We start from the raw sequence: 144179 nt of genomic DNA, 5'->3' as shown, positions 1-144179 counted from the left end.
TGGAAAAGCAAGTAGGACGCTTGGCTGCATAGCCAGAGGTATAACAAGCAGGAAGAGGGAGATTGTGATCCCGCTGTATAGAGCGCTGGTGTGAGACCACATTTGGAATACTGTGCTCAGTTCTGGAGACCTCACCTACAAAAAGATATTGACAAAATTGAACGGGTCCAAAGACGGGCTACAAGAATGGTGGAAGATCTTAACCATAAAATATCTCCGGGACCGCCTTCTGCTGCACGAATCCCAGCGACCGGTTAGGTCCCACAGAGTTGGCCTTCTCTGGGTCCCGTCAACTAAACAATGTCGTTTGGCGGGACCCAGGAGAAGAGCCTTCTCTGTGGCGGCCCCGACCCTCTGGAACCAGCTCCCCCAGATATCAGAGTTGCCCCCACCCTCCTTACCTTTCGCAAGCTCCTTAAAACCCACCTCTGTCATCAGGCATGGGGGAATTGAAATTTCCCTTCCCCCTGGGCTTATAGAATTTATACATGGTATGCTTGTATGTATGATTGGTTCTTTAAATTGGGGTTTTTAAGATTATTTTAATATTAGATTTGTTTACATTGTCTTTCTTGTTGTTGTTGACTGCCCTGAGTCTTCGGAGAGGGGCGGCATACAAATCTAATAAATAAATAAAATAAATAAATAAATAAAACGTATCAGGAAAGACTTAATGAACTCAATCTGTATAGTCTGGAGGACAGAAGGAAAAGCGGGGACATGATCGAAACATTTAAATATGTCAAAGGGTTAAATAAGATTCTGGAGGGAAGTGTTTTTAATAGGAAAGTGAACACAAGAATAAGGGGACACAATCTGAAGTTAGTTGGGGGAAAGATCAAAAGCAACATGAGAAAATATTATTTTACTGAAAGAGTAGTAGATGCTTGGAACAAACTTCCAGCAGACGTGGTTGGCAAATCCACAGTAACTGAATTTAAACATGCCTGGGATAAACATATATCCATCCTAAGATAAAATACAAAAAATAGTATAAGGGCAGACTCGATGGATCATGAGGTCTTTTTCTGCCGTCAGTCTTCTATGTTTCTATGTTTGGTGCTCTTCCTGGTATGTTGGACTAAAACTGAGGCTAAAATCTTATTTCTTTACCAACGAAGAATAATGGGGCTCAGAGTCAAACATAGCAGGAGGGGATACTAAATTATAGGAGGTTTTATGCTACGAATAGAATAGAATAGAATGGAATAGAATGGGATGGGATGGGACAGAACAGAACAGAATAGAATAGGACTCAGGAGGAATAGAATAGAATAGGACTCAGGAGGGAGAGAATAGAATAGGACTCAGGAGGGAGAGAATAGAATAGGACTCAGGAGGGAGAGAATAGAATAGGACTCAGGAGGAAGAGAATAGAATAGAATAGGACTCAGGAGGAAAAGAATAGAATAGGACTCAGGAGGATTAGAATAGAATAGAATAGAATAGAATAGGACTCAGGAGGGAGAGAATAGAATAGAATAGGACTCAGGAGGGAGAGAATAGAATAGGACTCAGGAGGAATAGAATGGAATAGAATAGAATAGAATAGGACTCAGGAGGGAGAGAATAGAATAGGACTCAGGAGGATTAGAATAGAATAGGACTCAGGAGGATTAGAATAGAATAGAATAGGACTCAGGAGGGAGAGAATAGAATAGAATAGAATAGAATAGGACTCAGGAGGGAGAGAATAGAATAGAATAGAATAGGACTCAGGAGGGAGAGAATAGAATAGGACTCAGGAGGAAAAGAATAGAATAGGACTCAGGAGGATTAGAATAGAATAGAATAGAATAGGACTCAGGAGGGAGAGAATAGAATAGAATAGAATAGGACTCAGGAGGGAGAGAATAGAATAGGACTCAGGAGGAATAGAATGGAATAGAATAGAATAGAATAGGACTCAGGAGGGAGAGAATAGATGGGGCCAGTCAGAGGTGGTATTGACTGGTTCTCCAAACTGCTCAAAATTTCTGCTACCAGTTCCCCAGAACTGGTCAGAACCTGCTGAATCCCACCTCTGCTGGGATTGTGAGACTATATGAAGGGCACATCAAAAATAGCTTCCATAGAAGCTTGTCTTTTCAAAACATGTCACATTGCTTGCTGTGACAATCACAAAACGCCCATTTAATAAAAGGAAGAGATGGGCTAGTGGCACAGGCTTTCTCTTCTCTCACCCTAGCTTTCTATTTGTGATTTTTTTAAAATTAGTATTAATCATTAGTACCGTTCCTTCCACATATTCTGCCCAAACCCTGGGACATGATTGCTATTCTGAGCTAAAGAGACCAGGTTCATTAATTTTAGATTCTAGGCATAATCGTTCTAAAGAAATAAGAGTTTTGATCACGACTTATTTATTTTTCAAATTTATTAGTTGCTCATCTCAAAAAACAAGTGGGTTTAAAAAAAAACGATAACAGGCAAATAATTATTATTTTGGTTCATCTTACTGTCAGCCAAAGGTTTGTTTTATTTAATTATTTATTTATTTTTATTTATTTATTTTGTCCAATACACATTGAGGGTTTTAGTGGGTATATATCTATATACACATAGTCAAATACATGAAGAAGGTTATAGAGGAGATACTCATAGTAAAATATATCTAAGAAATAATAGAAAAAAAGATATAGTAATAGAACATATCAATGAAAGAATAGAAGAAGAGATATAGGAATAGAAGAAAGGTATAGGAGATATAGGAGAGCAATAGGACAGGGGACGGAAGGCACTCTAGTGCACTTGTACTCACCCCTTACAGACCTCTTAGGAATCTGGAGAGGTCAACCGTAGATAAATTAAGGGTAAAGTGTTGGGGGTTTGGGGATGACACTATGGAGTCCGGTAATGAGTTCCACGCTTTGACAACTCGGTTACTGAAGTCATATTTTTTACAGTCAAGTTTGGAGTGGTTAATATTAAATCTGTTGCATGCTCTTGTGTTGTTGTGGTTGAAACTGAAGTAGCTGCCGACAGGCAGGACGTTGCAGCATATGATCCTGTGGGCAATACTTAGATCATGTTTAAGGCGTCTTATTTCTAAACTTTCTAGGCCCAGGATTGAAAGTCTAGCCTCGTAGGGTATTCTATTTCGAGTGGAGGAGTGAAGGGCTGTGAACATTTTCAAGGGTGTTAATGTTTGAGATGCAATATGGGTTCCAAACAGATGAGCTGTATTCGAGGATGGGTCTGGCAAACGTTTTGTAAGCTCTTGTAAGTAGTGTGAGATTGCCAGAGCAGAAGCTACGTAGGATTAGGTTTACAGCTCTTGAAGCCTTCTTGGCTATATTGTTGCAGTGGGCTTCGGCACTTAAATCTTTTTTGATATTTTATCCACCTACTGTCCTTCCCAAGAACCTGGGATAAACAGAGGGTATTAAAGGTATCATCCCAGGATGTACCGTATTTTTCAGAGTATAAGATGTAATTTTTTTTCTCCCTAAAAGTGGCTTAGAATTCAGGTGCGTCTTATACTCTGAATGCAGCTTTTTTTCCCCACAGCCCTAACTAGGTTTTAATGATCTTTCCAGCTCTTATCTTGCAGCTTCTTTCATTGTTACTCTCTACAAAGAATGTTTTCCAAGCCCTAAATCTCTGCAGGGTTTTTTCATTGCTCTAACTTGCTCCGAATAAGTTTCTTTCCAGCCCTAACCAGGTGCTAACAGTGTTCCTAGCTCTTACCCGTTTGCACGGTCTTTCATTGTTATTCTCTGTGAAGAATGTTTTCCAAATCCTGTCTTTGTAGGGGGGTTTCCCCCCATTACTCTACTTGTTCTGAATGTTTCTTTCCAGGTGCTAACAATGTTCCCAGCTCTTACCCACTTGCAAGCTCTTTCATTGTTACTCTCTTTGAAGAATGTTTTTCAAGAATGTTTCCTAAGTCTTTGCAGGGTTTTTTCCATTGCTCTAGCATGCTTCAAATATTTCTTTCCAGCCCTAACCAGGTGCTAACGATGTTCCCAGCTCTTACAAGCTCTTTCATTGTTACTCTTTGCCAATAATGTTTTTCCAGCCCTAAGTCTTTGCTCTACTTGCTCTGAATGTTTCTTTCCAGCCCTGACCAGGTGCTAATGATTTTCCCAGCTGTTATTGACTTGCAAGCTCACCATTAACAAAAATTCTCTGATGTCAAGCTGGCGGAAGCGTAGACATCAGAGAGTTATTGTTAATGGCGAGTATTCTGAGCAGAGACAGGTTACAAGCGGTGTGCCACAAGGGTCTGTTCTGGGTCCTATTCTTTTTAATATGTTTGTGAGTGACATAGGGGAAGGTTTGGTAGGGAAGGTTTGCCTATTTGCCGATGACTCTAAAGTGTGCAATAGGGTTGATATTCCTGGAGGGGTCTGTAATATGGTAAATGATTTAGCTTTACTAGATAAATGGTCAAAGCAATGGAAACTGCAGTTTAATGTTTCCAAATGTAAAATAATGCACTTGGGGAAAAGGAATCCTCAATCTGAGTATTGCATTGGCAGTTCTGTGTTAGCAAAAACTTCAGAAGAGAAGGATTTAGGGGTGGTGATTTCTGACAGTCTCAAAATGGGTGAGCAGTGTGGCCGGGCAGTAGGAAAAGCAAGTAGGATGCTTGGCTGCATAGCTAGAGGTATAACAAGCAGGAAGAGGGAGATTATGATCCCGCTATATAGAGTGCTGGTGAGACCACATTTGGAATACTGTGTTCAGTTCTGGAGACCTCACCTACAAAAAGATATTGACAAAATTGAACGGGTCCAAAGACGGGCTACAAGAATGGTGGAAGGTCTTAAGCATAAAACGTATCAGGAAAAACTTAATGAACTCAATCTGTATAGTCTGGAGGACAGGAGGAAAAGGGGGGACATGATCGAAACATTTAAATATGTTAAAGGTTTAAATAAGGTTCAGGAGGGAAGTGTTTTTAATAGGAAAGTGAACACAAGAACAAGGGGACACAATCTGAAGTTAGTTGGGGGAAAGATCAAAAGCAACGTGAGAAAATATTATTTCACTGAAAGAGTAGTAGATCCTTGGAACAAACTTCCAGCAGATGTGGTTGGTAAATCCACAGTAACTGAATTTAAACATGCCTGGGATAAACATATATCCATCCTAAGATAAAATACAGGAAATAGTAAAAGGGCAGACTAGATGGACCATGAGGTCTTTTTCTGCCGTCAGTCTTCTATGTATTGTTACTCTCCCCAAATAATTTTTTTTTTAAGCCCGAACCAGGAGATACAATAATGTGCTGAAGCTGACCAGACTAAGGACGCTGGCCTGATGAATATCTGCTAAGCAGATTCGTTTCCCTTTTTTCCTTCCCTAAAACTAAGGTGTGTCTTATACTCCAAAAAATACGGTAAACTGTTCTGAATAAAGCTGCCTTTTTGCAACTGACTGATGGTCATTTTCTTAATGCCAATAGGGTGAAAGTGATGCTAGAGATGTTTTGGCATTTTATTGATATTATCTTTGCTTTCTTTTGCCACAAATATTCTACTTCTGCTTGCAGGTTTTTATAGTTTGTGAATTTCTTGGCTTCCTTTTCTTCTCTTCTTCTGCCTCTAGATACTGCAACATCCATTATCTACTTTCTCATGCCATGGTCTGTCTCTATGATGTTCTTGCTGCAGCTAACTAGATGGCCCATTGTTCCTTCACAATATTTTTATTATATTTATTTATTTTTTTCAAATTTATATAACTGTCCATCTTCCATAATGGGCATGGCTTCATTTATTTTAAAGTGTGCTGAGTATATCCATCTGGTGGGAACTTGATTGTTTGTCCCAAGATTCTTCCCTGATGGCTCTGCTGATTAAGTTTCAAGCATCTGCAGAATGTACAAACACAAACACACACAGAGAGAGAGACAGAGAGACAGAGAGACAGAGACAGAGAGACAGAGAGAGCGAGAGAGAAACAGAGAGATAGAGAGAGAGACAGGGAGAAGAGAGACAGAGAGAGACAAAGAGAGACAGAGGCAAAGACAGAGAGAGACAGAGAGAGATAGAAAGAGAGACAGAGAGAGAGAGAGAGACACAGAGAGACACAGAGACAGAAAGAGACAGAGAGAGACAGAGAGAGAGAGAGACACAGAGAGACACAGAGAGAGACACAGAGAAAGAGAGAAACAGAGACAGAGAGAACAGTCAGAAAGAGAGAGAGAGAAAAAAAAGAGACACAGAAAGACACAGAGAGTCACAGAGACACAGAGACAGAGAGGTAGAGACAGTGAAAGAGAGACAGACAGAAAGAGAGACAGACAGAAAGAGAGACAGACAGAAAGAGAGACAGACAGACAGACAGACAGAGACAGAGACAGTGAGTGAGAGAGAGAAAGAACACAGAGAGAGACACAGAGACAGAGACAGAGATAAGTAGAGACAGAAAAAGAGAGACAGACAGAAAGAGAGACAGAGAGAGAGAGAGAGACAGAGACAGAGAGAGAGAGAGAGAAAAAGAGACACAGAGAGAGACACAGAGACAGAGAAAGAGAGACAGACAGAAAGAGAAAGACACAGAGACATAGAGAGACAAAGAGAGGCAGAGAGACAAAAAGACACAGAGAGAGAGACAGAGAGAGAGAGAGAAAAGAGAGACAGAGAGGGAAAGACAGAGAGAGACAAAGAGAGAGACACACAGAGACAGAGACAGCATGAGATAGAGACAGAGAGAGAGAGAGAGAGAGAGGAAAGAGATACAGAGAGAGAGAGAGAGACAGAGAGCGACACACACACACAGAGACACAGAGAGAAACAAGGAGAGACACAGAGAAAGACACAGAGATAGAGACACAGTGAGAGAGAGACAGAGACAGAGAGACAGAGACAGAGACAAAGCGAGACATAGAGACAGAGACAGAGAGAAACAGAGAGAGAGAGACAGAGAGACAAAAGAGACACAGAGACAGAAACAGAGATAGAGACAGAGAGAAACCGAGCAAGACAGAGAAAGAGAGACAGAAAGAAACAGAGAGAGACAGACAGACAGAGACAGAGAGCAAGAGACAGAGAGACAAAAGAGACAGAGAGACAGAAACAGACAGAGACAGGGAGAAACAGAGAGCAAGAGAGAGAGAGAGACAGAGAGACAGAAAGAAACAGAGAGAGAGAGAGACAGAGACAGAGAGGAAGAGACAGAGAGACAAAAGAGACAGAGAGACAGAAACAGAGACAGGGAGAAACAGAGAGCAAGAGAGAGAGACAGAGAGACAGAAAGAAACAGAGAGAGGGACAGAGACAGAGACAGACATAGATGTTGATTTCATGGGGAAGGACAAGGGTGAAAGGAAAGCTGAAAGGCGCAATTACCTAACAGAGTCAACCAAAATTAGATCATAGTTAAGTATAACCCAGATATTCCTGCACTTAATGAGTAAATACATGGGTGATAAGAAATTGCAGCCTTTGCTTAATCTGTGAGAAACGGTGTTAAACCGTTGGATGAATTCCAGCTCCATTGTTTGCTGATTCATTCCTTTCTTCTTCTTCTTCTTTTCACGGACGGTGACCCTCGAGGTCAGAAACAGCCTGGGGAGTTGAAAATGATTTCTCTCTTTTGGGATTGCTGCTGTTTTTATATCGGATTTTTGCTTACTTAGGCTGACTGATTCTCTTGCAAGGCGATCAGGATCCAGTGTAGTGCACAATATGTTGCCCAGTGCTGATGGGAGGAGGGAACAGGTACAAAAAATGTGTACGTTTTCCCATTGTGGTGCGTGATGTTATTAGCCTTGTCCTGTTGTTTAAATAGCTGGGAAGAGCCGCTGCGGATGCCAGGCCCTGCTGCGGCATGCATAGTGCATGATGGTATTAATTAAAATAATAATTCAAATCCATTAGTAATTCCTTGTGAAAATAATTAAAATTCAATTTATTTATTGAGGCTGCTTATTAATTGTGGTGGGCTCAGCGGTTATCTGCAACAAATCCGGGCCAAGCACCTAGGAGATGCGCGAAAGGAAGCAGCCTTTTCTTTGATGATTAATTATACTGTTGAGCGGCTTTAGATGAGAACGGTAGGTGATGAGTGGCATTTTGATGGGAGGGGGGGGGGTGTTCCTCCACCACCATCTCTTCTGTTCCTCTCTTGTACCCGATTATTCCCCAAAAACTAGCCTATCTGGTATATTTCACTTCATTGGGTGGGTCTTAAGAGTTGTAACTTTGTGCAGGATGGATTTAAACAGATGCTATTAACTTTATGTTTGGGCAATTTCCTTTCACTCTTTTCCATCCCCTTGTGATCCATCTTTTCTGTTCAGGAATTTAAGCCATGGATGGGCTCCTGCCCACCATTAAACCATCTTCCCAAGCAGTCTCCAAGTTTCCAGTGTCTTTTTCCCCACTTGGAACTGAACCCAGAAGGATATATCTTCCCTTATCAATGATTTTCTCTCTCCCTCCCTCATTCCCTCTCTCTCTCTCCCTCCCTCCCTTTCTCTCTCTTTCCCTCTCCCTCTTCCTCCCACTCTCTCTGCCTCTCTCCCTCCCTCCCTTTCTCTCTCCCTTCCTCCCTCCCTCTTTCCCTCCCTCCCTCTCACCCCCTCCCCCTCCCTCCCTCTCTCTCTGCTTCCCTCCCTTTCCCTATCTCCCTCTCTCCCTCCCTCCCTTTCTCTCTCTTTCCCTCTCCCTCTTCCTCCCACTCTCTCTGCCTCTCTCCCTCCCTCCCTTTCTCTCTCCCTTCCTCCCTCCCTCTTTCCCTCCCTCCCTCCCTCTCACCCCCTCCCTCCCTCTCACCCCTCCCCCTCCCTCTCACCCCCTTCCCTCCCCCTCCCTCCCTCTCTCTCTGCTTCCCTCCCTTTCCCTATCTCCCTCTCTCCCTCCCTTTCTCCCTCCTTCCCTCTCTCTCTCTCTCTCCTTCTTTCTCTCTCCCCTCTCCCCCTTTCTTCCTTCCTCTCTCCCATTCTCCATCCCTATCTCTCTCCCTCCCATTCTCCCTCCCTCCCACCCTCCCTTCCTCCCTCCTTCTCTTACTCCCTCTCTCCCCCTTTCCTCTCCCTTTCTCCCTCACTCTCTCCCTCCTCTCACCCCTCTCACCCCTTCCCCTCCCTCTCTCTCTGCCTCCCTCCCTTTCTCTATCTCCCTCTCTCCCTTCCTCTCTCCCTCTCTCTCTCCCTCCCTCCTTCTTTCTCTACCCCTCTCCCCCTTTCTTCCTTTCTCTCTCCCATTCTCCCTCCCTATCTCTCCCCCTCCCATTCTCCCTCCCACCCTCCCTTCCTCTCTCTCTCTCCTTCCCTCCCTTTCTTTCTCCTTCTCTCTCTCCCCCTTCCTCCCTCACTTTCTCCCATTCTCCCTCCCACTCTCCCTTCCTCTCTCCCTCTCCCTCATTCTTTCCCCCTCTCTCTCCCTCCCTTCCTCTTCCTCTTTTTCTCTCTCCCTCCCTTCTCTCTCCTTCTTCTCTCCCTCCCTCCCTTTCTCCCTCCCTCTCTCCTCCCTCCCACTCTCTCTGCCTCCCTCTCTCTCTCTGCCTCCCTCTGTCCTTCTCTCCCTTCCTCTCTCGTTTCCTCCCTGCCTCCCTCTCCCTGCCTCCCTTCCTCTCTCTCTCCCTCTCCCTTCCTCTCTACCTCCCTCCCTATCTCCCTATCTCTCTCCCTCCCTATCTCTCCCTCCCTTCCTTTCTCTTTCTCTCCCTCCCTCTTTCCCTCTCTCCCTCCCTCCCTTCCTCTCTCTCTCCTTCTCTCTTTCTCTCCCTCCCTCCCTTCCTCTCTCTCCCCCCTCTCTCCCCCTTCCTCTTTCTCTCCCTCCCTTCCCCCATGCACACTTTCTCAGCAATCCATATTGTGCAGATCCGATGAAGCAAACTACGAAAGTTGAAGCAATAATGAAGGTGCTAGACTTTAAGTTGCTAGACCCCTTGATTATTTTTTGCTTTAGGTCTAATCCTTTGGCAACCAAAATAAGATTTTCATGATAGGAAGGCCTCGCTCCCACCCACTCCCACCCCCCCACGCACAATCCATCTGCTGGATTCCCATCCCTTCCTACTTCCAACCCTACATAACCCTGCTTGTTGGAGCAGAGTTATAAAATCTTCTTCTTAATGTGATTGGTCGGTTGCTTCAGACAAGAAGGAAAACAGCTCTAGGAAGTTAATGCAAAAAAGGGCACGAGTAGAATTTGCTATTCATAGCATATTTTACAGCTGGGAGAATCCATTCGGATCTGCAGGAATTTTCTTCCCCCACCAGGGAAGAAATCACGACGGACTCAGTGGTGGGTTTCCAAAAAAAAAATATTATTTTTAATTGCCAGTTCTGTGGGTGTGGCTTGATTGATGGGCATGGCTTGGTGGTCATGTGACTGTGGGTGTGGCTCGATGGTCATATCACTGGGTGGGCGTGCCTTGGTGGGCGTGGCAAGGGAAGGATACTGCAAAATTCCCATTTTCTCCCAATCAGCTGGGACTCAGGAGGCAGAGAATAGATGGGGGTGGGGTCAGTTGTCAGCGCCCCAAATAACATCTGAGAAACAAATCAGATTCCAGTCCAATTCCCTCATCCAAGGTTCAATTTATTAGCAGAGCCATGTTGGTCAAGGCATTACGCATAAAACGTATCAGGAAAGACTTAATGAACTCAATCTGTATAGTCTGGAGGACAGAAGGAAAAGGGGGGACATGATCGAAACATTTAAATATATTAAAGGGTTAAATAAGGTCCAGGAGGGAAGTGTTTTTAATAGGAAATTGAACACAAGAACAAGGGGACACAATCTGAAGTTAGTTGGGGGAAAGATCAAAAGCAACATGAGAAAATATTATTTTACTGAAAGAGTAGTAGATCCTTGGAACAAACTTCCAGCAGATGTGGTAGATAAATCCACAGTAACTGAATTTAAACATGCCTGGGATAAACATATATCCATCCTAAGATAAAATACAGAAAATAGTATAAGGGCAGACTAGATGGACCATGAGGTCTTTTTCTGCCGTCAGACTTCTATGTTTCTATGTTTCTATTACCAACCCGATACTAACTTCCTTCCAGTATCCCACCCAGATTAAGGTTCATCCCACATCCTCACACCCACAAGTTCATCATAAGGGCCAGTCCAGGTGCAAGGATTTCACCAACTTCCTATCTATCTATCTATCTATCTATCTATCTATCTATCTATCTATCTATCTATCTATCTATCTATCTATCTATTTATTAGATTTGTATGCCGCCCCTCTCTGAGGACTCGGAGCGGCCTCGGAGAGGGGCTTCAGTTGATGCAGAACAAAAGATGACCTTGGACTCTAAGAAAGGAATTTGCTGTAGCTAGTGACTTCCTCTCTCATTCAACTACCCCTCCCAATTCCCCTTATACTGTGCTACTGTGGCAGGCCAAAGTCCCTAGATTAGACTAGATTAGATTTATTGGATTTATATGCCGCCTCTCTCCGCAGACTCGGGGCGGCTCACAACAATGGAGAAGAACAGTACATAGTAACAAATCTAATATTTAAAAATCTAGATTACAGTTTTAGATTTAAAAGTCCAAAAAGAAACCCTAATATATAAAAACAACACACAATTGAATCATACACAAAAACTACATGGGCAAGGGGGAGATGTTTCAATTCCCGCATGCCTGACGGCAGAGGTGGGTTTTAAGAAGTTTACGAAAGGCAAGGAGGGTGGGGGCAATCCTGATCTCTGGGGGCAGCTGGTTCAAGAGGGTCGGACCCAGACAGAACACACCTCAAAGAGGCTAAGGCTGTAAGCTAATACCTTTTACTCTGTAACTCCTCTCGCCTTCGGAGCCACCTTCTATAGCAAGGGTCAATCCAATGACTTTCTACTCTCATCTCTTATTTATTTATTTATTTATTTATTTATTTATTTATTTATTTATTTATCAGATTTGTATGCCGCCCCTCTCCGCAGATTCGGGGCGGCTCACAGCAATAATAATACAATGTAAACAAATCTAATATTTAAGTTAATTTAAAACCCCAATTTAGAAACCAATCATACATACTAACATACCATGCATAAATTCTATAAGCCTAGGGGGAGGGAAAGTCTCAATTCCCCCATGCCTGACGACAGAGGTGGGTTTTAAGGAGCTTACGAAAGGCAAGGAGGGTGGGGGCAACTCTGATATCTGGGGGGAGTTGGTTCCAAAGGGTCGGGGCCGCCACAGAGAAGGCTCTTCACCTGGGTCCCGCCAAACGACATTGTTTAGTTGACGGGACCTGGAGAAGGCCAACTCTGTGGGACCTAACTGGTCGCTGGGATTCGTGCAGCAGAAGGTGGTCCCGGAGATATTCTGGTCCGGTGCTATGAAGGGCTTTATAGGTCATAACCAACACTTTGAATTGTGACCGGAAACTGATCGGCAACCATTGTCTTCCTCACTTTCTGACTGGGACCACTCCCCCATTGTCACATTAGCTCCACCTAGTGGTTCCTCAGGCTCACTCAAGTCACTTTCTGCCTCGCTCTCGCTCTCTGCTTCATCTGTCAACAACAATAATAATAATTTATAATTAATAATAATAATAATTTATTAGATTTGTATGCCGCCCCTCTGCGAAGACTCTGGGTGGCTCACAACAATGATAAAAACAATATTATAGTGGCACGAATCTAATATTAAAAGAAATAACTAAAACCCTATCATATTAAAACCACCCTGGCCCAGGGTATCCAGAGGGGCCTGGCTCACCCTCCTCAGAATCTGAGATGACCTGAGGTGGACAAGGAGCATTCACAACAGTCAGAACCTGCTGAAACCCACCTCTAAACAGACTTCACCAGAGATTATGTCTCTTCTGCCGCTCCGGTACTCTTCAGACGTAATCCCAAATCATGCTGGCCAGGGATAATAAGAACTGATGTCCAGCACTTTGTATAAAAGGATCTCAATAATGGGCTTCTGCTATTTCAAATTAGCTTTCCCTTTCTTGAACCAATTAGCTTTATTAGATTAGCAGCATGACCGTTGTCCAGTGTTTAATTATAGTTCTGCTTTTCTCCTGCCTGATGATAATGCCCACTTCTTTGACACAACCTTTTGTGTGCTATCCAACTCCTTCGCTCCTCCCTACCCACCTGTGCTATTCATCGCAAGCCTTTGGTACTTCTCTTTCTCGCAATGCTGCCCATCCTTGGAACCAGGGAGAGTGTTGTGGTTAGCTCTGGCCCAGCTCCTGCCCCAAGGACTGTGGATGTGGGGGAGACATCCAAATGCTGCAGGCCTGTTTTGTCCCTGGTGGAATCTGATGGTGAAGGCTCCTCTGACCAAGAAGACATGAGTGACAGGGAGGAGGAGAGTGTGGCAGACAGCTCAGAAGGAGATCAATTATCTCTCTCCTCCTTGGATTCAGAACAAGAGTTAATGATACAGCCACGCATGCGGAGAGCGATGCATAGGCAACAACAACTGAGAGATTATTATCAAAGAAAATGAGGCCACCTGTGGTTGGGTGGGGCTGTGGTAATTAGTGAGGCTGCTATAAATAGCAGCCTGTGGGTTTGGCCATTGTGGAGGATTATCTGATTGTTGTGTTTCGTGACTGCTTTACTGACTTCGACCTTTTGTGTGCTGATTTTCCCCCGCTTTGAAACTAAACCAGGGCAAAGTGTGTTTCACTTTGTGAAAGAAGAAGAACTGTGAATTGCCTCATAGCTGCAAGCTAAGTATCACAGAACTGATAAGGGACTTGTACAAATTACCAGTTTGTTTGGAGATGAGTGCTCTTGGCTATACCAAAAGAGGGCTTGGTTTAAGTGAATTTTCATTATAAAGAACATTGTCTTGAATTTTCAAACGTGTGTGTGTGTCTGAAATTTGTACCTGTGAATTTTTGGGAGATGTCTACCAGAGAGCCCGACAGAACAGGGAAGTAAGGAAAAATGCCTTCCGGACAGACAGGCTACCCAAGGTCTTTCCCCCAACTAACTTCAGATTGTGTCCCCTTCACAACATTGGCCAGAGACAATATTGTCACTCCTGGTCCCCATGCCCACTGGCAGAGGTAGGTCTTCAGAGCTTTATGAAAGGCTAGGAGGGAGGGGGCGATACATATCTCCGGGGGGAGCTGGTTCCAGAGGGCTGGGCCCACCCCAGAGAAGGCTCCTCCTCCTAGGCCCCACCAGATGGTTTTGTCTGGCCAATGGGACCTGGAGAAGGCCAACTCTGTGGGACCTAACCGGCCGCTGGGGTGCATGAGGAGACATGGTAATTATGGTTTATGGCTTACTGCATGAACTAAGTCAGTGATGGCGAAGCTATGTTATGTGTGCCCCAAGTCGCACACAGAGCTATATCCGATGTTTGGCCTTCTTTTCAGCTGTTTTTGTTCTTACCAGGCTTTAGGAAAGTCTCCTGAATCCCGAGGATGGCAAAAAAAAACGGCCAATGTGCCAATCAGTCATTCAGAAACGAACTTCCGGTTGGCCCATTGGCCCATTTTTCACCATCCCCAGGCTTCAGAAAGCATTCAATAAAGCTTGTTATTGTTCATTTGGATTCCTGTGGAATTACTTGGTGGATATTTTTTACCACAAGAGGCTTCAGTGAGGCCTATTCACATGCACGATGGTGGGAGTTTGTCCAAATGCACAAGGGGAGGGCATTACATTATAGGTGTGAGCACATGCATACCGGCTATCGCATGTGGGTGCACCCTTCGAAATAGGTTCGCCATTACTGAACTAGGTTATCTGTTTACAAATCAAAAAAATTTTAAACAGCAAATCACATTTGGATCAGGCTTGAAGCCCAGAACAGTGGATTCCTGCAAGCAGAGAACTACCTTCTGGGAAGGGCAGATGTCTGTGTGACTCAACCACAATCAGATAAAATCACTCCACTTGGAGATGGTCTAGACTAGAGCATGGGCATCAGATTCAATTTCATTGAGGGATGCTTCAAAATAGGGGGGGGGAGGGAAATCTACCTACAGGTACAGTGGTACCTCTACCTAAGAATGCCTCTACTTATGAACTTTTCTAGATAAGAACCAGGTGTTCAAGATTTTTTTGCCTCTTCTCAAGAACCATTTTCCACTTACAAACCCGAGCCTCCGAAACTGTAACTGGAAAAGGTGGGATGAAGCCTCCGTGGAGCCTCTCTAGGAATCTCCTGGGAGGAAACAAGGCCAGAAGAGGCAGGGAGAAGCATCTATGGGGCCTCTCTAGGAATCTCCTCGGAGGAAACAGGGCCAGAAGAGGCAGGGAGAAGCATCTATGGGGCCTCTCTAGGAATCTCCTGGGAGGAAACAAGGCCAGAAGAGGCAGGGAGAAGCATCTATGGGGCCTCTCTAGGAATCTCCTGGGAGGAAACAAGGCCAGAAGAGGCAGGGAGAAGCATCTATGGGGCCTCTCTAGGAATCTCCTCAGAGGAAACAGAGCCAGAAATGCAGGGAGAAGCCTTTGTGGGGCCTCTCTAGGGATCTCCGTGGAGGAAACAGGACCTCCACCCTCCTTGTGGTTTCCCCAATCACATGCATTATTTGCTTTTACATTGATTCCTATGGGAAAAATTGCTTCTTCTTACAAACTTTTCTACTTAAGAACCCGGTCATGGAACTAATTAAGTTCATAAGTAGAGGTACCACTGTATTCATCTGGCTAGCGACCTTAATCTGGTCAGCTTCAGCACCTCATTTTATTCCCTGGTTAGGGCTGCAAAAAAACTTTTTCAGAGGGAATAGCAATGAAAACAAGCCTGCAAAGACTTAGGGCTAGAAAAAAAACTTTGGAGTAGCTATAAAAATAAGTCTGTAAGCAAGGAAGGTCCTTAGATTTCATTGGGGCTGGGAGGGGGCATAAAAAAAGCTACATTTGAAGTATAGGACACACCCAAATTTTCAGCCTGTTAGTGCGGGAAAGATAATACGGTAGTTTCAGTTGCTCTTAGTAGATGATTTGAACTCAGACCTCCTGATACCTATGGCCAAGTGTGCTGTGTATCAGCCACTCACATTCACAGCACAATATAATCTGCAAGCAAGAGCTCTACAGACTTCAATAAGGGGCTTTAATAGAAACATAGAAACATAGAAGATTGATGGCAGAAAAAGACCTCATGGTCCATCTAGTCTGCCCTTATACTACTTCCTGTATTTTATCTTAGGATGTACAGTATATTTATCCCAGGCATGTTTAAATTCAGTTACTGTGGATTTACCAACCATGTCTGCTGGAAGTTAGTTCCAAGGATCTACTACTCTTTCAGTAAAATAATATTTTCTCATGTTGCTTTTGATCTTTCCCCCAACTAACTTCAGATTGTGTCCCCTTGTTCTTGTGTTCACTTTCCTATTAAAAACACTTCCCTCCTGAACCTTATTTAACCCTTTAACATATTTAAATGTTTCGATCATGTCCCCCCTTTCCATTCTGTCCTCCAGATTATACAGATGGAGTTCATTAAATCTTTCCTGATTCATTTTATGCTTCAGACCTTCCACCATTCTTATAGCCCGTCTTTGGACCCGTTCAATTTTGTCAATATTTTTTTGTAGGTGAGGTCTCCAGAACTGAACACAGTACTCCAAATGTGGTCTCACCAGCGCTATATATAGCAGGATCACAATCTCCCTCTTCCTGCTTGTTATACCTCTATCTATGCAGCCAAGCATCCTACTTGCTTTCCCTACCGCCCGACCACACTGCTCTTCCATTTTGAGACTGTCAGAAATCACTACCCCTAAATCCTTCTCTTCTGAAGTTTTTGCTAACACGGAACTGCCAAAACAATATTCATAATGAGGATTCTTTTTCCCCAAGTGCATTATTTTACATTTGGAAACATTAAACTGCAGTTTCCATTGCTTTGACCATTTATCTAGTAAAGCTAAATCATTTACCATATTACAGACACCTCCAGGAATATCAACCCTATTGCACACTTTAGAGTCATCGGCAAATAGGCAAACCTTCCCTACCAAACCTTCCCCTATGTCACTCACAAACATGTTAAAAAGAATAGGACCCAGAACAGACCCTTGTGGCACACCGCTTGTAACCTGTCTCTGCTGAGAATACTCGCCATTAACAACACCTCTCTGATGTCTATACTTCAGCCAGCTGAATGCAAGGATTAGGTGCAGTGTAGAGAAATAAGGAATTGCAGTAGAAAAATTCCCACCCCTTATTTATTATTGAGTTTTGTTTGATGGAATCTTCGAAGACGGTGAATTTTTTCCTCTCGGACTTTCTGCAGCCGATTGAATTCCTATTTATGAGACAAGATGCTAACAAACTGCAGTCTATTCGTTGTTGAGCGTTTCTCCTGGTGCCTTTCTACAGCCTCCCCACAGTCTCTCACATCATGCAAAGTCCCGCCAAGTGTGGCTTGTATTCCAAACAATGGAAAGAAGTCATGCTTTTATCTTTCATTCTTGACAACAATCTGCTCCCTGTATGGCATCTTTAGGCTTCAGCAAATGATCGAGCACCAGGGTTATTAAATTGGCGCCTTGTGGGCTGGATGCATCACGTGCAGGCCATGCCCACCCCGAGTCCGCAAAGGGAAAATGTTGCAATATGTCACATGACGGTGTGCACTGAGCTGATGAAAAAGTTCACAAGACATTTGGACAAGGGAACAGAAATGTTTATTCTCTCTGAGTATACAAAAAACAATTTGCAAAGTGTAGTACTCTTCACAAGAAGAGACACCAGACCATAGCTAAAGAGCGAGTTAATATACTATTACAAGACCTCCAAATCCTATGCTAGCTAATCTAGCAAGATGGGTTACAACTTATCACAGAGGTACTCACAATTCCTGCCTAAATATGGTCTACATCCTGTTTCCTTTCTCCTAAAGTTGAATAGTACATTATATGGTTTATCCTAAGCTCTAAACAGATACAAATTGGGTAAACAGTCCCTTCCACAAGAGCAGCAGACGCTTATCTTCTTATCACAAAACTTACACAGCAAACACTTATCTTGTTAAAACAGAAGCTAAAACATCAAACACAGATCTCGTTATGGATTGTTTGTTTGTTTGTTTATTTGTTTGTTTGTTTATTTATTTATTTATTTGATTTTATTTGATTTTATTTGTATGCCGCCCCTCTCCGGAGACTCGGAGCGGCTTACAACAACAATACATAGTACAAATCTAATGGTTAAAAAAGGACAGTTTAAAACCCTTGTTATAAAAAACAGTCATACATCCCAAACAAACCATACATAAAACGGAAACGGGCCCAGGGGAATCAATTTCCCCATGCCTGACGGCAGAGGTGGAGTTTGCGAAAGGCAAGGACAGTGGGGGCAGTTCTAATCTCCGGAGGGAATTGGTTCCAGAGGGTCGGGGCCACCACAGAGAAGGCTCTTCCCCTCAGCCCTGCCAGATGACATTTTTCCTTCAACGGCATGATGCCGCAAGTTTGATACCGATGGCACGGAGCCATATCTGAGAGGACACAAGGTGTTGCCCTTTGTCAGCTTCATTGTGCGTGTGTGCACTGAACAGCTGATTTTCAGCCTTCTTTTCAGCCATCTTCCCTCTCCCCAGGCTTCAGAAAAGCCTCCTGAAGCTTGGGGACTGTGAAAAACGGCCCAACCGGAAGTTCATTTGTGTGAAGCCTCTTTTTCGCTGTCAGAGCTCTTAAGGGACTTCTTCAGTTTGGGACAATTGCTGCCAGGCCTCTCACACCTCAGCCCATTTCTTCCACAGCCGTCAAGGCTTTTCTGAAGGCCTCTGCAGCCGATAACAGAGCTCCAGGTCAATCCGGAACTCTTTTATCGGCTACACAGGCCTTTAGGAAAACTTTGCAGGCTGTAGGAGAAATAGGCCGAGGTGTGCGAGGCCTGGTTGCGATTATCTGAAGATAAGTAGTAAGGCAGGTCCACTGAAGGTAAGTAGTAGGGCAGCTCCACAGCTTTAGTGAGGCCTGTGTACATGTGTCGGATGCGGGGGAAGACTGGGGGTTGCGCGAATGTATGTGGGGGAAGGCATTGCAGTATGGATGTGGGCACCTCTGTGCATGCTGTTGCGTTCGCACACCCTTTTGGCACCTGAGCCAAAAATGGTTCACGATCACTGATATAGAGCTAAGCAGTGTTGGGTTTGGTTAATCATTGGGTGGGAGCCCATCTTTTTCACCCACATGTCACCATTTTCGTTTTTTAAAAACCCCAACTGATGGGGACCAAGTTTTCTGAGACAACCCAAGAAAGGGATCTTGGGGTTTTGGTGGACCGCTCAATGAAGATGAGCCGGGGTGGCGCAGCGGGTAGAGTGCTGTACTGCAGGCCACTGAAGCTGACTGTAGATCTGTAGGTCAGTGGTTCAAATCTCATCACCGGCTCAAGGTTGACTCAGCCTTCCATCCTTGCGAGGTGGGTAAAATGAGGACCCAGATTGTGGGGGCAATATGCTGGCTCTGTTAAAAAGTGCTATTGCTAACATGTTGTGAGTCGCCCTGAGTCTGAGGAGAAGGGCGGCATAAAAATCGAATAAATAAATTAAATAAATAAATAAATCCAGTGTGCAGCAGCAGTAAAAAAAGCAAATTCCATGCTTGGCATGATTAGGAAGGGGATCGAAAATAAGTCGGTAAGTGTTGTATTGCCTCTGTGCAAATCGATGGCGAGACCACACTTGGAGTACTGTGTACAGTTCTGGTCACTGGACCTCAAGAAGGATATAATGGAACTGGAAAAAGTGTAAAAAAGGGCAACAAGAATGATCAAGGAAATGGAGCCCCTCCCTTAGGAAACCTGGTTGCAACGCCTTGGTCTCTTCAGCCTTGAAAGACGGCGTTTAAGGGGTGACTTGATCGAAGTGTATAAAATCATGCATGGGATAGAAAAGGTGGATAGAGAAAAATTATTTTCTCTATCACACAATACTAGGACGAGGGGGCACTCCCTAAAGCTCATAGGTAAGAAAGCGAGGACAAATAAAAGGAAACGTATCTTCACCCAGAGGGTCCTTGGTTTATGGAATTCACTTCCAGAAGAGGTCGTGACAGCTGTCAGCCTGGAGAGCTTCAAGGCAGGATTAGACAGATTCATGGATGCCAAGTGTATCAGTGGTTATTGAAACGGATGTCCATGTGCTGCCTCTATGTTGGTTGAGGCAGGCAGGATTCCCTTGAGTAACATTTGTTGGGGGGTCATGGGAAAGGGAGGGTCTTGACTTCTCTTTCTGCTCAAGATCCCCATGGACAATTGGTGGGCCACTGTGTGACACAGAATGATGGTTCTGATGGGCTTTGGCCTGATTCAGCAGGGCTCTTCGTATGTTCTTATGTTCTGTGCATCTGCAAAGACTTCTGGGCATGCGCAGAGGGTGAAAAAGCATGAACGACGCTGGCACGCATGCAAAGCACATACTTCTGAACCAGTGGGGAAGGTAAGCAGATTTCACTGCAGCTTCAAACTGTTGGAAAAAAGGCAATAGCAAGTGACATTCATATAGTTGCCAAGAAAAGTATGAGGATGCATCTGTGAAGTCAGCAGGAATTCAGCTGAAGTCAAAGGAGACTTTACTCACGCTGTCTTCAAGACCAATGAAAATATTTTTAGGCATCATCAAGGGCTCTCACACTGTGAGTCAGGATTTCCCTATAGATCCTGGGTGACTAATATGAGATCATGGGTTGTTTTTGTTTTTTAAAAATCTGATCAATCTTACAATGGTAGAGTGGGAACCCTGATAAAATATTGCTGAGGGGTGGGCCTCTTTTGCCTTAGAGGCAGTTCCAGTAGAGCAAAGTTTGAGAATCTTTTAACATCCGGAACCGCCTGCTACCGCACGAATCCCAGCGGCCGATAAGGTCCCACAGAGTTGGCCTTCTCCGGGTCCCGTCGACTAAGCAATGTCGTCTGGCGGGCCCCAGGGGAAGAGCCTTCTCTGTGGCGGTCCCGGCCCTCTGGAATCAACTCCCCCCGGATATTAGATCTGCTCCCACCCTCCTTGTCTTCCGTAAACTACTTAAGACCCACCTATACCGCCAGGCATGGGGGAGTTGAGACATCTTTCCCCCAGGCTTATTATAATTTATGTTTGGTATGTATGTGCTGTTTGGTTTTTAATTATGATAGGGCTTTTAGTTTTTTAATATTAGATTTGTGCCATTATAATATTGTTTTTATCGTTGTTGTGAGCCGCCCCGAGTCTTCGGAGAGGGGCGGCATACAAATCTAATAAATTATTATTATTATTATTATTATTAATAATAATAATAATAATAATAATAATAATAATAATAATAATAATAATATTAATATATAGCAATATTAGAAGTGAAAAGTCCCATCCTTGGAGTCACCTTACAGAACAACAGAACTGGAAGGGACTTTGGAGATCTTGTAGTCCAACCTTCTGCTCAAGCAGAAAGTCCTAAACTATTTCAGACAAATGGTTGTCCAAGCTCTTCTTAAAAACCTCCCATTTTGGTGCAGCCACAACTTAAAGGTAGAAACATAGAAACATAGAAGTCTGACGGCAGAAAAAGACCTCATGGTCCATCTAGTCTGCCCTTATACTATTTTCTGTATTTTATCTTAGGATGGATATATGTTTATCCCAGGCATGTTTAAATTCAGTTACTGTGGATTTATCTACCACGTCTGCTGGAAGTTTGTTCCAAGGATCTACTACTCTTTCAGTAAAATAATATTTTCTCATGTTGCTTTTGATCTTTTCCCCAACTAACTTCAGATTGTGTCCCCTTGTTCTTGTGTTCACTTTCCTATTAAAAACACTTCCCTCCTGAACCTTATTTAACCCTTTAATATATTTAAATGTTTCGATCATGTCCCCCCTTTTCTTTCTGTCCTCCAGACTATACAGATTGAGTTCATTAAGTCTTTCCTGATACGTTTTATGCTTAAGACCTTCCACCATTCTTGTAGCCCGTCTTTGGACCCGTTCAATTTTGTCAATATCTTTTTGTAGGTGAGGTCTCCAGAACTGAACACAGTATTCCAAATGTGGTCTCACCAGCATTCTATATAGCGGGATCATAATCTCCCTCTTCCTGCTTGTTATACCTCTAGCTATGCAGCCAAGCATCCTACTTGCTTTCCCTACCGCCTGACTGCACTGTTCACCCATTTTGAGACTGTCAGAAATCATTACCCCTAAATCCTTTTCTTTTGAAGTATTTGCTAACACAGAACTGCCAATACAATACTCAGATTGAGGATTCCTTTTCCCCAAGTGCATTATTTTACATTTGGAAACATTAAACTGCAGTTTCCATTGCTTTGACCATTTATCTAGTAAAGCTAAATCATTTACCATATTACAGACCTGCTACGGGTTCGGGAAAACCTGTAGTTAACATGGCTGTTTCGGAGAATCTCCAAATCCCACCGCTGTGCAGAGCTGCCAGAAGGCAAGAATAGTTACGGAGGAAAAGGACTACTTGGAAGTAAGACTTGGAGATGATTGGCCCCTCCTATAGGCTATAAAAGTGGAGCAAACGGATGTGCTCGTTGCAGGAAGCAACTTGATTCCCTTGATGTCTCAGCATTTTGATTCTGACTCCATGTTTCTGTTTGGCCTTGCAAAGCTCCTTGCCAATTAGGTCTTTGGCAGTGTGTCAAGAGAGATAAAGGTTGATGCTTATCAGCCTTCTTCCAAAAGACTTGTCAACATTGTTTGATACTTATTATGGCTGGGGATGAACATAATTCACAGCCATTAAAATAAAAGAGGTTTTGGGGACGCCGTTTCTGCTTTATTATTTAGCAGGAAGCCTAGGTCAGAATAGAAAGTGACTGGCAGTCCCTCGGATAACCTGGCGCCAAACCATGAAGAGCTTTAAAAGTGTCAGCCAGCACCTTGAATTCCATGTGGAAGCAAATTGGCAACCAACGCAGCTCCCACAGGTGACACATGTGCACAATGAGCTTTGCACAAAACCATGCAGGCTGCTGCGTTTTGAACCAACTGGAGCTTCCAGAGGCTTTATGTGCGCTCTGAGATCAGCCCATGTGATACCTCGGCTCCATGAGCTGCATTGGTTGTCAGTTTGCTTCCGGATTCAATTCAGGGTGTTGGCGATGACCTACAAAGACATTAGAGCTGCCTTTGGAACCTCATTCATCCTGAGTTTAAATTAGCCCTGCCTCTACTGTTCTTCCAGAAATCTTGGTTTCTGTCACCAGGCCTGGACATCCAGCGGAGGTAGGAAGCCTACAAGATGGCTGCACTGTTTACAATGTGTGGATTGTACTTTCCCGCAGATTAGTTTCATCGTTTTTAATGGTTTTATTTATTTTGGATGTTTATTAGTATTCATTTATTGGAGGGTGGGTGGGTTTGTTGTTATTTTCATTCTGCGCCTCCCCCGAGTCATGTATGTAAGATAGTCAGCTATGTAAATTGAATAAATAAATACACTTTAATTATTAAGGTGAGTGCAGCTTTTTAAAAATTTGTTGAACCGTAACGCCAATGAAATACTTAATTTCTATTAACTATTCCTTCGGGAATAGTTCCCAAAGAGTACCTTAGGAGTTGGGAAGCAAATAAATTTAATTATGGTAACTAATTAATTAATTAAGGGAGTGCAGAAGGTGTCCCACAAATTCATGAATTATTTTTGGGGGTCACAAGCCTAATCCTAACCCCAAAATTTCAGAAAGTATGTGGGGCTGTATGTTACATAGAAACAGAAACATAGAAGACTGACGGCAGAAAAAGACCTCATGATCCATCTAGTCTGCCCTTATACAATTTTCTGTATTTTATCTTAGGATGGATATATGTTTATCCCAGGCATGTTTAAATTCAGTTACTGCTGGAAGTTTGTTCCAAGGATCTACTACTCTTTCAGTAAAATAATATTTTCTCATGTTGCTTTTGATCTTTCCCCCAACTAACTTCAGATTGTGTCCCCTTATTCTTGTGTTCACTTTCCTATTAAAAATACTTCCCTCCTGGACCTTATTTAACCCTTTAACATATTTAAATGTTTCGATCATGTCCCCCCTTTTCCTTCTGTCCTCCAGACTATACAGATTGAGAGAGGACAGAAGGAAAAGGGGGGACATGATCGAAACATTTTAAATATATTAAACGGTTAAATAAGGTCCAGGAGGGAAGTGTTTTTAATAGGAAAATGAACACGAGAACAAGGGGACACAATCTGAAGTTAGTTGGGGGAAAGATCAAAAGCAACATGAGAAAACATTATTTTACTGAAAGAGTAGTAGATCCCTGGAACAAACTTCCAGCAGACGTGGTAGATAAATCCACAGTACCTGAATTTAAACATGCCTGGGATAAGCTGGAAAAGGTGATGTTAACTGGAAAAGGTGATGGGGCAGGGTGGAAGCTGTCTCATAAACTTGAAATCTGCATTTAGATGGGATTAAGGAAGGAGAGATACCTGTGGCCTATTTTGTGGCATTTTCAAACAAACACATATATTACAAGGTAAACATCATGGGTTTTGTGCCTGAAGGTTTATCTTGAGTCACAGATTACTGAGGGGTGGGAGGGTTTGAGATGAAGAAAGAATTGTAAACAGGGAATTAAGAAGGAAATACCTGATAACAGTTGTTATCAGGCAGTAGGTGTTTTATGGCAGAATCGCCACGGGTTAATAAGCTAGTTATCACCGCTGCACTTTCGTTCTTGTTTGATCTGCGTGTTTGTGTTGCTTTTTCCAACTACAGTATATGATTCAGCATATCTCGTCGTGCATCATTTGGCGACAGTACCTCCCAAATCTCTTTTCAAAGATCCGACCGTCTTTTTCAATGACGTGGAAAATTTCAGCTTCCTTCTATTCCGAAGAAGGAAACGCATGAAAATTATAGCATAAAACTACATTAGTACATGGTCTATCTGGATGGCAATTAAATTGGGCTTTGTAAGGGAGTTGTGGTGGCATTGATAAGGTGGTGGACAGGTTGACATAGATGCTCACTAGTCCAGTCATGCTCACTTGATCCCATAAGAACATCAGAAGAGCCCTGCTGAATCAGGCCAAAGCCCATGGAATCCAGCATTCTGTGTCACACCGTGGCCCACCAATTGTCCATGGGGATCTTGAGCAGAAAGAGAAGGCAAGACCCTCCCTTTCCCTTGACCACCAACACATGGTACTCAAGGGAACCCTGCCTGCCTCAACCAACATAGAGGAGGCACTTGGACATCCGTTTCAATAACCACCGATACACTTGGCATCCATGAATCTGTCTAATCCTGCCTTGAAGCTATCAAGGCTGACAGCTGTCACGACCTCTTCTGGAAGTGAATTCCATAAACCAACAACCCTCTGGGTGAAAAAATATTTCCCTTTATTTGTCCTCGCTTTCTTACCTATGAGCTTCAGGGAGTGCCCCCTCGTCCTAGTATTGTGTGATAGAGAAAAGGATTTTTCTCTATCCACCTTTTCTATCCCATGCATGATTTTATACACTTCGATCAAGTCACCCCTTAAACGCCGTCTTCCAAGGCTGAAGAGACCAAGGTGTTGCAACCTGGTTTCATAAGGGAGGGGCTCCATCTGCTTCACTGGGTGCTTGTGGCAGGAGGAGGGTGCATTGTATGTTGAGCTCCTGCATGAAAATTAAGATTAATAAGCAAATGAATAAATAGCAATATTGCTTAAATTTATATACCACTTCACAGTGCTTTTACAGCCCTCTCTAAGCAGTTTACAGAGTGGGCATATTGCCCCCAAAAATCTGAGTCCTCATTTTACCCCCCTTGGAAGGCTGGAAGGCTGAGTCAACCTTGAGCCTGGTGGGACTTGAAGTGCTGGCAATCGGCAGAATTAGCCTGCAATACTGTATTCTAACCACTGTGCTCTTTATAGTGTGTATGGCAGACTGCGACACATAATTCTCCTTGGACAACATGGTTAGGACTTGAATGGAAAACTGTCAGGAATCCCCCTGGAACCTTTTTTTCCTGGGGTGCCAAAAGTTTGTGTGTGTGTCATCGCACATACGCAAGTGCCCACATCCACAATGCAATAACAACAACAACAACAACAACAATAATAATTTATTAGATTTGTATGCCGCCCCTCTCCGAGGTCTTGGAGTGGCTGGGGAGGGTGAAATGGCCTCCCTTGCCCCCCCCCCTGGAGGCCCTTCTAGAGGCCTGAAATAGCCCATTTCCTAAACTCTGATGGTCCTCGTAGGCCCGTTTTTCACCCTCCCCAGTCTCCAGAGGCAAAAATGTCCTCCCCCATTCCCCCGGAGACTCTCCGGAAACTTAAAATACCCTCCCAGAGCCTCCGGGTGAGCCAAAAATCAGGTGACCAGCACGCACATGTACATTGCAGAGGAGCTAGGGCAGGGGTAGGCAAAGTTGGCTCTTCTATGACTTGTGGACTTCAATTCCCAGAATTCCTGAGCCAATCATGTTAGCTCGGGATTTCTGGGAACTGAAGTCCACATATCATAGAAGAGCCATCTTTGCCTACCTCTGAGCTACAGGTCATGTGCCAGTAGATATGGCTCTGCGTGCCATCTGTGGCACCCGTGCCCTAGGTTCGCCATCACTGCCCTAGACTGTCAAGTTGAACAAAACAATGGCATATTGTTTCTGTATGCTATCGAGAAGGCTACACTGATGTGTTTTCCTGTAGTCACCTACATCTGAATTTGATTCAGAAGAATCTTTCTTCTTTTTGTACTGTTATTGTTGCACCTAGGAAAACCTCTGTGATAGTGGGTATAAAAGAAAGACAAAATCCAGCTTTTGAGATGGCTGTTTGGAGCCAAGGGAGGATTAGTCGGTCTGAAGTGCCTCAGTCACTTCCTAAAATTATTTATTTATTTGTTTGTTTGTTTAATTGTTTAATTGTTTATTCATTTGTCCAATACACAACTACATAGAAAGACAATAGACATGAAGTAATATATATATAAGGGTAAAAGTGAACAAAGAGGAGAAGATATATGAAAGGAAGAAAATATACTGTATATGATATATGAGACAAAGGAAAGACAATTGGACAGGGGACGAAAGGCACACTAGAAACATAGAAACATAGAAGACTGACGGCAGAAAAAGACCTCATGGTCCATCTAGTCTGCCCTTATACTATTTCCTGTATTTTATCTTACAATGGATATATGTTTATCCCAGGCATGTTTAAATTCAGTTACTGTGGATTTACCAACCACGTCTGCTGGAAGTTTGTTCCAAGGATCTACTACTCTTTCATTAAAATAATATTTTCTCATGTTTGTTTGTTTGTTTGTTTATTTATTTATCAGATTTGTATGCCACCCCTCTCCGTAGACTCGGGGCAGCTCACAGCAATAACAATACAATGTTGCTTTTGATGTGTTCACTTTCCTATTAAAAACACAAGTGCACTTATGTACGCCCCTTACTGGCCTCTTAGGAACCTGGAGAGGTCAATCGTGGATAGTCTAAGGGAGAAATGTTGGGGGTTAGGGGTTGACACTATTGAGTCCGGTAATGAGTTCCATGCTTCGACAACTCGATTGTTAAAATCATATTTTTTACAGTCAAGTTTGGAGCTGTTCGTATTAACTTTGAATCTGTTGCATGCTCTTGTGTTGTTGCGGTTGAAGCTGAAGTAATCATTGACCGGTAGGACGTTGCAGCATATGATCTTGTGAGCAATACTTAAATCGTGTTTTAGGCGCCGTAGTTCTAGGCTTTCTAGGCCCAGGATTGTTAGTCTATTTTCGTAGGATATTCTGTTTTGAGTGCAGGAGTGAAGGGCTCTTCTGGTGCAATATCAAATTTCACCAGAAATATCAATATTCAAGGATGAACTCATTTCTTGGCCTTCCACCAAAAAAAAAGCTCAGGAAATAATGCACAGGTGAAAACAGGCACACCTTTTTTTTAAGCATCATACTGTCTTCTAAAGTGTAGGTTGAAAGCGAAAGTCAGGATAGTAATTAGCTCCAGGTCTCCCTGTCATAGGCTTTGTAGATGATTGAGAACTCTCAGTCGATGTCCCAGATCCAAACTCCTACACAGCTCTGGTGCTGAGATAAATAATAATATATTTTTTTCCCAGGTGTCGCAATATTGCTTTGTTTCTTTGAACGGCTCCCCTGCTTTGCCTTCCTATCCAGGTTGCAAACTCATCTTCCCTCCTTGGGATGGCGGGATCCGCTACAGAGGCCTGACCCGGGAGCAGGTGAAGACTGCCCACTTCCTCCCTTTCGACTACGAGATTGAATACGTTTGCCGTCCGGAGAGAGAAATTGTGGGGCCCAAAGTACGAAAATGCCTCCCTAACGGCACCTGGACGGACAGCGACGTTGAAAGCCGCTGCTGTGAGTTCTACTGAGTGTCTGAGAGAAGAGCTTTCTGTTGTGGTGTTCAAAGTGGGTGGTGTGGTTGTGTGAAGCTTTCTGGTGGTTATGGAAACTGTCCTTGCCTGGGCTAAAAGCATCAGGCCTTGGGGAACAATGTTTAAGTTTTCAGTGCAGTCCAGAGCTTCTAAAATGAGCTACATCTGCCAGATTTCTATTTATTTCATTTAGAAACATAGAAACATAGGAGATTGACGGCAGAAAAAGACCTCATGGTCCATCTAGTCTGCCCTTATACTATTTCCTGTGTTTTATCTTAGGATGGATATATATGTTTATCCCAGGCATGTTTAAATCCAGTTACTGTGGATTTACCAACCACGTCTGCTGGAAGTTTGTTCCAAGCATTTACTATTCTTTCAGTAAAATAATATTTCCTCACGTTGCTTCTGATCTTTCCCCCCCAACTAACTTCAGATTGTGCCCCCTTGTTCTTGGGTTCACTTTCCTATTAAAAACACTTCCCTCCTGAACCTTATTTAACCCTTTAACATATTTAAATTTTATTTATTTATTTGTTTGTTTGTTTATTCATTTGTCCAATACACAAATACATAGAAAGAAAATAAACATGAAGTAATATATATAAGGATAAAAGAAAATAGAAGAGAAGATATATGAGAGGAAGAAAATATACATGATGAATGAGATAAAGGAAAGACGATTGGACAGGGGACGAAAGGCACACTCGTGCACTTATGTACGCCCCTTACTGGCCTCTTAGGAACCTGGAGAGGTCAATCGTGGATAGTCTAAGGGAGAAATGTTTCGATCATGTCCCCTCTTTCCCTTCCGCCCTATAGACTATACAGATTGAGTTCATAAAGTCATTAAGTCAATGAAACAAAGGCTACTGAAGAGTCAAATTCCTGTCCCAAAAATACATTAACTCTGTGTGCAGGTAGCCACAGATTTATACAGCATGAAGACCCAGCTGGTTCATGTAGCAATGCCAAGCTATGTACAATAATTATTGGGAGATGTTTCTGAAACCAACCTTTCTTTTTCTACAGTACGGACTTGTCCCAAGATGCACCTGAACCTGGAGAATGGGCAAGTCACTGTCCGGGCAATTGAACGGGTGCCTGTCGAAGGCACGTGGGTGGAATACCGCTGCAATCCTGGCTTTTACCTAGCGGGCAGTCCTCGCAGCAATTGCACCAAGGTGGGCCGCTGGAGCTCCGCCAAACCTGTTTGCGAGTGTAAGTCATAAGGCAGGAGAGCAGCAGTGGCGGGATTCAAGTAATTTAACAACCGGTTCCTCCTAGTGCCAGCTCGGGTGGGTGTGGCTGGCAGGGGGTCATGTGACTGAGTGGGTGCGGTTAACTCGGTATCACTCTGAGAAGGGTGGGGCGGTGCATGTGGGCCAATGCTGCAGAGACAGGGTGATTTCCTACCTATTATTCCGAGCCCCTTCCCTCTCCCCTCCCGGTGGGCTGACAAAATAAAAGGCTCAACAGGCAGTCGCAATCTTTGGATGGGCTTTTATTTTGTCAACTCGTGACCGGTAGGACTTTGCAGCATATGATCTTGTGGGCAATACTTAAATCGTGTTTTAGGCGCCGTAATTCTAGGCTTTCTAGGGGGGAGAACGGGGAAGGGGCTTGGAATGGTAAGTAGGAAATTGCCCTGACTTTGCAGCATCCATTATTTGCCAGCAGGCAGGCAATGAGGAAGCCTCCATGGTTGTGGCAGGCAAGCAGGGAAGGCGATGGGGGAGGCAGGCGAGTGGGTGGGACCAGAGGGAAGGCAACAGGGAAGGTAGGCTAGCAGGGAAGGCAGAAAAGTGGGGAAGAAAATGGGGAAGGCGGCAGGGAAGGCAGGAAAGCGGGAAAGGCAAGGGGAGGGCAAGCAGGTGGGCTGGACTACAGGAAAGGCAAGGGGGAAGGCAGGCAAGTGGGCTGGACCACAGGGAAAGCAACGGGGAAGGCAGGCAAGCGAGAAAGGCAAGGGGGAAGATAGGCAAGTGGGCGGGACCACGGGAAAGGCAAGGGGGAGGGCAGGAAAGTGGGCGGGACCACGGGGAAGGCAGGCAAGTGGGAAAGGCAAAGGGAAGACAGGCAAGTGGGCGGGACCACGGGAAAGGCAAGGGGGAGGGCAGGAAAGTGGGCGGGACCACAGGGAAGGCAACGGGGAGGGCAGGAAAGTGGGCGGGACCACGGGGAAGGCAGGCAAGTGGGAAAGGCAAAGGGAAGACAGGCAAGTGGGCGGGACCACGGGAAAGGCAAGGGGGAGGGCAGGAAAGTGGGCGGGACCACAGGGAAGGCAACGGGGAGGGCAGGAAAGTGGGCGGGACCACGGGGAAGGCAGGCAAGTGGGAAAGGCAAAGGGAAGACAGGCAAGTGGGCGGGACCACGGGAAAGGCAAGGGGGAGGGCAGGCAAGTGGGCGGGACCACAGGGAAGGCAACGGGGAGGGCAGGCAAGTGGGCGGGACCACGGGGAAAGCCATAGGGAAGGCAGGCAAGTGGGGAAATCAGACAAGTGGGCTGGGCATGTGTGGGAGGTAGCTGGGCAAGAAGTGAAGGAAGACTTACAAGCGAGGGAACCAGAGAGCAGCAGCAGCAACTATGGCCTGGTGTGACTCTAGGCATTGCCCAAGGCCCATTAGGTTTGATCAGGAGTGAGAGGGGCCCGGAGGGGGGGGGGCAGTGGCGCTATTTGCTGGTTCGCCAAACTATGCTAAAATTTAACAATCGGTTCACTCGAACTGGCCCAAACTGGCTGAATCCCACCCCTGAAGAGCAGACCCGCGAAAGTTTAGACACAGAAAAGGTTGATTTGGACCAGAAGGTTTGGGGGAAACATAGTATTTCAAATTTAATAAATAAATAAACAAACAAACAAACAAATAATAATAATAATAATAATAATAATAATAATAATAATAATAATAATATTCTAGATGGTTAACTTCAGAAATTCTGCAAGAAAATATATATACAGTATTTGCGATAGATGGATTTAGATCAGTGGGGTTTTTTCCCAAACTTGTCAATGTGTGTACTTCAGCTCATCTTTAACACATCTTAACACAGGGCTGTCAAACTCCCAGCCTGGATGCGTTGCGTACTGGACACACCCAGTTTAGTGAAGTGGGAAAAAGTCCAGGTACATCAGGCGACGCTGTTGTGACAATGTGAGTTTGACACCCCTGTCTTAATACATTTCAAGGCTGCCAAGTTGGAAAACACAGGTGTAGAGTTTGCAGTAGTCATATTTGGTGGTGGTTATATACACTAGTTAGAATAGAATTTTTATTGGCCAGGTGTGATTGGACACACAAGGAATTTTCCAGTTTTCTTTGCATTGTAATATTATTTCCAGTATTTGCATTGTATTTCCAGATCTCTTTGCACTGTAATATTATTCTTAGAACTTCGTGTTAGTTCAGGATGGTTAGTAATTTCCTGGCAAACTGAGTGAGAGCACTCCAGCACCCTGGCTAGTGATAGCACGGATGGCAAAAATCAGTCATAATATAATAAGTTCGCAGTGGACCCTAGAATTGCCTTCTTATTTATTTAAACTGTTTTCATACAGCCTTCCTTGGAGCATGAATTCAGAGTGACTTAGAGCACATCATGCCACAAATGAAAAAAATATGCAATTCAAAATTACAGTTGAATCTATTAGCATCAAAGAAAGCATCGGCTGGGGAGGAAAAATAATCTCTAAAATAATACAGCCAAGAAAGCAATCAATTAAAAGCCTTCAGTATCAGTTGGGCCTCTCCTAAAGGTCTAAAAGAAGGAAGATAGAGCGGGGAACCTTATTTTAAGCTTCTGGGCTTCATACATTGCATACCCTTAACAAGTGGGTGGAATCAGGGAGCAGAACCACCCTTCGCTTCTCATTTCTACATGCCTTCAAACTCACTGATTCCTACACATTTTTGTATAGCAAGGGTCCCCAAACTTGGCAAGTTTAACACCCCATTTTTGGCAGGTGGGTGGGGCTACATTTGGTGTGTAAAACACACCCAAATTTTCACCCCCTTTTAGGGTGGGGGAAAGTGCATCTTATACAGTACTCCGAAAAATATGGTATATAGAGTTACTAATACAGGGAAGGCCAAGTTTAGTCATCCCAATCCATCCATGTTCAAATCCAGATTAAAATAGACGTATCCAGGAAAACCAATAGGATTATCAGATCTGGGTTGCATAAATCCACGTGACCACTAGATGTCAGCAAAGGGATCAAGTTTCCTGCGTGTCTTTTTGCTGCAATTAGCTATACAGAAAGTTCTTGATTTATGGCCTTTTTTTTTAAATGATTGTACAAAGTTACACTGATATTGAAAAACAGTGATTCACAAGCAGTCCTCACACTTGTAACCATTGGAGTGTCTCTAAGATCACATGATTAAAATTTGGGCGCTTGGTAACTAGCGTGTACTTATGATTGGTTGCAGCATCCTGGGGTCACATGACTGCCATTTGTTATTTATTTATTCATTCATTCATTCATTCATTCATTTATTTATTTATTTATTAGTGGCTTCTAGTGGCTTCTAAAAAGCAAATTCAATGGAGTAAGTTGGATTCACTTAACTACCATGACCAAACAAAAAAAAAGATGGAAAATTGACTAAGACTCACTCAACAATCACATCGCTTAGTAACAACGCTAGTCCCAACTGTAGTCATAGGTTGAAGTCTACTTGTATTTACAACCAAAATCCCATTTATCAGTTGGAATTGGTGCTTACCTGGCTGTTGAAACACTTAGAATAAATTTTAGGGATCCCTAATGTTATTAAGCAGCTTTATTGGTGGAATTGGTAAAACAATGAGCTTTCCACCAGCAGCAGCCATTTACAAATCATTTGATTTGATTTTGATTTGATTTTATTGGATTTGTATGCTGCCCCTCTCCGTAGACTCGGGGCGGCTAACAACAGTAGTAAACAGCATATGACAATCCAATATAAACAGTTAAAAACCCCTATTGTAAAACCAACATACATACAGACATAACATGCATAAAATTGTAAAGGCCTAGGGGGAAAGAGTATCTCAATTGCCCCATGCCTGGCGGCAGAGGTGGGTTTTAAGTTGTTTACGAAAGGCAAGGAGGGTGGGGGCAGTTCTAATCTCTGGGGGGAGTTGGTTCCAGAGGGTCGGGGCCACCACAGAGAAGGCTCTTCCCCTGGGTCCCGCCAAGCGACATTGTTTAGTTGACGAGACCTGGAGAAGACCCACTCTGTGGGACCTAACTGGTCGCTGGGATTCGTGCAGCAGAAGGCGGTCCCTGAGATAGTCTGGCCCGATGCCATGAAGGGCTTTATAGGTCATAACCAACACTTTGAATTGTGACCGGAAACTGATCGGCAACCAGTGCAGACTGCGGAGTGTTGGTGTAACATGAGCATATTTGGGAAAGCCCATGATTGCTCTCGCAGCTGCATTCTGCACGATCTGAAGTTTCCGAACACTTGTCAAAGGTAGCCCCATGTAGAGAGCGTTACAGTAGTCGAGCCTCGAGGTGATGAGGGCATGAGTGACTGTGAGCAGTGACTCCCGGTCCAAATAGGGCCGCAACCATTTAATCTGGTGTGTGAAAGATTATATCCATATTATATATTGTCCTGGCATGCTCTTTGGGAAAGGAGTGAAAATACTTTCCCAGATCTTTCTTGGGTCTCATCCCTTTCTCTTCGTGTTTCTATACAGTGTGGCGTCCTCCTGGATCTGGACCTGGATCAGGTGAGTTTATTTCTATTTTGCCCTCCATCCTTGTTCTCGCGTGTCTACAAAGCTCACCTTCATTCTTTTGTATTCATGAATATTGCAGTGTGGGGTGGGGATGTCTTGCATATTTCTTGAACGTCTGCAACCCTGGTTGCCTGTTCCAGCTGAGTGACAAGGCTTTGTTCTCTCTGAGATCCTGATCACAATGGTTAAGCTTATTCTTTGACAACTACACCATTAACGTATAAGAGGGGTGTGTCAGTATCGCACAGAGAACATATTCCAAATTTGGTGAGACCACATTTGGAGTACTGTGTTCAGTTCTGGAGACCTCACCTACAAAAAGATATTGACAAAATTGAACGGGTGCAAAGACGGGCTACAAGAATGGTGGAAGGTCTTAAGCATAAAACGTATCAGGAAAGACTTAATGAACTCAATCTGTATAGTCTGGAGGACAGAAGGAAAAGGGGGGACATGATCAAAAGATTTAAATATGTTAAAGGGTTAAATAAGGTTCAGGAGAGAAGTGTTTTTAATAGGAAAGTGAACACAAGAACAAGGGGGCACAATCTGAGGTTAGTTGGGGGAAAGATCAAAAGCAACATGAGAAAATATTATTTTACTGAAAGAGTAGTAGATGCTTGGAACAAACCTCCAGCAGACGTGGTTGGTAAATCCACAGTAACTGAATTTAAACATGCCTGGGATAAACATATATCCATCCTAAGATAAAATACAGAAAATAGTATAAGGGCAGACTAGGTCAGTGATTTTCAACCTTTTTTGAGCCGCGACACATTTTTTACATTTACAAAATCCTGGGGCACACCACCAACCGAAATGACACAAATGACACCCTAACACAGTACATATTATACATATAGTTAATAATATAGTTTCTAAATGTATTTATACTCACTCAATGTGAAACCTGGGCCTGTTTCGATGAACACAAAAGGGATATACTGGCAGGAATGGTAGAAAGACACACACAAAGCTCTTCCTCAATAGTTCTGTTTTTAGTTTTTATTGCAGTCAAGCTTGAGAAGCTCACCTCACATAGATATGTGGTTGAAAACAGGGGCAATGTCAAAATAGCTTTGTTGGCCAGAATAGGGAACTCCTTGGCAAGAGATAACCAAAAACTGTCCAAAGGAAGATCAGCAAAGTTTAGCTTTAAACCACAATTAGAAATTACAATTAGAAATTGGGACCATGGGGAGGAGTAGCAGCCCGAGCAGGGACCTTCCTGGGTGTGAATGAGAGGTGGCCTGCTATTGGTTCATCGCTAGTGATCGGGATGAATCCTAGAAGGTGATTGGTCAGTGAGCGTTCCCTGTGCCTCCACTCTTCCTGTCGCTGATAGCTGGAGGGATTGTGAGGTGGCTGGCGGCGGGCCAGATAAATGGCCTCCGCGGGCCCTATCCGGCATGCGGGCCATAGTTTGGGGACCCATGTTTAATTTCCCCACGGCACACCTGACCATGTCTCGCAGCACACTGTTTGAAAAACACTGGACTAGATGGACCATGAGGTCTTTTTTTGCCCTCAATCTTCTATGTTTCTATACATGTTTAAATTCTTCACTAATCCCAGGCTAGTCTAGATCTCCAAGCAATTATCGCTTAGTTTAGAACTTTTGTGAGACCAAGTTAAAATACAATGTTTGTAAAGTGTCAAGGGATTCTTGGCAAATATGAATGATAATTAGGCAGGTTAACATGGGCTTTGGAAGAAATTGGCAATGCCAGCAATTGATGTTCCTGCCACACTATGCAATTTTTTTTTTTTTAAGAACCCTTCTCTATCAAATTAGCACATTTCTTCACACAATGTACTTCTGTCTTGTACTTCAGTTTGTTCACCCTCATTCGTGCCAAAACCAAAACTCAACAGCCTCCTTTGAATTAGTGGGTAGAAAACAGGTTGAGTTGACAATGTCATTAACACCCTCCAACAACAACATCTGTCTATTGCAGGTCCTTGGAAAGGACTTGATAGATGGATAAAAATGCTGAATCTAAAAAGGTCAGGCCGACTGTGCAATCAACAACAATAAGAATCATTAAACTTGTTTGCGTGATTCTGAAGAGTTCTGGGCAGCTTACAGCAATCAAACAAAGGCGTTACAATCAACTCAATCAAATATAAAGATAAAAGATGGCATGTGGGATGAGGCTAGAGGTCTCAATCCCCCTCATCAAAGGCCTGGGTGAAGAGTCAAAAGATATAACGCTCACACTGTTGGCTCATTTCCCTTAGTGGTTTCTTGTTAATGTACATTTTCTTGTTAATTCCACTTTATTACAGGGAATAAAATGAAACCTTTCGAAACCTATATGGCACAACAAGAATCCCATTGGCCTAACTCAGTGTTTCCCAACCTTGGCCACTGGAAGATATCTGGACTTCAACTCCCAGAATTCCCCAGCCAGCATTCGCTGGCTGGGGAATTCTGGGAGTTGAAGTCCAAATACCTTCCAGTGGCCAAGGTTGGGAAACACTGGCCTAACTAATTAAAGTGAACCAGATTCCCTATGAAGTTAAAGGACTGGAGGCTAAAACATATGAAAAACGGTTGCAAGAACTGGGCATGGCTAGTTTAATGAAAAGAAGGACCAGGGGAGACATGACAGCAGTGATCCAATATCTCAGGGGTTGCCACAAAGAAGAAGGAGTCAAGCTATTCTCCAAACCACCTGAGGGTAGAAGAAGAAGCAATGGGTGGAAACTAAACGAGGAGAGAAGTAACTTAGAACTAAGGAGAAATTTCCTGACAGAACAATTAATCAGTGGAACATCTTGGCTCCAGAAGTTGTGAATGTTCCAACACTGGAAGTTTTTAAGCAGATGTTGGATAACCATCTGTCTGAAATTGTGTAGGGTTTCCTGCCTAAGCAGGGGGTTGGACTAGAAGACCTCCAAGGTCCCTTCCGTTGTTATTGTACTTCCTCTCCGGTGAAGGGCTATCAGAATTTTTGCTACCACACTGTGGGCGTAGGTTATACAGGATGCCCTGCATTTTCTTTCAACATCTTTCAGTGCAAATTGGGTGCTCTGGGGTGGAGCTCTCTATTTTTGCTAGCCCACTGTGTTCCCCCCCATCTGGGCAGTAGCCCACCCCTGTTCCTCCCCCAACTCCCCCAATTACTTCACTCCTCTACCCAAAACAGAATTCCCTACGAAACTAGACTGACAATCCTGGGTCTTGAAAGCTTAGAACTACGACATCTTAAACACGATCTAAGTATTGGCCACAAGATCATATGCTGCAATGTCCTGCCTATCAAAGACTACTTCAGCTTCAACCACAACAACACAAGAGCACACAACAGATTCAAGCTTAATATTAACTGCTCCAAACTTGACTGTAAAGAATACGACTTTAGTAATCGAGTTGTTGAAGTGTGGAACTCATTACCGGATTCCGTAGTATCATCCCCTAACCCCCCAACACTTTACCCTTAGACTATCCATGGTTGACCTCTCCAGATTCCTAAGAGGTCAGTAAGGGGTATATATAAGCCCACTAGAGTATTTTATTTATTTATTTATTTATTTATTAAATTTGTATGCCGCCCCTCTCCGTAGACTCGGGGCAGCTCACAACAGTAATAGAAAAACAATGAACAATACAAATCTAATAATTAAAACTAAAAACCCATAATTTAAGAAAACATACACACAACATACCATACATAAACAGTATAGGCCTGGGGAAGTTATCTCAGTTCCCCCATGCCTGGCGGCGGAGGTGGGTTTTAAGGTGGGTTTTAAGTAAGGAGCTTACGAAAGGCCAGGAGGGTGGGGGCAGTTCTAATCTCAGGGGGGAGCTGGTTCCAGAAGGTACCTTCCGTCCCCTGTCCTATAGTCTCTCCTATATCTCACATATCTTCTCTACTATATCTTTATAAGCTTCATTGTATATTATTGTGTATTGGACAAAAAAAACCCCACTAGACAGTTCAAAAAGACCAGGATTCTCCATTTTATCTACTGTCTCCTTCAGGCAGCCTGGAGTCTTGCAACTACTTTTGCATTCCTACAGCAACTCTGGAAGCGGCAATAGGCTGGAAAGGAATGACCTGTTTTCTTTGGGTTGCTTTTAGCCTTTGGAAGAAGAGATACAGAAACTCTTTCTTGTGTTTTTAATGCATCTCCGCTCTCGCTTTATGAGCTCTGCCCATTTTGTTGAAAGGGGGCCCATCTGCCCAGAATTCTTGATGATGGATTCTTTCTGCTGCAACGTTTGCAGTCAGGCCCCTCTGTAAGGATCTTTCTGCCTGCGCATTTTGTCTTTGAGTCAAGTGTGTTGCTGGGAGCCATTTCCTTCTCTCTCTTTTTCCATCCAGATCTTATTTTTTAAAGCTACCAAAAGAGAGAAACACCCCCACTTCCAACCCAGGTTGAAATTCTTCAGCTTGGCTCTGATGGGTAATGCTTGGAGGCCTCCCCTCCATTGCCAGGAGATGACTACTTGTTCTTCTTCTTAATGTGAGTCATGAGCTGGGAGGCACCAGGGACCCTGGATTATACGGGATGCTGTTTTGGCCAGTTTTGTCTCATTTCCTTGGAAGAGGTTTTTCAAAGTCTCGGGCAGAATTGGGCCTTTTCAGTCTTTCCTGTAGTGGGAGATATCAGAAGCCGAACATAGAGCCTTCTATTTTTAAAACTTGCCTTCTATGCTCTGCCGCTTTGGCAATATTGGTTGGGGATTAGGAGAATTGAGGTTCAACACTGGCGGTGGGCATCAGGGTGGAAAATTAGTATTAGCTCTCTGTGTTGGGGGGGAAAAAGTAATTGCTCGGAGCTCTACAGCATTGAATATGGTTTGAATTAAAAAAAGGTGTGCAGTGCAGAGACGCATTTTTAGCTTGTGTGGACTTTCATACTCATCAACTTCTTCCCAAGAAACTAGGATGTTGTAATGTATGGACATGACATTATGTGCAGATCCAAACAGTGTGCCCTTTTGAAATTGACAGGTGGACATTTTCTCAATGTGCATATTTTGTACGTGTCACCCAAGAACTTTTGGTATGACACCCTGTGTGCAATAACCATTTGGACCACCATGGCTGGTGGTCATATGCTGGAATCTTTCAACTTTGATTTTGAGATCATGATACTTTGGATTAAGAAAGGGGTAGAAGGTAGAAACATAGAAGATTGACGGCAGAAAAAGACCTCATGGTCCATCTAGTCTGCCCTTATACTATTTCCTGTATTTTATCTTACAATGGATATATGTTTATCCCAGGCATGTTTAAATTCAGTTACTGTGGATTTACCAACCATGTCTGCTGGAAGTTTGTTCCAAGGATCTACTACTCTTTCAGTAAAATAATATTTTCTCATGTTGCCTTTGATCATTCCCCCAACTAACTTCAGATTGTGTCCCCTTGTTCTTGTGTTCACTTTCCTATTAAAACAGTTCCCTCCTGGACCTTATTTAACCATTTAACATATTTAAATGTTTCGATCATGTCCCCCCTTTTCCTTCTGTCCTCCAGACTATACAGATTGAGTTCATTAAGTCTTTCCTGATACGTTTTATGCCTAAGACCTTCCACCATTCTTGTAGCCCGTCTTTGGACCCGTTCAATTTTGTCAATATCTTTTTGTAGGTGAGGTCTCCAGAACTGAACACAGTACTTCAAATGTGGTCTCACCAGCACTCTATATAGCGGGATCATAATCTCCCTCTTCCTGCTTGTTATACCTCTAGCTATGCAGCCAAGCATCCTACTTGCTTTTCATACTGCCCGACCACACTGCTCACCCATTTTGAGACTGTCAGAAATCACTACCCCTAAATCCTTCTCTTCTGAAGTTTTTGCTAACACAGAACTGCCAATGCAATACTCAGATTTAGGATTCCTTTTCCCCAAGTGCATTATTTTACATTTGGAAACATTAAACTGCAGTTTCCATTGCTTTGACCATTTATCTAGTAAAGCTAAATCATTTACCATATTACAGACCCCTCCAGGCAGTTGCTTCCCCATTGTTAATCTTCTAAATCAATGGTTTTTAATCCTGGCAATCTAAAAATATGTAGACTTCAACTCCCACAATTCTCCAGCCAAATGCTTGGAGCTGAAATCCACATATCTTGAAGTTGCCAAGGTTGAAAAACACTGCTCTAAATATTAAAAAGTTCTGGGTTGTACGAGTCGGCTTTTCTCCACCCACACTCTATTGGCATCTAAGGGGTCATTCCTATAAACTCTTATTCTGGATCAAAATATTCCTGTGTGTAGGTGAAAACCATCTTCACTAACAAGGCTGCTGTTCTCTCTCATTGCGAATCCTCCTTGCACTGAAGATTTTTTTAAATGGGCAAAACACTGCTCTATCTCCAGGCTACAAGCCTTTCCTTCAGCCAGTTATGCGTTTTGCACAAATCAGGAGCTACGTCTTTATTCATATTTTATAGTATCTTACCTTGATCTTTGGGAACTGGAATTTAAATTGCTGGTCCTGCACGTAAAGTGTTCCTTCCTGCTTCATCTGTCATTTCTTTCGTCTTAAAAACAATTTCCCCCTTTTTTTTTCTTTATTTACCTACCCAATTTAGAAGTCATGAACCCTTGTCTAAAGGACACAGAATGGGGCATGTCATTCAGGTTTGCATTTTGATAGTAGATTTCAGGCATTGGAAGTTGCTTTGCGTAAAGGAAGCCACAGACTTTATCCTCATGTTATTAAAAAAGCTGAGGAGAGGTAGGTTCATCTGAGGCCAACAGAATAAGTGAAGCAAAAATATAATTAGGGACCTCTCTCTGCTGGTAGCTTAAAAACATATGAGGCAAAACCTGGTGCATGCACACTCCTCTAACAGAGCCACATCTCACTAGTTAAGTAATGGTGCAGCAGGCAATAAATACAAACAGGAAAAGAACCTGCATTTATATTGTTGTTGTTGCTGCTGCTGTTATTATCATCAGCCAAAATCAATCTACTGTAAGGTGAAGTCTTCTTCAATGAAGACTGTGGATCATGATCTACAACACTAGTTTAGTGTGAGTTGTAGATAAGATTTAAACTTATCATACCCGCCTGCCCAACTATAGAGGGTCCTACTTACATCTTCTTTTTTTTTTTTTTACAAAACTGCCAGGTTTAGTTTGGGAAATGGTCGATGATGGCTACACTTTCTTAGATCAGTGGTTTTAAAAAAAATCATTAACTGTGGAAGTAAACCAAGAGATGTCAAATATCTTTACTAAATCATGAAGCTCAATGGACATCTTTAGGACAAGTCACTCCCTCTCAACTCAACTGTCAAAATAATATGAAAGAACCCCCTGCCTATTTGTTATCTTGAGTTTTCTAAGATGATAACAAAGGTTTTAAATTTTTTAGTATGCCTTTATACTAAGTACCCGCTTCCTAACTCTACCTCTCTCTCTATCAACTGCTAGATTTCTGAAACCTTTGGTCTGTGCCTTTGTAATACTTGCTATCTAGGCATGCTGCCAAAACCATTCCCCAGAAGTGAATAATCCCTGGCTGGTCCATAAATTATAAGGCTGTACATCCTGTGGAATTTGCAATCACCACCACTGTCCTATTCATGTCCCTTACAGCTGCTAGCAAGTGCATGGAGAAACAGAAGCTATATCTGGTGCCTAGTGGCATGAATATCTTGTAGCCAGGCAAAGGATTAATCTAACTGAGAAAAACTGACTTGAGGCTGGCTTTTGTATGGAATAGTAGTTTCCTGCTTGAGCAGGGGGTTGGACTCGAAGACCTCCAAGATCCCTTCCAACTGTGTTATTCTATGTCCTTGCAGATCCATGTTAAACAAATGTGATGCTTCTCAGGCTTCTAAGAGTACTTCTGTATCACTGCTTGTTCCATTCTCCAATCATTCAGATCCAAAATACCAGCGTAGGCAATATCTTTATGCAGTACACTGCCATCCTATTGTAATTCTCCACTGTACCGCACATGTTCCTCACATCACATACTGGATTTATTTATTTATTTATTTATTTATCTATTTATTTATTTATTTATTGTTAGAGTTGAAAGGGACCATGAAGGCCATCGAGTTCAACCCCCTGCCCAAGCAGGAACCCTATAGTACACCAGTCAAGTAGCAGTTCAATCTTCTCTTAAAAATGTCCAGAGTGTTGGAGTTCACAATGTCCACTGGTAGGTTGTTCCATTGGTGGATCGCTCTGACCATCAGGAAGTTCCTCCTTATCTCCATGTTGAATCTCTCCTTGGTCAGCTTCCAGCCGTTGTTCCTCACCCGGCCCTCTGGTGCCCTGAAGAATAAAGTGATCCCCTCCTCTCTGTGACATCCCCTCGTATACTTGTAGACTGCTATCATGTCCACTCTGGCCCTCCTTTTCTCTAGGCTATCCATGCCCAGTTCCCTCAGTTCAAATTCAGGTTTGCAGGAGTCCATGGTTGGGTGGACTTTGGAAACGTATGAAGGTGGACTTTGGAAACATATGAGCTGATTAGTATCTTACTTGTTTTGCAGCAAAAAATAATAATAATAAAACTATATAGGTGCCTAACTAACTTCTGGAACCCAATATAAGGACATTAAGTATGGAGGAATAATGCAATTTCTTGCCTTAGCCTCGAGGAGGGTGTTACAAAAATTAAGTCCTCTCACTAGGAAACTGGACCAGTATGATATTGGCCCACATCAGTTCTCCACGCAATGAAACTGGCCCATATCCAAATCCCTGAAATACTTCCAGTGTCTCAAATAGTAAAATAGAAATTTGAGATTTTTGAACTACAATAAAATTGACCTGGACGTTTAGCCAATATGGAAGATCAGGGGTTATACTGTAAATCCCCCAGAGCCATTGGATATAAGATGGGCGGCAAATAAATTTCATAAATCAATAAATTTGGGCTCACATATGTGGAAAGATTAGGATGTGGATGCTGTCTTGGCTAGACAGCAGACAAAAACAAGTTGACCTCATCATTTGCAGGGCAGGTTGTTTAAAAGCATTAGACTTTGAAATCATTCAGTGAGGTAATTTCCCCTTGGGATTTTAAAGGACACCGCGGACCACAAGTGCTTTTCACAGAGGAGTAACTTAACACTGCTGTGAGTTTTCTTTTTTCTTTTGGTGTTTTACATGCTGAAAATCAGATGGCTTCCTCTGTTACGCCAGCATGCCCGAGCATTTGGTATAGAAGCCAGGCTTGGTTTTTTTTTTTAAAAAAAGGCAGGTGTCTCTTGTAGATGGCAGGAGTTGGCCAACCTTGAGTAGGTTGAGAGCTAAGCAGGATGGGCCTGATAGTACTTGAATGAAAAATCACCTAGTAAATCTAGTTCTTCCATATGATTGTCAAGAACATGCCAGTATTAAGCACACATCCATTTGAAGGAACTTAATTTTAAATAGATATTAGGGTTGTCACATTGCAACTCAAGTATGAGATACATTAAATCACCCAACCACTGTTGAAGATGAAGCACCTGTTCCTCTAGGGCATGATTCTCAAACTTTCTAATGCTACGACCCCTTAATACAGTTCATCATGTTGTGGTGACCCCCAACCATAAGTCTAGCGCCAATTCTCCCAACAGAGCTTTAAGCTGATTGGCAGAAAGGTCAGAGGGTCACCTCCACTGTAAATGCCTGATTGGTTGGATTGTAAAAATATGTTCCAAGATGTCAGAATAGAAGTTTTGGTTCCTAACACCATGGGGAATTTGTCTTTTCCCATGGTCTTAGGTGACCCCTCTGGAACGGTCATTTGAACCCCAAAGGGGTCTGGACCCCCAAGTTGAGAACCACTGCTCTAGGGCTTAGTTCCCCTTTTTCCTCACAAGACTTTACATTAATTGCCTAATAGAGGCAGAATGGAACTTAAGACAGGGAAGAAACAGGTAAGAAAATGCCACCGTCTCATCTCTCATGCCATTGATAGCTACGGTCCAAATTGGAAGATGACAGCCGAAACATAGGAAAAGAAAATTTCCCTACGACAATTAGTATTTCATTATTAGGGAAGAGAAATGCCAGGCAAAAATTAGAATAAGCTTCAACATCCTTGTACTCTCCAAGGTGGAATTTGCAGAGTTGAAACCTTGTCACATCTGGGGGGCACCAGGTTGCAAGAACCGGCTGTAGATTAGGCTTCTGTTACCAGGCCCAAAATCTACCACTGGCAGTAGAATATGGTTGCCTAGCAACCGTCACATTCTCCCTCCACCAGCCCTGCCCCTCAGAGTAAGCGCCTGCTGCAGGCCAGCTGTTTCAATGGAGGGATGAGGAAACAGCTGGCAAATGTCTTTTGATAAGTCTTCTGCTGATGCAGTTCGGAATACACATCAGGCTTCCTGCATCCTTAACTACACACTTTCCTTCTGTTATCATTTGAGGCAATACCTTTCACAAGATAACAGCCCCCCCAAAAACGGGATCTCCAAATTCTCCATCTATAGCCTTAACACCTTGTTCTGTGAGCTGAAATAGACTGTGTGTGTCTGTATCCTTTATAAAAGGACACATTATGCATGGTTTTTTTTTATTAAAAAAAACAGTTTTAATTGTTAATTGTCAGTTTAAAATTGTTTTGCACTGCTTTTAAGGGGTTTTATATTATCTATCTATCTATCTATCTATCTCTATCTATCTATCTATCTATCTATCTATCTATCTATCTATCTATCTATCTATCTATCTATCTATCTATATCTATATATCTATATATCTATATCTATATCTATATCCATATCCATATCCATATCCATATCCATATCCATATCCATATCCATATCCATATCCATATCCATATATATATATATATATATATATATATATATATATATATATATATATATATGACGGTCTTGGTATATTCGGGTTTCTTCCCGTGTAGGATTTGGAAATTTCTGGCGACTTTTCGACGAGGTCTCACTCATCATCTTCAGGCTGGTGTTTCTGTCCTTGTTCTAAGGCGAAGAACAAGGACAGAAACACCAGCCTGAAGATGATGAGTGAGACCTCGTCGAAACGTCGCCAGAAATTTCCAAATCCTACACGGGAAGAAACCCGAATATACCAAGACCGTCATACCTGTACCCGTGAAAATCTACGAAAATCTACGAAAACAAATATTGACATATATATACAAAAATTTGACATATATATATATATATATATATATATATATATATATATATATATTCGTAGATTTTCACGGGTACAGGTATTACACAATCTCACAAATGTATTAATTTCCAATGGATTCCAAAGAGAGGCAATCAACAACTTAATCCAAAAAGAGACATCCCCCAAGAACCAAGACACAGAACAGGACAATGGCATCGCCCTCCTCCCTTACATCAAAGGCACCACAGATAAAATCAGTAAAATTCTCCGCAAACACAACATCAAGACAGCCTTTGGTACAGATTAAAAAATAGCCAACATCCTAAGAAACCCGAAAGACAATATCCAACTAGAAAACCAGGGAGTTTATCAAATACCGTGTAAAATCTGCCCAGCCACATATATTGGACAAACGAACAGGAGAGTAAATGCACGTGTTGCAGAACATAAGAATGCATTAAAGAAAAAAGAAAAAACCTCCTCCCTTTTCCAACACTTCAAAACTACAGGACATGAAATTGATTTTGACAGTACCAAATTAATTTCCAAAACAGAACACTACAGCAAAAGAATAATCATGGAAGCTATCGAGATAGAAAAACATCCCCAAAATATGAACAAGCGGGATGATACCTCTCGCTTACCAGACATCTGGAAACCAGCCCTCAAACGTATCCCAGCCATAGAAACCAGACTCAGAACACACATTGTAAAACAATCAAGTAGTCTGCAAGTTCCAACTACTCAGGATATCACGCCTAATCTACAACCATTAACTAATCAGCATACCTCAGCTACATCAACGACCCCAATTGTTACCCCACTGACTCACCAGGAAGTTTCTACACAGCAGGCAATTGCTGAGCCATCAAACCACACCCAGCCACCAGTATTTATAGAAGGAATGCAGCTCAGGTCTCGCAGTGTTCGCCTGAGAAAAAGGACAGAAACACCAGCCTGAAGATGACGAGTGAATGGTCCCATTTCGGCCTTGTTCTGGCCTCATCAGCTAGCCACACCCTTCCTTACTGGGATTTGATCCGGTGGACTCTGCCTTGTAAGGCAGAGAATTAGCAGTTGAGCTATCAGATCAGATCCCTTCCAGCTCTGTACCAGGGAGGGGCTATATGGTTTTTTGTTTGTTTGTTTATGTCGGATCATATATACCCTGTTTCCCCGATAGTAAGACACCCCCGATTGTAAGACGTATCGGGGGTTTCAGGGGGGTCGGCTAATATAAGCCGTACCCCGAAAGTAAGACATATGTCTTACTTTCGGAGAAACACGGGGGTATTGCCGGGGGGGAGCCCGATGACGTCGCTTCCAAGCTCCCCGCGCGCCCTTCGCCTCGCCGCGGCGCCACCGCCTCTTCCCTGGCTTGGCAAAGCGAAGGACGGGGCTGGTCCGAAGCGATCCGAGCGGGCGGCGGCTTGCAGCGAAGGCGCTCGTCCCAGCAACCGAGTCCTGCCGAGGCTCGGCTGCAAGCGGCCAGCAAGGCCGACCAGCTCCGAGGCGAGCGGCCGGAGCTGTGCCCTCCTTCGCCCGCCTCCTTTCCGGCAGGCAGGTGGGGCTGCCCAACTGCACAGAGTGGCTCCTCCCCTCCAGACACACGCTTCCCCGACACGCGTCTGTGGCTCCACGCGTGCACGCCGCTTGGAGCCCTGAGGTTGAACTTGGAAAAGGGCTCACGAGACTCCTGTCCCACGGCTGCCCTTCTGGACTCTGAGGAGATGCCTTCGGGAACGCGACCCTTTCAATTTTTTTCCAATGTAAGACATACCCCGAAAGTAAGACGTAGTGGGGCTTTTGGGGGTAAAAAGAAAGTAAGACACTGTCTTACTTTCGGGAAAACACGGTATATTTGGTTGTAAACCACCCAGAGTCCATTGGGAGTGGGGTGGCATAGAATAAATAATAAATAAAATAAAATTTGTCTCCTGGCCATTTTGGAAAGAGGTCCTCCAGGAGATAATATGAATTATAATTTGACCCTCCCTATCAAAAGCCTGGGAGCCCAAATTCCAAATATATTTTCCTCATAAAGACTTCATATTAATTGCCTAACGGAGGCAGAATGGACCTTAAGACAGGGAAGAAAGAAACCATGATGTGAGTCAAAGGAGGGAGGGAGGCCAGACACAGGATGGAACAGGGGCTATGTTTTCAGGTTGCAAACCTTTGCTTTCCCAGTTGTTTTTTCCTCTTCCCTATACCCTTTCTTATGAAGCTTCTGTTTCCCTACAGGGGTGAATGCTAAATTGGGGCTGCAGGGAGGCCCTTTCTTTCTTTTTGTTTCCGTTCCTTTTCAAGCCACCTCCGCATGTGTCTCTTTGCCAGGGAAATGTCAGTAAGCAGCAGGGAGAGGAATTGGTGATATACACTACCTCCTTCCCGTTTCTCAGAGCTGGGAAAAGAGCCAAGGACTTCACAATGCAACACCCCACCCCAAAAAAGCACAAATATCACTATTCTAGCCCCCCCCCCCCTTTTCAGAAAGTCCAGAAATCGTGCCCTCCCAGAATCTCCATGCTAGGCCCGACATCCACCTTCTCTGCCCTGCTAACTGGATATACCAGTGTTTCCCAACCTTGGCAACTTGGAGATATTTGGACTTCAACTCCCAGAATCCCCCAGCCAGCAAATGCTGGCTGGGGAATTCTGGGAGTTGAAGTCCAGATATCTTCAAGTTGCCAAGGCTGGGAAACACTGGGATACACAATACAACTGAGTTTACTTCCTCTGATGCCTTTTATGTTTATGTTTTATTTTTTGTCTACCATACATAAAGTTAATACATCCATATAGATCAAACATATTAATATAAACACCCAAAATATCTTGCTTTGACTAAGTACAACACTTAATGATAGTCTGGGTACAAATAAGCAATCCAATCATATTATTTATTTTATTTATTTATTTCTTTTGCTGAGTACGTATTGGTGGTACACAATATTGGTGGTACACAATACATGGGTGCACCAGAGTGCCTTCTGTCCCTTCCTAACGTGTCAGTTTATATTTATACAATTTGTATTTATACAATTTGTATTGAACCAGTCAATATAAATTGTAAGGATACAAGCAACAGTTACAGTTATGCAGTCACTTTTGGGAGGAAATGAGTGATGGGAGGGATGAGAAGATTATTTATTTATTTATTTATTTGTTTATTTATTTGTTTATTTATTTATTTATTTATGTATTTATTTATTGATTGATTGATTGATTGATTGATTGATTGATTGATTGATTTATTTATTTATTTATTTATTTATTTATTATTTGATTTGATTTGATTTGATTTGATTTATAGGCCACCCCCTCCCCGTGGTAATTAGTTTTGACTACCAAGGTCCCTCCAAGTTCTATTGTATTCCATTCTATGTGGAATGACTTGCCTCCAGAACAGGGTCTCTCCAACCCTGGCCCCCTTAAGACTTGCGAACCCCAACTCCCAGAACTCCCCGGCCAGTTTTGCTTGCGAACGTCAGCTTTTCTGGCTGAGGAATTTTGAGGACACACACTACTGAGGACAAAGATAATCTAAAATATTTTTCTTCTTCTGGGCTACCTGATCTGGGCTGCAAATATCCTGGCACTCACTAGGTGGCAGCGAAGGTCTAGGAAAAGTTGTAACTCCACTGCCATCTATTGGTGGTGTGTACTTGTGCAGCCCACAATTGGTAGCCCCCATAGGCTCCTTCTGCTTGTCAGGCTGGGTCTCCCGTTGCTGCTGCTTTCTCGATGGCTATGACTTGAATTGCTAGTCATTGTTCACCATTTCTACGGCATCCTTGCCTCAGTTTAATCTCCATCACTCAATGGCTTCCCTGCATCCCCTTTGGTGTGTTTTGATAAACCCCACTGCTTTTTTCCCCCTCTCCATGATCCACGATCTGCATCCTTGCCTCCACCCTTTCTTTGTCAGCCTTTTTGTGTTTTGCGGTGCGCCTTTGTTAAAGCCTCTTCCCCTTACCGCCTCCATTCCCCACCTCTTTAATTCCCATCCTGCATTGTCTTTCGTTTTATCTGCTTTTCTATCTGGCTCTTGTGTGCTAACTGCATCTGTCACTTTCCTCTTTCTGTGTTCCCGGCCGTTAACTGCATTTCTGTTTCCTTCTTATCTGTTCTCATTAGTCCACCTTCCTCCTCAGCTGTTACGTTTCTAGCTTTTCCCTCGAACCTTACAACACTTTTCCCATCTTTCTACTAATTGAGCTCTCTCTTTTCTCTGCTCCTTCTCTTCTTCTCTGCCTTTTATCACCGCAATTTCTTCATTCTTCAGCTGCCCCCTTTTCCAGAGTCCATTTGCCAAGACGCCAGCAAATCTAAGTAATAGGGAAGCATATTGCTAAGCATGGTGGTCTCTTGCTTTGTCTTTCATCTCTTTGCCTCCTGATTCCCATCCTTGTCCGTCTGTTGTTCTTTCTCCACATATTTCCAAAACGTCCCAAACGTCTCTTCCTTCATCATTCCCTCTGGCCTCCTATTAGTCCATTCCCCCCTCACTCTTTCTGATTCAGACTTAACCTGTCTGCTGAATTTCTGTTTCTCATACTACTCTGTGAATCATGACCAAAGTGGGTTGCATTTCAGGACACCCCCCACCCCCACCCCTTGCCTCTGTTCCCAATAATAAAGTTTAACCAAACTTAGCCTGCTGGGCAATTGCAGCTATTATATTAGTTCTTGGAGGGATTTGGCTGGGTAAACTTGGCCAATCTGACTAATCCATTCCTTTGGCATCTTCCTTTCTCTGCCTTCCTTCCTTCTTTCTATTTCTCTCCTTCCTCCCTTCTCTCTCTTTCTCTCATTGCTTCCTTCCTTTTTTCTTTCTTTCCTTCCTCCTTTCTTTCTCTCTCTCTTTCCTTTCTTCCATCTTTCTCTTCCTTCCTTCCTTCCTTCCTTCCTTCCTTTCCTACTTATATTCTCTCTCTTTCCTTCCTCCCTTCCTTCTTTCTTTCTTCCTTCATCCTTCCTTCCTTCCCTTCCTACTTAGTTTCTGTCTCTTTCCTTCCTTCCTTCCTTCCTTCCTTCCTTCCTTCCTTCCTTCCTTCCTTCCTTCCTTCCTTCCTTCCTTCCTTCCCTCTCTGTGTCTATATGTGCCTGTTTACTAATCTCTTTTCTGTTCCTCCCAGCTATGGCCTGTCTCACTTGAATGCTTTCACAGCGTCCTTAGCTCCATTCCTACTTTTGCCTCCTCCATCCTTTCTCCGCACTTCTCATCCATCTCCTCTTCTTCTTGTCTTCTCCCGGCGTCCCAGTTGGGTCCCCTAACCTCATTTCCCACCGCAGCCGTCTGCTCTTTTCTTGGCACCTTTTACACCCTGTTGTTGTTGCTTGTCTCCAACAATCCCCTCACCCAGGGTGGTGGTGGAGGGGGGGGGGAGTCTTCTGCATTTTCTTTCCCTCTTCTTCGTCCCCGTCCCCCCATCCCCGGCAACGTCTCCTTTTGCCGCCTCGCCCGCCCCTGCGACGAGGCGGCGCGGTGGGCTTATTGCAATTCCCCCCGCGCGCCCTTGGACGGCGGCGTTCCGCGCCGGCTCCGCGCTGACATCAGCCCCCCCCCCGCCCGCCCCTTCCTCGCCCGCCCCCTCCTCTCCTCTTGGCTGGCTCGCTCGCCAACCCGCCCGCCAGCTCGCTTTACTGCAGCACCGACGCCGGGCAGCGCCATGGAGGAGCCGGCTCGGGCGCCTTCGCCGCCACCGCGCAGTGCAGCCGCCACCCCCGCGCGCCCTCGCCACCGTCGCCCCTGACCTCCGGGCCGGGCACCATGGCCTTACCCGGCCCGCGGCCCGGCGGGGGCCCCCAGGCGGCCTTGCTGGTCCTGACGGGCTGGCTCTTGCTCTCTCCTCCGCTAGGCGCCGGCAAGAAGAGGCTGCACATCGGGGCGCTTTTCCCCATGACCGGCGGCTGGCCCGGGGGACAAGCCTGCCTGCCTTCCGCCCAGATGGCCCTCGAGGACGTCAACAGCCGGAGGGACATCCTGCCCGACTACGAGCTGCGTCTCGACCACCGCGACAGCGAGGTGAGCACAGATCCCCCCCACCTGCCCCACCGCCCAGGTGTGTGTATGGGGGGGGACAGGTGAGATTCCGCAGGGAGGAGGGAAGGGAGAGGGTCCTTGGTTACGGTAAGGAAGGTTCCCCCCCCTCCACACAACTACGATGGGAAGGAAGTGGGAGAAATCCCACTCAAATGGGAGAAGTCCCACTCAGGTTGACTCAGCCTTCCATCCTTCCCAGGTGGGTAAAATGAGGACCCAGATTGTTGGGGGCAATATATTAGATCAAGCCCCCTCCCCTACTAAATGTTATGTGTGGTTGTGACTAAATTGGTTTGCTGATTTTAATATATTGGGATTTTAGGACAGAATTGAATTGAATTGAATTGATTAGATTTGCATGCCGCCCCTCTCCAAGAAGGGAAAGGGGGGACATGATCGAAACATTTAAATATGTTAAAGGGTTAAATAAGCTTCAGCGGAGAAGTGTTTTTAATAGGAAAATGAACACAAGAACAAGGGGGCACAATCTGAGGTTAGTTGGGGGAAAGATCAGAAGCAAGGTAAGGAAATATTATTTTTACTGAAAGAGTGGTAGATGCTTGGAACAAACTTCCAGCAGACGTGGTTGGTAAATACACAGTCACTGAATTTAAACATGCCTGGGATAAAAGTATATCCATCCTAAAATAAAATACAGGAAATAAGATAAGGGCAGACTAGATGGACTATGAGGTCTTTTTCTGCCATCAATCTTCTATGTTTCTAGTTTGTAGTTTTAAAATAATTAGATTTGTGGACGCATTGTTTTATATTTTATCTTGTGAGCCGCCCTGAGTCTTCGGAGAAGGGCAGCATGCAAATCTAATTAATTAATTAATTAATAATAAACACACAAACAAATGAATATGCTGATTCTGTCAACCCCTTAGAGAGGGCTGTGAGGGCACTGTGAAGCGGTATATAAGTCTAAATGCTATTGTTGTTGCTATCGCTAAATCGAATTGGGAGAAGAAGAGAACGTTGTGCCTTATAACCCAACCAAGGTAGTTTGGGGCGTGCAGTGGGATGCCTTGAAGGTATTGGACAATCTTGGCACACAAGTCCTCCTTGCCACCAGATCAGGCAGGGAAGCCTTCTGTAAGTGGATGGGTCCAAAAGGTGTTTTAAAAGGGTCTACACGACAAAGGGTCTACTCTTGGGGGTGGGTGGGTTCATAGAAGGATGGAAAGGCAAAGCAACCTTCCAAGTAGAAATGTGGCATTCTTGGAACTGGTCCGGGTGGAGGAAGCAGGGCTGTGCCATGTGAAGATTTGCAAGAAGGCTAAAAGATGAGGGACTGGGGAAATAGCAGGACTAACTAAGTTAGCATTCAAGGCTTTGTGAGAGGTAGAGACTGTAAACCTAATCCCACAAGAAGTCTTTCTAGAGAAGAGAGGAGGAGATGAGAAGAGAAGAATAGAATTATTTTATTGGCCCAGTGTGATTGGACACACAAGGAATTTGTCTTTGGTGCATACGCTTTCAGTGTACATAAAAGAAAATATACATTTGTCAAGAATCATGAACACTGAATGATTGTCATAGTTTTTTCATCCCAACTTTCAACATGTTCCTTTGGGTCAGAGCCTCGTTTGGTAGGACTCTGCACAACCTTCTCATTTCTTTGGAAGAGTTGGTGAAAGGGTCAAACTTGGGCTCCTCCAAAGAGCTTGAAGCATATGCACCAAAGACAAATTCGTTGTGTGTCCAATCACACTTGGCCAATAAAGATTTATATTCTATATTCCACGTTCCATATTCTATTCTATATTCTATTCTATTCTATTCCATTCTGTATTCTGTATTCTCTTCTATATTCTATATTCTATTCTATATTCTATTCCATTCTGTATTCTATATTGTATTCTATTCCATTTTATATTCTATTCTATTCTATTCCATTCTTTATTCTATATTCTGTATTCTATATTCTATTCTATATTCTATATTCTATTTTATATTCTATTCTATTCTGTATTCTGTATTCTATATTCTATATTTTATTCTATTCCATTCTATATTCTATATTATATTTTATATTCTATATTCTATTCTATTCTATTTCATTTTATATTCTATTCTATTCTATTCTATTCCATTCTGTATTCTATATTCTATATTCAATATTCTATATTCTATTCTTTTCTAAGATGAATGAATTATGGGGCACTTGGGTTACTGCTCCAGATCATGATTAGAGGATCTGGGGGGGTCAATGACCTGGAAGATGGGGAGGCAGAGAGCTCTCATAGGGTTTAATGGTCCTACAGAACAAGAAGGTAAACGGATGAAAAAAAGGGTGGGACTGGACCGGCGACATTGATACACCTATTGGAAGCAAAGTTTGGAGAGCATCTTCAGAAATGGAGGTGGCAGAAAGGGTTGGGGATTCCAAACGTGAGAATGACTCAGTTAACAATTTGCTAAGGTTCCCATGTAGAGAGATGTGCTGGAGGAAAACGCATGCTTTGAATAGGAGAAGGAAAAAGAGTAGAGGCTGCAGCAGCATTGGCAATTATAGATACTCATAAGACCACAATTGAGCACAGAATTTCTGTTAAGTGAGTTTTGCCCCATTTCACGACCTTTCTTGCCACCGTTGTTAAGTGAATCGCTGCAGTGGATCCATTGTTAAGTGAATCGGGCTTCTCCATTGAGTTTTTTGCATGTCAGAAGGTTGCCAAAGGTGATCACATGACCGTGGGTCACAGCAACAGTCGTTAAGTTCGAACCAGTTGCCAAGCCTTTTGAATGTCAATTGGACGATCACAGGGATGTTGCAAAGGTCATACTTGTGTGAATTTTGTATAAACTGTGAAAAACGGTCCTGAGTCACATATTTTTCAGTGCTGTTGTAACTTTGAACGGTCACTAAATGAACTGTTTGTAAGCTGAGGAATACCCGTGGTTGTCTAAAAGGAATGGAAGTGGAGAAGTGCATTTTAGGGAGCCCTGGACCTAAACACCAAGCAGGCTTAAGAGTGGTTTGTACGGATAAGAGACCACCAGGAAATTCTTGGCTTTAGGCTAGACCTGAAAAAGATCCCAGCAGAGACAGTGGAAAACCAGCATGTGAATGCAGGCTTATAGTCTCCACGGCTCATATGAGTTTGAAAAAAGCTATAGTACTAAAGGAGAATATTTGTAGCTCAAGGTTGAAATGAAGGGTCCTTGGTGCTCTCTGAGCTTGGTTGTAGATACTGTATTTCATTATCCAAACTGTCTGTCTGTCTGTCTCTGCCTGTCTCTGTCTCTATCTATCTATCTATCTATCTATCTATCTATCTATCTATCTATCTATCTATCTATGTGTGTATCTATCTGTCTATCATCTATCTATCTGTCTGTCTGTCTGTCTATCATCTATCTGTCTGTCTGTCTGTCTATCTATCTATCTATCTATCTATCTATCTATCTATCATCTTTCTATCTATCTTTCTATCTGTCTGTCTGTCTATCATCTGTCTGTCTATCTATCTATCTATCTATCTATCTATCTATCTATCTATCATCTTTCTATCTGTCTGTCTGTCTGTCTGTCTGTCTCTGCCTGTCTCTGTCTCTCTCTATCTATCTATGTGTGTATCTATCTGTCTATCATCTATCTATCTATCTATCTATCTATCTATCTATCTATCTATCATCTTTCTCTATCTTTCTATCTATCATCTTTCTATCTATCTTTCTATCTATCTATCATTCTGTCTGTCTGTCTGTCTGTCTATCATCTGTCTGTCTGTCTATCTATCTATCTATCTATCTATCTATCTATCTATCTATCTATCTATCATCTTTCTATCTATCTTTCTGTCTGTCTGTCTGTCTATCTATCTATCTATCTATCTATCTGTCTATCATCTTTCTATCTATCTTTCTATCTATCTGTCTGTCTGTCTGTCTATCGTCTGTCTGTCTGTCTGTCTGTCTGTCTATCATCCATCTGTCTGTCTATCTGTCTGTCTGTCTGTCTGTCTATCTATCTATCTATCTATCTGTCTATCATCTTTCTATCTATCTTTCTATCTATCTATCTGTCTGTCTGTCTGTCTATCATCTATCAGTCTGTCTGTCTATCATCTATCTATCTTTCTGTCTGTCTGTCTGTCTGTCTATCATCTGTCTGTCTGTCTGTCTGTCTGTCTGTCTGTCATCCATCTGTCTGTCTATCTATCTATCTATCTATCTATCTATCTATCTATCTTTCTAGGCCGCCCTTCTCCAGCGGACTCAGGGCTGCTTCCAAGATAAAATCAAATACAATACAAAATGTAAGAATCCCCAAACATAAAATCTAAATCTAAAACCCCAGACAATTAAAAAAAAAACCATTCAAACAGGTTCATCCAATCACAGTCATACTCTCAAACTAGGTAACAACATCAGTGCTATTCTGATTAGTTTAACGAGTTCTGATGATGTTATCTAGTTTTGGATAATGAAATGTCTACAAGAAACAGCCGAGCTCAGAGAACACCAAGAACCCTCAGAAAACTGTATCTTTAATGGGGCTTATGGGGCTGGATGCCTTGTTCTTCAGCATAGCAATTTCTTGAAGATAACGCAGTACATTATACAACAGTTAGTAGTTTGTTTGTAGGTTTTTTCTTTTAGGTATAGGTCTTCCATGGGAAGTCACTGTGCCAATCATCCCGAAAGGTTGATTGAGGTAGCATCACCAAAGTTTATGAGACTATCTTCACCAGTACCTGCCATGTGGATAAACCTAGATAAGAACTAAAATCTGATTCAAGGTTACAGGTAGTCATTGACATGTAACTCCCAATTAGGGCTAATTTTACAATTGTTTTTTCATGGGCGTTAAGCATTCACCATGGGTGTTTAGCAGTGAAGGGCTACCAAAATTTTTACTACCACAGTGTGGGCCTGGATTATGCAGGACACCCTGCATCTTCTTTCAACATCTTTCAGTGCAAATTGGGTGCTCTGGGGTCGAGCTCCATTTTCGCTACCCCACTGTGTGTCCGTCCGTCCCCCCCGTTTGGGCAGTAGCCCACCCCTGGTGTTTAGTGAATCTGGCTTCCCCCCATTGACTTTGCTTATCAGAAGCCGTCTGAGAAGGTTGCACACAATGGTCATATGGTCCAGGAGGGAAGTGCTTTTAATAGGAAAGTGAACACAAGAACAAGGGGACACAATCTGAAGTTAGTTGGGGGAAAGATCAAAAGCAACATGAGAAAATATTATTTTACTGAAAGAGTAGTAGATCCTTGGAACAAACTTCCAGCAGACGTGGTAGATAAATCCACAGTAACTGAATTTAAACATGCCTGGGATAAACATATATCCATCCTAAAATAAAATACAGAAAATAGTATAAGGGCAGACTAGATGGACCATGAGGTCTTTTTCTGCCGTCAGACTTCTATGTTTCTATATGATTTCGGGGCATTGTAGTCACTGGTAAATACATGCTAGTTGCCAAGTTTCCAAATTTTGATCACATGTCTGTGGGAATTCTGTGACAGTTTTATGTGTGAGGACCAGCAGTAAATCGCCTGTTTTTCAGAATCACCATAACTTTGAATGGTCATTAACTGAACGGTTGTAAATTGAGGACTACCCATATTCTAGATCAGTGTTTCTCCTCCTTGACAATTTGGAGATGTGTGGACTCCAACTTCTAGATGGGGAATTCTGGGAGCTGATATCCACACAAGGTTGTCAAGGATAAGAAACACTGCTCTAGAGTTACCAGGATAGGTTAACCTAGGGGAAGAGCCTTCTCTGTGGCGGCCCTAGCCCTCTGGAACGAATTCCCTCTGGAGATATCTACCAACCCCTCCCTCCTGGCCTTTCACAAAGACTCATCTCTGCTGGCAGGCATGGGGGCCGTGAGTGCTGAGACCTAACTCCAACCGAAGCTTTGAGTGACTAGACTAGATGAATGTGGACAATTGTGTTAGGATAAATGGGGTTTTAGAAATTTTTAGTTTTCGTAGTATTTTTAATATTAGATTTCTACACATTCGTATTGTATTTATTATGTTGTATGCTGCCCAGAATCAGTTGAGAAGGGTGGGATAGAAGTCAGATAGATACTCTAGGTAGGTAGGTAGGTAGGTAGGTAGGTAGAGAGACAGACAGACAGACAGACAGACAGACAGACAGACAGAGGTGGATTTTGGTGTGAGGAAGATGATAGACAGGAACTTCTTTTGAGCCAATGATCATGTGAAATTTCCCATCCTCGGAGCACCAGTTTCTGTCCAAACCAAAATAGTCCAAAGTCAGTTGCAAACAGAGTTGGATAGCAAATGCTCCTTAAGCTAGATCTGTCTCTTTTAAGTATAAACAACCCTGTCAATCACCCTCATTTCATTTTTTTTAAATTCACATGTCTCCCTCAAGAAAGACTGTGCAGAAAAAGATTATGCAGAGAATTGGCATGGTATTTCCAAAGAACTGGCTTTTTGTCATGTCCAATTGTTTTTTGTGTTCCATTGCATTAGTGTGTTCTTCATCTACTTAGGTCTGCATGCACCATTTCTGACCAGTACAATCTTGAGTTGTTCCATTTTTACTCATTTTTCTCTAATATGGGTTGGACAACTCCCCATGTTTGTTAAGTTCTAATTCATTTCTTTGTCCTTTTGCTTTTATTTCTACATTCTGTTGGTTGATAGATAGATAGATGAGAGAGAGAGAGAGATAGAGAGAGATGATAGATAGATAGATAGATAGATAGATAGATAGATAGATAGATAGAGATAGATAGATAGATAGATAGAGATAAATAGATAGAGATAGATAGATAGATAGATGAGAGAGAGAGAGAGAGATAGAGAGGGAGATGATAGATAGATAGATAGATAGATAGATAGATAGATAGATGATAGATAGATAGATAGATAGATAGATGATAGATAAATAGATAGATAGATAGAGATAGATAGATAGATAGATAGATAGAGATAAATAGATATAGATAGATAGATAGATAGATAGATAGATAGATAGATAGATAGATAGATAGATAGATAGATGGTAGATAGACAGACAGACAGACAGATGATAGATAGATAATAGATGGATGGATGGATGGATGGATGGATGGATAGATAGATAGATGGTAGATAGACAGACAGACAGACAGATGATAGATGATGGATGGATAGATAGATAGACAGACAGACAGATGATAGAGAGAGAGAGACAGACAGACAGATGATAGATAGATAATAGATGGATGGATGGATGGATGGACGGACGGACGGACGGACAGACAGATACTGTAGATAGATGGTAGATAGACAGACAGACAGATGATAGAGAGAGAGAGAGATACTCTGATAATCAACTGTATTAGATGCGTTATTGTGCCCTGAACAGCACAATGTGCCACAAATAATGTATGGAAGAGAACTGGGGATGGATGTTGTAAAATTATGTGTCCTGTGTGGTTTAAGATTTCTGGGTTCTTAGATGCTCTCTGAGCTTGATTGTTTTCTTTCATTACCAAACTCGGTAAGCACATTGATGATGTTGCCCAGTTGGGTAATAAAACGTCTGCAAAAAACCCCAACCAAGTTCAGAGAGCATCAAAGACTCACAGTTCAACTCCCAGCTACAAATACTCTCTTCTTTTGGTGCCTTCTGTAATGTCCTTCAGGCTAGATAACAACTGGAAACAAGCCATGTCTTTCACCCCTAACAGGAGGAGACTTCTGGTTTCCATCATGAGTGCTGCAATTGACCATTATGGTATGAGTCCTTATGCCACCGGTTGTCATAATCAGACCACGTTTTCCTTCCCAAGACTGGGAAGTGAACCAAACTCTTCCTTGCTCTTTCTTTCTTGAGCATATTTGCTGGCACGCGAGCCATTGACCTAGCTCAGCTCCAAAGTGCATGTGTGGGCCAGCCAACTGATTTTTGGCTTGCATAGAGGCTCTGGGAGGGTGTTTTTAGCTTCCAGAGAGCCTCCGGGGGGATGTGGGAGGGCGTTTTTACCCTCCCACGGCTCCAGGGAAGCCTCTGGAGCCTAGGGAGAGCGAAACATGAGCTTACCAGGCGCAGTAGAAGTTGGGAAACAGGCCATTTCCGGCCTCCAGAGAGCTTTCAGGGGGGCAGGAGAAGCTGTTTTCGTTCTCCCCGGGCATTGAATTATGAGCATGCGCCCATGCTCTTTTGGCACCCAAGGCAAAAAAGGTTCCCCATCACTGGTCTAGGTGAACCCATGGATTGGTGGCCCCACCCTGATCCTGTTAATGTGGCCCTGAATTGTAACTGGATGGGTGGGCATTGGATTTGGTATTGTGTACTGTACTGTTTTTTATTATTGTTCTGAGCCGCCCCGAGTTTGCGGAGAGGGGCGGCATATAAATCCAATAAACCTAACCTAAACCCACGTGTGGGCAGGATTTACATTTATATTTTATATTTTATTTGACCTCTATGCCACCCAATCCCGATGGACTCAGGGCGGCTTACAACAATATAAAAAAATTATAGTACATCCTTGGAACAAACTTCCAGCAGACGTGGTTGGTAAATCCACAGTAACTGAATTTACACATGCCTGGGATAAACATATATCCACCCTAAGATAAAATACAGAAAATAGTATAAGGGCAGACTAGATGGACCAGGAGGTCTTTTTCTGCCGTCAGTCTTCTATGTTTCTATGTTTCTATAAATAACAGCAGCATTAAAAAGAAGTCAAGGGAAAAAAACTAATTTCCAAAATCGTAATTAAACTAAGACAATTTAATTGCATTTCCAAAAACATTCACCTTAATTTCCTCATTTGCTGCAACTTCTTACCTTAAAAGATTCTTGGACTGACTTTGGCAACTTGAGGCAGGCCACATATGTCCATTCCGACATATTTTTCCCTCCACATGATGCTCGCGCTGAAATCCCTTGTAGCTCTTTCATCAGCCCTTTTCCTCCTCCCATCTCTTCAGGCCCAAAGCAATGGGGACCAGTTTAGTTTAGTTTAGTTTAGTTTTTAGTTTAGTTTAGTTTAGTGTTTAGTTTTTAGTTTAGTTTAGTTTTTTGTTTGTTCGTTTGTTTACGTTATTTATTTATTTATTTATTTGTGAAAACATGTACAAGATAATAGGTATGGTATAAACATAAACAAAATAGCAATAGCATTTAGATTTATATACCGCTTCACTGTACTTTACAGCCCTCTCTAAGAGATTTATAGAGAGTCAGCCTGTTGCCCCCAACAGTCTGGGTCCTCTTTTTACCGACCTTGGACGGAAGGAAGGCTGAGTCAACCTTGAACCTACTGAGATTCGATCTGCCAAAGTGCTGGCAGCCGGTGATCAGCAGAAGTAGCTTGCAGTGCTGCACTCTAACCACTGCACTACCAAGGCTCTTTTTATCAAGCACTCAAAAGCAAGTAGGTATAGGTAAGTTTGGATAATAGGACAGTAGGACAGGGACGGTAGGCACGGTGGTGCCCTTATGCACGTCCCTTACAGACCTCTTAGGAAAGGGGAGAGGTCAACTGTAGACAGTCTAAGGTTTATTATTATTATTATTATTATTTATTTATTTATTTATTTGATTTCTATGCACCCCTCTCCGAGGACTCAGGGCGGCTTACAACATATTTATTTGTTTATTTGTTTATTTCTTTGTTTATTCATTCATTCATTCATTCATTCATTCATTCATTCATTCATTCAATCGATTTTTATGCCACCCTTCTCCTTAGACTCAGGGCAGCTTACAACATGTTAACAATAGCACTTTTTAACAGAGCCAGCATATTTCCCCCACAATCTGAGTCCTCATTTTACCCACCCACCCATATACAATCCACAATATCTTAATCCAATTGACTAATGAAAAACCTAGAAAATCCCCCAGAAACCATTAAAAAAAACCAATCTTTACATTCACTCCACATTCTCCCAACACATTCATTGGGCGGGGGGCAAAAATTAAAGGTTAAAGTTTTTGTGGTTTGGGGAAGAAACCATAGAGTCAGGTAGTGCATTCCAGGCATTGATCAATTTGCTGCTAAAGTCGTATTTTCTGCAGTCGAGTTTCGAGCGGTTTCCATTGAGTTTAGTTTAGTTATTTCTTTTAATATTAGATTTGTGCCACTATAATATTGTTTTTATCGTTGTTGTGAGCCGCCCCGAGTCTTCAGCGAGGGGCGGCATGCAAATCTAATAAATTATTATTAATTATTATTATTAGTTGCCACCATACTGCCCGGTTCCCTTGCACAGAATTTCTGCAAACTTTTTAAAAAAAATTATTCTCTGCTTTCTTCCAGCCCTACATAGCGAGTCTGCTCATATCCATTCCTCTCTACCCATCAGTCTGACTGGTTGTCTGTCCCTTCTCCCACCCCTCCCTTTTTCCTGTCTCTCTCTCCCTCCTTGTCTTCTGCTCTCCTGTGGTTCCCAGTCAACCGCCCCCCCAACACCCCATGACGTTCCCTTTGTTCCCTCCCTATTGAAGCCCGCTCCCTGGTGCTGACAGGTTGCCGTGGCAGCGCCTGCCTGAGGTTTCCATGGAAACTGATCCTATTTCTTGGGGCAGCAATGCCCTGAATAATTCATCATCCCCTTGCGGTGGAGGCTCAGAGCCAGGAACAGGATGGGGCACATGGGCTATGTGGTGGTGGTAGAGGAGGGGCGTAGGGGGCAGGGAAACAGCAGGAGGGTCTTGGATGGCATATTTATTCAAAGAGAGACCAAGCAAAACTGTGGGGTCAGATAGGATGTGCACAGTTAAGAAATAGTTGTCAGGTGGGCATTAGTTGTTCGAGCCCAATTGAAGGTGTTTGGATGGCCAGGGTGGCAATAACATTTCTCCACAGCCAGAGAGCACAATGGATGAAATGATAGTGCAGGGTGGGCAGGGCCATTGTCTTGCGGTAAGAGTTTATTTTCTTTGTCAAGTTCGCATTGGTAGTATACAAAGATATAACAATGTTTATATACATTCCGGCCCCTGTCCTAATGTCTCTCTCTCACATACTAGTATCATGTATATAAACATTGTTGAATCTTTGTATACCTCCAATATGTGCTAATACGTTTTTTGGTTAGTATAAGGCTGTTTTCCGTCTACACATTTCTTAATTAATTTATTTAATTAGATTTTTATGCCGCCCCTCTCCGAGGACTTTTAGGACGCTCCCACCAATTTTTAGCAGCTTTGATCTTAGGTGGCTGTGGGGAATCACAAAAAAGAGTCTCTCAGATTGCCTACTCTGCCTTAGCAGGAAGTTTCATTAAATTGGTGCAAAATGCAGCCACACGAGCTACTGTGAGCGTACCGACGTACACCCACATCACTCCAACTCTCCACAAGCTAGATTGGCCTTTAGTCAGTGTCCGGACGGAATTCAAGGTGTTGGTTATTACCTTTAAAACCCTACATGGCTTAGGACCAGGCTACCTATAGGACCACCTTCTACCACACACCTCCCAGTGACCAATAAAGACCCACAGAGTCGGCCTTCTACAAGTCCCATCTAGCAAACAATGTTGGTTGGCGTGGCCGCGGGGTAGAGCCTTCTCTGTGGTGGCTCCAATGCTCTGGAACCAACTGTCTCCAGAGAGCCGCCCTGTTCCCACCTTACTGGGAAGACCTGGCTTTTCCGTCAGGCCTGGGGCCATTAGGTTATTATCTTGATTCAGCCAAGAATATTGAAAGATATGTATGGTTTTGTTAAGGGTTGTTAATGTACTTTTGGTGACTGGGGCACGTACTTGTCCACCTGTCTGGGAAGAGTTTGATCTGGTGACACCTGATGAAGTGGACAAGGCCATTGGAGCTGTGAGTTCCGCCACCTGTTTACTGGATCCGTGTCCCTCCTGGCTGGTTTCGGCCAGCAGGGAGGTGACACGGAGCTGGGTCCAGGAGATTGTCAACGCTTCTTTGGGGAGGGGGTCCTTCCCGGATCCCTACAAGGAGGCACTTGTGCGCCCCCTCCTCAAGAAGCCTTCCCTGGACCCAGCCATTCTCAACAACTATCGACCAGTCTCCAACCTTCCCTTTATGGGGAAGGTTGTTGAGAAGGTGGTGGCGCTCCAGCTCCAGCGGTCCTTGGAAGAAGCCGATTATCTAGGTCCTCAGCAGTCAGGATTCAGGCCCGGCTACAGCACGGAAACTGCTTTGGTCGCGCTGATGGATGATCTCTGGCGGGCCCGGGACAGGGGTTTATCCTCTGTCCTGGTGCTTCTTGACCTCTCAGCGGCTTTCGATACCATCGACCATGGTATCCTTCTGCACCGGCTGGAGGGGTTGGGAGTGGGAGGCACTGTCCTTCAGTGGTTCTCTTCCTACCTCTCTGGCCGGTCGCAGTCGGTGTTAGTGGGGGGTCAGAGGTCGACCTCTAGGTTACTCCCTTGTGGGGTGCCTCAGGGGTCGGTCCTCTCCCCCCTACTATTTAATATCTACATGAAACCGCTGGGTGAGATCATCCAAGGGCATGGGGTGAGGTATCATCAGTATGCAGATGATACCCAGCTTTACATCGCCGGGTGTCAACAGACTCAAACTCAACCCGGATAAGACGGAGTGGCTGTGGGTTTTGCCTCCCAAGGACAATTCCATCTGTCCATCCATCACCCTGGGGGGGGAGTCACTAACCCCCTCAGAGAGGGTCCGCAACTTGGGCGTCCTCCTCGATCCACAGCTCACATTAGAGAAACATCTTTCAGCTGTGGCGAGGGGGGCGTTTGCCCAGGTTCGTCTGGTGCACCAGTTGCGGCCCTATTTGGACCGGGAGTCACTGCTCACAGTCACTCATGCCCTCATCACCTCAAGGCTCGACTACTGTAACGCTCTCTACATGGGGCTCCCTTTGAAGAGTGTTCGGAAACTTCAGATCGTGCAGAATGCAGCTGCGAGAGCTATCATGGGCTTTCCTAAATTTGCCCATGTCACACCAACACTCCGCAGTCTGCATTGGTTGCCGATCAGTTTCCGGTCACAATTCAAAGTGTTGGTTATGACCTATAAAGCCCTTCATGGCACCGGACCAGAATATCTCCGGGACCGCCTTCTGCCGCACGAATCCCAGCGACCAATTAGGTCCCACAGAGTTGGCCTTCTCCGGGTCCCGTCAACTAAACAATGTCGTTTGGCGGGACCCAGGGGAAGAGCCTTCTCTGTGGCGGCCCCGACCCTCTGGAATCAACTCCCCCCAGATATCAGAGTTGCCCCCACCCTCCCAGCCTTTCGTAAGCTCCTTAAAACCCACCTCTGTCGTCAGGCATGGGGGAATTGACATGTTCCTTCCCCCTAGGCTTATAAAATTTGTGTATGGTATGCTAGTGTGTATGATTGGTTTTTAACTTGTGGTGTTCTTAAAATTAATTTAATATTGGATTTGTCTTGTATTGCTGTTGCTGTGAGCCGCCCCGAGTCTGCGGAGAGGGGCGGCATACAAATCTGATTAAACTTAAACTTAAACTTAAACTTTTAAATTATTTATAATCGGGGGTTTTGTGAACCACCCAGAGTCCATATAGAGTTGGGAGGCATATAAATTTTACAAATAAATAAACTTGGCTCCATCTCCCAACCTCTTCAGCTGTCCTCCTCGCTCCTATTCAAACCCAGTTCAAACGCCAGGGTTGACATATTTTTTAAACCTGTCAACAAAAATCCAATTATTGATTCCTCTCTACTATGAAGCCTTCTAACTTAGAGTTGTTTCTAAATGAGACGGATGACCCCTGCATCTAATAAGTGGATGCTTTCGTCCTCCTGGGCATCTTCCAAACATTATAGACTTCAATTCCTAGAATTCTCAGCAGTGAACATACTGGCTGGGAATTCTGAGAACCGAAGTCCATGTTTCTAGGACAGACCCAGGTTGGTGAAAAAGACTGACCTAACATCTTTTAGGACAGTGTTTCCCAACCTTGGCAACTTGAAGATATTTGGACTTCAACTCCCAGCGACCAGTTAGGTCCCACAGAGTGGGCCTTCTCCAGGTCCTGTCAACTAAACAATGGCGTTTGGCGGGGCCCAGGGGAAGAGCCTTCTATGTGGTGGCCCCGGCCCTCTGGAACCAACTCCCCTCGGAGATTAGAATTGCCCCCACCCTCCTCGTCTTTCGTAAGCTCCTTAAAACCCACCTCTGCCGTCAGGCTTGGGGGAACTGAGATACTCTTTCCCCCTAGGCCTTTACAATTTATGCATGGTATGTTTGTTTGTTTGTTTGTTTGTTTGTATGTATGTATGAATAGTTTTTAGTTGTTTTAGTATTGGATTTACATGCTGTTTTTTATTATTGTTGTTAGCTGCCCCGATTCTACGGAGAGGGGCGGCATACAAATCCAATAAATAAATAAATAAATAAATAATAAACTCCCAGAATTCCCCAGCCAGCAAATGCTGGCTGAGGAATTCTGGGAGTTGAAGTCCATATATCTTCAAGTTGCCAAGGTTGGGAAACACTGCTTTAGGAAGGCTGCAACAAAATGGACAATACAAAATTGGTACCGGTACATGGTGGAACACATTCGATTTGAAATTATGGATATAAAGAAGAATATGATTAACGAAAATAAAGTGCAGGAATTGTTGGGACAGGGTTAGAGGTTCTATGGTTAGTAGAATTTGAGACCAAGGTATAAAGAATAAACTGGAATCACTCTATAATTTGTAAATAGGGTAATGTTCTTGGTTTAAAATGATATGAAAAAGATACACCCTCATTTTGGTGGAGGGTTCTGAATGAATGATGTTGGATGGTGGGAGCACACATCCCTGTGTTTTATGTAGTGTGTATCTGCTATTATTAAAAAATTAATAAGATTCATTTTTAAAAACCGAAGTCCATGTTTCTAGGACAGACTCAGGTTGGTGAAAAAGACTGTCCTAACTTAATACCTTCGATGTTCAGAAACTAGGGGGGTTAGTAAGCAGAGTTGGGCTGCTAAGGTAGAACAGTGACGTGTGCTCGCCCCCGTGGCTCTGAGTGCTAGCGGAGTCATAGAAACATAGAAACATAGAAGTCTGACGGCAGAAAAAGACCTCATGGTCCATCTAGTCTGCCATTATTATTGTTGTTGTTGTTGTTGTTGTTGTTGTTATTATTATTATTATTATTATTATTATTATTATTATTATTTATTAGATTTGTATGCCGCCCCTCTCCATAGACTCGGGGCGGCTCACAAATCCAATAAATAAAATAAATAATAACAAGAACAATGTAAGAACAAATCTAATAATTTAAAAAACACTAAAAACCCCATTATTAAAAGCAAACATACACACAAACATACCGTGTATAAACTGTATAGGCCCGGGGGAGATGTCTCAGTTCCCCCATGCCTGACGGTAGAGATGGGTCTTAAGAGCTTTATACTATTTTCTCTATTTTATATTAGGATGGATATATGTTTATCCCAGGTATGTTTAAATTCAGTTACTGTGGACTTATCTACCACGTTTGCTGGAAGTTTGTTCCAAGGATCTACTACTCTTTCAGTAAAATAATATTTTCTTTGGAACAGACTTCCAGCAGACGTGGTAGATAAATCCACAGTAACTGAGTCCAGTGCAATTCTGCTACTGCACCAGGGCAGGTAGCAAAGTCATGCGCGGACACGCAGGGGCAGTAGCAGAATTGCGCTGGACTCCACTAGCAATCAGAAACAGAGAGGTGAGCACATGTCACTGTTCCATCTTAGCAGCCCACCTCTGATAGTAAGGGGTATAGCGTGTCTGTGGTAAGCTGACTTTTGGGAGAAGGCATTTCCTTCCTTGTGCAACCCCATTGCAATCCAAGAACTCTGGTCTATCGGTAATGGCATCATTTCTAGGTCTTGGCAGAGTAGTTGGCAAGTATATGATATTAATGTTTTTTTATGGAGCAAGGATCACAGGAGGGCAGTGGTCCATCTGTGAGAGGAAGGTTCATTGGCAAACTAAGTGCTCTATGCTTTTCTCTGCCTACTTAACAAATTATGTTCTCGCTTTACTACAAAAGCTTTTTCCTTTCCATTCTACCCAAATTTACATGGCCATTTAACTCTTTCTATTATTAATTTAGTCCAAGCATTTCTTCTAGTCACTCTAGTTTGCAACTAGGTTCGTGTTCGGGCTCCGTTAAAGTATTTTATATACCGCTTCTTGCCCAGCATTTAATATGAAAATAAATGATTAGGAACAGTTCCTTGAGTTTGACCAGAATTTTGAATGGGGCACGTGCAGGACCACGAGCAGTTTGATATCCTTGGTGATGAGTTTTATTTCTTATCTGTTCCTCACCACCTGCAGTGTGAACCTGGTGTGGCCACTAAATTCCTGTACGAGCTCCTCTACAATGACCCCATCAAGATCATCCTTATGCCTGGCTGCAGCAGTGTTTCCACCTTGGTGGCTGAGGCCGCACGCATGTGGAATCTCATTGTGGTAAGCATCTCGCCTGTTGATCTGTATATACGTAGGGTGATGTTATGGGAGAAGCCAACTGCAACTTTGACCCTTGGCAAGCTGAAATGTTCAACCTGAAACACACAAAGAAAATGCTTCAAAGTGAAAAAGATTCAAAGTACAGTGGTACCTCTACTTACGAACTTCATTCGTTCCGTGACCAGGTTCCTAAGTAGAAAAGTTTATTAAGAAGAAGCAATTTTTCTCATAGGAATCAATGTAAAAGCAAATAATGCGTGCGATTGGGATAACCACACGGAGGGTGGAGGCCATGTTTCCTCCCAGGAGATTCCTAGAGAGGCCCCATGGAGGCTTTTCCCTGCCTTGTCCAGACCTGTTTCTTCCCAGGAGATTCCTAGAGAGGCCCCACGGAGGCTTTTCCCTGCCTTTTCTGGTTACAGTTTTGTAGGCTCGGGTTTGTAAGTGGAAAGAGGCAAAAAAATCTTGAACACCCGGTTCTTATCTAGAAAAGTTCGTAAGTAGAGGCATTTGTAGGAAGAGGTACCCCTGTAATATACCTTTCCCTTAACACCATCTTTCTCCACATGTCTATGATACCATAGACCCTATCATTCCCTATGTATCGTGAATGGAAGAAGGTAAAATATGTTGGAAGACTCCATAACTGAAGCCTTTCTACATCAGGCGGGGGTTCCTACATTTTGCCGCTACCGGAACCCTCCTGGAGACACTTGCGCATCTGGTGGGTGGGCGCGTGTGTGAGATTTGGCTTCTGCGCATTTGCCAGAAGCCAAATCTTGCATGAGGATGCATGTGTGATTGAAATTTTGGTGATTTCCACTGATATTTTTGCTTCCGCACATGCGTGGAAGCAACACCCCCACCCCAAAAAAGGCAAAATCCTATGCGTGAGAGCATCCTCGCACAACATTTCACTTCCGGCACATGTGCAAAACCAAATCAAATACGGGCATGTGTTAGGTGCACGGAGATGCATGCACATCTCCTTTTCCGCTAACGGATCGCTGGTCCCACCCATACCTGGTGCAACCCACCACTGCTCTAGATGCATTGACAAAATTGAACGGGTCCAAAGACGGGCTACAAGAATGGTGGAAGGTCTTAAGCATAAAACGTATCAGGAAAGACTTAATGAACTCAATCTGTATAGTCTGGAGGACAGAAGGAAAAGGGGGGACATGATCGAAACATTTAAATAAGTTAAAGGGTTAAATAAGGTCCAGGAGGGAAGTGTTTTTAATAGGAAAGTGAACACAAGAACAAGGGGACACAATCTGAAGTTAGTTGGGGGAAAGATCAAAAGCAACATGAGAAAATATTATTTTACTGAAAGAGTAGTAGATGCTTGGAACAAACTTCCAGCAGACGTGGTTGTTAAATCCACAGTAACTGAATTTAAACATGCCTGGGATAAACATATATCCTTCCTAAGATAAAACACAGGAAATAGTATAAGGGCAGACTAGATGGATCATGAGGTCTTTTTCTGCCGTCAGACGTCTATGTTTCTATGTTTCTATGCTTAGGGACAGATGTCTTGTGTTAACCGGACGGATCTGCATGCACGTATGAAGGGGTGGAAAGGAAATCTTCAGCTCACAAGTTAGCTAAGGAATGTTGAGTGTCTTAGTCTTCCTGTCTTTAATCATATTTAATAATAATGATAATATTAATTAATAATAATAATAATAATAATATTTCCCTTCCCTTTCATCTTCTTTTCAGTTGTCCTACGGCTCCAGCTCGCCGGCCCTTTCCAACCGCCAGCGTTTCCCCACCTTTTTCCGCACGCACCCCTCCGCTACACTGCACAATCCGACCCGTGTGCAGCTCTTCAAGAAATGGAGCTGGACGAAGATTGCCACAATACAGCAGACCACAGAGGTGTTCACATCGGTACGGAAGCCAAACCTGAGCGTAGAAACACCTCCCCCCCCCCCAGCCTAATCTCTTAATTTGCAGCAGGTCCCAGAACACTCGCCTTTAAATCCTGACTATAATCCCTGGTTCCCATCCTAACCACAACAGGCTCCCAAGATCTAATGCACCGTCCTTGCCGTTTGTATATACAAACCGCATTGTCTCTTCCAGAGGTTCAGTTCTGGGCTGATTTCCAAAGAAACCAAGGACAATTCATTGATTAATCCCTGCAGTTATATTCCATCTTTTCTTATCAGTGCTCAAGATAATATACACGGGGTCTTTCGTTTTATTGCTATAGCAACAGTCCAGTGAGATAGGTTAGCTTAGGAGAGGAGCCTGGCCCCATGATTTAATGAGGACTTGGAAGTATATCTCCTCGGTCCAAGACCAGTAATCACTACACTGCCTGTGTTCATAAATCTCTTCTAAAACTACTTCATTCTAACCACCTCCCAGAATTTCAATTAATCCGTCCATCACCTGCTACCTGATTCTTTTAATCACAGACGCAGGTTTTTAAAGCCAGTGCAGCCTTTATGCAGACTATTTGTTCTGGCAATAGATTTCTCCTATACCAAACCTCCTCCATGCCCTAGTATTGTAATCCACAGTAGAAGGAAAACTGCTGTATTCCTGATAACCATCAAGTCCTTGAACTACATATTTACTTTTTACTCCTCATTAAATGGCGATTCCAATAGAGACAATTAAAATAAATAGTCTAGAGACACAATTGCAGTAAAGACAGAATTTTTGTTGCATCCTTGACATCATGCCAATCCGTGTTGGCCAGGGGATACGCACAACGATATTTCACATTTACTGTATGCAACGATCTTTAAAATATCTTGGCAGCAGCCTTTGCTTCATAAAAGCCCTGATTCTGTAATAATTGCCAGTCGCCAATAAAATTGGCAAATCGTTCCTATTTCAGGATGTGCTTTCATTACCATTTTAATTATGCCGTTGCTTTAAGTTCCTCTTTTGAGCAATAGGTCCCACAGAGTTGGCCTTCTCCGGGTCCCGTCGACTAAACAATGTCAGCTGGCGGGACCCAGGGGAAGAGCCTTCTCTGTGGTGGCTCCGACCCTCTGGAACCGGCTCCCCCCCGAGATTAGGATTGCCCCCACCCTCCTTGCCTTTTGTAAACTCCTTAAAACCCACCTCTGCCATCAGGCATGGGGGAACTGAGACATCTCCGCCTTGCCTATGTAGTTTTTGTGTATGATATGATTGTGTGTATGTTTTTATATATTGGGGGTTTTTTAGACTTTTTAATGTAAAATTGTTATTTTTAGATTTTAAATATTAGATTTGTTACCATGTATTGTTTTTTATCACTGTTGTGAGCCGCCCCAAGACTACGGAGAGGGGCGGCATACAAATCTTAATAATAATAATAATAATAATAATGATGATGATGATGATGATGATGATGATGATGGGAAACTCCCCAGTATATAAACTAACTAACTAACTAAATATAACCGACCCAATCTTCGGCATTTTCAGAATCTCCAAACAGATTATTTCATAAAAGACAAAACAAGTAAACAAAACTAAATTGTTTTTAACTATTGGATTTGTACTATGTTCTGTTGTTGGGAACCGCTCCGAGTCTCCGGAGAGGGGCAGCATACAAATCTAATGAATAAATAAATAAAATAAAATAAACAAAACTCCTTCCCCTAGCCCTAGCTCTTGTGGTTCCAAAATAAGATTTTTAAAACGCGGGCAGTGTTTTTGGTGAGATCTGAAAAGAATGGATCAGGAAGGATACAAAACGATCAGGAAGGATATAAAAAGTACAAAATAGGTGGTGCCTGGCTCAACATTAGTAACCATGAGAGAGATTGAAGCGTCCTCCCCCACTTAAGTATGAGTTAGCAATGGGCTGCAGCTGCTGAAAAAGCCAGTGCAGTCCAGGGCTGCAATCAACAAAGGGATAACATCAAGATCATGAGAAGTGATAATGCTGCTTTATACGGCACTAGTGAGGCCACATTACTGCATCCACTTCTGGTCACCGCAATACAAAAAAACTTGCTGCGACTCTAGAAAGTACGCAGAGAAGAACAACAAAGACAATGAGAGATTTAGAGGCTAACCTTTCTTTCTTTCTTTCTTTCTTTCTTTCTTTACTTACTTACTTACTTACTTACTTACTTACTTACTTACTTACTTACTTACTTACTTACTTACTTACTTATTCCAATACACAATGAGGGTTTACACATAGTAAAATACATGATGAAGGTTATAGAGGAGATACTCATAGTAAAATATATCTAGGAAAGAATAGAAAAGAAGATATAGTAATAGAACATACCAATAAAAGAACAGAAGAAGAGATATAGGAACCGTTGAGGGAACTAAGTATGTGTAGCCCATGAGTTGGCTGCTGGGGGCTCGCAGGGGTTCGGGAGAACCTCTAGCTAAGATTCTGTGCAGTTCGAAGAACCCCCAAATCCCACTCCTGCCTGACCCCGCCCACCCCGCCCCTCCCAGGAGTCCCCATGTGGCCCATTTTGGATACAGGTAAGTGCACAGCGTGTGTGGAGGCTCGGGGAGGGTGACAATTGAGCCTACCGGAAGTTTGGGAAGGCCGGAAACAGGCCAGTTCCAACCTCCAGAGCCTGGAGAGGCCAGAGTAGTGCCGAGGATTTTAACACGTTTTTCGCTGATAAAATCGTCCGGATCCGAGCGGACCTCGACTCCAACTGTGAAACAGAGTCGACTGACAATGAGTCAGTCGAGGTGACTGGGGCTAAACGTCTTTGTCCATCTGTCTGGGAGGAGTTTGACTTGGTGACACCTGATGAAGTGGACAAGGCCATTGGAGCTGTGAGTTCCGCCACCTGTTTACTGGATCCGTGTCCCTCTTGGCTGGTTTTGGCCAGTCGAGGGGTGACACGGAGCTGGGTCCAGGAGATTGTCAACGCCTCCTTGGGGAGGGGGTCCTTTCCGCCCCTTTATAAGGAGGCGGTTGTGCGCCCCCTCCTCAAGAAGCCTTCCCTGGACCCAGCCGTGCTTAATAACTACCGTCCAGTCTCCAACCTTCCCTTCATGGGGAAAGTTGTCGAGAAGGTGGTGGCACTTCAACTCCAGCGGTCCTTGGATGAAGCCGATTATCTAGGTCCTCAGCAGTCTGGATTCAGGCCTGGCTACAGCACGGAAACTGCTTTGGTTGCGTTGATGGATGATGTCTGGCGGGCCCGGGACAGGGGCTTGTCCTCTGTCCTGGTGCTCCTTGACCTCTCAGCGGCTTTCGATACCATCGACCATGGTATCCTTCTGCGCCGGCTGGAGGGGTTGGGAGTGGGAGGCACTGTTCTTCAGTGGTTCTCCTCCTACCTCTCCAATCGGTCGCAGTCGGTGTTAGTGGGGGGTCAGAGGTCGACCCCGAGGTTTCTCCCTTGTGGGGTGCCTCAGGGGTCGGTCCTCTCCCCCCTGCTATTTAAAATCTACATGAAACCGCTGGGTGAGATCATCCAAGGGCATGGGGTGAGGTATCATCAATATGCCGATGATACCCAGTTGTACATCTCCACCCCATGTCCAGTCAACGAAGCAGTGGAAGTGATGTGCCGGTGCCTGGAGGCTGTTGGGGCCTGGATGGGTGTCAACAAACTCAAACTCAACCCAGACAAGACGGAGTGGCTGTGGGTTTTGCATCCCAAGGACAATTCTATCTGTCCGTCCATTACCCTGGGGGGGGGATTATTGACCCCCTCAGAGAGGGTCCGCAACTTGGGCGTCCTCCTCGATCCACAGCTCACATTAGAAAAACACCTTTCAGCTGTGGCAAGGGGGGCGTTTGCCCAGGTTCGCCTGGTGCGCCAGTTGCGGCCCTATTTGGACCGGGAGTCATTGCTCACAGTCACTCCTGACCTCATCACCTCGAGGCTCGACTACTGTAACGCTCTCTACATGGGGCTACCTTTGAAAAGTGTTCGGAAACTTCAGATCGTGCAGAATGCAGCTGCGAGAGCAATTATGGGCTTCTCCAAGTATGCCCATATCACTCCAACACTCCGCAGTCTGCATTGGCTGCCGATCAGTTTCCGGTCACAATTCAAAGTGTTGGTTATGACCTATAAAGCCCTTCATGGCACCGGACCAGAATATCTTCGGGACCGCCTCCTGCCGCACGAATCCCAGCGACCGGTTAGGTCCCACAGAGTTGGCCTTCTCCGGGTCCCGTCGACTAAACAATGTCGTCTGGCGGGACCCAGGGGAAGAGCCTTCTCTGTGGGGGCCCCGACCCTCTGGAACCAGCTCCCCCCTGAGATTAGGATTGCCCCCACCCTCCCTGCCTTTCGTAAACTCCTTAAGACCCACCTTTGCCGTCAGGCATGGGGGAACTAAAACACCTCCCCCTTGCCCATGTTGTTTTGTTGATTGATTGACTGTGTGCCTGCTTTTTATATATACTGTTTTTATGAGATTATTAATTTTAAATTTATTTATTTATTTATTTATTTATTTATTCATTCAATTTTTATGCCGCCCTTCTCCTTAGACTCAGGGCGGCTTACAACATGTTAGCAATAGCACTTTTTTAACACAGCCAGTGTATTGCCCCCACAATCCGGGTCCTCATTTTACCCACCTCGGAAGGATGGAAGGCTGAGTCAACCTTGAGCCGGTGATGAGATTTGAACCGCTTACTTCAGATCTTCAGTCAGCTTCAGTGGCCTGCAGTACAGCACTCTACCTGCTGCGTGGGCATTGGATTTGGTATTATGTACTGTACTGTTTTTTATTATTGTTGTGAGCCGCCCCGAGTTTGCGGAGAGGGGCGGCATATAAATCCAATAAACCTAACCTAACCATTTTTGCCCTCCCAGAAGGTCGAGGAAAGCATTTGGAGCCTGGGGAGGGCAAAAACATCCTCCCACCATGGTGCAGGAGGCTCACTAGGTCACGCCCATCATGGCCACACCCACCCAGGAACCAATCAGAGAACCCCTTGGTAAACTTTTTGAAGCCCACTCCTGGCTAGCCTATCGAAGAGAAAGATTATTATAGCAATAGCATTAGCACTTAGACTTATATACTGCTTCACAGTGCCTTACAGCCCTCTTAAGCATCCTCTAAGCATATTGCCCCCAACAATCTGGGTGCTCATTTTACCCACCTCAGAAGGATGCAAGGCTGAGTCAACCTTGAGCCTACTGAGATTCGATCTGCCAAACTGCTGCAGCCTGTGATCAGCAGAAGTGGCTTGCAGTACTGCACTCTAACCACTATGCTACCGAGGCTCTAACCACTGCGCCACCAAGAAATGATAGCTGTCTTCCAGTACTTGAGGAGCTGTTATAAAGAAGCTGGGATTATTCTCTAAAGTCCATTCTTAATTCACCACCTGGTTTTTGGCCATGGTTGGGGTTGTTTTTTTTCATATTTTGCAATATCTCAGCTGATCTTTCCTCTTGTTTCTGTTTGCTGCTGGAATCCATACGAAAACATTTCAAATTTGTATAAATGCAGCCTAGCTCAAATTATCTATAGTAATTGCTTCCATTATTTTCATTAGATTTGAGTTTCCTAATGCATACTAATATAGTTTATCTACCAGAAATAAATCTCAGGGTATGGAATATCCATGTGTATCTCTCTCCCAGCACAAAGACCCTATCCCTGAACTGAATGCATAGAGTTAAGATCTTCTTCCATGATTGTCTCTGAAGGAAAGCCCAGCTGAAGTTTAATGCTCCCTCACTACTTGATGCCATTTCTGTAATTGCTGCTGTACATAATCCTAATCTTTTTTTGGATTACTAACGGTGTTAGCAACCATCCCTTTATCCTACACACAAATGGACAATTTAAACTTCTGGGTATATCTCAGGTTTGAATATCATTAGAAACCCCAAGAAAGATTTCCTTCAAAATGCCAGGACTAAGATATAGTGAAAATTTGCACAACAGAAATTAATAAAAAGGGGTTCAATCCATTGTGTGATCTGTGGACCAAAAGAAAGGCTGACCGGTTGAGGATTCCACACCCAGAGTCCCTCCAGTCTCAGAAAAATCTGCTCTGGATGTTTGGGGACTGCAGAATTATGGGGGGTGGGGCTGTTGGAAAAAGAAATGGCAAAAGTTATCCTCTCTTTACTCTGTTGGCTTTCTGGGCAAAACTTCATTTAGGATGCTCCTATCCATGTAGAAAGTTAAATCAATTCCATATAGAATAGAAACATAGAAGTCTGACGGCAGAAGAAGACATCCTGGTCCATCTAGTCTGCCCTTATACTATTTTCTGTATTTTATCTTAGGATGGATATATGTTTATCCCAGGCATGTTTAAATCCAGTTACTGTGGATTTATCTACCACGTCTGCTGGAAGTTTGTTCCAAGGATCTACTACTCTTTCAGTAAAATAATATTTTCTCATGTTGCTTTTGATCTTTCCCCCAACTAACGTCAGAATAGAATTATTTTATTGGCCCAGTGTGATTGGACACACAAGGAATTTGTCTTTGGGGCATATGCTCTCAGTGTACATAAAAGAAAATGTAGATTTGTCAAGAATCATGAGGTACAACACTTAATGATTGTCATAGGGGTCAAATAAGCAATGAGGAAACAATATTAATAAAAATCTTAAGGATACAAGCAACAAGTTACAATCATACAGTCCTAAGTGGGAGGAAATGGATGATAGGAATGATGAGAAAAAACTAGTAGCAATAGTAGTGCAGACTTAGTAAATAGTTTGGCAGTGTTAAGGGAATTTTTTATTTAGCAGAGTGATGACATTCGGGGGGGAAATTATTATTGTGTCTAGTTGTCTTGGTGTGCAGTGCTCTGTAGCAAAGTTTTGAAGGTAGGAGTTGAAACAGTTTGTGTCCAGGATGCGAGGGGTCAGTAAATATTTTCACCGCCCTCTTTTTGACTCGTGCGGTATGCAGGTCCTCAATGGAAAGCAGGTTGGCAGCAATTGTTTTTTCTGCAGTTCTGGTTATCCTCTGAAGTCTGTTTCGGTTTTGTTGGGTTGCAGAACCAAACCAGACAGTTATAGAGGTGCAGATGACAGACTCAATGATTCCTCTGTAGAACTGTATCAGCAGCTCCTTGGGCAGTTTGAGCTTCCTGAGTTGGTGCAGAAAGAACATTCTTTGGTGTACTTTTTTGTTGACGTTTTAATATTTTTAATATTTATTAAATAGAACTACATGGTATAATGTAATATGGAGAGCCAATTTGGTGTAGTGATTAAAGCATCAGGCTAAAAACCAGATGATTACGGTATGAATTCTAGTCCTGCCAAGAAGCCCATTGACCTGGAGTTGGTCACTGCCTCTCAGCCATAGGAAGAATGGTTACAGAGCAGTGGTTCCCAACGTGGAGCCCACACCCCACCGGGGGAGGGGGGCAATTTTATTTTTAATAGAGGCAATTGGAATCTTGTTTAAACCAAATTATTGACCTTTTAGGCTTGCTCCGCATGAGTAGGAGTTACTTTTGAATAATATAATTACATGTCAAGGGGGGAGCATCAGGATTTTAGAGATGTTTAGGTGGGGCATGGCCAAAAAAAGGTTGGGAACCACTGCTATATAGCCTCAGATATGATATATATATATAATTGTTTTGTGAAGACAAATTTTCATGAAGTTAAATTAATTAATAAAGAGTGTACCAAAGGCAGCTAAGAGAATAATAACAACAAATCAGACATTGATAACCAAAAGGAAATCATAGTGAATACCGATTGATTTAATTCACCAGAAAATAATTTGATATTAGAAAGGATTGTATTTTTTTTTTCCTTCTCACATGAGAGTATTAATGAGATATGATTTTGTTATTTGTTTAATCGTTGTTATTGATGTAATTGTCTATTGCATATTATTTTTGTACCTATTTTTGTTATGTTGTAGTTGTTATTGTTTTTTGTTTGTTTTGTTTTTTTTGTTTGTTTGCTTGCTTGTTTGTTTGTTTCGGTTTGTAACTTTTTGGTTATTTCTCTTTTAAAAAAACAATCCCCAGCTACCGGTTAGGTCCCACAGAGTTGGCCTTCTCCGTGGTCCCCATCGACTAAACAATGTTGTTTGGCGGGACCCAGGAGGAAGAGCCTTCTCTGTGGCGGCCCCGACCCTCTGGAACCAGCTCCCACCAGATATCAGAGTTGCCCCCACCCTCCTTGCCTTTCGCAAGCCCCTTAAAACCCACCTCTGTCGTCAGGCATGGGGGAATTGAAATTTTTCCCCTTCACCCTAGGCTTATAGAATTTATACATAGTATGCTTGTATGTATGATTGGTTTTTGAAATTGGGTTTTTTTAAAGATTATTTTTAATATTAGAGTTGTTTACATTGTCTTTTTTTTATTGTTGTTAGCCGCCCTGAGTCTTTGAGAGGGGGCGGCATACAAATCTAATAGATAGATAGATAGATAGATAGATAGATAGATAGATAGATAGATAGATAGATAGATAGATAGATAAAATAAAAAAATCAGGAAAAGACTTAATGAACTCAATCTGTATAGTCTGGAGGACAGAAGGGAAAGGGGGGACATGATCGAAACATTTAAGTGTTTTTCAACCAGTGTGCCGCGAGACATGGTCAGGTGTGCCGCGAAGCTCAGAAAGAGAGAGAGAGAGAAAGAAAGCAAGAGAGGGAAAGAAAGCAAGAGAGAGAGAGAAAGAAAGAGAAAGAAAACAAGAGAGAGAGAGAAAGAAAGCAAGAGAGAGAGAAAAAGAGAGACAGGGAAGGAGGGAGAGATAGAGAGAGAGCAAAAAAAGAGAGGAAGGAAGAAAGAGAGAAAGAGGGATGGAGAGAGGAAGGAAGGAGGAGAGAGAAAGAGGGAGAGAAATAGAGTGAAAGGGAGGAAGAGAGAGAGAGAGAGATTTTTTTGTCCACACTTTTTTTTAGCCCCCCCCCCCCACTCCCCTCCTGCACTCAAGGTGCCTCATTATTTTGTATATGTAAAAAATGTGCCGCAGCTCAAAAAAGGTTGAAAATCACTGCTCTAAGACTTAATGAACTCAATCTGTATAGTCTGGAGGACAGAAGGGAAAGGGGGGACATGATTGAAACATTTAAAGGGTTAAAGGGCTAAATAAGGTTCAGGAGAGAAGTGTTTTTAATAGGAAAGTGAACACAAGAACAAGGGGAGACACAATCTGAAGTTTAGTTGGGGGAAAGATCAAAAGCAACATGAGAAAATAATTATTTTACCGAAAGAGTAGTAGATGCTTGGAATAAACTTCCAGCAGACGTGGTAGATAAATCCACAGTAACTGAATTTAAACATGCCTGGGATAAACATAGATCCATCCTAAGATAAAATACAGGACTAGATGGACCATGAAGTCTTTTTCTGCCGTCAGACTTCTATGTTTCTATGTTTCTACTAAGAAGGGAACGAAGAACACAGCTTTTTTGGGGCCGGGGGGGGGGGGGGGGGGGGGGGGGGGGGGGGGCCTTTGCCAAGAAAATTGCAAGGGTCTTAGCCAACGCAGTTGCCAGGAATCAAAAGCTGACACGAAGGTGCCTAAATACAATGAAATAACAAGAATAAAGCTGTGATTCTCCTTCCATATTTGAGTTTCTCAGCCTGAAGTTAGATAGATGAGAGTGGGCGGGAGAGGTTGGGAAGCGAAAAAGGGAGGAAATGACAAGAGAAGAAGTAATGAGTCTCTTAATATGCTTCTAGACTGCTCTCCCTAGCAGAAAATATATTTTCAGGGCCTTTTTTTCCCCTCCCCTTCTGAATTTTAATAAATGTCAAACTGAGATCTCGGCTGAGGGCTATTTGTCTCAACGATGTCCAAACAACAATTACAGCTTTCTCTTTCAGAGAAAGAGGGAAAATAACACAAAATCCCACAAATAGCTCCAAGAAAGAAAAGGGACATTTTCCACCAGCTGTTTTCCAATGTCTATCACGTTTATGCAAATATGAAAGCCCAGAATTATTTTTATATGATCTGTGACGGGGCAAGCGGGCTGCAGCCCTGCCTCTCTCCTGGTGGTATATTGCCACTAGCACCACTGGGGCTAAAATGATCCTCCAACTGCCCAGACTTGTTCTTCGGGTTTTTTATTAATCCCAGTCCATTATCAGGCAAATTAAGAAACTGTGGGTGATCAAAGCAGCTCTAATTAATGCAGGACTATGACTTATACAAGCTATGCCTCATAATGCTGTTCAAAATAACATTGTTGGATATTATCATTATTGCAGTTATTATTATGCCCAAGAGACACAGCGGAACAGAGAGATCGGTGCTCTTAGATTCACAGTATATATTACATTTCACCACTTCTCTTCTCTCTAAACACTAATGACTGCATCTCATACGATCCATCTGTTTAAACTACTGAAGTTTGCAGATGACACAACAGTGATCGGACTCATTCGAGACAATGATGAATCCGCATACAGACGGGAAGTTGAACAAACTATCCTTGTGGGTGGTTTGACCAGAACAATCTAGAACTGAACACACTCAAAACCAGTAGAAATGGTGGTAGACTCTTAAGAGAAACCCTTCCACCCTTCCACCTCTCACAATACTAGACAACACAGTATCAACAGTAGAGACCTTCAAATTCTAGGTTCTATCATATCTCAAGACCTAAAATGGTCACCTAACATCAAAAACCATCATCAAAAAAGCACAACAAAGAATGTTCTTTCTGCGCCAGCTCAGGAAGCTCAAAACTGCCCAAGGAGCTGCTGATTCAGTTCTATAGAGGAATCATTGAGTCTTGTCATCTGCACTTCTATAAACTGTCTGGTTTGGTGCTGCAACCCAACAGGACCGACACAGACTTCAGAGGATAATCAGAATTGCAGAAAAAACAATTGCTGTTGCCAATCTGCCTTCCATTGAGGACCTGTATACTGCACGAGTCAAAAAGAGGGGCGGGTAAAATATTTACTGACCCCTCACATCCTGGACACAAATTGTTTTCAACTCCTACCCTCAAAACGTCGCTACAGAGCACTGCACACCAAGACAACTAGACACAAGAACAGTTTTTCCCCCGAACGCCATCACTCTACTAAACAAATAATTCCCTCAACACTGTCAGACTTTCTACTAAATCTGCACTTCTATTCTACTAGTTTTTCTCATCATTCCTATCACCCATTTCCTCCCATGTTGACTGTATGACTGTAACTTGTTGCGTATATCCTAAGATTTTTATTAATATTGCTTCTTCATTGCTTATTTGACCCCTATGACAATCATTAAGTGTTGTACCACATGATTCTTGACAAATGTATATTTTATTTTATGTACGTTGAGAAGCATATGCACCAAGACAAATTCCTTGTGTGTCCCAATCACACTTGGCCAATAAAATTCTATACTATTCTATTCTATTTTTCATTTCTTTGAGAATTTTTTTGTAAAAAAAAATGAAAAGCAACTCTGGACCCTAGACACAAATAATAATAATTACTGTATTGGATTTGTATGCCGCCGCTCTCCGTAGACATAATAATAATAATAATAATAATAATAATAATAATAATAATAATTATTATTATTATTATTATTATGACAAGAGCTGGGGTGGCACAGCAGGTAGAGTGCTATACTGCAGGGCCACTGAAGCTGACTGTAGATCTTGTAGGTCAGCGGTTCAAATCTCATCACCGGCTCAAGGTTGACTCAGCCTTCCATCCTTCCGAGGTGGGTAAAATGAGGACCCGGATTGTGGGGGGCAATATGCTGGCTCTGTTAAAAAGTGCTATTGCTAACATGTTGCAAGCCGCCCCTGAGTCTAAAGAGAAGGGCGACATAAAAATTGAATAAATAATAATAATAATAATAATAATAATAATAATAATAATAATAATAATAATAATAATAATTTTAATTATTAGATTTGTATGCTGCCCCCCTCCGAAGACTCCTAATCCCAGCTGGGGCTCTTAGGCCGTCGATTTTGGCAATTGTGAAATTAACAGTGCTAAGTGTGCTGGAGTTCATGCCAGATGCACAAGTATCCAGCTAGTTTTAGGTTGTTGCACTCAAACCTTTCACAATGTCCCTATTTCTACTTTGCTTCCTGTTTAGTTTGTTTCTTTCTTGGCTTCTCCTTTTAATACCTAGCATCCAGTTGTGCAAATACTGTGTTCTGTTTACTCATTGTTTCAACTCCTCGCCCTCAAAACGACGCGCTATAGAGCACTGCACACCAAGACAACTAAACACAAGAACTGTTTTTCCCCCGAACGCCATCTCTCTGCTAAACAAATAATTCCCTCCCCACTGTCAAACTATTTACTAAGGCTTGCATTACTATTACTATTAGTTTTTTCTCATTGTTACTATCACCCATCTCCTCCCACTTATGACTGTAGAACTGTAACTTGTTGCTTGTATCCTTACAATTTATATTAGTATTGTTTCCTCATTGCTTATTTGACCCCTATGTCGACAATCATTAAGTGTTGTACCCACATGATTCTTGACAAATGTACCTTTTATTTTATGTACACTTAGAGCATAGGCATTGAATAACAAATTCCTTGTGTGTCCCAATCACAATGGCCAATAAAAATTATATATTTTATTCTATATTCTATTCTATGCAGTGTAATACAGGGGGGGGGGGCATACAAATCTAATAAATAAATAAATTCTATAATCTCATCTATTCTATATTCTATTATATTCTATATTATATTCTATGTTCTTTTCTATATTCTATCCTATTCTATATTCTGTTCTATATTCTATATTCTGTTCTATATTCTGCCGCACGAATCCCAGCGACCGGTTAGGTCCCACAGAGTTGGCCTTCTCCGGGTCCCGTCGACTAGAAAACAATGTCGTCTGGCGGGACCCCGGGGAAGAGTGCCTTCTCCGTGGTGGCTCCGACCCTCTGGAACCAGCTCCCCCCAGAGATTAGGATTGCCCCCACCCTCCTTGCCTTTCGCAAACTCCTTAAAACCCACCTCTGCCGTCAGGCATGGGGGAATTGAAACATCTCCCCCCTTGCCCATGTAGTTTTTGTGTATGATTCGATTGTGTGCTTGTTTTTTATATATAATTGGGGTTTCTTTTTTTGGACTTTTTAACCTAAAACTGTAATTTAGATTGCTAAATATTAGATTTGTTACTATGTACTGTTTTTACCATTGTTGTGAGCCGCCCCGAGTCTGCGGAGAGGGGCGGCATATAAAACCAATAAATCTAATCTAATCTATATTCTATTCTATATTCTTTTCTATTCTATTCTATATTCCATTCTCTATTCTATTCTATTCTCTATTCTCTTCTATTCGTGAAAAGAATCCCATTGCTTACAGAGGTTCTGTTTCTCATTGGGTCCAAGAACTTCAACGGGGAAGAAGCATAGAAAAAGAAAAAGCTTCTTTGTCACATAGAATGTGATCTTTTGTGTCTATTTTTCCTGAATAAAAAGAGAAAATGCATGTGCGTTGGAAAACACTGAATGTGTTAAAAGAGGCCAAAGTATGTGAAATAATGCTAAAACAATTTGTATTTTGTACAGTAAGAATGAAAATAAAAGCATACATTGGGAGCTCTGTCGTGCAAAACAAGAACCTGCTTCTGAGATTAGGGCTAGGTATTTTTTGCACAGGTTCTTATGTCTTCGTGATTATGATACCTCCTTCTGCTTTCCCACAGACGTTGGATGATCTGGAGGAGCGCGGTCAAGGAGGCTGGGATTGAAATCACTTTTCGCCAGAGCTTCTTCTCTGATCCTGCGGTGCCTGTCAAGAATCTCAAGGTACAGTGGAACCCCGACATAAGAGCTGCTCTACTTAAGAGCAACTCGAGATAAGAGCTGGGAGGGGAGAGGTATTTTTGTTTCTACTTACAAGCCCAAATTCGAGATACAAGTGCCAAGGAGCTGTCTCCTGAAGCCAAACGCTAACTTCCACGTTCGGCTTCAGGAGACAGCTGCGAAGTGGCGCGCGTGTTTTTAAAAGGTTGCAGCCGGCCTGGGGGGGCTCGGGGGGGTGCTTGCAGCTTTCTTTCTTGCTCTTTTTCTTTCTCTCTTTTACCTTCCCTTCCTCTATTCTTTTCTTTCTTCTCCTTCCCACCTTCTTCCCTCCCTCCCTCCCTTCACTCATTCCTCTCTTACTCTCCCCTTTTCATAAGTTTCCTTGCTTCCTTCCTCTGTCCTGTCCCTTCCCCCTTCCTTTCTTCTTTTCTCTTTCTTTCTTCCTTCTTTCTTTCCTTTCTTTCCCCCTTTCTTTCTTTTCTTTCTTTCTTTCTTGCTCTTTTTCTTTCTCTCTTTTACCTTCCCTTCCTCTATTTCTTCTTTTCTTTCTCCTTCCCACCTTCTTCCCCTCCCTCCCCTCCCTTCACTCATTCCTCTCTTACTCTCCCCTTTCATAAGTTTCCTTGCTTCCTTCCTCTGTTCCTGTCCCTTCCCTCTTTCCTTCCTTCCTTCCCACCCTCCGTCCATTCATTCACCCATTCCTCTCTTGATCGCTTAAAGCCGGTCCTGGTGCAAAAAGGGTTGGGGACCTCTGTCCTACAGGATTGGGTGGCAGAGAAGTTGAACATATGTAAATTTAAAAGTTTAAGAAAGTTTACAAGTTAAGTGAAAGAAACTTCATTATTCATTTATATGTACATGTACATTTCTTCATTAAAAACATGTCTTTCTGCATAATTTAGACTAACTTTGTGAGTTTTTTGAGGGCTGGAACCAATTAAAATTATTTACATTAATTTCCTATGGGGAAAAGTCGTTCGAGATAAGAGCTGCTCGACTTAAGAGCCCAGGTCCGGAACGAATTAAACTCGTATCTCGAGGTACCACTAATATGTTTGTCTGTCAAGGGAGGGCAGGTTGGGGACCCCCAGTGCCTCCATGCAGCCTTCCCCAACCACCACCTCTTTTAACACGTAGAAGACTTGAACTTGCAGAACAAGGCCTAGAGTATGTTAAGGAAGATTGTCCTCCATCCCCAGCCGGCAACTCCACGGTTACATGGGTGAAATTTGACAACAAAATAATAGACTTTTGGCAGAGTTGTCATGAAACGTTTCTCTTGCAAATTGAAAAGCAACATGGACCGCAATAAACCTTTACAACAGAATTTCCTAGAAACATGTTTGAGCCTGTTAGTCTGGAATATCTCAGCAGAGAGGCTAAAAGGGGGGGTTGTTCTAAAGAGATTAATGATCCCAGTGAATAAATTGTTATATTATGTAACCTTGTTTTTTGGAAGTGAACCCATTTATCCATGAACTGCGCATGATTGATCATGTGCCATCATCAATTAATGTTGACTCGTATTGGCTGCAATTATTTTAAATTGAAATGTGTTTCTACTGATTCATGTTCGTTTTTGTTGTGAATCACCCTGAGTCCCTAGGGCAGTGATGGTGAACCTACGGCACCGGCACCGGTGCCATAGGTGGCACGCAGAGCCGTATCTGCTGGCACGCGTGCAGTTTATTATTTATTTATTTATTATTTAGATTTGTATGCCGCCCCTCTCCGCAGTCTCGGGGCGGCTCACAATAAAGTGAAAACAATTTACAACAAATCTAAATTACTGTTTAAAAATATTTTAAAACCCCATTTTTTAAACACACACCTACATACAAACATACCATTCATAAATTGTATATGCCCAGGGGAGATGTCTCAGTTCCCCCATGCCTGACGACAAAGGTGGGTCTTAAGGAGCTTACGAAAGGCAAGGAGAGTAGGGGCAGTTCTAATCTCCGGGGGGAGTTGGTTCCAGAGGGCCGGGGCCACCACAGAGAAGGCTCTTCCCCTGGGGCCCGCCAACCGACATTGTTTAGTTGATGGGACCCGGAGAAGGCCCACTCCGTGGGGACCTAATCGGTCGCTGTGATTCGTGCGGCAGCAGGCGGTCTTGGAGATATTCTGGTCCAGTGCCATGAAGTTGCCCTAGCTCAGCTCCAACGTGCATGTGTGTGCCGGCCAGCTGATTTTTGGCTCACACAGAGGCTCTGGGAGGGCGTTTTTGGCTTCCAGAGAGCCTCCAGGGAGATTGGAGAGGGCGTTTTTATCCTCCCCCGCCCCAGGGAAGTCTTTGGAGCCTGGGGAGGGTGAAACATGAGCCTATTGGGCCCACCAGAAGTTGGGAAACAGGCCATTTCTGGCCTCCAGAGGGCCTCCATGGGGCGGGAGAAACTGTTTTCGCCCTTCCCAGGCATTGAATTATGGGAATGGGCAATCACGCAGGCCCGACAGCACGCGCCCATCCTCTTTCAAACACCCGGAGGGAAAAAAAGGTTCACCATCGCTTCCCCAGGGAGTTGGCCAGCATACAAATATAAATAATAAGTAATTGCATATGTTTCTGTGTGTGAAAGTTTGTATGAGAGACGGGTTCGGATCGGTTCGCCAGAACCAGTAGCAACCCGTTGGCGACATCACAATTATGTCATGGAACCAGTTATGTCAGTGCCGGTCCATGGATGCTGCCATTTAAAAAAAAAAAAAAAATTGAATTTGTTTTTTAATTTTTTTTCTGGTTTTCTTTTTTTTCTGCACATATGCAGAAGCTGAGTTTCCAGCACTGCACAAGCATCTCCATCTTGCTTTTTATTCTTTTCTTTAAAAAAGTTTTGGATTTTTGGGCCACTGCGTAGCCACGCGGCGCAGGAGGAAGCGAATCAGCAGGAATTAAGTTAGAACCACCCCTGGCCTTTATAGAAACATAGAAGACTGACGGCAGAAAAAGACCTCATGGTCCATCTAGTCTGCCCTTGTACTATTTTCTGTATTTTATCTTAGGATGGATATATTTTTATCCCAGGCATGTTTAAATCCAGTTACTGTGGATTTACCAACCACGTCTGCTGGAAGTTTGTTCCAAGGATCTACTACTCTTTCAGCCAAATAATATTTTCTCATGTTGCCTTTGATCTTTCCCCCCAACTAACTTCAGATTGTGTCCCCTTGTTCTTGTGTTCACTTTCCTATTAAAAACACTTCCCTCCTGGACCTTATTTAGCCCTTTAACATATTTAAATGTTTCGATCATGTTCCCCCTTTTCCTTCTATCCTCCAGACTATACAGATTGAGTTCATTAAGTCTTTCCTGATACGTTTTATGCTTAAGACCTTCCACCATTCTTGTAGCCCGTATGCATATAGTGTATATTATCTATCATGTTACTAGTGGACTCCTTGCCTGTGTTTGTGCTTTGTAGTTGGCTTTGGAAATGTATACATAGGCTATCTAAGACTGATTAGATTAGCAAAAAACAGAGATGAGGGGAAAAGGCACTGAGGTTATGGGTTACTATGGGTTAACAAGTGATGGGCTACCTGCTAACCTGTCCCCTACATTTGCTGGGATCAATTTTTTTTTTTAACTGATGCAATCCGATTGGGCAAGCTGCAAGTATGTTTGCTGCGATTATGTGAAAATAATTGCATACAGACAGAATCATATCTTCAAGTGCTCTGCTTATCGTTACATTTTTGGAATTTAACTTTTGAATGGAATGCAGTTCAACTGATATAGCCTCTCTGAGAGGCCATTGTCCAGAAAGGCTGCGTTGGAATGTTAGATTAAATTAGTCACAGGATCATAGATTTGGAAGAGATTATCAACGCCAATCTTCTGTGCACTGCAGGATTCCCTAAGTCATCCCGGATAGATGATTGCTTAAAAACCTCAAGCAGGGGAAGAAACAATTTCCTACAGTAGCCTTTTTCCATTATTTAACTAATATTACTGTCAATACAGGTAGTCCTCATAAAGTGACAAGAATTGGGACCAGAATTACCTGTTGTTAATCAATGTGGTTGTTAGATAGATGTGGACGAAAGGATGGATGGATGGGTAGATAGATGATAGATAGATAGATGATGGATGGGTGTGTAGGTGGATGGGGTAGGTCGATAGATGGTTGGATGGATGGATGGATGGATGGATGGATGGATGGATGGATTGAGAGAGAGAGAGAGATAGATAGATAGATAGATAGATAGATAGATAGATAGATAGATGTAGGTAGGTAGGTAGATAGAGATAGATAGATAGATAGATAGATAGATAGATAGAGATAGATAGATAGATAGATAGATAGATAGATAGATAGATAGATAGATAGATAGATAGATAGATAGATGGAGGTAGGTAGGTAGGCAGGCAGGCAGGCAGGCAGGCAGACTATAGATAGATAATTTGTATTTACCTCCTTGAATTTTTTATCCCACTACAGATAGTACTCCACTTACAAGTATTTGTTTAGTGACTTTAAAATTTTAAACAGCACTGAAAAAAAGTGACTTATGACTATTTTCCACACTTAACATTGCAGCATCTTCACAGTCACATGATCAGAATTCAGCCATTTGGCAACTGGCTTGTATTTATGACAGTTGCAGCGTCCCGGTCTTATGTGATCATCTTTTGTGACCTTCTGAGAAACAAAGTCAATGGGGGAGGGCAGAGTCATAACTTCAGTGTTACTAGCTTAATAACTACAGTGATTGACTTAACACCTGTGGCAATAAAGGTTGTGAAATAGGGAAAAACTCACTTAACAACTGTCGTGCCTAGCCGGACAGAAAATTTTGGTCTCAATTCTGGTCATAAGTCGAGTACAGCAGAACCTCTGGTCATAAAACACTTCCAACCACGACCAAATCAGGTTCCAGCCAAAAGTACTTTTTTAAAAAAATTCCATGACCAATTTTCCCCTTCTGCAACATTTTTTTCCTTACACGCCAATTATTTATTTATTTATTTATTTATTCATTCATTCATTCATTCATTCATTCATTCATTCATTCATTCATTCATTCATTTAGTCCAATACACAATAATACACAATGAAGGTAATAGAGGACACCTTCGAGGAAATAGAATTAGAGAAAGAATAGAAGAGAGAATATAAGATAAAATAAATCAATGAGAGAATAGAAGAAAGATATAAGGATAGAAGAGAAGATATATGGGATATAGGAGAGACAATAGGACAGAGGTCGGAAGGCACTCTGGTGCACTTATGCACGCCCTTTACTGACCTCTTAGGAATCTGGAAAGGTCAATCGTGGATAGTCTAAGAGTAAAATGTTGGGGATTAAGGGATGATATTACGGAGTCCGGTAATGAGTTCCACGCTTCGACAACTCTATTACTAAAGTCGTATTTTTTACAGTCAAGTTTGGAGCGGTTAATATTGAGCTTGAATCTGTTATGTGCTCTTGTGTTGTTGTGGTTGAAGCTGGAGTAGTCGTTGACAGGCAGGACATTGCAGCATATAATCTTGTGGGCAATACTTAGGTCATGTTTACGGCGACTTAGTTCTAAGTTTTCTAGGCCCAGGATTGTAAGTCCAGTTTCGTATGGTATTCTGTTACGGGAGGAGGAATGCAGGGCTCTTCTGGTGAAGTATCTCTGGACATTTTCTAGGGTGTTAATGTCTGAGATGCGGTATGGGTTCCAAACAGATGAGCTGTATTCTAGGATGGGTCTGGCAAAAGTTTTGTATGCTCTGGTAAGTTAGTGTGAGATTTCCAGAGCAGAAGCTACGTAGGATTAGATATTCCCAAAATTAGGTTCTGATCATGACCAAACCGGGTTGCAACCAAAATTATGGAACAAATTATGGTTGTGACCAGATGTAACCATAGTTGTACTCTTACCCTTTGGAGGAAATTTAAAAAAATAATTCCAAACGCTCCACAGCACTTCAGCTCTCATGTCGGCTCTCAGATCTCTTCCGCAAGGTAAACCCAACAGGGTCTTTTAACTATTCCTCATAGGATGCGGGTTTCCAGTCCTTGGGACTCTGGACATGCTCCATTTTACCAATGTGCTTTGGAAACTGGGATATATGGCCTGACTGAGGCAGAACAGAACAGGATAATTACCTCCTGCAATCTGGATGCTCTTTAAGAGGCCGTTGTCCTGTTTTTTGTTCTTTTACAGCCGCCTTAATTGTTCTGGGGAACTCGTGCAGGGTTGTCTCCTAAATGAGCAATCCCTTTATGATCTTTTCCCTCTGTTAACCTTTCGGGGGGGGGCAAGGAAATGACCCACCCCCCCCAGCCTGGCCTGTATCCAGCAGTGCAGCTTCAACCCTCCATGGATCATAATTGCTCTGGGCTCCCAGACAGGACAGATTCATCACAGCCGGTTTAGCCGCCTGCTGAGAAAGAGAGAGAGAGAGAGAGAGAAGCTATCGCTGCGATTCTGTTGTCCTCCTGGCAGCTGCCAATCTCCAAACTAAGAATATGGGCAGACTCTCATCCTTCCGATGGTTGCTACTCAGGAAGGAGGTGATGTGCCTCTGGAATGAATGTACCAAATGCCATCTCCATGGCATCACTTACCATATTTTTCGGAGTATAAGACACCCTCCCCCCCCCAAAAAAAAGAGGGTTGAAAAGTCGGTGTTTCTTATATCAGTGTTTCCCAACCTTGGCCACTTGAAGATATTTGGACTTCAACTCCCAGAATTCCCTAGGCAGCATCCGCTGGCTGGGGAATTCTGGGAGTTGAAGTCCAGATATCTTCAAGTGGCCAAGGTTGCGAAACACTGTCTTATACAAACCGAATACAGCCATTTTTGGCCTACCAAAGCCCTGCTCCCCACATCCTCCTCCACCGGTTAGGTCCCACAGAGTCGGCCTTCTTCGGGTCCCGTCGACTAAACAATGTCGCCTGGCGGGACCCAGAGGAAGAGCCTTCTCTGTGGTGGCTCCGACCCTCTGGAACCAGCTCCCCCCTGAGATTAGGATTGCCCCCACCCTCCCTGCCTTTCGTAAACTCCTTGAAACCCACCTCTGCCGTCAGGCATGGGGGAACTAAAACATCTTCCCCTTGCCCATGTTGTTTTGCGGTTTAATTGATTGTGTGCTTGTTTTTTATATATATTGGGATTGTTTTATGAATTTCTTAACTTTAAATTGTAATTGGATTGGTGGGCATTGGATTTTGTCACTATGTACTGTTTTTACTATTGTTGTGAGCCGCCACGAGTCTGCGGAGAGGGGCGGCATATAAATCCAATAAATCTAAATCTAATCTAATCTAATCCTACTTTTGCAAAAAATGGGCCAGTTTTTCGCAAAAATTGAGTGGGCAGAGGGTTTGAGGGGGCTGCGGAGTGCTCCTGGGGACTGGGGGAAAGGCAAAAACACCACTTTGGGGGAAAAAATGGGGTGTGTTTTTTCAAAAACAGGGGTGTTTTTGCCTTCCCCCAGCCCCCAGGAACACTGTGCAGGCTTCCCAAACCCTCTGCGTGTCCTGTTTTTCCGCAAAACAAGGGCAAAAACCATTTTTGCAAAAAACGGAACGTTTTTGTCTTCCCCCAGCCCCCAGGAGCACTCTACAAGTTTCCCAAACCCTAGGCAGGTCCTGTTTTTTGCAAGAATGAACAAAAAATGGGGGCATTTTTGCCTCCCCCCCAGCACTCTGTGGGTTTCCCAAACCCTCTGCATGCCCTAGGGTGTTTTTTTTTTTTGCAAAAACGGGTGAAAAACGGGTCTGTTTTTGCTAAAAAATGGGGCACGCAGAGGGTTTGGGAGGTTTGCAGAGTGTTCCTGGAGGCCAGGGAGGACAAAAACATTTTTTTTCCCTTACCTCTTTCAAATCTTGGTGCGTCTTATAGTCTGAAAAATATAGTAACCTTTTCATGGATTCTTTAAAAAGTGGAGCAGATGGTTGTGACCCACCCCTTTTCTAAGGGAAAAGCAATTGCCTTTGTTCCTATGGAAAGAAATAAGTTTATGCCCTGCTCAGTTTTGGGTGGGACAGGGCTTCCCTTTAGCTATGCTTTCCTGGAGTTTCTCAGCCATGGCAACTTTAAGAAAAGTTCAAAAAGAAAAGATCGAAAGTTCGAAAAAGATAAAGACTGAAAATTGGGGAGCTACGAGAAAGTGAAAAGTGTTGGTTATGACCTATAAAGCCCTTCATGGCATCGGACCAGAATATCTCCGAGACCGCCTGCTGCCGCACGAATCCCAGCGACCGATTGGTCCCACAGAGTGGGCCTTCTCCGGGTCCCGTCAACTAAACAATGTCGGTTGGCGGGCCCCAGGGGAAGAGCCTTCTCTGTGGCGGCACCGGCCCTCTGGAACCAACTCCCCCCGGAGATTAGGACTGCCCCTACTCTTCCTGCCTTCCGAAAACTCCTTAAAACCCACCTTTGCCGTCAGGCATGGGGGAACTGAAACATCTTCCCCTGGGCATGTTTAATTTATATATGGTATGCCTGAGTGTATGTCTGTTAGTATATGGGGTCTTTTTTAAATCGTTAAATATTTTAAATCTGTTTAGATTATTTATGATTTGTTTCCACGTGTTGTGAGCCGCCCCGAGTCTTCGGAGAGGGGCGGCATACAAATCTAAGTAATAAATAAATAAATAAATAAATCTCCTTTTGTAGTTGGGGCAAGGCTGTGGATTGCTTTAGTGCGATCTGACGCCGGGAAAGAGAGACTTTCCCAGCGTCAGGGAAGTGGCACTGCTAGAAATAATTTCACATACTGTTACAAATCAATAAAGTTAGCGGTAACTACAGCCTCTCTTTTTTGCAATATCTTTCAAGCGGCAGCTCAGGGGTAACCGAAGGCGGTGGCTGCAGCAGCCATTCGCCCAGTGGAAGGAAATTTTTGGTGTCCATGTGTGCGATTTAACTCATGCCCAGTGGTGCAGGAAAGAGACAAGGCGGCTCGAGGGCCATGCTGCGGAGCCAACCAAGAGAGTCCCCTGCCGAGCCAAAGGCGCAGGGAGGAGGATCTCAAGGCTTGCTTGCTTCTCTCTCCCCCCCCCCTCTTTCTTCTTTTTCTTTCTTTCTCTTTATTTGAATCTTCCTTCTGCCTGCGAGAAGGAGGTGACATGGCCAGAGGGCTCACTCGGAGGGGATCCCCGCGGGTTTTTATAACCATGATCAAGAGCGATGTGCACCTCCAAAAACGGGAGGGAATCCTGCGAGAGGGGACCGATAGCCGCCCCGAGTCCATGGAGAGGGGCGGCATACAAGTCCAATTAATAAATTACTTATTATTATTTTTATTTTATTAGATTTGTATGCCAACCCCTCCGAAAACTCGGGGCAGCTCACGACATAACAATAGTACAATACATTTTTCAAATCTAATATTAAAATTTAAAATGTCAATTAAAAAAAACATTAATATAAAATAATCAATATCATAAAATCACAACTACGCACTTGTACACACTCAACCCAATTAATCAAATAAATCAAATAAATTATACTTAATTATAGTTAATTAATTATACTTAATTATAGTTCATAAAATGTCCTACCTGTTAACGACTACTTCACCTTCAACCGCAACAACACACGAGCACGAAATCGATTTAAACCAAATGTCAACCGCTCCAAACTTGACTGCAAAAAATACGACTTCGGCAACAGAGTAATCAACGCCTGGAATGCACTACCTGACTCTGTGGTTTCTACTCCTAACCCCAAAACCTTTATCCTTAGACTATCTACAATTGACCTCTCCCCCTTTCTAAGAGGTTTGTAAGGGGTGTGCATAAGCGCACCACTGTGCCTACCGTCCCTGTCCTATTGTCTTCTTTTGTTACTTTTTATCATTACTTATCTAATGTTTAATTTGTACAAATTATCACCCTATAATTGTTTGACAAAATAAATAAAATAAAATAAAATAAATAAATAAAGTTACCTTGCTGCTGGTTGGCACATGCACAGTGCCAAACAATCCCCCCAAATTCCCCCCCCCCCAAAAAAGAATGGTGATGCATACCCAGTGCTGAAAACTCAGCTTCTGTTCATTTATTTATTTATTATTTAGATTTGTATGCCGCCCCTCTCCGTAGACTCATGTGCAGAAGAAAAAAAACCGTAAGAAAATCCCCCCCCCCCCAAAAATATCCCACCCAAAATCCAAAAAAAGATGGGGCACCCATGGACCGGCACCGAGAGAACCAGTTCTGTGATGTCATTGTGACGTCACCAGTGGGCAAACTGGTCTGAACTGGGAGGAACCTACCTCTGGCTATAATAGTGCCAGAAACCTTGGGCCCTACGCTTCTCTTCCCAATTCTCAGAAGAGAACAGTTTCAACAGGTACTTCCCATGTCTAAAAACCCAATGGCCCAGTTCGGCGGCATGCATTGCTAATTGATGGCGCAGAATGATAGATTTGTCCGACCTGCCTCTGCCGGAGTGAAAACAAGGATCTAGTTGTGGGCTTCGCCAAGCGCCTTGTCTACTTCCAAGCTGCAGAATTCCCAGCTAAGCTGTTCTGACACAGAGTACGCCACCTGATTAACCATAAGTTCAGGACAGACAAAAAGAAGAATGTCTTCACGCAATGAATAATTAAGTCAGAAATATGTGCCTGGAATGTACAGTGATTGCTGTTTAACAAATTAAGCACAGTGGCTGATTGAGATCCTGGAATAAAGAAGGGAAGACGGAAAGGAAAGGAAAGGAAAGGAAAAGGAATGAGCCGGGGTGGCGCAGATGGTAGAGTGCTGTACTGCAGGCCACTGAAGCTGACTGTAGATCTGCAGGTCAGGGGTTCAAATCTCATCACCGACTCAAGGTTGACTCAGTCTTTCATCCTTCCGAGGTGGGTAAAATGAGGACCCGGATTGTGGGGGTAATATGCCGGCTCTGTTAAAAAAGTGCTATTGCTAACATGTTGTAAGCTGCCCTGAGTCTAAGGAGAAGGGCGGCATAAAAATCAAATCAAATCAAATAAATAAATAAGAGGGGAAGGAGGAGAGGAGAGGGAAGGAAAGGAAAGGGTAGAATGGAGATGAAAGAAAAGAAAGGAAAGGAAAGAAGGAAAGGAAAAGAAAAGGAGAGGGAAGGAAGAAGGAAGGGAAAGGAAAGGAAAGAAGGAAAGAAAAAGAAAAGGAGAGGGAAATAAAGGGAAAGAAAAAAAGGAAAGGAAAGAAGGAAAGGAAGGGAAGGGGGAGAGGAAAGAAAAGAAGGAAAGAAAAAGAAAAGGAGAGGGAAGGAAAGGAAAGGGTAGAAGGGAGAGGAAAGAAAGGAAAGGAAAGAAGGAAAGAAAAAGAAAAGGAGAGGAAAGGAAAGGAAAGGGTAGAAGGGAGAGGAAAGAAAGGAAAGGAAAGAAGGAAAGAAAAAGAAAAGGAGAGGGAAGGAAGAAGGAAGGGAAAGGAAAGGAAAGAAGGAAAGAAAAAGAAAAGGAGAGGGAAATAAAGGGAAAGAAAAAAAGGAAAGGAAAGAAGGAAAGGAAGGGAAGGGGGAGAGGAAAGAAAAGAAGGAAAGAAAAAGAAAAGGAGAGGGAAGGAAAGGAAAGGGTAGAAGGGAGAGGAAAGAAAGGAAAGGAAAGAAGGAAAGAAAAAGAAAAGGAGAGGAAAGGAAAGGAAAGGGTAGAAGGGAGAGGAAAGAAAAGAAAGGAAAGGAAAAGAAAAGGAGAGGAAGGAGATGGTAGAAGGGAGAGGAAAGAAAAGAAAGGAAAGGAAAGAAGGAAAGAAAAAGAAAAGGAGAGGGAAAGAAAGGGAAAGAAAAAAGGAAAGGAAAGAAGGAAAGAAAAAGAAAAGGAGAGAGAAGGGAAGGGAAAGAAAAGAAAGGAAAGGAAAGAAGGAAGGAAGAGAAAGGGCAGGGTAGAGAACTGTTATACAGCTTCCTCCTCCAACTTGGGCTTTTCAGATATTGGACTGTTGATTCTAGTGGCTGAGAACAGGGCTGGGTTCCTCTTACCTGCTTACCAATGTGCTGTGCATGCATCATGATGATTTGCACATGTTTGCTACGCTGTCATGTGAAGGGATAGGGGCACGCATGTGATTTCAACAAATGTTTATTTCCACGCATGCATGGAAGCAAAAAAAAAATCATTGAAATCGTGCATGAGAGAGCATCCTCTCGCAAGATTTTGTTTTCGCGCATGCACAGGAAGCAAAATAAACCCCCAAATTCAAAAAAAGAGATGGTGCCGCATGAAGGACCAGCGAAGACAGCACTGAAGCCATTGTGTGCAAATTGTGCAATCCGCAGGGCACACTACTAGAACAGAGCTCCGGGGTGCACCAGTAGGAACCCACCACTGGCTGAGGATTATGGGAATTAGGAGCTAGTTCTACTAGTTTTACTCTAGACCAGTGTTTTTCAACCAGTGTGCCGCGAGACATGGTCAGGTGTGCCGCGAAGCTCAGAAAGAGAGAGAGAGAAAGAAAGCAAGAGAGGGAAAGAAAGCAAGAGAGAGAGAGAAAGAAAGCAAGAGAGAGAGAGAGAAAGCAAGAGAGAGAGAGAAAGAAAGCAAGAGAGAGAGAGAAAGAAAGCAAGAGAGAGAGAGAAAGAAAGAGAAAGAAAACAAGAGAGAGAGAGAGAAAGAAAGAGAGAGAGAGAAAGAAAGAAAGAGAGAGAGGGAAAGAAAGCAAGAGAGAGAGAGAAAGAAAGAGAAAGAAAGAAAACAAGAGAGAGAGAGAGAAAGCAAGAGAGAGAGAGCAAGAAAGCAAGAGAGAGAGAGAAAGAAAGAGAAAGAAAACAAGAGAGAGAGAGAAAGCAAGAGAGAGAGAGAAAGAAAGCAAGAGAGAGGGAAAGAAAGCAAGAGAGAGAGAGAAAGAAAAAGAAAGAAAACAAGAGAGAGAGAGAGAAAGCAAGAGAGAGAGAGAAAGAAAGCAAGAGAGGGAAAGAAAGCAAGAGATAGAGAGAGAGAAAGAGAAAGAAAGCAAGAGAGAGAGAGAGAGAAAGAGAGAGAGAGAAAGAAAGAAAGCAAGAGAGGGAAAGAAAGCAAGAGAGAGAGAGAAAGAAAGAGAAAGAAAACAAGAGAGAGAGAGAAAGCAAGAGAGAGAGAGAGAAAGAAAGCAAGAGAGGGAAAGAAAGCAAGAGAGAGAGAGAAAGAGAAAGAAAACAAGAGAGAGAGAGAGAGAGAAAGCAAGAGAGACAGAGAAAGAAAGCAAGAGAGAGAAAGAAAGAGAAAGAAAACAAGAGAGAGAGAGAGAGAGAAAGCAAGAGAGAGAGAGAAAGCATGAGAGAGAGAGAAAGAAAGCAAGAGAGAGAGAGAAAGAAAGCAAGAGAGAGAGGGAAAGAAAGCAAGAGAGAGAGAAAGAAAGAGAAAGAAAACAAGAGAGAGAGAGAGAAAGCAAGAGAGAGAGAGAGAAAGCAAGAGAGAGAGAGAAAGAAAGCAAGAGAGCGAAAGAAAGCAAGAGAGAGAGAGAAAGCAAGAGAGAGAGAGAAAGCAAGAGAGAGAGAGAGAAAGAAAGCAAGAGAGAGAGAGAAAGCAAGAGAGAGAGAGAGAAAGAAAGCAAGAGAGGGAAAGAAAGCAAGAGAGAGAGAGAAAGAAAGAGAAAGAAAGCAAGAGAGAGAGAAAGAAAGCAAGAGAGAGAGAGAAAGAAAGCAACAGAGGGAAAGAAAGCAAGAGAGAGAGAGAAAGAAAGAGAAAGAAAACAAGAGAGAGAGAGAGAGAAAGCAAGAGAGAGAAAGAAAGCAAGAGAGGGAAAGAAAGCAAGAGAGAGAGAGAAAGAAAGAGAAAGAAAACAAGAGAGAGAGAGAGAAAGCAAGAGAGAGAGAGAAAGAAAGCAAGAGAGAGAGGGAAAGAAAGCAAGAGAGAGAGAGAGAAAGAAAGAGAAAGAAAACAAGAGAGAGAGAAAGAGAAAGAAAGCAAGAGAGAGAGAGAAAGAAAGAGAAAGAAAACAAGAGAGAGAGAGAAAGAGAAAGAAAGCAAGAGAGAGAGAAAGAGAGGCAGGGAAGGAGGGAGAGATAGAAAGAGAGCAAAAAAGAGAGGAAGGAAGGAAGAGAGAAAGAGGGATGGAGAGAGAGAGGAAGGAAGGAGGAGAGAGAAACAGGGAGAGAAATAGAGTGAAAGGGAGGGAGAGAGAGAGAGAGAGAGATATTTTTTTGTCCAAACTTTTTTAGCCCCCCCCCCACTCCCCTCCTGCACTCAAGGTGCCTCATTATTTTGTATATGTAAAAAATGTGCCGCAGCTCAAAAAAGGTTGAAAATCACTGCTCTAGACTTAATGAACTCAATCTGTATAGTCTGGAGGACAGAAGGGAAATGGGGGGGGGGGACATGATTGAAACATTTAAAGGGTTAAAGGGCTAAATAAGGTTCAGGAGAGAAGTGTTTTTAATAGGAAAGTGAACACAAGAACAAGGGGACACAATCTGAAGTTAGTTGGGGGAAAGATCAGAAGCAACATGAGAAAATATTATTTTACTGAAAGAGTAGTAGATGCTTGGAACAAACTTCCAGCAGACATGGTTGGTAAATCCACAGTAACTGGATTTAAACATGCCTGGGATAAACATATATCCATCCTAAGATAAAATACAGGAAATAGTATAAGGGCAGACTAGATGGGCCATGAAGTCTTTTTCTGCCGTCAATCTTCTATGTTTCTATGTAAGTGACTCATGCCATCATTAAGCAATTCCAAGCTCCCCCACAACCACCACCCCATTGACTTTGTTTGCCAGCTGGGAAGGTTGCAAGCAGTGATCAAGTGACTCCAGGGTGAGGCCACCGTCATAAATACATGCCGATTGCCAAGCACTCGATCGCATCTGTGGGGATGCTGCAGTGGTCATATGTCAATGGTCCCAGTCCTTCGGGATTGGGCGGCATAGAAGTCGAATAAATTAATAGAAGTCAAATAAATAAGTGCAAGGACCGGTCGCAAATCACTCTTTTCAACAATGCCATCACTTTGAACAGTCGATAAATGAATGGTTAAAATAAGGTTCAGGAGAGAAGTGGTTTTAATAGGAGAGTGAATACAAGAACAAGGAGGCACAATCTGAGGTTAATTGGGGGAAAGATTAGAAGTAACCTGAGAAAATATTATTTTACTGAAAGAGTAGTAGATGCTTGGAACAAACTTCCAGCAGACGTGGTTGGTAAATCCACAGTCACTGAATTTAAACATGCCTGGTATAAACATTATTATTATTATTATTATTATTATTATTATTATTATTATTATTATTATTATTATTATTACTATTACTATTATTACTATTAATTAAATTTGTATGCCGCCCCTCTCCGTATAAAATACAGGAAATAGTATAAGGGCAGACTAGATTGACCAGGAGGTCCTTTTCTGCCGTCAGTCTTCTGTTTCTATGTTATAAGTTGAAAACAAGCTGCACATTGGATAGTTGTAACAGAAATCCAATTATACGTCTATGTATTCATTTGATCAAAGAATGTGCCTTTTTCTACCGTCGGTGTTATCCATACCTAGGCTTGTCTCCGTAGCCAAACCTGCTCCACTGATTCCACTTTTTCTCTTTTCAGCGGCAGGACGCTCGGATTATCGTCGGGCTCTTTTACGAGACCGAGGCCCGAAAGGTTTTCTGTGAGGTGGGTACACCAAGTGCTCGGAGCGGTCCAGAGGATGCAGATAGAAGCTCCCTTCTGGAAAATTAGCATTAGTGGGTAGGAGGGTGGCACTAATGTGATTAACTGTTCCGTGCCTCGCACTCTGGGGTGGCTGCGTAGACGCTCGGCTTTGTGACTCTCCAGCGCTTAATGCCTAGCTGATCTCTCAATGCTTCCTTCCGCCTACCTGCATGTGTTTTAATGGGGCCCTTTCCGTACGGGGGTTGGTGTGATCGCCATCTCCTCAGGAAACCCGCCTTCCTCGGTGTGCGCGTTTCACCTTCTTTTATTCCTCCTTGGTGAATGGTGGCAGGTGTACAAGGAGCGCTTGTTTGGGAAGAAATACGTCTGGTTCCTGATTGGCTGGTACGCTGACAACTGGTTCCGCATCAAGGACGCCAACATTAATTGCACGGAGGAAGAAATGAGGGAGGCGGTGGAGGGACACATCACCACCGAGATCGTCATGCTGAACCCAGAAAACACCCGCAGCATCTCTAATATGGTGAGGAGGAGAGAGCCGCAACGGGCTAAAACGTCTTGCTAAAATGAAAACCCGGTTAATCCATGGTAGCCAAAATCAGGAGGGCCTTTTCAGACGAATACATTTTTATCGAAAGACATAAGCGCCCGGTCTTCCCCTCTCTTTCTTCTCGCCTGATCTCATTTTTAATTTAAATCCTCCATCGATTTTCCTACCCTGCGCGTTTGATGAAGTGAGCTGTAATTCAAAAATCCTGGGCCTGCCAGACTCCTCTTGAGTTTTAAAATAGACTTGCAAATTTATCTGGGAGTTACATTCCTTAGTTTGGACGTATTTACAAATGAATTGGCAGTATAAGAAGTGCGTTATAGCCAGCAGCACATTCATTGCACGTAAAATATTTACGTATTTACTTTTACTACAAGTCACTAGTCCAAATTTTATACGTTGGCAGGAGATTTTTTTTAAATAGTATTTCAGCTAAGCAATTCCCCCCCCACACACACACAAAGATGCTCCCTGATTTTATTAAAAGGAAAACAAGATTGTTTCATGAAAGGTTCCTTGCCATTTAAAAAGAGCTGATGCATTGCATAAAGTAATATTTCTAACTCAATTAAAATTAGAGTTTTCTTTTGGATAGCTGGATGGTTATTGATTTCTCTAATAAGATTAATTCTCCTTTTAGAAAACCTTACATTCTTTTTGCATTCAATTAGGAAGCAAACCACAGTAAATCTTTGAGTCAATATTATTCTCAAACTTTTTTACAGCAAGGTGTTTGCTTTTAACAAACCATTTAATAATACCAAAAACATAATCTCAAAGCTGTGTACAATAGAAATTAAACAAAATAACATTAAAATACAAAATATAATTAAAATAATATTCTAGAATTAAACCATGCAAACAATTTTAAAGAGATCTAAATGGAACAATTCAGTCAGGCAGAAAAACCTGGGTAAAAAGGCAAAATTTTAAAAGTATCCACACCAAATAGCAGTTATTTATTTGTTTGTTTGTTTGTTTGTTTGTTTGTTTATTTATTTATATTGATTGATTGATTGGATTTGTATGCCGTCCCCCTATACGGAGACTCGGGGCGGCTAACAGCAATAATAAGACAGCGTACAATAATAATCCAATAATAAAAATGATTAAAAACCCATTAATATAAAAACCAAACATATATACAAACATACCATGCATAAAATTGTAAAGGCCTAGGGGAAAAGAGTATCTCAATTCCCCCATGCCTGGCGACAGAGGTGGGTTTTAAGTACCTTACGAAAGGCAAGGAGGGTGGGGGCAATTCTAATTTCTGGGGGGAGTTGGTTCCAGAGGGCCGGGGCCGCCACAGAGAAGGCTCTTCCCCTGGGCCCCGCCAAGCGGCATTGTTTAGTTGATGGGACCCGGAGAAGACCCACTCTGTGGGCCCTAACTGGTCGCTGGGATTCGTGCAGCAGAAGGCGGTCCCTGAGATAATCTAATGATATTATTTTACTGCTTGGCAAATTTAAAATATTTTGCATATTTTATGGAAGTATTAAATCCTGTTTATTTATAAATATTGCATTTTATTTTTTGCTGTTTCTTTATTAAAACAATCCCAATAATTTTGTAATTTCTGCAACAAGGAAGAATGTTGTTTTTCTTGGTTCCCTCTAGACATCAGAGGAGTTCATTGAGAAACTGACAAAGCGCGTAGAGAAAACTCCAGAAGAGACCGGGGGTTTCCAGGAAGCCCCATTGGCTTATGATGCCATCTGGGCCCTGGCCCTTGCATTGAACAAGACCTCAGCTGAACTGGTGAAGAAAGGGTTACGCCTTGAAGACTTCAATTACAACAACCAGACCATTACAGACGAGATCTACCGAGCCCTCAACTCCTCAGCCTTTGAGGGGGTTTCGGTGAGTGATCCCTTGAAACCGATCCCCCTGAAGGCAGGGAATCTGGTGTATAGATATTCAGGAGCTATCCGTAGGCATATCTGGCAGAACTCTGGCTCATCAAGTAAATATTGTATTTGAGTAAGATCAAAAATCCTGCATTCTCCTTCCAAGCTTATTTGAATTTTTACAGCCTTTGGTTTTGGGGGCAGTTATTAAACAGGTTGCCAAGAAACTCTGATGGTAAGAAAAAAGAAATAAATTTATTTTTTTAATTCATTTAATTTGACTTCTGTGCTGCCCACTCCCAATGGGACTCAGGGCGGCTTCCAACAATTTAAAAAATACACTACAATAATAAAAATAAGTCAAATATTAAATATTAAAACAATATAAAAACCCCAATTGTAAAAATCCACAAAGCAAGCAATCCAATCAACACATATGCATACCACTCAAACACAATTTGGCCCTGATAGATGTAAATATTCATGGCCCCTAGGCCTGCTGGCAAAGCCAGGTCTTCACCAGTCTTTTGGAAGGCCAGTAGGGTGGGGAGAAGTGCAGACATCGGGGGGGGGGGGCGAGGGGAGTTGGTTCCATAAAGCTGGCGCAGCCACAGAGAAGGCCCTCCCCTGTGGTCCCACCCACCTGCATTGCTTAGTTGACGGGACCTGGAGGATGTTGGGCTTTGTTGGGTACTTTGGTTAATATTAATATTACTACTAGTGATGGGCAAACCCAACAGTGTTCCGGTTCGACAAGTTCGGCCGAACCCGAACGGGGAATCCCACCAAGAGATTCCGGGGGTGGAGCTTTGACTTCAAGTATACCGGCAGGTTGCTAAGGACGCCAAAGTGATCACTTCCTGGATTCCATGGAATCCAGGAAGTGATCACCTTGGCGTCCTTAGCAACCTGCCGATGACGTCAAAGCTCTGAACGCCGAACACGACCCCGAACTTTGCCCGAAGTTTCAAAAACTTTTGGGTTCGTGTTCAGCATACCGAACACCGCAAAATTCGGTACGGACCCGAATTGTGCAAGTTCGCCCATCACTAATTACTAGTATTAGCAGAGTTCAGCTGGCTTACGTTGCAGTGGATTCAGCATGACAAGAAATCAATTGTGTGGCTTAGAATCCCATTTGTTAGCAATGAATGATCACTCCTTCATAAAGATGAAATAAACTGCAATCTTTGCTTACAATTCTGTTGATTCATGCATTTACGTAATGCAGGCATATATGCTTATATTTCAGTATATATCATTAACTTCTGGATGCTTCCTTGTGTGAGGATGTCTTCGGATTGATCTCACACATGTGTCCTCAGCCGAGGACAATGGGGCACACAGGGAGATAGAAGGAGGTGGAAGAAGGCTCAGCAGGGCCAGAAAGGGAAAAAAGGGAGGAGTCATCTACTCTGCTGTGTTTATATAGTCTGCAGAGTACACGCCCCTTTTTGTCATCAAAAGGTGACACACCAGTCAGTCAATCTGCGACCTGACCATAGAGATGTGCCCACCAGACAGTGTAAGCATGTGTTAGAGTGGTGAAACCATAGAGATGTGCCCATCAGACCTGACCATAGAGATGTGCCCACCAGACAGTGTAAGCATGTGTTAGAGTGGTGAAACCATAGAGATGTGCCCACCAGACAGTGTAAGCATGTGTTAGAGTGGTGAAACCATAGAGATGTGCCCATCAGACCTGACCATAGAGATGTGCCCACCAGACAGTGTAAGCATGTGTTAGAGTGGTGAAACCATAGAGATGTGCCCACCAGACAGTGTAAGCATGTGTTAGAGTGGTGAAACCTAACAGAGGAGGACAACCCTGTGTGATCTTATTGGTCTCTGGGAGGTATGCGGCAGGAGACGGTCCCGTAAATAGTCTGGTAATAAAGAAGTATGAGTACAGGAGGGTGGGGTAGTGGCCTAGTGGTTAAGGCGTTGGACTTGTTGACTGGAAGATTGGCAACTTGAGACCTAAGTACCTTGTGATGCAGTAATTTCCTGATCTTGCCCAGTTCCTCCATACTTTTGGAAAGTATGGAAAATGCAAGTAGATAGGTAGGTATAACTTCAGTGGGATGGTAACAATGGCTGTGTAGTCAACCCAGCAATGTCCACAGAAGCATCTTCAGACAACCCTGGCTTCCTTGGCTAAGGAACTGAGATGAACACTGCCCCCTAGAGTCAGATACGATTGGACAGGGGAAACCTTTACCTTTTATTAGCGTAGGGCCATATACCGGTGAATAAGGAAAAGGTCATATTAGATCAAGGATAGGTGTCCCACTCGGTTAAGGAACAAAAACTACTTCTTCTATGACCTTTCACTGAGGTTACATTTACACTTTCAGGTACGATATTTCTTCACAGTGATGACTTAGTCCTTGAACTGCTTGTCCCACATGTTTTGAAAACTGAGATTCTCAGAAACTTTACTCTGGAACTCAGACGCAAGACAGAAATGTTTCTTGAATGGGACTGTGCAGTCTAGAGCCAAGTTGGCTCGGATTCCTAATTTCACATCCTTCTTGGATGCTGCCACATTTCTCCTCTGAAACGTCTTCTCGCCAGAGAGAAACAATCCTTCTTTCTCTTAACTCTTGCAATGGTGGGTCTCTGCCCCAAGTAGCATTGGCAAAGAGATCCCAAGCCAGGTTGCCCACCGTGGGGACCTCCTGTTAATACGATTTCCTTCACTCCCCCAGGGACATGTGGTCTTTGACGCCAGTGGCTCTCGGATGGCCTGGACCCTCATTGAGCAGCTTCAGGGTGAGCAGAGTTTCCAGGATGCTATACGCTATGGTAGTGGTCTTCAAACTTGGCAGCTTTAAGACTTGGGGACTTCAACTCCCAGAATTCCTCAGCCAGGCATGATCTTGCATATCATTTACCACAAAGGCCTTCAAACATGGCTACTTTAAGACTTGGGGACTTCAACTCCCAGAATTCCTCAGCCAGGCATGATCTTGCATATCATTTGCCTCAAAGGTCTTCAAACATGGCTACTTTAAGACTTGGGGACTTCAACTCCCAGAATTCCTCAGCCAGGCATGATCTTGCATATCATTTACCTCAAAGGTCTTCAAACATGGCTACTTTAAGACTTGTGGACTTCAACTCCCAGAATTCTCCAGCCAGCAAAGGCGGCTGGAGAATTCTGGGAGTTGAAGTCCACAAGTCTTAAAGTTGCCAACTTTGGAAGCCCTTGCACTATGGGTTTTCCCATTGATTACAACATCAAGTTGACTCCCATGCCACATGAAAATGCTGCCAAAACATCACACATCATTTCTTCCCTTTTATCCTCTTTCCACTGCCTCCCCTTCCTCACAATGCAACACTGATATGCTGTAATTTCCATTTTGGATATTTTTTTTTACAGGTAGTCCTCAACTTACAACAATCTGTTTAGGGACCATTTGAAGTTAAAGCAGCACTGAAAAAAAGTGACTTATGATCGTTGTTCCACAACCGTGACCGTTGTTCACATAAACATTTAGATGCTCGGCAACGGGTCCATACGACGGTTGTCGTAACTCACTTGACAAATGTCTCACTTAGCAACAGAAATGTTGGGCTCAGTTGTGGTTGTAAGTTGAGGACTAGCTGTACTGTGTGGTAATCACGCAGAGTTACAGTTATGGGAGTGGTTTTGATTGGCGGGATTCGTTTTGCTGCTCCTCCCCACCCACCCCACCTTTCTTTTCTATTAATTTAGGTGTGTGCCGATAACCCCACAATGTACCTTATATCACCGGGGGTTTACCTTTCCCCTTTATTCGGAATCGTGTGGAAATTTATTTTTCTCTGTGTTCTTCATTCCTGCACTGTTGCTCAACTTTATGGATATCCTACCCTTTAAATAAATAAACAGATTATACACACACACCCCTAAAATGGACGTCTGCTGCCACACAACTGTACATCCTGTTTAAAAGGTTTTGTGACGGAACGGTAAAGTCAGGTGTGTCTGCAGGAAATTATTGCTCTCCTAGATATTGAAGAGAACAAAAGATTACAATTATGTTCTCGTCATTACAGTTTTTTAAGATTACGGCTCATAGAAATATACTGCTGAGGAGATGCTCTAAAACAAATGATTGTATTTAACAATACCCTAGGTTGTGAATCACACCACTCTGCTTGGGAGCAATGGCACTCCTTGCCCATATTACACAAAGCTGTATAATATCCCACTGAGGGCAAGTAATTATTCGACGTTACAAGGATCAGCACTGCACAATAAATACTGTATAATTATGTAGAAATGTTCAATTCTGCATAGTTATGTAGGATTTATTTTCCTACATGTTTCCTTGTATAAAAAGGCAATTAGGTGTCGCTAGGCTGTTGCTTTTTTTTTTTTTTAAAGGATTCAGTTCCAGCAATCTGACAATTTAAAAACTGGACCAATAGTCTCCGTAAATCCATTACTTGATTTTTCTATTGTTTAGAATTCTTCTCTCTGCCAACAGATGGTGTCTATAAGAAGATTGGCTATTATGACAGCACCAAGGATAACCTCTCTTGGTATAACAATGACAAGTGGATTGGTAAGAAACTGAAAGATGCTCATTATGAATAGGAGTGTACAAAATGTTTTGAGCTCAAGTGTTCCGAGCTTAAAATAAAATAATACTGCTTTGTCCCAAACTCCAAACAGATCCTAATCATTCTGAGCAATGGTGTTTTGAGTATTTTGGTTGTAAGTAAATACTAAAATACTGCTTCGAACTGAAGCTGGTAATTTCAAGTTTTCCAAGATTAAAAAACAAAATTGTACATTTCAACAGTTTTACTCTGAGGCCAGGAATTGAGAAAAAATCCTGAAGTTGCTCCAAGTTTTGTCCTGCTGTAACACAGTCAATTGATGGTTTCAACAGAATATCTCAAGTAAGTCAGTATAAGACAGTTTCCTATATAATAAGAAAAATAAGAAATTTTAAAAGAAAACCTGGTGCAACTCAGCTTTTTCTCAATTTATCTGAGAAAATTCTAGTTATTTTAAATCAAAATAACTAATAGTAAGAATAACTAATAGTTAGAATAACTAATAGAGAAATTGTAGGGTTAGGAAATTAACAGGCAGACAGATATGAATGGCCTCCCAATGCATATTTGGACCAGAATATCTCTGGGACCGCCTTCTGCCACACGAATCCCAGCGACCGGTTAAGTCCCACAGAGTTGGCCTTCTCCGGGTCCCGTCGACTAAACCAGTGTTTCCCAACCTTTTTTGAGCCGCGGCACATTATTCATATTTTCAAAATCCTGGGGAACATTGAACGGGAGGGGGGGGGGCTAAAGAAAAGTTTGGACAAAAAAAAATCTCTCCCTCCCTTTCGCTTTATTTTTCCCTCCCTCATTCTCTTCCTTCCCTTCTTTCTCTCTCTCCATCCCTCTTTCTTTCTTCCTCTTTTTTGCTCTCTCTCCCTCCTTCCCTCCCTCTATGTCTTTCTCTCTCCCTTGCTCTCTCTCTGTCTCTCTTGCTATCTCTTTCTTGCTTTTTTCTCTCTTTCTTGCTCTCCCTCTCTCTTTCACTGCCTCTTGCTATATGTCTCTTTCTCTTTGCCTCTCTTGCTATCTCTCTCTCTTTCTCTCTCTCTCTCTCTTGCTATGTCTCTCGCCCCTGGCTGCTCGCCGCTGCCTTCGCCAAAAGCGCTTTTGTCCCGGGCTCTCAGCCAGGGGGCTGCAGGAGAGGCGGCGAAGGCGATCTCTCTCGTTCTCCGGAGGCTGGAGAAAGTGATTTTCAATGTCGGGGGCGCGGGCCGGCGGGCGCTCTCACCATCCCCCTGCCGGCTTACTTTGAATGGGGCAGGGGGATGGGGAGAGTGCACGCTGGCCCGCACCCCCGACATTGAAAACCACTTTCTCCAGCCTCCGGAGAACGAGAGAGATCGCCTTCGCCGCCTCTCCTGCAGCCCCCTCGCTGAGAGCCCGGGACAAAAGCGCTTTCGGCGAAGGCAGCGGCGAGCAGCCAGGGGCGCGAGGGGCCTAGAGGCGCGTGGGGGCACCCGCGGCTTCGCCCTTGGAAAAGGGTGTGCGGGGGGGGGTGTTTTGGGGTGCGCTGGCGCAGGCGTGCGCGGCCCGGCACCCTCCTGCTCCCACCGCCCTCCCTCCGGGCCCCAAAGGATATTGATTGCCGCCCCCGCCAGGGAAGCTCCAGCTGGGCGGGGCGCTGCTGGTGCCTCCGCCCTGGAGCTCTTGCCACCACCATCCCCCAGCTACTACTTGGTGCCGTTGCTGATGGCGCCCTCCTCCTCTTGCTGCCGGTGCGAAGAATGAAGCTCTCCTTTTTCCCCGCCTTCCTTCTTTGGGGCAGGAGAGCGCCAGCAATAGCGGCATCGGAAAGTAGCCGCACCGGCAGTGCCCCGCCCAGCTGGAGCTGCCCTAGGAGTTTGGCGGCACACCTGACCATGTCTCGCGGCACACTGGTTGGGAAACGCTGGACTAAACAATGTCATTTGGCGGGACCCAGGAGAAGAGCCTTCTCTGTTGCGGCCCTGACCCTCTGGACCAGCTCCCCCCAGATATCAGAGTTGCCCCCACCCTCCTTGCCTTTCTCAAGCTCCTTAAAACCCACCTCTGTCGTCAGGCATGGGGGAATTGAAAAATTTTTCTCCCTTCCCCCTAGGCTTATAGAATTTATACATGGTATGTTTGTTGGTATGATTGGTCTCTTAAATTGGGGTTTTTTAGATTACTTTTTAATATTAGATTTGTTACATTGTTTTTAATTGTTGTTAGCCGCCCCAAGTCTTCGGAGAGGGGTGGCATACAAATCTAAATAAACTAAACTAAACTAAATATGGAATTTATTTAGATATTGGCTGAGCCAGCCAATCCTGGCTGTGTGTTTTCCTGCCCAAGGACAAAGGGCAGGCCACATTTCCCAGCTGTCCTCTGGACACAACAAAATCTAGCAGTCTCGTGATTTCCTTGAGCCCTAAAATGTTCTCATCTCAGGTTTAGACATCCTGGGAGCATCTCTACTGACTTACAGTAGATAACGATTCATTTCAAGAACAATTAAGGCAAACGGTGTATCCTTCACAGTGGTGGACAAAGGACCCACACTATAAAGGGTTGGAAGGGAATCAGATGTAGAGCTTTCCACTTATTTTTTATTTTATTTATTTGTTTGTCAAACATGTACACAGTAGCAGGTAGAGGTATAAACATAAGCAAAGTAAGTACAGATAAATGAGGGCAATAGGACAGTAGGACAGGGAGGGCAGGCACGATTTATTTATTGATTGATTGATTTTGTCCAATACACAATGAGGGTTTTAGTGGTGCGCTTATGCACGCCCCTTAAAGACCTCTTAGGAAAGGGATGAGGTCGACTGTAGACAGTCTAAGATTAAAGTTTTGGGGGTTTGGGGGAGAAAACACAGAGTCGGGTAGTGAATTCCAGGCATTGATCACTCTGTTGCTGAAGCTGTATTTTCTGCAGCCGAGTTTGCACTTCCTTGTATGCATGTGGGTTAATGATCATTGTTATATGGTGAAGTTGGCAAATACCATTTCAGAGTTATTGTTTCCTCCGTGTCTGCCAAGAGGTGCATCTTGGGAAATGCTTTATATGTGTTTGTGTGTGTGTGTGTTGAGTCAGGAGGTACTGCTAAGCCTCAGGCAATGTATCTTTCAAGCTATATGAAACATCCCCCCAGGTGGTGAGTCTTTGTGGGTCTTCCTGGTGAAAAAGCCTGTGATGCGAATAGGTTCTTGAATTCCTTTCTTCTTCCCATATCTCTCATTGTAGGTGGTGTCCCTCCAGCAGACTATACTAAGGTCATCATCACCTTCCGGTACCTTTCCCAGAAGCTCTTCATTTCTGTTTCAGTGCTGTCAAGTTTGGGTATCCTGTTGGCCATCATTTGCTTGGCCTTCAACATCTACAATGGGCACGTCAGGTAGGGGATACTTTTATTTGTTTATTAAATTTATATGCCGCTCATCTCACTGGCAAAGTGATTTCTACTTAATACATCCAGCTTCTTTTGCTAAGTGAAAATGTGTAATGTTGAAGACATACTTTGCATTCGAAGTCCCTAAGATTCATTCCCAATAGGTCCAGAACAACATCTGGATTCTGAAACACTGAAGGATCCATTGCCCATCAGCACAGATCAAATGTGAGGATCCTGCTGTCAGGCCGAAGCCATTGTTGGGAGTTAGAGACTTTGGCCTGCGATAGTAGAATAATATTAGGGCAACTGGGAGGGGTAGTTGAATGAGAGGGAAAGTTACTAGCCACAACAAATTCCTTTCTTACAGTCCAAGGTCATATTTTGTTCTGCATCAACTGAAGTAAAGAAGAAGTCGGTGGAGTCCCTGCACTCGGACTGGTCCTAGTGATGAACCTGTGGGTGTAGGGATATGGGATGAACTTTAATCTGGGTGGGGTACTGGAAGGAAGATAGTATCGGGATGGCAATGGCGTGACCAACATGGCTCTGTTAACAAATCGAACCTTGAATGAGAGAATTGGACTGGAATCTGATTTATTTCTCAGATGCTATTTGGGGCGCTGATACCTGCATTAGTCTAGGTCAGTGATGGCAAACCTATGGCACGGGTTGCACAGGTGGCACGCGGAGCCAGATCTGGTGGCACATGAGCCGTTGCCCTAGCTCAGCTCCAACGTGCATGTGTGTGCCGGCCAGCTGGTTTTTGGCTCGCACAGAGGCTCTGGGAGGACGTTTTTGGCTTCCAGAGAGCCTCTGGGTGGATGGGGGAGGGCGTTTTTAGTCTCCCTCAGTTCCAGAGAAGCCTTTGGAGCCTCGGGAGAGCGAAACACGAGCCTACGGGGCCCACCAGAAGTAGGGAAACAGGCCATTTCCGGCCTCCAGAGGACCGGGGAGTGGGGGAAGTTGTTTTCACCCTCCCCAGGCATTGAATTATGGGTGTTGGCACAAGCTCTTTCGGCACCTGAGGAAAAAAAGGTCACCATCACTGGTAACATAGAAACATAGAAGACTGACGGCAGAAAAAGACCTCATGGTCCATCTAGTCTGCCCTTATACAATTTTCTGTATTTTATCTTAGGATGGATATATGTTTATCCCATGCATGTTTAAATTCAATTACTGTGGATTTACCAACCACGTCTGCTGGAAGTTTGTTCCAAGGATCTACTACTCTTTCAGTAAAATTATATTTTCTCACGTTGCTTTTGAACTTTCCCCCAACTAACTTCAGATTGTGCCCCCTTGTCTCGTGTTCACTTTCCTATTAAAAACACTTCCCTCCTGGACCTTACTTAACCCTTTAACATATTTAAATGTTTCAATCATGTCCCCCCTTTTCCTTCTGTCCTCCAGACTATACAGATTGAGTTCATGAAGTCTTTCCTGATACGTTTTATGCTTAAGACCTTCCACCATTCTTGTAGCCCGTCTTTGGACCCGTTCAATTTTGTCAATATCTTTTTGTAGGTGAGGTCTCCAGAACTGAACACAGTATTCCAAATGTGGTCTCACCAGCACTCTATATAAGGGGATCACAATCTCCCTCTTCCTGCTTGTTATATCTCTAGCTATGCAGCCAAGCATCCTACTTGCTTTCCCTACCGCCTGACCGCACTATAGATATTGTTACCTTTTAATCCTTATCCCTCCCCCACTCTGATGGATTTCCACTTATGTTGGGATTTCAACTCCCAGAATCCTTTGCAAGTTGAGGCTTTGAACAAGCCAAAGGTAACATGTTAGAGACAACCAAGACTGGGAATATCAAGTCAGAGTGAGGTGGATTCTTCGATACCTATCTCATGTGACACCGAAGGGCATATTCATCCAAAACAAATTAAAAAAAAATTTGAATATTTGTTTATTTTACTTGGAGCCGAGGCTTTTTTTTCAAGATCCAATTCAATGATTCAAAAGCATAAATTAGAATTTTTTTTAAAAAAAAAATCACATTGAATCAACAATTGAGTTTGATTGCTTTTAAACCCGGCTATTCAAAATGGATTTTGCCTTATTCGTTCAGCTGAAATACAGTGATACCTCGTCTTACAAACGCCTCGTCATACAAACTTTTCAAGATACAAACCCAAGGTTTAAGATTTTTTTGCCTCTTCTTACAAACTTTTCAAGATACAAACCCAAGGTTTAAGATTTTTTTGCCTCTTCTTACAAACTATTTTCACCTTACAAACCCACTGCCGCCACTGGGATGCCCCGCCTCCGGACTTCCGTTGCCAGCCAAAGCGCCCGTTTTTGTGCTGCTGGGATTCCCCTGAGGCTCCCCTCCATGGGAAACTCCACCTCCGGACTTCCGTGTTCCGTGTTTTTGTGATGCTGCAACAGAAGTCCGGAGGTGGGGTTTCCAAGCGAGGGGAGCCTCAGGGGAATCCCAGCATCGTAAAAACACAGGTCCAGAGGTGGGGTTTCGAGGACTTCAGTGTTTTTGCGAGGCTGCAATTTCACTGATGCTCCCTTCCCTGGGAAATCCCCCCTCCGGACTTCCGTTGCCAGTGAGCTTGTTTTTGCGATGCTGGGATTCCCCTGCAGCATCGCAAAAACACAGAGGTCCAGAGATGGGGTTTCCTATGGAGGGGAGCCTCAGGGGAATCCCAGCAGCACAAAAACGGGCGCTTTGGCTGGCAAAAGGGGTGAATTTTGGGTTGGCACGCATTAATCGCTTTTCCATTGATTCCTATGGGAAACATTGTTTCATCTTACAAACTTTTCATCTTAAGAACCTCTTCCCAGAACCAATTAAGTTTGTAAGACAAGGTATCACTGTACTTCATTTTGATCTTGTGGTTAATTTGGAAGCAGAGAGCGGGGCGGATGGAGCCCTTTGTAATCCAGATTCTGCTTGACGATGTCTTTCTTTTTTTACAGATACATCCAGAACTCTCAGCCGTATCTCAACAACATGACAGCGGTGGGCTGTGCACTGGCCCAGGCAGCTGTCTTCCCACTTGGCTTGGATGGACTTCACATCAGCAAAAACCTCTTCCCTTTTGTCTGCCAGGTACATCGTGGCTACTGTAAAGCTTTAGAGAACATCCTGGTAGTTTAATACTGTGTTTCCCCCGAAAATAAGACCCTGCCTTATATCTTGAAATAAGCGCTTAGCCTCATTGCCATGCACTCAAAAGCCTAATTGGGGTTATTATCAGGGGATGTCTTATTTTGAGCGGAACAGGGTAGCTAAAGAAAGAGTAGGAAACCCGAGGCCCCTACCTGCCACTGAACTACATTTCCCAGCAAACCTAACCGACTTACCTAATGATAAATGGTGCTAGGAGCTACAATCCTGTAGTTTCTGGAGAATCAGAGTTACCAACCCTAGGTTATACATGTACCTAAGACCAATTTTTTTCTTCAGTGAAGTCCCCATAGAGTGGAGTGGAGTGGAATTGTAATGGAATGGAATGGAATGGAATAGAATTAGAATTAGAATTAGAATTAGGAATGTGGGAAAGATCAAAAGCAACATGAGAAAATATTATTTTACTGAAAGAGTAGTAGATCCTTGGAACAAACTTCCAGCAGATGTGGTTGGTAAATCCACAGTAACTGAATTTAAACATGCCTGGGATAAACATATATCCATCCTAAGATAAAATACACGAAATAGTATAAGGGCAGACTAGATGGACCATGAGGTCTTTTTCTGCCGTCAATCTTCTATGTTTAATAATATGGAATAGAATAGAATAATATGGAATGGAATAGAATTAGAAAGGAATGGAATGGAATAAGAGTAGAATAGAATAGAATAGAATAATATGGAATGGAATAGAATTAGAATTTGGAATGGAATGGAATAAGAGTAGAATGGAATGGAATAGAATAATATGGAATGGAATAGAATTAGAATTAGGAATGGAATGGAATAAGAGTACTATGATTACAACATAGAATGGAATGGAATAGAATAGAACAGAACAGAATAACAGAGTTGGAAGGAACCTTGGAGGTCTTCTAGTCCAACCCCTTGCTTAGGCAGGTAAATCCTAGACCAGTGATGGCAAACATTTTTTGGATCGGGTGCCAAAAGGGTGTGCCAGGGCTTGATAGCGTGTGCCCACACCCATAATGCAGTGCCAGCCCCTCTGCATGTGTGCTCCCCCCTGCATCTACACAATCCCCCTGCGTTCCCCTGTGCGCACATTAACTTTATTAAAATACCATAAAGGTGCTGCAAAATACAATTTCATAATTGGTTAACCTAGTCCTCTTCTGTCCTCTACATCTTATAACGCTTTATAGTTAACTCGTATTTTTTCCCCCTTGCCATACAAATTGAAATCTATGTTTTTTTGCCATTGCTTGGAATAGTACATAAGTTCTTAAAACATCATTCTGGATAAAACATTCATTTTTATCAAATAAATTCTCCCTAGCAGTGACAGTTTTCATTTCTTCCATCTGAACGTGACCTTTTAAATTTCATTCCATATCTAAAATAATAATTTCAGAATAGCAAGTGATTCATATTCATCATCATAATACCCAAGTATTTTTACTTTTTTTTCTTAACCTTAAACCAGTTTTCTCCATCTGTTCTATTTGATCTTCTTTTTCCTTATTTTTGTAAGCATCTTTGTCTTTTGATTATTAAACTTAAAACCTGCTAGCATACCAAAGATATTTAATTTTCCCATTAATGTTTCAACTCCGAGTCTGCGGAGAGGGGCGGCATACAAATCTAAATAATAAATAAATAAAATAAATAAATAACTCCATCCAGTAGAGCTTCCAAATTTAACACTGGGTCATCTGCAAAACGATTCACTTATAAATTTCTTTTTTTTATCTTAATCTTATTGTCTCATGATATCTTATGTCTCTATTCAGTAAACTCAAGAATTAAAATAAGAGTGGAGACAGCAGATATCCTAGTATTGAGCCTTTTTCAATCTCACAGTTTTATTGGTTATTTGTTAAGAATTGTTTGTGCTTTCCATGAAGTATAAATTGATCTTATCTATTTACTAAAATTGGCAAGAATCATATGTTCTAGAATGATAAATAAGAAAATCCAATTCAAAATGTTGATGCATCTAAGAAGATAAGTGCAGAATTGCTTTTCATTGTGTTGCTCCAAATACTCCAAAATATTTCTAGTATTATTTCATAATTGTCTTTTAGGTAAAAACCCACATTGATTTTCAGGAATAAAATCATGTAAAATTAAGGCAGAACAAAATATGATTGGCTACTGATTCTTGAAATATCTTGGCTGTTGATCTCTACTGGGTAGATAATAAATTAAAGGTCTTGCCAGAGCTCCTGTAGAACTTGTGACACAAAAAATAGATTAAAATCTTTGGCACAACCTCCAGTGGAAACTGTGGCACTTTGTTGGCACATTTGGCAACTTGTGGAACTTCCCAAAGTTAATTAAAAGTGTCCTTTGCAAGGCCATTGAATGCTACTGTCATAATCTCAATGCTATATAAACCCAAGGATATCTTCAGATTGTTGCACGTAAATGTCAAAACATCCCACAATTTGGGGGAAAACTTTAATAGGCAGTACAGTATTTTCAATCGTAACATTTCTAACCTGCAGTATTGAAGCGAAGAAACATAGCTGGATGGGTTGCCGAGAGAAGGGCTATTTTTATATACATTTTAAACCATTAACAATTTTATACCATTTAAGTGGCCCCAGTTCTGTGTTAACAGAGTTGGGAGGGATCTTGAGGTCTTCTAGTCCAACCCACGGGTGGGATTCAAAAATTTTAGCAACCTGTTGTCTGCCTGGTTGCTGGCTGTGTGTGGCCATGATGGGTGTGGCCTATTCTGCCCCCTGCACCACAGCTGGGTGGTGTTCTGTCGGGCTCTCTGGTAGACTCCTCCCAAAAATTCACAGGTACAAATTTCAGACACACACACACGTTTGAAAATTCAAAACAATGTTCTTTATAATGCAAATTCACTTAAACTAAGCCCTCTTTTGGTACAGCAAAGAGCACTCGTCTCCAAACAAACTGGTAATTTGTACAAGTCCCTTATCAGTTCTGAGATATTTAGCTTGCAGCCGTGAGGCAATTCACAGTCCTTCTTCTTTCACAAAGTGAAACACACTTTGCTCTGGTCTAGTTTCAAAGCGGGGGAAAAATCAGCACACAAAAAGTCAAAGTCAGCAAAGCAGTCACGAAACACAACGATCAGATAATCCTCCACAATGGCCAAACCCACAGGCTGCTATTTATAGCAGCCTCACTAATTACCACAGCCCCACCCAACCACAGGTGGCCTCATTTTCTTTGATAATAATCTCTCAGTTGTTGCTGCCTATGCATCGCTCTCCGCATGCGTGGCTGTATCATTAACTCTTGTTCTGAATCCAAGGAGGAGCTAGATAATTGATCTCCTTCTGAGCTGTCTGCCCCACTCTCCTCCTCCCTGTCACTCATGTCTTCTTGGTCAGAGGAGCCTTCATCAGCAGATTCCACCAGGGGCAAAACAGGCCTGCAGCATGTGGATGTCTCCCCCACATCCACAGTCCTTGGGGCAGGAGCTGGGCCAGAGCTAACCACAACAGGTGGGGGGCGTTTTTGCCCTCCCCAGGCTTTGGAAGCTTTTGTTGAGCCTCCGGGAAGGTGAAAACGGCTTCCCCCAGGCTCCGGAGGCCCTTTGGAGGGCGGAAATGGGCCCATTTCTGGACTTCCTGAGGCCCATTTTTCATCCTCCCAGAGCCACCATGCAGGCCCTGCACTTACCTGGAATCCAAAACTGGCCACATGGAGATGCCTGAGAGGGGCGGATTGGGGTGGGAGGGGCCAGGCAGTCTTTGCAACTATTGGTTTGACGAACCAGATGTAATATGAGCATCCAGTTGAGCCAAACTGGCTGAATCCCATCCCAGTCCGTAACCCCTTGTTCAAGCAGGAAACCTTATACCATTTCAGTCAAATGGCTGTCTGGTCTGGCACCACAACTTTTGGAGACAAGCCGTTAAATAAGATTTAATGTTTCATATTTTTCAAATGAGAGAGAATTCAGGTAGCTCTTGATTTAGGACCACAATTGAGCCCAAAATTTCTGTTGCTAAGCAAGACAGTTAAGTGAATTTTGCCCCATTTGACAGCTTACGGCTGTTACGTGAATCACTGCAGTTGTTAAATTAGTAACCCACTTGTTAAATAACCCACTTGTTAAAGTCCTACATGGCATCGGACCATGTTACTGACGACCCACCTATGTCGCCAGGCATGGGATTCTTGAGGTATCCCCAGGCTAATATGATTTATTTATGTATGGTATGATTGAATTGTATGGCTTTTAATAATATGGGTTTTAGATGTTGTTTTTAATTATTGGATTTGTCATATCGTTTATCATTGTTGTGAGCTGCTCCGAGTCTTCGGAGAGGGGCAGCATACAAATCTAAATAATAATAATAATAATAATAATAATAATAATAATAATAATAATAATAATAATAATAATAATAATAATAAATCAATCTGGTAAATTCCCTGTTGACTTTGCTTTTCAGAAGGTCTCCAAATGTGACCGCATGACCCCGGGACATTGCTACCATTGTAAACATGAGTCAGTTGCCAAGCATCTAAATTTTGATCCTATGGGGATTCTGCAGTGGTCTGAAGTGTGGAAAACAGTCATAAGTCACTTCGGTGCCATCGTAACTTTAAAAGTTCACTAATTGAAATGTTGTAAGTTGAGAACTATCTACAGCGGGAGTGTCAAACTCAAGGCCTGGGTACGGATCTGGCCCACAGGGTGTTTAGATCTGGCCTGCGGGGCTGCCCTGGAAACAGAAAAGGTACTGGCCCGCAGTGCTTCCGTCAGCAAAAATGGAGCTCGTGAGGGCTGCGAACGGCCCTCCCAAGCTCCGTTTTCGCTGGCAGAGGGTTGCAGGAGGCCACCACAGCTGAAAAAGGAGCTTGGAATCTGTTTTCGCACCAGAGCGCTTGGGACACAACAGGTGCCCCAACACCAATTATGTCATCTGGCCACGTCTACCCTGGCCATACCCACTCCGGTCCCCCAAGGTCAACGCGGCCCTCAGTGAAATAGACTTTGACACGCCTGATCTACAGTGTTAGAAAATGGATCAATGCTTTGTGGTATAGATACCTTTCGGGAAAGTCCCAGATTCTCTTAGTTGATTAAGAGCTTTGTGGAACTTCTGACATTCTTTTGTGGTGAGATACTGTAAAGGAAGATATTGATTTAATATGGATTTTTTTTGAACTAGAAAAATCTGGTAACAAATGCTGCTGCTTTCTTACTATTCTTTCCCCACCTCACCCCCACCCCACTTCCAGGCTCGGCTTTGGCTCCTGGGTTTGGGTTTTAGCCTTGGCTATGGCAGCATGTTCACCAAAATCTGGTGGGTGCACACCGTCTTCACCAAGAAGGAAGAGAAGAAAGAACGACGGAAGGTATGCGTTTTGTCTTGTTATCCCTCTGGGCTGAGTCATCCAAACAAAGCGAGAAACACAGAGAAATCATTTGAATGTACCATGTATTTCTTTTGAACTCTGGTATTCTTGGAAACCATTCAGAATTGGCTTGGAGCCACACCACGACAGAACCGGCCTACTGTTTGGTCAAGAGTTAACATGGGTGTTCATCGTTTTCTATTCAGCAGGAATTCAGTCTTGAAATTATACCACGCCCTTGTTCCACTCAAATCATTGTTGATAGAGACTAGCATTCAGGATACTTTATCTTTTGTATCTGGTGGGTGTGTCTTTAGGTGAAACGATTTTGACATACAAGTTCATAAATCTTAGCAAAGCCCAGGTCTAAGAGTGTGAGTTTTGCTATAATTTATGAGTAGCTGCAGATTTTGGAGGCAAGCACACCATTCACAGGGTGGGAGGCCTAATAAATTTCCTCTTATAACCATAGAAACAAAAAATATAGAAGATTGACGGCAGAAAAAGACCTCATGGTCCATCTAGTCCGTCCTTATACTATTTCCTGTATTTTATCTTAGGATGGATATATGTTTATCCCAGGCATGTTTAAATTCAGTTACTGTGGATTTACCAACCATGTCTGCTGGAAGTTTGTTCCAAGGATCTACTACTCTTTCAGTAAAATAATATTTTCTCACGTTGCTTTTGATCTTTCCCCCAACTAACTTCATTTATTTAACCCTTTAACATATTTAAATGTTTTGATCATGTCCCCCCTTTTCCTTCTGTCCCCCAGACTATACAGATTGAGTTCATTAAGTCTTTCCTGATAAGTTTTATGCTTAAGACCTTCCACCATTCTTGTAGCCCGTCTTTGGACCCATTATATCTTTTTGTAGGTGAGGTCCCCAGAACTGAACACAGTATTCCAAATGTGGTCTCACCAGTGCTCTATATAGCGGGATCATAATCTCTCTCTTCCTGCTTGTTATACCTCTAGCTATGCAGCCAAGCATCCTACTTGCTTTTCCTACCGCCTGACCACACTGCTCACCCATTTTGAGACTGTCAGAAATCCCAACCCCAAATCCTTCTCTTCTGAAGTTTTTGCTAACACAGAACTGCCAATGCAATACTCAGATTGAGGATTCCTTTTCTCCAAGTGCATTATTTTACATTTGGAGACATTAAACTGCAGTTTCCACAACAAATAGCAGGCTGAAGGGTTCAATAGTTTAATTGAATATAAGGCAGCCTCCTCAATGTGCCTGTGGAGTTAAGATCTCTTTCTGCAGTGACAGATGCTTGGGAAATTTATCAACATAAATGTAAAAACACAACATCGCAAAACCATAAATCAAAACAGCACAGTTCAGCAGTGTTTAAACAAGAGGCTAAGAAAACACACGGAGAGAGAGAAAGCATGGTATCCATGGCTAAGGGACTCTGAGGACTTTAGTATGCCTTTTCTGAAGTATGGTTATGAAACTTAACAGGAAAGACTTCATGGACTCAATCTGTACAGTCTGGAGGACAGAAGGGAAACGGGGGACATGATCGAAACATTTAAATATGTTACAGGGGTTAAATAAGGTTCAGGAGGGAAGTGTTTTTAATAGGAAAGTGAACACAAGAACAAGGGGGCACAATCTGAGGTTAGTTGCGGGAAAGATCAAAAGCAACGTGAGAAAATATTATTTGACTGAAAGAGTAGTAGATGCTTGGAACAAACTTCAAGCAGACGCGGAGAAACTGAGATATTCTTTCCCCCTAGGCTTCTACAATTTATGCATGGTATCTTTGTATGTATGATTGGTTTTATAACAAGGGTTTTTAGCTGTTTTAGTATTGGATTGTCACATGCTGTTTTTACCACTGTTGTTAGCCGCCCCGAGTCCACGGAGAGGGGCGGCATACCAATCCAATAAATAAATAAAAAATAAATAAATAAACCCCCACTTCTGACTCTCTCACACTCACTCACTCACTCACTCACTCACTCACTCACTCACTCTCTCTCCTTTTTTTCCCACAGACTTTGGAACCGTGGAAACTCTATGCCACTGTTGGGTTGCTTGTCGGGCTTGATTTTGTCATCTTGGCTATCTGGCAAATAGTTAACCCACTGAAACGCACAACAGAGGTAACATCGTAAACTGGTAACATCATTTCAAAACAAGCTATAGGTTCAAAGATTCCAATAGACAGGGCCAGATTGTTGAAACGGATTGTTGGTACCGTTAGTGCCAAGATAGGTGAAACAGCAATCTTTTTTAAAAAAAAAACCCCATGGAGCGTATCTATCATTACCCCACAAAGCTTTAGTGAGTTAAACAGGCAAAAAGTACATTAGTCTAGACCAGAAGGTCTTGTCTTTTCAGCAATGAAGTACAGTGGTACCTCTACCTACAAACGCCTCTACTTACGAACTTTTCAAGATAAGAACTGGGTGTTCAAGATTTTTTTTGCCTCTGCTCAAGAACCATTTTCTACTTAGGAACCCAAGCCTCCGAAACTGTAACCGGAAAATGTGGGGGAAAACCTCCGTGGGGCCTCTCTAGGAATATCCTGGGAGGAAACAGGGCCGGAAAAGGCGGGGGAAAGCCTCTGTGGAGCCTCTCTAGGAATCTCCTGGGAGGAAACAAGGCCGGAAAAGGTGGGGAAAATCCTCTGTGGGGCCTCTCTAGGGATCTCCTGGGAGGAAACAGAGCCGGAAAAGGTGGGGAAAGCCTCTGAGGGGCCTCTCTAGGAATCTCCTGGGAGAAAACAGGTCTGGAAAAGGTGGGGAAAAGCCTCTGTGGGGCCTCTCTAGGGATCTCCTGGGAGGAAACAGAGCCGGAAAAGGTGGGGAAAGCCTCTGAGGGGCCTCTCTAGGAATCTCCTGGGAGGAAACAGGTCTGGAAAAGGTGGAGAAAAGCCTCTGTGGGGCCTCTCTAGGGATCTCCTGGGAGGAAACAGAGCCGGAAAAGGTGGGGGAAAGCCTCTGAGGGGCCTCTCTAGGAATCTCCTGGGAGGAAACAGGGCCTCCACCCTCCCTGTGCTTTCCCCAATCGCACACATTATTTGCTTTTACATTGATTCCTACGGGAAAAATTGCTTCTTCCTACAACCTTTCCTACTTAAGAACCTGGTCATGGAATGAATTAAGTTCGTAAGGAGAGGTACCACTGTACTGCTTTATTAAACATTCTTAACCTACTCTTACATGAAAAGCATCTTCAAAAGAAGATTCCACATTCCTACTCGATCAATGAGGGGAACTTCTGGCCTCTCAGTTATTGTTATTTGTAATATCCCTCATTACTGGTCCTGCAAGGTGTCATTCTGGAATCACAAAGAGGATTGCCCTGTTACTAGAGATGGTTCTCATTCCACTGACCCCTGTGTGTTTATTTTTAACAGAAAAGCCCAACAGTTGCAATCAAGCTTAACAGCACTACATTTGAAACCAGGAAATGGAGAATTATTTGTATTGCTGCCTTAGGCATGGAATAAAGTGAGTGACTTTGGGTCAGTCACTTTTTTATTTTCCTGCCTTGGGAAGAAGGCGATGACAAATCTCTTCTGAAAAGTCAATCTGTATAGTCTGGAGGACAGAAGGAAAAGGGAGGATATGATCGAAACATTTAAATATGTCAAAGGGTTAAATAAGGTTCAAGAGGGAAGTGTTTTTAATAGGAAAGTGAACACAAGAACAAGGGGATACAATCTGAAGTTAGTTGGGGGAAAGATCAAAAGCAACATGAGAAATATTATTTTACTGAAAGAGTAGTAGATCCATGGAACAAACTTCCATCAGACGTGGTAGATAAATCCACAGTAACTGAATTTAAACATGCCTGGGATAAACATATATCCATCCTAAGATAAAATACAAAAATAGTATAAGGGCAGATTAGATGGATCATGAGGTCTTTTTCTGCCGTCAGTCTTCTATGTTTCTAAGTTTTTGCAAGGAAACAGCATAGATTTGCCCGTGTACCGTCACCAGGAGTCCGGGATGGCTTGGTGGCCCATAACTAAAGCAAGGGTTCATCCTTGCTAATCAGGGGTGGGCTACTGCCCGAATGGGGGGGGGGGAACGCAGTGGGGTAGCGAAAATGGAGCTCCACCCCAGAAAACCCAATTTGCACTGAAAGATGTTGAAAGAAAATGCATAAGCCATGCCCACAGTACGGTAATAAAAATTTTGGTAGCCCATCACTGATCCTAATGTATTATAGAAAAGTCTGCCTCTCTTGGATGCCTTCCTCACTATAGCAATAGCACTTAGACTTATATTTAGCAATAGCACTTAGACTTATATTTATTTATTTATTAGATTTGCATGTCGCCCTTCTCAGAGGACTATATACCACTTCACAGTACTTTACATCCCTCTCTAAGCGGTTTACAAAGAGTCAGCATATTGCCCCCAACAATCTGGGTCCTCATTTTACCCACCTCGGAAGGATGGGTCAACCTTGAGCCTGATTAGATTCGATCTGACAAACTGCTGGCAGCCAGTGTTCAGCAGAAGTAGCTTGCAGTACTGCACTCTGACCACTGTGCCACCATGGCCTGTTATCTCTTCTCTATGAGCCAATTCCCCTGCTTCCTCCCTTAAAACATTGCCCCGTAATCCCCCATACATTGACTGCCTCTTGTTTTTGAGTGCTGGCTGCATTCACATGATAAAGGTTTCCCTCGCACATACAGTAACTTTCTTTCTTTTTTTTAATATATTTTTATTGATTTTTAACAGTTTTTATATCACACAACATAAAACAGTGCATAGTGAATTGTGCCCACCACCCCGACACACACACATTCCCCACCACCAAATTGGGGGTGTTTCTTGGATAGTCCTCTTAACCCAAGAGCAATATATCTGTTTACATATTATAGAGCAGTGATTTTCAACCTTTTTTGAGCCGCGGCACATTTTTTACATTTACGAAACCCTGGGGCACATTGAGCAGGAGGGGGGGTGGCTAAAAAAAGTTTGAAGAAAAAAATTCTCTCTCTTCCTCCCCTTCGCTCTATTTCTTTCTCCCTCCCTCTTTCTCTCCCTTCCTTCCTCTTCCTTCCTCTCTTTTTTGCTCTCTTTCTCCCTCCCTATGTCCCTCTATGTCTTTCTCTCTCTCCTTCCCTCTCTTTCTCTCTCTCTCTCTCTTGCTTTCTTTCTCTCTCTTTTTCTCCCTCTCTTTTTCTTTCTCTTGTTCTTTCTCTCTCTTGCTTTCTTTCTCTTTAGTTCTTTTTCTCGCTCTCTCGCTCTTTCTCTCTTGCTTTCTTTCTCTCTCTCTCTTGCTTTCTTTCTCTCTTGCTTTCTTTCTCTCTGAGCTTCGCGGCACACCTGACCATGTCTCGCGGCACACTAGTGTGCCATGGCACACTGGTTGAAAAACACTGTTATAGAGTGATTCCAATTTATTTCTTGTAGCTTGGTCTCGGATTCTACTCGTCATATATCGTCTTACCTTGTCCCACCGTCCCATCAGCTGTCCCAACTCAGTTTCATTATCCGAATTTATCCTTTTTTCCATAATTTCAAATTGAATATGGTCCACCATGTACCTATAGCAATTCTGCATTGTCCATTTTGTCGCATCCTTCCAACCCAAAACTATTACTGCCTGAGCGCTTTCACATACAGTAACTTTCAATGGTCAAAGGGGGGGATACACTAGTTACCCCATGCCTGGCGACATAGATAGATCTTCAGGCTCTTGCGGAAGGCAGGGAGGGTTGGGGCTGTTCGAATCTCTGGAGGGAGCTGATTCCAGAGGGCCGGGGCCGCCACAGAGAAGGCTCTTCCCCTAGGCCCCGCCAAATGACACTGTCTGATCGACGGGACCTGGAGAAGGCCAACTCTGTGGGACCTAATCGGCCGCTGGGATTTATGTGGCAGAAGGCGGTCCGTACGTCCCACTGAGATTTTGCTTCTGCACATGCACAGGAAGCAAAACCTTGACAGGGGGGCCGCGTGCAAGCGAGTGAGATTTTGGCCAAAAAAAATTTGCTTCCACACATGCGCAGAAGCAAAATCTCGCTGAGACCCGCACTCACACATGCCAGAGACCTGAAGCTGTGTGCGCAGCTCCAGTTTTACTACAGATGCGGCATCCTCATCCGTACTGGTAGTAAATCCCAACTAGTCTGCCCCAATGATGGCCTGCTACAGCAACATTCCGTTAGCAATTTTCAGGATGTGTGCGTGTGAGCCTCCGACACACCCACATGTAACCCCCGGGTGAGAATTCACTTCTGCGCATGCACAGCAAAAAAAAAAATAATTGTGTGAAGACGCTCAAGCAAACGAGATTTCGGCAATTTTCACCAATTTCAGGAATGGGAACGACGGCTGCAGAGGGCGCATTGGCAGGCCTTCGCTGATATGTCCCTAGAACATAGCAGCCGTCATAAATATGAACCAGTTGCCAAGTGACCTGAATTTATTTATTTATCTATCTATCTATCTATCTATCTATCTATCTATCTATCTATCATCTATCTATCTATTATCTATCTATCTATCATCTATCTATCATCTATCTATCTATCTATCATCTATCTATCATCTATCTATCTATCATCTATCTATCTATCTATCATCTATCTATCATCTATCTATCATCTATCTATCATCTATCTATCTATCTATCATCTATCTATCTATCTATCTATCTATCTATCATCTATCATCTCTCTATCATCTACCTACCTACCTACCTACCTATTATCTCTCTCTCTCTATCATCTATCTACCTATCTATCTATTATCTATCTATCTATCATCTATCTATCTATCTATCTATCTATCATCTATCTATCTATCATCTATCTATCTATCTATCATCTATCTATCATCTATCTATCTATCATCTATCTATCTATCTATCTATCATCTATCTATCATCTATCTATCATCTATCTATCTATCTATCTATCTATCTATCATCTATCTATCTATCTATCTATCATCTATCATCTCTCTATCATCTACCTACCTACTTACCTACCTACCTATTATCTCTCTCTCTCTATCATCTATCTACCTATCTATCTATTATCTATCTATCTATCTATCTATCTATCATCTATCTATCTATTTATTGGATTTGTATGCCGCCCCTCTCCGCAGACTCGGGGCGGCTAACAACAGTAATAAAACAGTATATAACAATAATCCAATACTAAAAACAGTTAAAAACCCATTATATAAAAACCAATCATACAGACATACCATGCATAAAATTTTAAAGGCCTAGGGGGAAAGAGTATCTCAGTTTCCCCATGCCTGGCGGCAGAGGTGGGTTTTAAGCAGCTTACAAAAGGCAAGGAGGGTGGGGGCAATTCTAATCTCTGGGGGGAGTTGGTTCCAGAGGGCCGGGGCCGCCACAGAGAAGGCTCTTCCCCTAGGTCCCGCCAAGCGACATTGTTTGGTTGACGGGACCCGGATAAGACCCACTCTGTGGGACCTAACTGGTCGCTGGGATTCGTGCAGCAGAATGTAAATGTAAATCCTATGACCACGAGGATGTCGCAGAGATCATAAGTCAGTTTTTTTCAATGGCATTGAAACTTCAAACAGTCACTAAGCAAACTGTTGTAAGTCGAGTTGCATGTAAAGACCTATTCCCAGGAGCCTGTCCTCCTTTGACTGAATGTAACTTAGGACTTACGGTTGTGGGAAGCAGCTAAAACTTTGGTTTTCCTTCCCCCTGACATAGAAGATTGAAACATAGAAGACTGATGGCAAAAAAGACCTCATGGTCCATCTAGTCTGCCCTTATACTATTTCCTGTATTTTATCTTAGGATATGTTGTGGTTAGCTCTGGCCCAGCTCCTGCCCTTAGGAATGTGGAGGTGGATGTGGGTGGCAGGGAAGCGTGAGTGACAGGGAAGAGGGGAGTTTGGCAGACAGCCCAGGAGGACATCAATCTTCCTTATCATCCCTGGATTCTGAACAAAACTTATGACAGACCCACACATGCGGAGAGTGATGCATAAAAGAGAACACCTGAAGGATTATTACAGGAGATAAGTGAGGCCACCTGTGGTTGGGTGGGGCTGCTGTAATTAGTGCTACAAATAAAAAGAGCAGCGTGCTGATTTAGCCTTGTGGAAGTTTATCTGATTCATAGTTTCATCAAGATCGTGGTTTTGTTGTTTCCCTGTTCAAGATTGTGTGTGGACTTTCTGGATTTTGGAATTTGGACTCAATTTCCCAGTTACTGGGTGAGAAATTGGATTGCATTTAACCTGTGCCTTGTGTGTACCAGAAAATCCCTTTGACATTTAAAAAGGGAGTTTTTTCTGCTTTTCTGTTGATAAAGACTTTTGGTTTTCCTTCTGTCGTGTGGTGTGTGTCTTTCTGGACTAATTACTCCTTAATTACGGGCGGTTGGGACACGCCGGCAGAACAGGATGGATATATGTTTATCCCAGGTATGTTTAAATTCAGTTACTGTGGATTTACCAACCACGTCTGCTGGACGTTTGTTCCAAGCATCTACTACAAGCATCTACTACTCTTTCAGTAAAATAATATTTTCTCACGTTGCTTCTGACCCCAACTAACTTCAGATTGCACTCCTTGTTCTTGGGTTCACTTTCCTATTAAAAACACTTCCTTCCTGAACCTTATTTAGCCCTTTAACATATTTAAATGTTTCGATCATGTTCCCCCTTTCCCTTCCGTCCTCCATGGAGTTTGTGAAGTCTTTCCTAATAGTATATTACGAAGGAAGACAAAATGATTATTATGAAATACGGGCACAAGCCCTGTTCTTTTGCACGTTCATTGTGATGTTGCACGCAGATAAGCAAGAGTCAGATGTTTGCAATGCGGTGTCACAACCTCCATGTTTTCATATTCATGAAACCATCCAATTTTGCAGGTGCCTCTGCATCACACCTGCAGGGAACTTATAGAGCTGTTGGAGAATGAACCTGGAAGCTATAGAGCCATGATAATGAACCTATGGCATGTATACCAGAAATGGTACGCCAGCCGTCGCCCCTTGTTTTTCCTGAAGCCTGGGGAGGACAAAAATGCCCTCTCCCATCCCCACGGAGGCTGTATGGAAGCCAAAAACACCCTCCCAGAGCCTGTGGCTGGCACACACATGCACATTGGAACTGAGCTAGGGCAACGGCTCGCGTGCCAGCAAATATCTCCAGGACTGCCTTCTGTCGCACGAATCCCAGCGACCAGTCAGATCCCACAGAGTGGGCTTTCTCCGGGTCCCATCGACTAAACAATGTCGTCTGGCAGGACCCAGGGGAAGAGCCTTCTCTGTGGCGGCCCCGACCCTCTGGAACCAGCTCCCTCCGGAGATTAGGATTGCCCCCACCCTCCTTGCCTTTCGTAAACTTCTTAAGACCCATCTCTGCGATCAGGCATGGGGGAATTGAGACATCTTCCCCAGGCCTATATAGTTTATGTATGGTATGTTGTGTGTATGTTTTTTAAATTATGGGTTTTTAGTTTTTTAAATATTAGATTTGTATTTTACATTGTTTTTTACTATTGCTGTGAGCCACCCCGAGTCTGCAGAGAGGGGCGGCATACTAACTAACTAAGTAAGTAAGTAAGTGAGTGAGTGAGTGAGTGAGTGAGTGAGTGAGTGAGTGAATAAATAAATAAATAAATAAATAAATAAATAAATAAATAAATATCTCCATGTGCCACCTGTGGCCATATAGGTTCGCCATCACTGGGCTAGTTGGTCTTCACACGCACATGAATGGCAGAAACCAGAAGAGCAGCTCCTGGGCATGCGCATGTGCCCGCCAGGAAGCTGAGCTTCTGGTTTCCAGCATGCACATGTGCACCAGTGAGCTGGTTTTTGCTCACACATGCATGCCAGAAAACCAGAAAACAGGTTGCTGGTGCACATGCGCATGCCAGGCACGAGGAACTCAGCTTCTTAGCGCACACATGCTCTTCCAGTTTCCGGCGTTCCCTCACGCACACATCGAGGAGTTTCTGGAGCTCTGCCCCCCTGCATTTCACCTGTGCCTTGTGTGTACCAGAAAATCCCTTTGACATTTTAAAAGGGAGCTGTGTCCATTTTTCTGTTGATAAAGACTTTTGGGTTTTCCTTCTATCCTGTGGTGTGTGTCTTCCTGGACTAATTACCCTGTAATTACGGGCGGTTGAGACACGCAGGCAGAACAGTATGTAAGCCTAAATGCTATTGTTGTGGTTAAATTAGAGTTTCAGAATAGAACTTTCTCTTAGAAAATAGAATATCAGGATTGAACTGTGAAGTCTTGGTGTTCTCTGAGCTTCCTTGTTTTCTTGCAGATGTTTTATTACCTAACTAGGTAACGTCATCAGTGCTCAAAGAGAGAGGGGTTTGCTCTCTTTTCATAGCTTGTCCTGCCAGTATTGCTGGAGGGGGTGATTTTTTTCTCCTAGGTGGTTTCTTGATTAGGGTATTCCTTTATATATACTTTTATTCTTCTTTGTACTCTGTGTGTGTGCGCGTATAAAAATATGTACGTACGTATGTATGTATGTATGTATGTATGTATGTATGTATGTATGTATAGAAACATAGAAGACTGACAGCAGAAAAAGACCTCATGGTCCATCTAGTCTTCTCTTATATTATTTCATGTATTTTATCTTAGGATGGATATATGTTTATCCCAGGCATGTTTAAATTTAGTTACTGTGGATTTACCAACCATGTCTGCTGGAAGTTTGTTCCAAGGATCTACTACTCTTTCAGTAAAATAATATTTTCTCATGTTGCTTTTGATCTTTCCCCCAACTAACTGTATGTATGTATGTATGTATGTATGTATGTATGTATGTATGTATGTATACATATATATAATACATATATTGCTCAAAACAATAAAGGGAACCCTCAAAGAACACATCCTAGACCTGAATGAATGAAATATTCTCATTGAATACTTTGCTCTGTACAAAGTTGAATGTGCTGACAACATGTGGAATTGGTTGTCAGTGTTGCTTCCTCAGTGGACAGTTTGATTTCAAAGAAATTTGATTTACTTGGAGTTATATTGTGTTGTTTAAGTGTTCCCTTTATTTTTTTTGAGCAGTGTTTATATGTAGATGGATGGATGGATGGATATTAAAAAAATCATCTTGGCCCTTATAGTGCAACCTTAAGAAGTAGTTGCCTTATTCAGTTTATTATCTGCTTTGACGCTCCTGCTTCCAATGTCTTGTCTCCCCACCCCAAGGAATTTACCAAAGAGGAGCCTAAAAGTGACATTGACGTGCTGATCCTACCCAAGCTGGAGCACTGCAGTTCGGAAAAGATGAACACTTGGCTGGGTAAGGCCTGCCATATTTGGTGCTGTGGGAAACTGGGAGGAGGGATTGTGGGCAATGGGGGGGGGAATAGAGTCCAGGTCACTCTGCCCTGCAACTGGAGGGATGTTCCTGGGAGGCTTCTCCAGTTGGGATGGTGCATTGATTGGACAATGTGATGGACATGTGAGCACTGGGGGAAGGGACTTGAACTTTCTTTTGGGTGTGGTAAACCAGAAGCTTTCAGATTCGGGTCTTTCCAGACGTGCTCATAGGACATCTCTAATAAAGTGGAGTTTTGAGTTTTTCAGAGTTTTTCTTCAGTGGGGGTTTTACTTGAAACCCTGATAGGGTGTTTGTCCCAAGTCTACTCCTACTCATCCCAAGGTTTTGATATCTTTTCCTTTCCTTGGCTATCTATATAGCCCTGCCCAGTCTTGCTTTAGTTTAAAACTGGACAACTCGGTCACTTTCCTGCATTCTGGACTGAAGCCCAGAGTCCTGAATATTTTTTGGTTTCTTGTGTACTGCCCAGTCTTCCCCCAGGGGTTCCATCTACACATGTGTATTTTTACCATTCCAAGTAAAATAGATTGTTTTAGGAAATTGGGGAAGAAGTGCTCATTGTGGCCAGTGGCTCATTGCGGCCAGTAAGGGCCCACAGAGTCGGCCTTCTCCAGGTCCTGTCCACCAAACAATGTCAGTTGGCGGGACCTCGGGGAAGAGCCTTCTCTGTGGCTGCTCCGACCCTATGGAATCAATTGCCCCCAGAGATTCCTCCCTACCAGTTTTCCAGAAAGCTGTTAAAACCTGGCTTTTCTGGCAGGCCTGGAATTAAGACTGTTGCAAGTATGGTTTTATAATACATGTGATTTTAGTGATGTTTTTAATTGTTTTTTTTTACTTATATTGTATTTATACTTGTTAGCCGCTCAGAGTCCGTTTGGAGTGAGCGGCATATAAATGCAATGAATGAATGAATGAATGAAGGAAGGAAGGAAGGAAGGAAGGAAGGAGGGAAGGGAAGGGAAGAAGGAAGGAAGGGAATGGAAGGGAAGAAGGGAGGGAGGGAGGAAGGAAGGAAGGAGGGGAAGGGAAGAAGGGAGGGAGGGAAGGGAAGAAGGAAGGAAGGAAAGGGAAGAAGGGAGGGAGGGAGGGAGGAAAGGAGGGAGGAATGGAAGGGAAGAAGGGAGGGAGGGAGGAAAAGGAAGGAAGGAAGGAGGGAAGGGAAGGGAAGAAGGAAGGGAAGGGAATGGAAGGGAAGAAGGGAGGGAGGGAGGGAGGAAGGAAGGAGGGGAAGGGAAGAAGGGAGGGAGGGAAGGGAAGAAGGAAGGAAGGAAAGGGAAGAAGGGAGGGAGGGAGGAAAGGAGGGTGGAAGGGAGGAAGGAATGGAAGGGAAGAAGGGAGGGAGGGAGGAAAAGGAAGGAAGGAAGGAAAAACCATGTAGGTGATAAGGCTGGAGACCTAGGCTGAGATTGAGCAAGATCCTGGAGATAAGAGTCAGCCAGGTGGCTCTGCCAAGAATAATGGGCATGAATTGCATACCATTTGGTGCCCTCCCTTCTCTTTGTTACTTTTGGTTTGTACTCAATGATCCATTGCTGTTTTTTGAGGTTTTTTGTTTAACACTGTTTGGAAGCTTCCCCCCATCTGGTACTTTGACTACATTGATCAGCAATTACCGTATTTTTCAGAGTATAAGATGCACCTTTTTCTACCCTAAAAAAGGGTGGAAAGGTTAGTGCGTTTCATACACTGAATACAGCCATTTTTGGCCTCCTGAAGCTTCGCCCCAGATCCCATTTTGGCAAAATATGGCTCGTTTTTCACCAAAACAGGGTGCGCAGAGGTTTTGGGAGGCCTGCAGAGTGCTTCTGGGGCTGGAAGGAAGGCAAAAACCTTTTTTCTAACTTACCTCTTTGAAATCTTGGTGCATTTTATACACTGGTGTGTCTTATAATCTGAAAAATATGGGTAGGCTATCTGGAAATTTGGGGAGATTTAATCCTTGGAAGAGTAGGGAAGCCGGTTTAAAGTCCTGTTAAAATCTGTGTTTTTTAATTTTCTTTTTTGATTCTTGCTTCATTATTATGTGTTGCTTTTTTCTTATAAACTTCCTTGAATGTTTCATAAAAGGAGTGAGCTACCTAGTATCATTCTAAAGAGTGAGAGAATGAAAGTGGGTAGGAGGGGAGAGGGCAGAATCCACTGCCCACCTTCCTAGGGTTATTCCCTCTACGTCCACACTCCCATTGGGACCTCTTCACACCATCTACCATCTTCACACTTCTCTTCACAGGTATCTTCTATGGCTTCAAGGGGCTGCTGCTGCTGTTAGGCATTTTCCTGGCCTATGAGACAAAGGGAGTCTCCACAGAGAAGATCAATGACCACCGAGCTGTGGGCATGGCAATCTATAACGTGGCTGTAAGTGGTTTGTTTCCAATAATTGACAACCATCTCTGCCAATTGATCTTCTAAGTGCAGCAGTGAAGAAGTGGAGAGTGCAAGTAATTAGAAGAATATTAAGTTTCTCTTCAGTCTACAGCAGTGGTTCTCAACCTGGAGGTCGGGTCAACCTCGGGGGTCGAATGACCGTTTCATGGGGGTCGCTTAAGATTATGGGAAAAGACAAATTTCCCATAGTGTTAGGAACTAAATCTTCTATTGTGGCACCTTGGAACATATTTTTACAATCTGACCAATCAGAGGTTTATAATGGGGGTGTCCCTCTGACCTTCCTGCCAATCAGCTTAAAGCTCTGTTGGGAGAATTAGCGCTAGACTTATGGTTGGGGATCACCACAACATGAGGGGTTGTGGCATTAGAAAGGTTGAGAACCACTGGTCTAAACATAAGGAAGAAGATTTTTGGCAGCCTTAGTACAGTCCAGAATGGAAGATTGGGCCAGTTCTGATATCTCATGCAGTTGTCTTGTTTTGGGCTACTTTACTTCACGTTGGGGGTTGCATGTAAGCAGGAGGTTGGACTTGATGACCTATAGGGTCCCTTTTAACTCTAATAAAATAAATAAATAAATCTCTTTTTGTAAGGAGGACGGAAGATGATGTTCACATATATGCAAGCTCTGTTGCCAAGGTAACAAGAGGTAGAACCTTTTTGTTAAAAAAAAGCCCAGGATGTCTAGATAATCTTTGGAAGCAGCAAATTCACTAAACTATAAGAATACAGTGATCCCTCGATTTTCGCGATCTCGATCTTCGCGAAACGCTATATCGCGATTTTTCCCACCCGATGACGTCACTCTCTTCCTTTCTCATCTTTCTTTCTCTCTCTCTTTCTCTATCTTGCTTCTTCCTCTCTCACACTCTCTTCCTCTCCCTCTCATCTCTTTCTTTCCTTCTCTCTCTTTCTCTATCTCTCCCCCTCTTGCTCTCGAGCGGCGGGCGGCGGGCGAGCGGCGGGCGAGCGGGCAGCAGCGAGGAGCCGAAGATCGGGGTTTCCCCTTTGCGTGGGCGGCGGGGAAGACCCAGGGAAGGTTCCTTCGGCCGCCCAGCAGCTGATCTGCTCGGCAGCGCCGCAGCAGCGAGGAGCCGAAGATGGGGGTTTCCCCTTTGCGTGGGCGGCCGAAGGAACCTTCCCTGGGTCTTCCCCGCCGCCCACGCAAAGGGGAAACCCCGATCTTCGTCTCCTCGCTGCTGCGGCGCTGCCGAACAGATCAGCTGCTGGGCGGCGGAAGGAACCTTCCCTGGGTCTTCCCAGGTGCGGAAGTAAAAACACCATCTGCGCATGCGCGGCCATGGAAAACAGGGCGCGCATGCGCAGATGGTGTTTTTACTTCCGCACCACTATATCGCGAAAAATCGATTATCGCGAGGGGTCTTGGAACGGAACCCTCGCGATAATCGAGGGATCATTGTACTTTAAGAATGGAGTGGAGTAGAATGGAGAATGGAGTAAGGATGGGATGGGATGGAATACTTTATTTGGCCCAGTGGGATTAGGACACACAAGAAATTTGTCTCCAGTGTATATTGTCTCAGCGAACAGAATAATACTCATAATCATGCTAATGATACCAATGAGAGATGGTAGTAAAAAAAGATAAGGGTAATCAATGTTAATAAAGCCATACTACAAGGGTAAAAGTACTTTATTTAGTATATTCACCAAATTTACATTTAGAATGTAGAATTCTAAATTTATAATATACACTGCTCAAAAAAAAATAAAGGGAACACTTAAGCAACACAATATAACTCCAAGTAAATCAACCTTCTATGGAATCAAACTGTCTACTGAGGAAGCAACACTGATTGACAATCAATTTCACATGCTGTTGTGTCAATGAAATAGTTGTGCAAATGAAATATTCAATGAGAATATTTCATTCATTCAGATCTAGGATGTGTTATTTGAGTGTTCCCTTTATTTTTTTTCAGCAGTATATTTGGAAGGAGGAGGAGATACAATAAGAACTGGACAATTCTGTTATTCTAGATCAGTGTTTTTCAACCAGTGTGCCGCGACACACTAGTGTGCCACAAGACATGGTCAGGTGTGCCACGAAGCTCAGCTTCTGAGACTGGAAGCTGAGCTTCCTTCTTTGCACCTTCTTTTTCGTGCTTTCCTTCTTCGCAGCAGGTGAGCTTTGGGGCCCGACGGGAGGGCGCTGGCAGCAGCGGCACCGTGCAGTAGCCGGGGGGAGAGGCGGCTGCGAGCAGGACCTCCAGGGCAGAGGCACCGGCACCAGCAGCGCCCCACCCGGCTGGCGCTTCCCTGGCGGGGGCGGCGTCAACTGATCTTTGGGGCCCAGCAAGAGCGCCCCGGGAGCAGGAGGGCGCTGGCAACAGCGGCACCGGGCAGTAGCCGGGGGAGGCGGCTACGAGCGGGAGCTCCATGGGGAAGGTACCGACGGCGGCAGCTTAATGTGTTGCTGGACGCCGTACATGCTTGTCCTGTGGGGACACCCATACCCATGCCCAGCACAGCGCCAGCATGTACGGAGTCCAGCAACACGTCCAGCCACCGCTGTCAGGGCTCCCGCTCACAGTCGACCGCTCTGCCGCTGCGCCACGGCTACTGCCTTATGCCACTATTGCCAGCGGGGTGTATGAGAGAGAAAGAGAGAGATAGCAAGAGAGACAGAGAAAGAGACAGAGAGAGAGAAAGCAAGAGAGAGAGAGAAACAAAGAGAGAGAGACAGAAACAAAGCAAGAGAGAGAAAAAGAGGGAGAAAGAAAGCAAGAGAAAGAGAAAGCAAGAGAGAGAGAGCAAGAGAGAAACAAAGCAAGAGAGAAAGAGAGAGAAAAAGAGAGAAAGAGCAAGAGAGAGAAAGCAAGCAAGAGAGAGAGAGAAAGAAAGAGAAAAAGAAAGAGAGAGAGAAAAATAGGGAGGGAGGGAAGGAGGCAGAGAGAAAGACATAGAGGGAAGGAGGGAGAGAGCAAAAAAGAGAGGCAGGGAGAGAAAGAGGGAGAGAGGGAGGGAGAGAGAGAGAAATAGAGCAAAAGGGAGGAAGAGAGAGATTTTTTTTTGTCCAAATTTTTTTTACCACCCCCACCCCCCCGCTCAGTGTGCCCCAGGATTTTGTAAATGTAAAAAAATGTGCCGCAGCTCAAAAAAATGGTTGAAAATTACTGTTCTAGACAATCTCAATCCATGTACTTATAACCTTCCTGTAGATTTCCTAGGGTGATCTACCCAGTGGAGTTGGCACTCTGGGGGAGGAGCTTCTGAACATCTGGCTGCAGCTCAAGTCAGGAAGCCTTTGCTTCCCGGTGTTTAGAGTTGCAGCGATAACCACCTGCTTTCAGGAAGCCAACCTGTCCTGTTGGATGATGTCAAGGATATTATCTCTCCTTGGCCACAGGGGCCGGGCCTAAAGGCTAGGAGCAGACTTCCTGGCAGTACCCACAACAGCTGGAGAGTTCTGAGAGTTTGAAGTCCACACGTCTGTTGTTTATCAAAAATCCTGCTGTAGGACTTCCTGGGTGTTGTTCCCGGTGCAAGCTAACAGCCTGGAGCCTCTCCCTCTCGTAGGTGCTGTGTCTTATCACGGCCCCTGTGACCATGATCCTCAGCAGTCAACAGGATGCTGCCTTCGCCTTCGCCTCCCTTGCCATTGTCTTCTCCTCTTACATCACACTGGTTGTGCTGTTTGTGCCCAAGGTAAGCACTTATCCTGTGACACCGCTTAAGTCCTTCTCCAGCTCAGGGCTGGACAATTAATTTTATTCATTCATTCATTCATTCATTAGAAACATAGAAGACTGACGGCAGAAAAAGACCTCATAGTCCATCTAGTCTGCCCTTATACTATTTCCTGTATTTTATCTTAGGATGGATATATGTTTATCCCAGGCATGTTTAAATTCAGTTACTGTGGATTGACCAACCACGTCTGCTGGAAGTTTGTTCCAAGGATCTACTACTCTTTCAGTAAAATAATATTTTCTCACGTTACTTTTGATCTTTCCCCCAACTAACTTCAGATTGTGTCCCCTTGTTCTTGTGTTCATTTTCCTATTAAAAACACTTCCCTCCTGAACCTTATTTCATTCATTCATTCATTCATTCATTCATTCATTCATTCATTCATTCAATGTCTATGCCGTCCTTCTCCTAAGACTCAGGGCGGCTTACAGCATATAAGTCTCTACTCACAGTCACTCACACCCTTATCACCTCAAGATTCGACTACCGCAATTCTCTCTACATGGGGCTACCTCTGAAGAGTGTTCGGAAACTTCAAATCGTGCAAAATGCAGCCACGTGAGCAGTCATGGGCCTCTCTAGGCATGCTCATATTTCTCCAGCACTCCACGAACTGCATTGGTTGCCGATTGGTTTCCGGACACAATTCAAAGTGTTGGTAATGACCTATGAAGCCCTACATGGCATCGGGCTAGATTACTTGTGAGACCGTCTTCTGCCGTATGAATCCCAGTGACCGATTATGTCCCACAGAGTTGGCCTTCTCCAGATCCCATCAACCAGACAATGTCGCTTGGCAGGGCCTAGGGGAAGAGCCTTCTCTGTGGGGGGCCCGCCCTCTAGAATCAGCTCCCCCTGGAGATTCGTACTGCCCCCACCCTCCTTGCCATCCATAAGAGTCTTAAGATTCACCTATGTTGCCAGGTTTGGGGCAATTAGGTCTCAGCCCCCTGGCCAACGAAATGAAATATATGTTGTATGATTGAACTGGTATGAGTGTTTTTAAATATTGATTTTTAGATTGTAATTTTAAATTTAATTAGATTTGCCGTTGTACGGTATTGTTATATTATATGCTGTGAGACGCCCCGAGTCCCCGGAGAACGGCGGCATACAAATCTAATAAATAAACAAACATACATACATACATATGATAAAAAATCTATATAAAATTACAACTAAAATACCCATCGTTAAAAACCAACCAAACAGATTCAAACATCATGCATCAAACATTCATTCATTGGGTGGGGCAGGGTATTAAAATTTCAATGGCCCCAGGCCTGCTGGCAAAGATGGGTCTTTTAAGCATTACGGAAGGCAGGGAGAGCGGAGGCAGTACGGATCTCTGGGGAGAGCTGATTCCAGAGGGCTGGGGCCCCCACAGAGAAGGCTCTTCCCCTAAGCCCCGCCAGATGACCTTGTCTGGCTGACAGGACCTGGAGAAGGCCGACTCTGTAGGACCTGACTGGCCACTGAGATACATGAGGCATCCCAAGAGGGCCATCTGAACCTGGGACTGTTGTGGAGGGCCCAAACCAAAAGGCACATAGGTAAATTGGTGGGGAGGGGATAGTAAAATTAAAGCAATGCAGTTGTATTGTATGCATGGCGTACAGTTATTTATATCCGATTTCTAATTTTTGATTGACTTCACATGGGCTGGAAAGGGGTAACCAAAGAGCCAGAGGTGGCTCGGGGGGCTGTAAAAGGCCCAGACAATGACCTTCTCAGGAAGGGAGCGGTAAAAGTAGAGAAACACATCTGGTCTTCTGGTCTGGTCTGGTTATTTTGCGGAGCCCTTTCCTGGCCACGAATAGCAGAATTCTGGTTATCGTTTCAGATGCGGCGCCTTATCACCCGTGGAGAATGGCAGTCCGAGCAGCAGGACACCATGAAAACCGGCTCCTCCACCAACAACAACGAGGAGGAGAAATCACGGCTGTTGGAGAAGGAGAACCGTGAACTTGAGAAGATCATTGCCGAGGTGGGGACCATGTGGGACTCGACAGGGAGGGATGTTTGGCCTTTCCTTGTCTTTCCATCATATCTCCTGCACCGGCTCTGTTCCAGAGGGGCAACAATTGGGCTAGAGAGCAAAGTTGTGATCGGAGATGGCATAGCAATTCCTTTCTATGGGGAGCTTGTTTCCTCAGAATTATGGGAGACTCCTTTGTGAATAATAATAATAAATTTATTGCCATTGTCAAAACAACGAATTGTCATTGGCAACGAAAGTCGTGTGACACCCAGAGACCAGTCCCACCATACATAAAATTAGAATAGGTAAATTTAAAAATAGAATAAAAAATAGAATAAAAAAAATAGAATAAAATGTCCCACCCACTACAAATTCCCCACCTTAAACCAATGATGGAGAATGCAACCCTGGAGGTGCAAATTGGCCACCTATAAAAAGAAGTGGGTTCCTCCCGGTTTGCACTGGTTCTACAGAACCGGTAGCAAACCACTGGTGACGTCACGGAGCCAGTTCTGTTGGTGCCAGTCCATGGACGCCACCATTTTTTTTAAAAAAAAAAAATGTAAGTAAATTTTTTGGGATTTTTTTTTTGAAAAAAAAAGGTTTTTTTTTTTAAAAAATTGTTGATTTTGTTTCTTCTGTGCTAACGCAGAAGCCAAATTTCTGGCACTGCGCATGTGTCGCCATCTTGTTTTCAGCTCTTTTTTTAAAAAAATGTTTGCAAATTTTTGGCAACATGCAGTGTGCGTGCAGCCACGCAGCACGGGAAGAAGCGAAATGGCGGTGAGTTAAGTTAAAACTCACCCCTGCCTATAAAGGCTAATATGTGATACACAACACCGCTTACTATTCATGAACACCTTCCACACACTTCTTAGAATATATTATTTTAGAACCGTGGTGACGCAGTGGTTAGAATGCAGTACTGCAGGCTACTTCTGCTGACTGCCGGCTGACTGCCATTTGGCAGTTCGAATCTCACCAGGCTCAAGGTTGACCCATCATTCCAAGCTGGTTAAAATGAGGATCCAGCTTGTTGGGTGCAAGAGGCTGACTCTGTAAAACCGCTTCGAGGGGGCTGTAAAGTCTTAAGTGCTACCGCTATTAGAAATCTACAGAACTGAGCATTAAAAAGCAGGAGAACTGAGCTCCCTTTTGATTGCTGGGCAGCCTCCTTGCAAATGAGTTTGGTTTTTGGGGTGGATCTTTTTTTGTGGGGAGGATTGTTGTTATTATTATTATTATTATTATTATTATTATTATTATTATTATTAATTGGATTTGTATGCCGCCCCTCTCCGCAGACTCGGGGCGGCTAACAACAGTGGTAAAACAACATGAACAATCCAATTAATAAAAACAACTAAAAAACCCTTATTATAAAAAACCAAACATACACACAAACATACCATGCATAACTTGTAATAGCCTAGGGGGAAAAGACAACTTAACTCCTCCATGTCTGGCGACAAAGGTGGGTCTTAAGTAATTTGCGAAAGACAAGGAGGGTGGGGCCGTTCTAATCTCTGTGGGGAGTTGGTTCCAGAGGGCCGGGGCCGCCACAGAGAAGGCTCTTTCCCTGGGGCCCGCCAAACAACATTGTTTGGTCGACGGGACCCGGAGAAGGCCAACTCTGTGGGACCTTATCGGCCGCTGGGATTCGTGCGGTAGAAGGCGGTTCTGGATGTATTCTGGCCCAATGCCATATAGGGCTTTAAAGGTCATCTAATCTAAAGGGCCAAGTTGGGAACAGATCCTGGAGAAAATGTGTTATGTGCAGCGATGGGCTCCTACAGGTACGGTTAGGTACGCAGAACAGGTAGAAAAATTTTGATATTTTTTTTCTTTTTTTCCCTTCTGGACTCTGGGAATGTTTTTCCTATCGCAGTAAATGGTGTTGAATGTGTATAATTTTAGAAGAGCTGTGTGTGTATGTACATACACATAAAATTTATATAGTAGATAATGTGTATTTTTGTGTGCCTGTGTGTAATATGTCTGTACACTTATGGCATATATACATAGAATTAAATAGTATATTTTGGGTGTTTCAGTAATAGTAAATGGACAGGGAAATTGTATCTCTTTGAGGCGAGGAGAGGCCAGGCACCCTAACCCAAACCCTTGACATGAGTGACATCAAGTTGGCCACCTTTAAGCCAGTCACATGACCTATAAGCTACTACGCCGTTCACATGATTATCAAACCACTCTCACCTGGTCAAACCACTCCTACCTGGCCACTCTCACTTCAACATCTTCATCAATGATTTGGATGAGGGAATAGATGGGGAACTTATCAAATTGATTGTCAAGCCATTCCCACCTTGGTCACATGGCCGGCAAGCCACACCCACAAAATAAGCCACACCCACAGTGTGGTAGTAAAATATTTGCAGCCCTTCACTGATTATGTGGTCATTTAGAGTCAATGCCAACTGAATGGCACACGATCAAGTCCTCCCGTGGCACAGAGTTGGCCTTCTCCAGGTCCCATCGACTAAACAATGTCGTCTGGCGGGTCTCAGGGGAAGAGCCTTCTCTGTGGCGGCCCCGACTCTGGAACCAGCTCCCCCCAGAGATTAGAACTGCCTCTACCCTCCTTGCCTTCCGTAAACTCCTTAAAACTCACCTCTGCCATCAGGCATGGGGGAATTGAGGCATTCCCCCCCCCTCCTCCGGGCCTATACAATTTATGTATGGTATGTCTGGTTTAATAATGGGGTTTTTAAATGTTTTTTTAAATCTATTAGATTTGTCATGAATTGTTTTATTGTATGCTGTGAGCCGCCCCAAGTCTACGGAGAGGGGCGGCATACAAATCTAATAGATAGATAGATAGATAGATAGATAGATAGATAGATAGATAGATAGATAGATAGATAGATAGATAGATAGATAGATAGATGATAGATAGATAGATAGATAGATAGACAGACAGACAGACAGACAGACAGACAGACAGATGATTGATAGATAGATAGATGATAGATAGATAGATAGATAGATAGAGATAAATAAATAGAGATAGATAGATAGATAGATAGATGAGAGAGAGAGAGAGAGATAGAGATGATAGATAGATAGATAGATAGATGATAGATAAATAGATAGAGATAGATAGATAGATAGATGAGAGAGAGAGAGAGAGAGATGATAGATAGATAGATGATAGATAGATAGATAGAGATAAATAGATAGAGATAGATAGATAGATAGATAGATAGATAGATAGATGAGAGAGAGAGATGATAGATAGATAGATAGATAGATAGATAGATGATAGATAGATAGATAGATAGATAGATAGAGTAGATAGATAGATAGATAGATGATAGATAAATAGATGGAGATAGATAGATAGATAGATAGGTAGGTAGGTAGGTAGGTAGGTAGATAGATAGATAGATAGATAGATAGATAGATAGATAGATAGATAGATAGATAGATAGGTAGATAGATAGATAGATAGATATCCCTCCTTTCCACCAGGATGCTGGGGGGGGGTTGTCCTTGCCCCATTGCTTCATAGACCCCTCCCTCTTTCCTCCCCCGCAGAAAGAAGAGCGTGTCTCAGAGCTCCAGCAGCAGCTGAAAGACCGGCAGCAACTGCGTTCCCGGCGGCGCTCCTCCAACTGCGCAGCCGACAACCATTTCAACAACTCGGCTTCGGCTTCCGCAGCCACCGGCCCCAACCTTTACCAGCCCAGCCTGCCTCTCGTCCGTTGCCTGGTGGCCGAGCAGGCTGACAAGTTGGGACGCAACAACTGTGACGGGAGCCGTGTCCACCTGCTCTACAAGTGAAGGACCTTAACGGACGTCTGGAGGAAGGGAGAGAGCGGGGCTTCGCTTGGGTAGCCGGGTGGGTGGGTAGGGGGGGGGAGAATGGGCATCTGGTGGGTGGGGGTCTCTGTACAGCTGGCTGGGAAGGGGCTTTTCTCCCCACCCCCAAAAAAAGAAAGTAAGGAAAAGGAATCATAATCCCTCGTCTTTGTAACGTATCTTCGTGTCTGACCCGGAGCCTGGAATCCAAGTGGAGAACGTGGAGATTTATTTTAGAAGTAGGGAATCCAAAGGATACTCCGCCTCTACACATCCCTCCCACCCCTCCACATCTCACTCCTCTTCAAGTGTCCCTCCTCGGGAAGGGAGCAACTGGAAATACGGCTGTTGTCATCTCAAAACTCTCCGTTCCGCGTGCTGTGGATGTTTGCAGGGATACGAGCGGGAAGAAACTCGGACTGAAAGGAGCATTGAAAACTGGGCGTAGTTTTCGCTCCTCTGTAAACATGCCTAGATAGATACCAGTAGATGCAGATGCCAATAGACACAGCATTCAGGGACACCAATTTTGTATGCCGTTGAGTTGTGATGTCGCAGTTGTATTGCGTTACCGATAGTCATGCCATAATTCAGAAGAGTCTTCTTTACCACAAGGGCAAAAGGGTCTATTTATTATTGCAAGCCAGTCTGTAGCACAGTCTTCCTGCAGCAGACAATTGGGTCTTCGAAGCATTTTGGTCTGGGAAAAAAAATAATGTCTTTCGTGTAAGCCCAAAGAGTCCCAGGCTGTTGGACTTGGAATGCATTGATTGTGTGTACTTTCGTTATCAAGTTTCCCAATCTGATTCTGGCTGCCAATACAAGCAACTGCACAAATGTGCAACCTGGCTCTTGACAATAGACATATTGCACATCATAACTAGGTCTCATTTTAACCTGTCGTCATTCCTGTGCAATCATGGGACAGAGCCGAGTCCCAGCTGGGCCAAATCTATGTGAAGGTGAAGAGTGATGCAATGATGGAGGTGAAGGTTTAAAGTCAAAGGGAAAAAGATTTCTAGGTGAAGGCGGAGTCTGTTCTGCCCCAGCTACGGATCACAAAGAACCCAGCACACACAAAGTCGGTACTAACCTTAGTTTCCTAATTAAGGACTACGAATGAGCTTTCTTAGTAGTCGTCAAACACAAATACAGTTTAAAGCAGTCTTTTCTGAACACCAGCTGTTCATTCAACTTCATTAACAGCCAGCAGGAGTCCATGAAATAATAACTCCATTCTAAGTAAACAGTCTTGTAGATAACAGCAATCTTATGGTGGTTGGCAAAATGCCCAGAAGCAATTTGCAGGGAAAATGCCAAGAGAGAACAAGAGCCAATCAGATGTTTCTAGAGTCAAGACACTAAGTTGTTTCCTGCAAATTGGCTCTTTTGTCATCATCCCTTAAATAGGCTAAGGAGTGGCCAATTAGCCTCCAGCCTTGAGAATAGGCTCCTCCCCTTCTTCCGCATCACTGATGGGAGCTTCTGGAGGTTGTGAAGGACCTCTAGCACAGAGTCCTCTCCAGCCTCCTCCCTGTCCAACTCGGGTGCCAGCTGCTCGCGCATCACATCAGCCTCTTCGCTAGGGGAATCAGCTACCAGCTGCATGGGCTGCTGGTGGGCCACAACAGAGCCCTTATTCAGATATAGGCCACTGCTAGAGACAGGAGTGAATATACCTATCCAGGTGATAATTAATTAACCACACGGGACACCTGGTAGAAGTGTTCTTAAGAAAGCACCGTTCCTTGGATATGAGCGGATGGCCATTCCCTGATAGGAAGTGGTTAGATTGGGGCCGTTTCTACAGATATTCTACAACACCTGCTCATGCATGGGAGTGTGTCCTCCTTTTGACCCAGGGCCTTGGAGAATTCCTAGACCATATTCAATTGCCATTATTGCCTTCATCTTGGTTCACCCAAACAAGGAATGTAGGGTGCTGGAGCTACAGGGAAGTCAAGGATTGGCTAGGTTGCTGATGGACATTAGGGAACTGGGCCCTGACGAACGTATGCACCTCTGCATGCAAGAATGCACACGCGTGTGCCAGATCCTCCCTATGCTTTCACCATTTGGAGCACTTTATTGTCCCAGCAGATAATAGGAAAGTGATGGGTGATGCCTAGGATGGTGAGGGAAGGCCAGATGCCTGCCAGACTTTTCCACCAGTATACAGATGTTCTTTAGTAAAATTATATACCATATGAAATACGTCTCTGCGTGTCATCTGTGGACGGTGTGAATGAATGTCTTCAATTTTGCGGTGCTGTTCTACATCCAGTGGCAACATTGAAGTCTGCGTTGGCTGCCAATTGGTTTCCGGACACAATTCAAAGTGTTGGTAATGACCTATAAAGCACTACATGGGTGCTTTATCTGCTGGGCCAAATTACTTGTGGGACCACCACCTTCCATATGAGTCCCAGTGACCGGTTATTTGGCCTTCCCCAGGTCCCGTCAACTAGACAATGTTGCTTGGTGGGGCCTAGGAGAAGAGCCTTCTCTGTGGGGGGGCCCAGCCCTCTGGAATTAGCTCCCCCCAGAGATTTGCACTGCCCCCACCCTCCTCGCCTTCCGCAAGAGTCTTAAGACTCACTTATGCCGCCAGGCTTGGGGCAATTACATCTTAGACCCTGGCTGATGAATAATAATAATAATAATTATTATTATTATTATTTAGATTTGTATGCCGCCCCTCTCCGGAGACTGTTATGCGTAATTGTTGTTTGAATGGGTACGATTGATTTTTTAACAAATTTGGGAATTTTAGATTAGTTTACTTGGTTTTAATTACAGTGGTACCTCGAGATACGAGTTTAATTCGTTCCGGACCTGGGCTCTTAAGTCGAGCAGCTCTTATCTCGAACGACTTTTCCCCATAGGAATTAATGTAAATAATTTTAATTGGTTCCAGCCCTCAAAAAACTCACAAAGTTAGTCTAAATTATGCAGAAAGACATGTTTTTAATGAAGAAATGTACATGTACATATAAATGAATAATGAAGTTTCTTTCACTTAACTTGTAAACTTTCTTAAACTTTTAAATTTACATATGTTCAACTTCTCTGCCACCCAATCCTGTAGGACAGAGGTCCCCAACCCTTTTTGCACCAGGGACCGGCTTTAAGCGATCAAGAGAGGAATGGGTGAATGAATGGACGGAGGGTGGGAAGGAAGGAAGGAAAGAGGGAAGGGACAGGAACAGAGGAAGGAAGCAAGGAAACTTATGAAAGGGGAGAGTAAGAGAGGAATGAGTGAAGGGAGGGAGGGAGGGAAGAAGGTGGGAAGGAGAAAGAAAAGAAGAAATAGAGGAAGGGAAGGTAAAAGAGAGAAAGAAAAAGAGCAAGAAAGAAAGCTGCAAGCACCACCCCCCCCGAGCCCCCCAGGCCGGCTGCAACCTTTTAAAACACGCGCGCCGCTTCGCAGCTGTCTCCTGAAGCCGAACGCGGAAGTTAGCGTTTGGCTTCAAGAGACAGCTCCTTGGCGCTTGTATCTCGAATTTGGGCTTGTAAGTAGAAC

At 43.5% G+C, this 144179-nt stretch overlaps 1 protein-coding gene across 1 annotated transcript; it reads left to right on the top strand.

The window, feature by feature from the left end:
- The first annotated feature begins 27996 nt into the window (after window positions 1-27996).
- Window positions 27997-142868, top strand: GABBR1 (gamma-aminobutyric acid type B receptor subunit 1). Its single transcript, XM_070737782.1, is given in 22 exon segments — window positions 27997-28192; window positions 29245-29433; window positions 33908-33940; window positions 50898-51064; window positions 67322-67456; window positions 69185-69355; window positions 83014-83037; window positions 83039-83116; window positions 98564-98629; window positions 98961-99152; window positions 100800-101042; window positions 103741-103804; window positions 105511-105588; window positions 108801-108951; window positions 111892-112024; window positions 117302-117418; window positions 119436-119543; window positions 128610-128703; window positions 130979-131106; window positions 134680-134808; window positions 136697-136840; window positions 140393-142868. Coding segments are annotated over 21 exon segments (2673 nt in total). The 5' UTR covers window positions 27997-28192; window positions 29245-29261; the 3' UTR covers window positions 140639-142868.
- The last annotated feature ends 1311 nt before the right edge of the window (window positions 142869-144179 follow it).

The sequence above is a fragment of the Erythrolamprus reginae genome, chromosome 2 (genome assembly GCF_031021105.1).
Source record: "Erythrolamprus reginae isolate rEryReg1 chromosome 2, rEryReg1.hap1, whole genome shotgun sequence".
NCBI classification, from domain to species: domain Eukaryota; kingdom Metazoa; phylum Chordata; class Lepidosauria; order Squamata; family Dipsadidae; genus Erythrolamprus; species Erythrolamprus reginae.
Note: the sequence above shows the minus strand (reverse complement) of the source record. Positions and strands in the feature narration are given on the sequence as shown.